The sequence below is a fragment of the Rhineura floridana genome, chromosome 5, assembly GCF_030035675.1.
Source record: "Rhineura floridana isolate rRhiFlo1 chromosome 5, rRhiFlo1.hap2, whole genome shotgun sequence".
NCBI classification, from domain to species: Eukaryota; Metazoa; Chordata; class Lepidosauria; order Squamata; family Rhineuridae; genus Rhineura; species Rhineura floridana.
In genome coordinates, this window is record NC_084484.1 from 75,457,345 (window position 1) to 75,598,287 (window position 140,943).

At 41.0% G+C, this 140,943-nt stretch overlaps 2 protein-coding genes across 10 annotated transcripts; one reads left to right on the forward strand and one right to left on the reverse strand.

Annotated features, from left to right (window-relative positions):
* The first annotated feature begins 735 nt into the window (after window positions 1-735).
* On the forward strand, window positions 736-20,929 carry ZRSR2 (zinc finger CCCH-type, RNA binding motif and serine/arginine rich 2). The gene is made up of 11 exons (XM_061627180.1): window positions 736-860; window positions 2,111-2,190; window positions 3,572-3,647; window positions 5,023-5,131; window positions 5,903-5,989; window positions 9,382-9,420; window positions 12,085-12,200; window positions 14,712-14,925; window positions 17,888-17,943; window positions 18,153-18,262; window positions 19,062-20,929. The coding sequence occupies exons 1-11, from the start codon at window positions 805-807 to the stop codon at window positions 19,505-19,507; spliced, it is 1,389 nt and encodes a 462-aa protein (XP_061483164.1). The 5' UTR covers window positions 736-804; the 3' UTR covers window positions 19,508-20,929.
* A 3,842-nt stretch (window positions 20,930-24,771) lies between these two features.
* AP1S2 (adaptor related protein complex 1 subunit sigma 2) lies at window positions 24,772-54,122 on the reverse strand. Of its 9 annotated transcripts, none has more exons than XM_061627187.1 (6): window positions 53,713-54,122; window positions 50,505-50,683; window positions 45,604-45,712; window positions 44,245-44,382; window positions 37,508-37,601; window positions 24,772-26,492 (listed from the first exon to the last, which is right to left on the reverse strand). In XM_061627187.1, exons 2-5 carry the CDS (start codon window positions 50,681-50,683, stop codon window positions 37,557-37,559), a joined length of 471 nt encoding a protein of 156 aa, XP_061483171.1. In that variant the 5' UTR covers window positions 53,713-54,122; the 3' UTR covers window positions 24,772-26,492; window positions 37,508-37,556. The 9 variants fall into 9 exon arrangements, with proteins under 9 accessions (XP_061483171.1, XP_061483166.1, XP_061483168.1 ...); XM_061627182.1 differs by lacking the exon at window positions 37,508-37,601 and adding an exon at window positions 52,506-52,560 and having other exon boundaries at window positions 53,713-54,121; XM_061627184.1 differs by lacking the exons at window positions 37,508-37,601; window positions 53,713-54,122 and adding exons at window positions 52,506-52,560; window positions 53,602-53,657.
* Window positions 54,123-140,943: the final 86,821 nt, after the last annotated feature.

Here is a 140,943-nt window from a genome sequence, read left to right on the forward strand (position 1 = left end):
AAGTAGATTCAGGTGCTGGATAGTGATTGGTCCAAGATCACCCAGTGAGCTTCATGGCATTGTGGGGATTTAAGGTTGAAAGAGTAGCATACAACAACCTTGTAATGCTGCTTGTATCCCCACAGTGCAGGTTTGACATAAGTTTGAGAAAACTGCGTTCAACAACCCCATAGTGTAGTTTACTGTTATCATACCCCTGATGCAATTTGGGGGATAATGGTATGGCTGGTATGGATTTCAAGCAAAAAATAAAATATAACAAAAATCCCCAATCCAAAACAGCAAAGATCAATCTACGTAAATTGCCCACTCAGATCCTTCTCCCAACCCAAATCCTCCATTTAGAAAGGTTGTATTCCACTGACATGCATGTAGACGGGGGGCTGGTGTACGTTCACAATCTCAAATTTTCATACAAAGAAAGAGCCGAGTTATAACGAGCAGGAGCTCCTGTCTTTGCCTCTACACGTTAAGAGTGGGGGAAATGCCCCATCATAGCTCCCTAAAAATGTTGGATTTTCCCATGGATTTCTGTGGGTAGCTCTACTTCCGCCCTGAGGGTGGAAAAGAAATTAAAAGGCATAATCAAGCAAGAATTTAAGAGATCCTTTTATACTTTTCTTATTGGAAGGTAGTGTAGAAAACCAGCTCTACTCCGGACCAACCGGAACTGCCAACGAGTCGAAACGATTTCTACGTCTATGGTCCAAGCTTACTAAAGAAAAACTCCTCCTCGTCCGGAAAGTGGGCTTACGTCATGTCCGGTGGGTTTCTATCACGTGACTGTCTTAGAAACGGTGCAACATGGCGGCGCCCCTGTGGCCACCGTTGGTGGAAGAAGAAGAACTAGTGAAACTGAGGTAAGAAGGGCTCTGCCTAGGAGATACAGTTTCCATATTGAGAGTATCCTGCTTGATCGTCTGAACTCCCAATTCTCACTCTTTGCGCTTTCGGTGTGAAGCCAGCGCGTTCCCCCCCCCCCAACACAAACTGCGCTACTTCAGAAACTGCTTCGCTATTTGAAGATTGAGTCGACTTTAATAAGAAAGGGAAGGTTTCTGCAAGGGGAACAGTAGCTTCACGAAAATCTGACAGGCCATGTGTGTAGGTCTGAATGCGTGGCGAATGCATCAGGTGGGTCCTGCAGCTCCAAGTGCAGTATGGATAATTATTCCCTGATGACTGTATGCACGGAGGAAAGCTAGGAGACAGGCACCTAGCGTGTGTGATGCAGGGGAAGGGGGATGGATAGGTAAACTGAGCCACTATGAGTGGAATTGCAAAATCATAACTACAGAAAATTAAATTTAATCCTCAAAGCTGCACTTCTTATGGCAGACCTTTTTGTATAAAGTAAAAAAATGCTTGGTAATATTGTAACTGCTACATAATTAATAGTAAGAAGTGGTAAAGAAAAATAGCTTCTTAAAAGAGGATTGGCACTGGGAAGTCTGGTACATTTTAAAATAAGACTGGTTGGTTGGAGAAACGTCATCCAAACACATATTAAAAATTGATGACAATTCATGGACATTTTGAGCTAGAAATATAGAACTGATGTTTCTGCCCAGATTTTCTCTGTTCTTGCCTTTTACTCTTTTTGTGTTTTTACATGCTTTTCTTGGTGGGGATAATAAGCTTGCATTCTTTATTTTTAATGGGTATTTATTTATTTATTGTATTTATATCCCACAGTTCCTCCAAGGAGTTCAAGTGGTATATTTGGTCCTCTTCTTCCCCATTTTATCCTCACAACAACCCTGTGAGGTAGGTTAGGCAGAGAGACTGTGACTGGCCCAGAGTCTAGCAGTCCTGTACCCTATTGAACTCTGAATAAATATGCATTGGATTGTGCCATAAAAGAACAAATTTACAGCATGATCTTACACACGTCTTCACAGATGTCCCACTGGGTTCAGTGTGGTATAATTTTAGACAAAAATGGTGTAGGATTGTAGGCTTAATCTACAACCCTATATAGTATTGTGCAGTCTATCTTAGATGGTGTTGTTGTTTGTTTATTTGCTTGCTTAAGATTTGAGAAATTCCAGTTGACTGTTAACTGGTTAGTTGCTATAAAAAAATAAGGAGATTTTTTCCCCATCTTCAGCCACAAAAGGTACAGAGCACTTTTGAAAAAAGAGAAACGGAAGAAAAAGAGACAAGCACTAGCAAGACTGAGAGATTCAGGTACACGGCTCAAATAATTTATTGTGAAACATGAGCTGTCATGATAGGTGATATTTCAGCTATGAGAAGACACTGTCATTAGTATTCAGAAGCATTTAAAATGTCTTTTCAACCCGTAAGTGTCTTAGTTTGCAAATCATTATTGCATTTCCTAAACTATTTCTGTATAAAAGTATATTTCAGGACTAATACTATACTATTCAACATTAATAGCGAACTCATTTTCTGAGCATGGATCCTTAGGTAGTCAAAAGGACACCATTCACAAGGGGTGGGGCGGGGTGTTAGGAGGGTCAGGGATTTATAGATCTGCAAAAAATGTTTAGGGAGAAAAATCCAAAGGGAGCAACCCCCCTCTCCCAAACAAGCCCCATGGGGGCTGAGAACGTTCAAGTTGCCATGAAATGCTGGTTTAGGGGGAGTTAGAGCGCAATCCAACTTGCATTTATGCTGGGCTAAGGAGAGCTGGATGCAGTGGATCTCCCACTGAGCCAGCTGGGTCCCACCTCAGCTGGGCTACACCGGCGTAAGTCCGTCCCCCGAGCTCAGCCAGCTCAGCCGAGAACAGTGCAAGTTAAGCCGGTGTAAGCCCCCAAAAGGGGTGTTCCAGGGGCGTGTCAGGAGAGGGGCCGAGGGGAGGGGACTTATGCCACATCTAGCTCATGTTCAGAGTGCTTTTGCAGGTCCCAATTCAGGCAAACGTCATGCCAGGAAAAAGATCAGTCTAAGAAAATAATTATAATAGAAATCAGTAGAGAGGGCTTACTCCCTGGTAGGGATATTTGGGAGAGCAGGCTTTTACTTTCTGATCCCTGCATGCAGCTTCTGGGTGAGCTGGCGTTCAGCCAGCCCAGAGACTCCTGAATGGCAATTGTTGGATTGCTCTGTTTGTAGTAGAATTAGGTATCCTGAAAAAGGATATACCTAGCTGGTTAGAATCTGGATCAGGAGCACCCCACATGGCAGCATCTCATTGTAGGTCCCACTTGTTAAGATATAAATCATGCATAGTTTTGATATTTGTTAGTGAAAATGAAACTCTATATATAGATCATTCTGTAATGGGAACATATAGCCCTGGGTTACTCTTGGATCTTCAGATGAGTCATGGAAGCTTCAGTTGCATCAGTGACCATCAGGATTGCTTTCCACTGCTTGGTGAGGCTGCAGCCTCTTCATCTGATCATGGTGTCAGACATGTAATTCATTACTTTGGCAATCTTGAGAGCATGTCCTCTATGCATGCAGTGATGACTGTCTGGGACCTTAGATGGTGTGGAATGCAGTAGCCTGCCTCCTATCTAGGGTAAACTACCGCTAGATAGTTTATATATAAATAAGATTATATAATTTAAAAATAAGTAAACTTTTTTCTCTTCAGAAAAAGGAGAGAAAGATGAACAGGTTTCTGAAGAGCTTCCTGAAGATAATGAAGAAAAACAACTTGAAGAGGAAAGGTGAATTTTAAAAAAGTAATTGGGAGTCAACTCTATGCTTATTTACTTGTAATTAAATCTCATTGTGTTCAGGGGAGGGAGCTTACTTATGGGAAATTGACCTTAGGAGTGCAAGCTTAGTCTCAGGTGTGTGCATAGGACTTGGAGGTTATGTCTTAATCACTTATTGGAAATTTGCATAAAACACTCGTAATTCAGTGGCCTGGTTTGCACACCATGCTAAGCCAAATTTTGGCTTAGGCTTCAGGAGAGGAGACTAGTCACTTCACTCCTCTCCAGTAATTTTGCTGCTGTGCCACTTTGAGCTAAGCCATAGTTTGGCTTAGAATGTTGTCTATACCCAGGCTGGTGGTTTAGCTGTATTTGACAAACCATGAGCTGTATACCATAGGGCAAACTTTGGTTACAGCTTGTGGTTAATCCAGAGAGAACTAAACTATGAGTCCAGGTGCTGATGACATTCTAAGCCTAACTGCGTTTTAGCTCATTGTGGTGCAGCAGCAATGTAACAGTATAAGGTAGCGCAAAAATAATTTTGTGAATCACTTGTGAACAGTATAGAAACAGAAGTACAGTTCTTCTAGTTACTAGATCCTTACCCACCAGTATAATCTGGAATACAATATTAATATCACTTAGCTTAATCTATAGTAAACCAAATGAAAAATCAGTGGGTTGGATTCAGACTTCACCTCCAATTTCTTGCTGCGGTGGTGTGGGGATTAACCATTGTCAGTTCCATTCCCCTAAAGTCTAGATCTAGACCACAGCTATTATGTAAGTGAACTGCAGGGTTGCAGTATTTAATTGCCAATTTTAGGCCATAGTGCAAAACCAACAGACTCTGAATTATCCTGTTAAAAGTTGGAGGAATTTTTCTGAACTAGGTAGTCTTGAGGTTGCAACCATATCCACATTTACATAGGAGTAAGCTCCATTGAACATAGTGTTTTTACTTCCAAGCAAACATGTATAGGTTTGTACTGTAATGTAGATTATGCCGCCTAGCTCTTCTGAGGCCCTGCCTCTGAAGGTTAGGTGTGTGGTTACAAAGCAGAACTCTGAAATTCTCTCCCCACGGTGATTATCCTGATGCCATTATTACAATTTTTTAGGCATCAGGCCAAGTCTGTCCTGAGTGCCCACACTTTCAATAGTAGCTAACCTCTGTGATTTAGCAGTACTGCTGCTACCTTATTGCTGAGGGCTGTTTTAGCATTTTATTGGTATTGTGTTTTTGCAATTTTAAACTGTATTTTGTAAGCCATCTTGAGAATATTCTAAATAGAAAGGCAGACTAGGATTTTTTTAAATAATAAAAATAGTAGCAGTTTTAATCAGTGATATCTCAGCATTAATCTGATTGTATTGACAGGCAAAGGCTTCATGAGGAGTGGTTGCTAAGAGAAGAAAAGGCTCAGGAAGCTTTCAAGATCAAGAAGGCAAAAGAAGAGGCAGCAAGGAAACGTCAAGAAGAGGAAGAGGTGCAGTATATGCTTTTACTACCCTTTTGGAGCTGATATGCCAAACATAAAAAATTCCTGAGGTCTTTATTTTAAAAGACCAAAAAAAATTCCTTGAATGATATCCATCATTGTGTGAGCAGACTTCTTCCTCTCCAGCTCCCCACCCTCTCCAGCTCCCCACCCCCTCCATCTGTGATGGAACTTCTCCTTCCTCTCTGCCTCAGCCATCTGCTCTAGAACACTCTGGAGCAGCGTTGCTGGGGGAGCTGTAGAGGAAAGGGGAAAATCAAATCTGGCAGATGGATACTCTTGGATTTCATATCTTCATTTTATCTTTTGACTAACTTGGAAAATACTGCAGTAAAGTGTAACGGTTGACTTATTTCTGAGTATACATGTGTAGGATAAAACTGTAGAGTTTTCACTGATTATTGGGAGGCAAATTTTAAACAGTGATGGCAGAGTTAGCCTTTTAAGACTACTTTAGTTGTGTGTTAATTGTAATAGATAATGAAAAAGAAAACATTATTATTTTTTAAGTTTACACACATCTAACGAGCTATGTTACTTTCTTCAGTATCTCAAAAAGGCACCTACACTAAAGTTTTGGTAAACGGCAAACTAATTTACATTTAATTCACTCATTGGTCCAATGGCAAATGACAAAAATGTTTTAATCTGCTCAGCCTTCATTGAGATATTTAGCATGATACAGCCATTTTCATAATCCTTAGTTTAAAGTGAAACTGCTCTTTTAGATAAATGACAAGTCTGTTCCTTTTTTTAAAGCAAAAAATAAAAGAAGAATGGGAGGAACAGCAAAGGAAAGAACAAGAGGAGGAGGACCGGAAACAACAAGTGAAGAGAGAGAGAGAGGTGATTCCTGCTCTAGGAGGATAAAACACAGTGCATATCCTCTCACAGTAATAATAGTACTTATGAAAAAGTATAAAATGACTTCGTGTTGGGGTGGGTTGGAGATAGCCTTTTTCTGTGGCTTTGCATAATTCATGCTATGAATAACTGCAATCCTACTCCTGCTTACTGGGAGTAACCCTCACTGAATTCAGTAGGAGAGAGCACTGTAAATGTAGCGTCACCCTTCACTATGCAGAGCAGGTATATAGCTGCTCACATTGCGTAGCTGATATTGTTACTATTATTGCTGCAATATTTATGTATATCTTACCTTATCCTTAAGGCTGTGGGCACTTTATAAACGTCATTATTTGAAAAAGGCACAGGAAATGGAATGATGAATTTCCCCTGAAATGTTCCATCAATGTTCCCAAATATTTTGTGCCCGTTGGCAGCCTGCCTCACTGAGCTGGCAATTGCGTTACATTTCGTCCTAAAGGAGAAGGGGCACAAACTCTGTCCTTCTCTATGCTCCTGCAACTATAGAGCAATTGGCAGGTGGAAGGGTTCCTTGTGACTATTGGGCCAATGGGGCTAGGTCTCTCACACAGAATTCCTGCTGGGAGGGTATGGGCACAAGCTAAGAATTCTTATATGTAACTATGATGCAATCTTTCTTTAAAAACTAGCAAGTAGAGTATAATAACTTTATAGTTCTTAACTTCACTTGGAATTTTACTGCTGCGATTCCTTAACCATTTTTTCCACTCAACGATGTTACAGCTCATCTTTACCTGACTCATTCATCAAGATGTATCTTTTTCTATAGCTTGTTGGGTGTGGGAACATATTAGAATGCTTAAGCTGGCTGTTTTCAGCTTCTTGTGGGTTAATTCTTTGAATGCCTTGCTCAGCATATAAAGGACAGGTGGTGGTCTTGCCTCTTACCAATTTTTGTGCCTGGGATTTAACTTTTTTTCCCCTCAAGCAAATCTCTTGATTTAGCTAGTCATGAGTAATATAAAGAGAAATTATACTGTTCTAATTGGTTGGCAGTTAGTACAATGTATACCATCCCTGAATGAGTACTCCTTCTAGGATCCTTTGGAAGTAGAAGATTAAGTTGTGTGGAAACTGCCCATTCCTTACTACTTTAGCAAAAATGAGGTTGAGAATTGCCACTTTTGTCCGATATGAAAAAACCAAGCAGTCCTGATGGCAGCAATTAACTTCATTTATTTTTACAACATATATCCCACTCTTCATCCTAAGACCTTTGGGCAGGTTACAATGGTAATTATATCAAACAGCAAACATTAAAAAATCGTAAGTACCATAAACTAGAAACCATCTGTCGGTATCTTAAAAATCTAGACATTCCTCTACACTGAAAAGCCTAATAGAAAAGACATGTCTTCTGCTGGCGCCTGAAGCTAAATAATGTTAGTGCCAGCCAAACCTCTAGGAGGAGTGTGTTTCACAGCTAGGGTGCTATTACTGAGATGTTCCTTTAGTGACTCATAGGTCTCTAAACTTTTCTTAAGGCTGGGACTACCAGCAGGGCCTCCCAGTAGATCTGAATTCATAGGCGGGTTGAATTGAGGAGGAAAGTGCTCCCTGAGATATACTTCAAGAGGAAAAGCTGGAATTGGGCTAGATAGTTAACTGGAAGCTAGTACATATCTTAGACTGTGTTACATGGTCCCTAGACATCAGACCCAGAAAGACTCTGGTGGCTGCATTTTGTACTAGCTGCGATTTCTGAACCACCTTCAAGGGCAGCACCAAGTAGAGTGCTTTGCAGTAGTCTAAATGGGAGGCTACTTGAGCTTAAATTGTAATAATCAGGTTGCCCCTGTACAGTAATGACCTTGGTTGGTGAACCAGCCAAAGTTGGAAATAAGCACTCTGTGCTAGTGAAGCCACCTGGGCTTCCAGATGTAAGGTAGAATCCAGGGGTACACCCAGATTATGAATCTGATCTTTTTTGGGGAATGCAATTCCATTCAGAACAGGCCACCTATGTAATTTCTGAAAATAGGAATCACAAGTCCACAGCACCTCCATCTTGTCAGGATTCAGCTTCAGTTTACTAGTCCTCATTCAGCCCATTACAACATCTAGACATTGGTCAAACACCTGCAGAGGTACACCTAATTCAGATAACATGGAAAAGTAGAGTTGAGTGTCATTAGCACAATGATTAAAGTATAAGGTTACTCTTCTCTGTAAGTGTTTGGCAAAGGAAGTCTGGGAAACATTACTTTAAAGGAGTAAAATGGACATAAAAGTTATGCATATTTCAATGTGATTAGATGGGGATAAAACCTGTATTCATTGTTTCCTTGGTCAAAATACGTTTGTGATGTTTAAAAATAATAACCTGCGTCTAATCAGTGCATAAATAGAAATGTGCTACAGAGTCTCTGTTACGGTTTTGGGTGTTGGGGTTGGGCTCTAAATAACTAAGATGGAAACTGAGTTTGAGGCGATAGAGATTAAAGGTAAACTTTGTACAGAAGCAAATGCACTGGAAACTGGTATAAGCTGAAAATTAAGCCAATCCAAGCACAGAAATCCCAGGGAGAGGTATTATGGTTGCACTGGAGTGACTGGGTATCCTAAAGATCTCTTTACAGGTAGTCCAACAGAAAAATAGAAACTGTTGGGTAACTCTAAATTCTCCTTACTCTCCGGGGAACATCCTTTTGCACACTGAACTGGTTTCGGTACACTGTCACCCAGCTTGAATACATACTGGGGCTCTGTGTTACAGAGACAAAATAGAGACTATTCTACTCAAAGGGGCCACTGCATTGGTGCAGCAGGGCATGTTTGATCTTCTGGACACTGAGCAAACTGAAGCCAGTGTTCCAGGCACAATCTTCACAGCAGTCTTGGCATCAAATCCTGAAGGAGGAAATTCCATGTGATGAATACTGGAAAGTGAATCTGGGCCACTCAATTCAAATAAGGAGAAGGGCTCTTAAGAAGTAAGGAAAATTAGTCTTCAAAAGATATATGCCTATGTCAATTACATGCTGTGTATAAATCACTTGCAGGGTTGGATTGCTGTGATTATTTTGATTTTTCAGTATTAGAAAATGACCACAATAATATCTTTTTGCCTTCAATCCCATTTAATGCTTAAGCTCTTTTGTGTGTCTGATCGAGTTGTTGGGATGGGGGGAAAGAAATGTGTGAGAAGTTGGGATAATTATTTTAAATATAACTTTAACGCTTGTACATTTTTGTGCTGAAATGCTTCATAACATGAAAGCTTTTTCTCAGTTTTTATTAATTTTGTCAAACAACATATTTAAACACTGAACTTTATGGTCTTAACTAAAGAAACCAGATGATGTCTCCATTCAAAGTTTTCACTAGTCCTGTGTTTGCACCATTTATAGGAAGCTGTGCAGAAGATGTTGGACCATGCTGAGAGTCAGGTATGTTTAGAGTCATTTAAAATAGATCATGGATACAGGTAGAATTCTGAGCTGCTTTTCTGCTTTGTGCCAGCCTTTCTCTCTGCTGCATATCAACAGTTTTGTGAAATGCAGTATATCCCTTTTACAGTAACGGTATGATGGTAACAGCTGAAATGCTTTGCAATATGTGACCGAACAAGATTCTTAATAGGGATGACACTTGAGTTTTGCACATAAAACTAGTGGAAAATGAGCAAGAAAAATGAGGTGCCACTGTATGTAGTAAAAAAAGGGTAAATTTTATGCTGATCCAGAGTTTGGGTATAAAAAAGCAACATGTGCAAGACTATTGCCCCAGAGATAGAGTTTGATATACATTTGCATATGGTTCAAGTCTTCCCCATCAAGTGAAACAGCCAAGATTTTTGGCCAAATTGTGCACTTTGGGTTAAAAGCATCAAACTTGCCATGGGCATGCAGTGATTATATCTAAACATTGCCATCTCCATATCTCCTTCTGTTTTGAAATACATAAGTTTTGAATTTTTACTGTTCACCATTGGGAATATTTTTTTATAGAATTAGAATTAGCTGACAAACAAAATGGACGTACATGGACAAACACAGAACAAGGCTGTGCATGCTCATAAAGTAATATGAAATGTTATAACATCACTTTAAATATACATAAAGGTATGACTCAATCATGTAATAACACCAAACATTCCATAATCCAAAAATGTGTGCAAAGTTGTTGGTTGTGTGCAGATTGATACTGCATTATGGGACATAAATGTCAGTCAGATTTTATTGTCTGTAGCCAATTGCCATTGTAATGTAACTCACAAAAAATGTAAGACAATCTGAGTGTTCGTACCTATCATTATATAAAATAGGTACATGACTACAAACCTATAAACTTGTCCTGTTTATGACATATGTTTACTCTGAAGTATACATCAGCATGTTCAAGCTGAATTAGTACTGAAAAGTTTCCTTCACAGTGGCAAAGAGCAGCGCAATTAAACTTGGTCTTGTAGAACTTGCATAGGCCTCTGTATGCCTTCTTACAGTGTGTTGGTTCACAGTACTTTTCCTTGGCTTGGCCAAGAGTTGTCCACTTTATTGTCATTGAGAACGTTTCCTCTCCCAGCCCTAGTCTTTCAGACTTGGTAACTGGAACTTTTTGAAATACCTTTCCACGTACATGTCCTCCCTGACAGATTGTCAGCATTGTATGCTGTTTGACAGCTGTTTTTGGTGACATATTCTTCAGAGGTCTTCTTGAAAACTGATGTTCCCCTGCTTTGTTGACTGCACAATCTGCTGGTTCTACCATACAGAAGTACTACAGATTTTACAAGTAGCACCATGATATTAGCAGGGATACATGTTGGAACTTCTGCCAGTGTTAGAAATATACCTGTGACATCTGGAAATATGTTCCATGTGTCCCAAGCTGACTTTTTGTCTTTCCCAGCAAAGAATGAGATCACATCACACCCAGTGAATGCATGAAACATAGTTAATGCATCTTCTTTCTTTGTGCCCCAAGTGTCTGCAGTTTCATGTGGTGCAGCATACTCTGATGTTTGCCTACCTCAGAGGATACCCACATCTTACTCACTAGAATGTGGTGCAAGTTGGACACACTGGTGACAACCACGTGTCTGCTATACTGACTCTGATATTTAGGTGCCCACTATGTGCTACGTCTCATAAATCAACATCAGACATTTGTCAACTTCCTCATGTGAATATGGTTCAATACAACTTTTTTTCTGTCTGCTAGGAGAGCATAGTAGTTGGACCCCAAAACTGTTGTACACTTGCTTGCCTTTTTAAATTGTAACATATTCTACCAGCAGATGGAACAGATCAGTTTTATTTTCACTGATATGAAGGAAGTTATGCTTGTGGCTTGGCATCCTTGATAAAGGATCAACCCTCCACCTCAAACCTTAGCCTAAAGGCAGGAAGCAAAGATAAAAAAGGCAACCTTTGGTATAGGCATGCCATACTGTATCTAGCCTGTCCACCTACTCTAGGTGTTGCAAAATGTAAGGCAGGAAAACTGTTGATGTGGAAATTTTGGGAAGTTCCCAAATAATGTATTTGAAATATTATAGCACAACTCGGCACCACTGTAGTCTGTTGAAGCTTCTTAATTTTTTTTTAAGCCAGAATACATGCTCAGGATCAATATGGAACAGTGGGGTATTAATCATTCAGAGGTTCTATCCACTCCTGATATATAAATTTAAATCAGATTGATGAACGATGAGGATGTTAATAACTTTGCTGATGTCCATGTATTGCTAAATTATATGCCTGTGCTTAAGGCCCATCTGAAGGTCAGAGGAAATGGATTCTACAGGCTGTCATGGTAGTGAAAAGGCTTATACTCTGGCACTGGAAAGACAGTTTCCCTCTGTAATTCGCTAGTGGCTGGAAGATTGCGCTCTCAGTATTTTAGCACTCAGCATACAAGCAGAGGAACCTCTCCGTTAATCCTTCTGTTGGCCCAGATTTCCATATTTATGAGATGCTATTTCAGTGCTAAAATCTTCTCTCTCCATTGCAATTGTAATCACTTCTATTGATTAATTGGGAAAACCTAATTAATAGAATTCATTAATAACAGGTATTCTGTTTCTGTTAACATATACTTTTTTTTAACAGTTAGAAAATGGAACCACCTGGCGCAATCCCGAGCCCCCAGAAAATATAGGAATTGAGAAAGATCGAGCCAGCTGCCCTTTCTATATTAAAACTGGAGCTTGCAGGTTTGGAGACAGGTAATGCAATTCTGTTTGGACCTTTTTAATATGGCTCGTAAATTAGTTTTTGGGCACAGCACCTGCAGAGTGAAATGACTGGTTAAATACTTCAGTTTAGATCCTATGTTTTCACACTGACTAGGAGAGTTCTGCTCATTCATGTTTGAAAGCTGCCTCCTGTGAATCAAAGCATTTTCCATTAATGGAGGGAAAATTTAGGATCTATACCACTGTTTCTTTGACAAAGCATTTTAAATGAACATATCTAATTAACTGCTATTGCTTATACTAAATTTCTAGTTTTTAATCCCCTCCCCCAACAAGTGCATATTAGGTGCAATTTCCTAAAAAATTAGGAAAGGACCAGCATAGTTAAAGAGTATGAATATTGGATGGCACAGAATTAAACCCCTGCAAAGACTGTAGTTAGTTACAGGTGAAGCAGAATTAAAGTCCATGTTGATGCTTGTGTTTTTAGCTTAACTGCAAATACAACTTCGATACGGAAATTGAATCTATATTCAGGATGAGACGACCAGATTGATACCCAGTTGTTAGCAAGACTCCTATGTAGACACATGTTTCACATTCACATGTTGGCTAGGAGTCTTGTGAATTAGGATCTTTAGACAATGACAACTGTGTGTCTCGGCAGATTTACTCAGTAACTTACACTTGTGCAGGTCTTAAACATAAGGACACACACACACACCTTGACATCAATGGGAATAGCTCAGTAAGAATATGTGTGTGGGAATTAATTAAACAGTCATAACTAAATTAACACACACACGAAGAAGCAAGCACACAAGGCATAAGAGGAGATGGAGGGGGATGAGTTCAGCACAACTAAGGAAGGTATACGAGCCTGCCCTTTCTCTCTCTTTGGGCTCACTTTGCAGACTAGGCCTCATTCATGCATAGTTGGGCAATTAGGACCAGAGATTGGCCTCTGAAACACAGACACACACACAGTCAAAGATAGGCAGAGGGAGCAGATGAGGAGGCCACAATTTGTAGGGAAAGGACCTCCAGAAGGCAGGCTAGAGAGCAAGGTACACCTTTCCCAGCCCTCGTGGGTAATCTGGAAATTGAACTGGGACACGTTGGAATTCCTGGATCAGACAGGGAAACGGCAAATGCAGAAGGCTAGCCTTGGAATGGCTTCTTGGATCTCTGCTTTGGCTAGCAAAGGTCCAGGGAAAAGCAGAAAAAGTAGTGGAGCCCTGAAAAGGGCTTTTGAAGCACTTCCAGCAAGCAGGGACCTCTGTTTCAGCAGGTACAGAAATAGTGAATGAAAAGCAGGGGAGTCAGACCCCTGGGTTCTGGCTGGCTAAGTGATTCAGCAGTCAATTTCAGGTAGAGTGATATTCAGCAGAGTGGAACTGGGTAACCAGAACCCAACATTAGTGATTTAGCAGGTCATTTCATAGTGGAACTAGGCAATCAGGACCCAGAACAGCTTTAGGAGTCCAGTTTTTATACCTTTCTGAACAAAAGCCTCAAAGGAGAATGCAGAATTGATTGGATCAGGCAGGAGTTGTTCCTCAATTTCCATACCTAGCATGAGTTGTATGGTCAGCGTAATGAGCTTTTCTTTTGTGAATACAGGTGGTGGTATTCACTTTTTAGCTAGCTTGATAAGATACAGATGTGAACCATGGGCTCCTCTCCTGAGATTTTCTCTCCCCCAATGCTTTTGGGAGTGCATTGATTGGATTGCCAAAGGCCATGACCTGTGCATATAACTGGCAACATCCTCAGTTGGGATGACAGCCTTAACTTCTCCATATACTTTTTACACTGGGTGTAAGCAGCCTTTTTACAAAGTGAAAAAACTGAAGCCATTTTAAAAATCATATAGGCCATGTTAAGGTGGAGTGTCTCTCAGGTTATAGGCTTGTAGCCAACCTAGTGTTTGCAAAAGAGAGATCTATCAAGTAACCCAGACCAAACTATGCCTTAAGCAGAAATGGTGACTCCAACAAGCCCAAACCTTCACTGTGGGGCCAGTCACATTATTCCCAACTAACTAACTAGATAGACCACAGGGAAATTCTTTCTAGAACCAAAATATGATCAGATACTAGTCTTCTTTTTCCCATGGATCACAATTAAGACTTTGGAACAGAAAGCTGCAAGCTAGCTTCTGTGAACTTGTCTAGAAGTTATCCGGCTTTGTCTTGAATTCTTTGCTTCCCTAACTTTCTCAGGCAGATCGCTCTGGTCAAGAGTCTGCAAGTTGCACATTGTGAAATCAAATTGGTCAAGAATACAAATTTCCCCCCACTTTTTTGATAGTGCGTATATGGTACATACAAGGCCTAACTTGGCCCATGAGCCAAAGGTTCCCCATGCCCAGTCCATACTAAATCAAATTTGAATTCAAAACCTTCTTATAAAGTGCCTTGAGAATTTGTTATAAGATTGCCTATGAATATTGTTAATAAATAACTACTTACGGTAAAGTGCATAATATGATTGTAGCTTTAGCAGATGGAGTAAATGCTTTTTTCTCCTTTCTTTAAGATGTTCTCGGAAGCATAACTATCCAAGCTCTAGTCAGACACTCCTTATCAGGGGTATGTTTGTTACTTTTGGGATGGAGCAGTGTAAAAGAGATGACTATGATACCGATGCAAGCCTGGAGTACAGCGAGGAAGAAATCTACCAGCAGTTCCTAGATTTCTATGAAGATGTACTTCCTGAATTTAAGAATGTGGGAAAGGTTATTCAGTTCAAGGTACAAACGTAAAACACATTTTACTACCCTACACAGTTTTCTGCTGTTAATTGTGGAGTGAGATACAGTTTAATGTTAGTGCAAGAAATTTGAGAATTCATGTTGCACAAGTAGCAGCACACAAGCTGAAGTATCACCACGTATAATAGTAGTTGTGCTAGGAGTTGCATAACAGCTTTTGCAAGCGCAAGACCACCACTGCGGCTGTTGTGCTATGCTAAGAGCAAGGCTGCTGCTAACAGAATGGCCCATCTAGTCTAGCACCCTGTTCTCACAGTGGCCAACCAGATGCCTATGGGAAGCACATAGTGCAGGAGCATTCTCCCCTCTTGTGGTTTCCAGCACCTGGTGTTTGGAAGCATGCTGCCCCTGACTATGGAGGCAGAGCATAGCTACTGATACCCTTATCGTAAATGACTTTGTCTAATCCTCTTTTTAAAGTCATCCAGCTTGGTGGCCATCACTGTCTCCTGTGTAACTATGCAATGTGTAAAGAAGCAATTTCTTTTGTTTGTCTTGAATTTTCCAACATTTAGCTTAATTGGATGTCCATGAGCTCTAGTGTTATGAGGGAGGAAAAATTTTTCTCTATCCACATTCTCAATGCCATGCATAATCTTATATGCTTCTATCGCAGCCTTTCCCAACCAGTGTGCCTCCAGATGTTGTTGGACCACAACTCCCATCAGCCTCAGCCAGCATTGCCAATGGCTGAGGCTGATGGGAGTTGTGGTCCAACAACATCTGGAGGCACACTGGTTGGGAAAGGCTGTTCTATCATGTCACCTTACTCACCTTTTCTCTATACTAAAAAACCTCAAATTCTACAGCCTTTCCTCATATGGGAGCCCATGGTTCTTCCTTAGACATGGGAGCAGCATTCATATCCTAAGCCCAAGCCTCTATATGGCAACGGGGCCAAAAGAGAAGGGGAGGAAGCTCATCTCCACACTTGAGCCCTGGAGCTGTTCTGGGGGACAGGCAGGGGATTCTGTTTCCCCCTCCCTTGGTTCTTATTATTTGCAGAGAGGAACTTACTGTGTGGGTGGGAAAACCTTCTCTGACCCCACCTCTGGTACCAATTGCTCACAGGTCCCCACTTGTATAATGTATTTTACATAGTGGGTTAGGTTATCTATATTGTGGGGGGATGATTTAGTAATCAAACTGCTTTTGAAGGGCAGTTATTTTGTCTTCTCTCACTGATGAAAAGCTGGAATTCATGTATTCAGTTTATCGCATGAACTATTCCTGTTCTAAAAGACCTGGCTGGTCTGTTGCTGATTTGTAAAAACATGCTTTTGCTGCTTCAGATAAGCTGTTTTTTGTGTGTGTTTCAAACAATAAATGTGTTTATTGTTTTAATTATAGTTTCCAGTTTTGCCCCACCAAAGACCAGTGATGTGGGTTTTCTGGAAAATTCTAAATGGGGATAATTTGCATCAGAAAATGTTCAGTATTCATCAGAATTTGTTTTGATGCCCTAGAGAGTGATCTAATTTAGCATGTTTATTTTATTTGTATTTCGTAAACAATGCTAAAAAGTTGAGACTGCCAACCTGCCTTAAGCTGTATTTAGAATTGGCATCTATTCATTGGAAATTTTCTGCATAAAAATGAAGTACTGGAAAAAAGTTTCACCCCACATCACTGCCAAAGGCCTTCAAGATAGTTTACCAAATAAAATAAAACAACCCTACACCAATAATTGAATTCAGTGGGTTATAAGGAGTAGTAACTTAGGGCACAATCCAACTGCTATTTATACTAGGTTGAGGGGAGTTGCATATGGAGGGCAGAAGGCCCTTATCCCGGCTCAGTCAGCTGGGAGCCCAGCATAAGGGGAGCCTGTGGAAGCCAGCAGAAGGCCCCCAAAAGGGGCATTCCTGGGATGTGTTGGAAGAGGAGCTGGGGACTTAGGCCACATCCAACTTGCATTCAGAGCACTCCTGTAGGTCCCAATCCACACAAGTTGTGCTGGGAAAAAGGTTGGTCTAAGAAAATAATTGTAATGGAAGCCATTGGAGAGCTTACTCTCTAGTACGGTGTTTGCAAGGGCAGACTTTTACTTTCTGGTCCCTGCACACAGGCTCCTGGTTGAGCTGGCCCGGAGGCTTCTGAATGACAGTTGGATACTATGGACCTTCCCGTCGGCTCCTCTTTTGCCGGCTTCCTGAGTTGGATTGCTCTGCCCATCTACTATAACCCATTGAATTCCATTCAGCAGCATTTAAAGAAATCATCTTCCAACTATGAAAACATGGTGAAATTAAACAACGTTTTCTGAAAAATCAAGAGAAAAGCTCTGTAGTCATCCAGCGGGAGTTGTTTTAATAGGAAAGATGGTGAAGATGGGGACCTATAGCAAGACTTTACAGGAAAGTTTGCATGGGGGTGTTAAAATCTCACTTTTAATACTATACACTTGTTACATAGCATTATATGAGAGCTGTTCTGGAAAGTAGTTGATCATTCACAACCAACATTAAATATTTATAGCAATCTTAAGCCTCTAGATTACAGTTGCAGTACATCACTTGTAGGAAGATGGGCCCTAGTGCATTGGTGTTAGCTGTATTGTATGCCAATTAGCAGTATGTGTGGAAGATTTAGTTGAATGCAGAAGTATGTGTTGGTTAGGCAGAGAAGGTAAGGCTAGGTACCAGTTTGTGACAGGGACTAAACAAGAACTGAATTTCACATACCTACCCTTTAGAAGTGGAAAAGATTACCTGCATTCCAAGCTAAATGCAATTCCCCCCCCCCAACAGAGCATTTTGGGTAGAACAGTGGAGATCATACTTTGTGTGGTATAGATAATTAGGTATCTTGTAAAACATGCAACAGAAGTAAACTAGTAAGAGTACAAAGAAACTGCTTCCAAAGTTAAATTAGAAATATTGTCTTAAGTTTATGCTCCAGATCATGCCTGAATTAATTTTTAAATCTAACTTTGACATAGGTCAGCTGCAACTTTGAACCTCATCTTCGAGGAAATGTGTATGTTCAGTACCAGTCGTAAGTATTTAAAGTCAAGCTATCAAATTTATCAGTCGGTAAACTTAATGAGAAATCATACAGAAGGTTTATGTGATATGATTGTTTGTGGTTTTTAAATTTTATGTATCGGTGAATCAGTCTTTCCCAATACAGGTGGCTAATTCTCCATATTGCTGCCTTATTGATTTTTATGACGTTCTAATAACATTCTCAATTTATTTTTAAAGAGAACAAGAATGTCAGGAAGCTCTTGCTTTATTCAATGGCCGATGGTATGCAGGGCGGCAGCTTCAATGTGAATTTTGTCCTGTAACAAGGTGGAAAACAGCTATTTGTGGTATGTCAGTGAAACTCTAACTCAGCAGCTATCTTTTAGACTAAATGTCTGATATTATTGTACTATACACAAAATATAATTTTAAAGGCAATTCAGGCCTTTTTCAGAGGATAAAATAGAACTGATAGGACTAACAATTTATCTACTTAAGTTAGATAGTATACCAGTTTGTGAAAGACCTAGTTTTTCATCTATTAGATGCCTGAGGTTACACCCATAATAATTCACCAAGGAATGTTATTCCTGCCTAAATTTGAAACCAAAACTTTCCATCAACTACACATTAACATTTGAAATAGTTTCTGCACCTTTGTTTGCTTAAAATACACTAAGAAGGTGTCATATGTATACATACCTGCCCTGCTGTACCCTCGGTTCATAGGAGTAAACATTTTTGGTATACACAAAGACAGTTATAAAGCAGGGACTTGTGCTTATCTGCATGTCACAACACAAGATAGCACCTGTGATAGATGATGCTAGGGCCAGCAGTAGCAATTATTTCTGGTCATCCACTGGCTTCCTAGCTCTGAAGATGGGTCAGTGATATGTCTGGTAGGGATGTCATGGGCCACATTGGGCAGTCTCTAAAGGGTCTGATAAATGGGCCTTCTGTTCAGCTCCTGTGTTGCTAGGCATAAACAGATCTTACAATTAACTACACATTACTAGAATACACCTGTAAAGAAATATCATGTAGGCAAAAATAAGCATAGAAGTGTCCAGTGGGACTGTTTGAAAACTAAATTTTAAAATTATAATTGTATTTGATCTTTGATAATCATTTAATTGCTTTCAGGTTTGTTTGAAAGACAAAAGTGTCCAAGAGGGAAGCATTGCAACTTTCTTCATGTATTCAGAAATCCAAACAATGAGTTTTGGGAGGCCAACAGAGATATTCACATTTCCCCTGAATGGACTAAAGAGACAAGAAACTCAGAAAGGAGAAATAGAATGGGATACCATGAAGAATATTATAGCAGGTCAAGAAGAAGAAGCAGTCCAAGTCCAGATTATGCTTACAACAAAAGAAATGGAGAATCTGAAAGAGAGAAGAGCCATCACAAGCATAAGAAAAGACAGTTTCCCAAGAGATCACGAAGTCGTGGAAGGCGGCGGTCCCATAGTAGAAAGAAAAGAGGGCGGAGTCGCAATAGGAGCCTGACACGTAGCTGTAGCAGAAGCTCCTCTCGGTCAAGAAGTAGAGGCAGAAAAAGATCTAATAGTAGAGGCAGAAACAGTTGAATTTATTATTACTTTTCAATATATTTGTATATAAAAACTAGTACTCCCAGAGCTGTTGCACACTAGAGACCCTCTGGTGTACTCCTGTCCTCCAGAAATAGGGCTGATGTACACTGGGCTAGTCTAAATTTTTGCAGTAATTATTTAAGGTAGCGAGAATGCATCACATCTCTACAAAACTCATTTACTCAATTGCTTGCTATTCTGACACAGAATTCTGGTGTTCTCTATTCATCCCTGTCATTCTAATGTAAACAGTGTACTGTAATCAAACAATTGCTCTGAAGTTCTACCAATCATTCCTTTAGAGATTTGTGAATAAATGTAATATGTGCTTTTGGTTTTTTTAAATACTACAGTAACTTTTTGTTTGGATAGGATATACTTCCTTGTGCCATTTAGCAATTCTGTATGGAAAAGCCTTCAGGGTGGTTACCCTTACAAGGAGAAAAACCCCTCAGCACAGGAGTGGGCTGCTTATGATCATATGAAAAGCAGTGTAAACTTGTTGGCAGAACTATCATGCACTCAAAAAATGAAGGTTTGGGGTACCTTAAAGACTAACAAATATCAGCTGCCACACGATTGTTATTGCTGAGGCTAATATTATCCCTTCTGGAAATTCATATACGTGAGTAATAGAAGCAAACTACCCTCTTATTATTGATAAAGCAGAACAGCAAAGCATCTTATATATATTTTTAAAAATTCTATCTTTTGGTATGAAATAGGGGGTAGGTCTAATGAATGCACATAATTGCCTTGATGAATTTCTTGACTATTCAGTTCACTGGTGTTAGTGTGCCTTCCATCTGCACTCAGGCCAGTGTCTTTGGTGGGAGAACTAGCAAAGTTGCTTGTTTTGGCCTACTTTCTAAATGAGTATACCAGAACATACCCTGTGCAAACAATGGACAATAGCTGCAGGAGAAGAATCCTGCCATGATGGCCAGACCTAAGCTCAGATTCGATGGTGTTTACCACTCTCAATCATAAAAGCAAGAAGGGCTTTGTACATAAATGCCCTTTCTTCAGAATCCTGAACGGAACTGTTAAAACAAAACCATGCTGTTGCTAATGTGTTTTTGTGTATCTGTTTTGCATGGATAAGGAAGCAGATACAAAACTTGTCTCAGACTTCTGAAGTGTCATATATGCAGTAGTTTCTCTTGTAGAGCGGTAATTCAGAACATACCTCAAAATATACTCCTGTGTAATCACATCTTTCTGGATCAGCACAACCCACTCACTAGGATAAAATACAGCTCTGTAAAAAGGGAAATTGTCTTTATTTTGGGGGGGGGCTATTGAGACCAAATGAGCTGCGATGTATAGAGAGACTGCATGTTTTGTACTTTGTCACTTTCAGTAAGAAAAAATATAGGAATACATATTCAAAGCAGTAATGTGCACCCTCCCATGCAAAACCAGTAACTGCAATTATTTATAAAGACACATCTCTCTATCAGAGTTTTGAAGTGGATTGCCCTTATTTGGCCCTGCTGCATGCATCTGTTCTTAATTATTCATTCCTGTAATTATTACTTGTAGTTTGCAGGATCCACCTAGGACTTATTTCCTTTCCCCCTCTCTAATCTTCAAATCTAGCATAAAGCAGCATTCAGATTCAAGCACAATATAAATGCGTAAGCATTAAGTATTCTTGTAATACCTTTAGTAAACATTAGCTGTGACCATAATCCCATTCTTTTTGGAATGCAGGTTTCTAGTTCAGCCAGGAGTAAAATTGATTAGGTAGAATGGAGCTTATGTGACAGTTATAGAGGTGGTTTACCTAGAAGCACTATTCATGTTTTTCTGGTGCCTAGAACTTACTGCTATGCAAGTCCTATTCAGGTATATTCTCTCATTTGATTACAATTCTGCAAGGGTAGAGAGCAGGGAAGTGCTGCCTAGTCCTGCTTGCTCCATCACATCATAGTTTGCAATGGAGAGCTTGCTCTAAGGCATGCAAGTTGTTTGTGCAAGAGAACCCTAAATTGCTTATGAAGTTCACATACTAAAGCAGGCTCCCTGCTACAATAGTTAAACAACACACAAGATGTGTAAATGGCCAGGAAGCAAAATTTTCCTCTATTTTGTGGTTGTGTGAGGTAGGGAATACCCAAAAGCTTATAACCAAAAACTACACAAATAGTTTATATTTGATGAACATTTTAAATTAAGGTAACATTTTTTAAAGGTGCAATAGATTTCTGGGCCTAATAGAGGCACACACTCGAAGGAGCAATTTTAGTATATTATACTAGCAATAAGGAATATTTTTATCCATTTGGGGGGAGGGGTAGATGCATCACTCATGAAAAGTCCAGCTTTGGTAAATATAGCCCGAGTTAATCCTATAAAATAGAATAAATTTGCACCAGAAAAGTTCTTTTCCATTTTATACTTTAGTGTGATCAGAAGGAAGCCTCGCACAAGGCAACCGTCTCCCTGCCACCCCGAGTCTCCTGGAGGTCAGGAGATCCATAACAGCAGCATTAGACTGGGTATAGGAGCTGGTTGGTGGAGAAGGGAAATGCCCAATCTGGCACAAGCCACATGAGACCTAACAGGATTTGAAGAGAGTCCCCTCACCCCATCGTACTGTTAATACCCTCCCCCCAAATAAATCCCTCTAGCAGATGCTTTGCAGAGAGTACAAACAGCTACAGTAATTGTCTACAGCAGTGTTTCCCAAACTTTCAACATGCTCATACCCTTTGAGACATTGATTTTACCGGCGTACCCAACTTTCACAAAAATAATTGGGAGAGGGGTATGGTATTATATATATAACTATATTCTTACTTACTCAATCTGAAGACCTCAAAACCACCATTTTGAAGTTGTAATGAAGCCTAAGCACTGCCTGGGTCGACAAATCACAAGCCTGGCTCCCCTTATTGCCTACAATCCTGAAAGGGTGGGATTAGAGGCCAGAGCTTGGAAAAGTTATTTTTTTGAACTATAACTCCCATCAGCCCAATCCAGTGGCCATGCTGGCTGGGGCTGATGGGAGCTGTAGTTTAAAATAACTTTTCCAAGCTCTGGTTAAAAGCTGCTATACAGATCGGTTAAAAAACAGATTAAACAGTCGCGGGGGGGGCTGACGTTTTGGTGTATATCTCGGGAACCAGACGACCTAGAAATTTAGCGTTTTTTTTTTAATTGAAGCTGAGAGTCCGGAGATTAAGGTATATTAGCTGGAGACCCGGAGGGGACCCCCCAAAACCGGAAACTCCAGCCAAAAATCATGCAGCATGCAGCAGGTTTACAGAGGCAGCGCTTGCTGGGCTGGAGGTTTGAATCTCCCGCTCTTTGGCTGCAGAGCGGTTTTCCCGCCATCCTGCCTGGGAAGCCACTCAGGCACGCAGCCCAAGAGCAGGCAGGGGATTCAAACCTCCCACCTACAATTCACAGCTGATGAGCGGGCAGGCCAGGCAGGATGGGGGGAAAAACCGCTCTGCAGCCGAAGAGCGGGAGATTCCCCAAGAGGGAAGTGGCTGGCGAGATGGCCACTGCAGGGCTGAAGATAAGAGAAAATACTCCATTTCCCGGTGTGAACATTTTTGTAGTCAAGCATACGCATAAATATCTTTGTAGCGCCATCTGTCTATTTGTAGAAGCGTTTTTTGGTGACCAAAGTCATTGTGAGGGAGTCCGAGTCTTATGAGAAACTGGAGGGGTGCACGAAAAGACAAGGAATACATTGAGAGCGAAAGAGACTACACGTTGAATAACATCGGGATAAACCGCTGTTATTATATTGATCTTTCCTCATATGATTGTGTGAGAAACTGGAGAAATCACAAGAACTGTATTTTCTCTTAAAAGAACACACACACACCTTTTTTGCCGCTAAAACCCAATGATAAAGTACAAAAAAGCACATTTGGCCACGTACCCCTTGAAATCCTTTGGTATACCACCAGGGGTACGCGTACCACACTTTGGGAAACACTAGTCTACAGAAAAGAAAAGCTTTTACATTTTCCCTGCCATCAGGAACAATATGGAAGTTTTATTCTGGATAATACAAAAATGAAAGGCATCTTCTGCTTTCAGCAGAAGTATAGATGTGGTACAATTCCATTGCATACAAACTTGAACTTCCTTGGAGTGCCAGATGGATATGGATGTAGCTTTAGGACCACATAATTATGCCTTAGTGGATGCGTTGTACCTGAAGACCCAGAGCCAGAGAAACTGTTGGGCATCTACTATAGTTTGGGATATGGCTTCGATAACCCTGCATAGTTCATACCTCTCTCCCATGAATAATTTATGTAAAGTAGTAAAACTTGAGTTGATTAATTAATTCATGTCACAGAATCCAACCTTTTATTTTACAAAATAGCCACATCTGTATCTAAGAGGTAAATATATACCACTGTTGACTATTCAAAGCCAACTTTGAACGCTATACTAATTTAGATGCACTGCAGCAGTGAAACATAATCTAAACTTCCAACAGTGTATTCTGGGAAGCTACTGACACAATTCCAAGCTCAGCTGATAATGTCTTTTTCCCCCAAAAGCCAGGAAATAAAACCAGGAATAAGAATCCAACAAGAAATTTATTTTGAATTGAAGGTCTGGAAAGAGCTAGTGCTTTTCTCTAGCACTGTTGATGCTTTTAAACTAATGCTAAAAAAAAAAAATTGTCTGCTCTGAAATACATACAATAGAGCAGCCTTTTCCAACCAGTGTGCCTCCAGATGTTGTTGGACCACAATCCCCATTTTTCCTGACCATTGGCAATGCTGGCTGAGGCTGATGGGAGTTGTGGTCCAACAACAGCTGGAGGGACACTGGTTGGGAAAGGCTGCAATAGAGCATAGGTAGCCAACATGGTGCCTAATTCCCCTCATCCCTGCTCATAGACTATGTGAGCTGGAGAGGATGAGAGTTGGGCATCAGCAGCTGAAGGGCACCACACTAGCTACCCTGCAATAGAGTACTACAGTACTTTTAATTCCGAAGTAATGAGAAAATTATAATGCATGTTATAAACTCAAATGTGCTGTAGAATGAAGTTTGTTTCAGTAAATTGTGTTTCAAGATTAGAATTGGATATTTAAAAAACATAGCCATTTGGTTTTTCAAAAAGTATTTTTCTTAGAAAGAAATGGTGTATATTGTCATGATATGCTTGCAGTTAAAAACACATCTACTGCATTATAGTATTTAACTGTCCACAAAAAGATTAAAACATATATATAAAAACGAATATTTCCATAATTTTCTGAGTAGACAGACTATGGAGTAAAAATGGACATTTATTACAATTAAACTGGTATGATACTAAGACAATCACAACAAAACTTTTCCAACCAAGCACATACAAGGCAACATCGTAAACCTTAAACATGGTTTGAATACACATAAAAATTGCTTTTAAGTTGACTTTTTAAAATCTCAAGTAATTCTATCACTTCAACGTCACACAGGGTCACTCTAATTTCTCTTAAGATTCATTATTTCCGATTTTCCATGAGTGAAATGTATAACAGGGTTCCTGGGCACCTTATGTAAACATGATATTTTCATAAGGCTTCTTTTGTGGTTATGGCATGAAGCAGTGATCTTTTAAACGTCTGGTGCAGTTTATGTAGTAAAGCATTTGGATGCTTTGGAACACAGTAATCACAGCAAATAGACCCACAAGAGGGGAACTTGATAGTCACATCGGAAAGGCGTGCAAGAACACAGACATGTACGTGTGGAAAGTCACACTGCTTTCAACAGCAGGTATTCTTTACTGAAATGTCAACACTATGTTAAGTTTAGGATATACAGCAAAACGTAAGAATACAGTAATTAAGAGTATGGCTTTGTGATGGCTGTGTAGCCAGATCCTATGCATATTTATTCGGAAGTAAATCCTTTTTGTTCCTTGGGACTTATTGCCAAATAAAATGTGCATAGCTTTGCAGCTATTTTCTGAACTGGCTGAGGGAAGGCGTGCCAGTGATTTAAAAGTTTTCAGTATAATGTTTGCTTCTAGTGTGTTCAGAGATGCACTGTGATTAAACCTAACACTGTAAAACGGAATGAAAATAATGAATTTATAGATTGTCAGATTATCAAAACAGCAATTTAGGTTCTGGATTAAGTATACTGGTAGAAAGGTAGGCAGATGTGTTACAACATTCCCTTCTTCCATTTTCCCCTTTAAGATTATGTAAACTGTATCTCAATGACTTTTACACTTCTGAAAGGATAAAGTGTGCAATCCAGAAAGTATTTAAGCTAGCAAAAATTAAGGGTTTTAACAAAAGAAATTCCAAGTCGCCTCAGCTGGTGTTCCCTTTGTATTACATTAACTCAGTTTTCTGGTTAAACTTCACACAGCACAATTTCATTCTGAAGCAGTTCTGTTTGCAACTCTGTTGTTCATAACAGTTTGACTTCCAGATCTTGATAGGATTCTTTGGTATAACAAGCAGTTGTAAAACAGTTGTTTCTCCCCAATTGAACAACCTAAACTGAGTTTTAACAAATACCAACTTTACAGTAAAAGTCTTTGGTTATACAAAGCCAAATTTTGTTATCACATTTTGCTTTGTTACCATATGTAATAGTTTCCGTATAAGACAAAGTACAGTATTTGACACTTTATGTGATGGCAAAGTATTTTACAAAATATAATTACTGAAATTGCCATCTATGACATCACTGCATTTAAATTACTGTGGCTTAAATCACTCTAATATCCTTTTTCCCCAGAAAAAAAGTTTTAAAAACTTTTGTTCCCTTGTTTTTTTAATTTTACAGTAAATGGATTTTTTCTTGTAGGCCTAGATGAAGTAGATTAGCAGAACGGTAATACTGACAAATAGCATCATAACACCATTGGCTAACATGAAATGAAGGCAGTGAACATTTACAGTTATGCAAAAACACCACACAAGACATCAGCAAAGGAGAAGGTTTATGTCAGTCCAATTTCTTCAAGTACACTACGAGGGGTCTCCGCTTCCTGTAGAAGGAAAATTAAGAGAATGAACAGATCTTGTGCTCCTACCAAGCCATGTATCCTATGTTAAAATTGAATTAAATTCAGAATATGTCAGGGTATGTACCGAGCAGTCACTAGTTATACAGAACACTTAACACTCTTTGTTTATAACAATATTTGTTGCACATCCCCATCCCTTTTCCTTCAGAGTCAACTAGGGGAGACAAATTAATTTTCTATTGCGTCAAAAACATTTCAAAGAACTGACCATCATGTAAATGTCTTAAATTAATGAAGCAGCAATTTATCTTCCAGAGCAGGATAGGGAATCTATGGCCCTCCAGATGTCGTTGGACTTCCACTCTAATCAGCCCCAGCCAGCATAGCCAACATCAGGCTTGCTGGAAGCTGCAGTTCAATATCTGGATGGCCACAGGTCCTATCCTATTCTACATACAGCATACTTTTAACTAAGACAGCTAAAGCTTCTAGAATCAATAGTTCTAGTTTAAAAAAAGCTTGATTTCTATACTCTAAATGTGATGTTCGTAGGGACTTCTTGAAGTGATTTGGCAGCACTTGTAACGTTAGCCGTAACTTACATTTTCCTAAGACTATCTTAAGAAAAATATATCCTGTCTTTCTATTAAAAGCACAAGCTGTAATTTTTGTATTAACAGAGTTAACACTTACTTTAGCATCCTAATCAAGGCACAGCACCAAAGAAAGAGAGTAGAGTTAGGTAACAATCCCCAGAAAAGGCAGCATTAAAAATGTGTAAGAACTTACATTTTGAATCCCTAAAGTTCAAATAAAGGAAGGGAAACTGTCCACAAAATTTTGAGGTATCAAGTTTATAAATTTAATGTAAAATGATCAGATTAAAGACAAACACATTAAAATGAATTTTAAGGTGAGAGTCCTTTGGAATGTTAACCCTTTCCTGCCTCAAGCAACAGGAGAGGAAGACAATATCCCACTTCAGGGTGTCCTGGTGCCCACTGGAGAGCTACCTTTATCAAATGTTTATAGATCATAGAAATTATACTTCTAAAGATTCATGGGTGTAAATAACAGTGTGATGCAAATATGCTGCACTGTCACAAGTGATGTGGGATACTCCTAGAACTTCTGGATTAGCATAGGTGGTACAATCACCAGCATGATCAATCACCACCATTCTGTATTGATAAAAAGACAAGCTGATACACAGAATCAAAGGGCAGGTTATGACTTAGCATTGCACTTAGATCTTTGCCTAATCTGTTCTGTGTAAAAAAAAGGCACTATTAATACATAGATCCATTGGTAAGGAAATATACCATTCTTCCTATTTGTGAGACAGGCTACAGCTCCTTGCTGCACATGGGTCTACTTGAGAATGGACAGATACCATCAATAGCTCCACTTCAAGAAGGCAGCCTCTTCCCTTTTCTTTCCATTGATTTGTTTAAGCTGGTTAGAATCACAGTCTGCCATATGAAGCATAGGCTGGATTCCTTTCATGCCAGTGGATCTATTCACAAAGAGGTTCATATTCCCCTGGCTATCTGGACAGGACCTAAAAGGAACCAGTGCACACACACTCTAACTTGGTGCATAAGCAAGTACTATCACACAATTATTGTGTGCATTTTCATGTATAGGGTAAAAATTGTAAAAAGTTAATTTGTGCTTTACGTTAGTTAATTATGTACTATGAGCAAATGATGCAGCCACACCCTCAACTAGTTAGCATCAAAGATGCTATCCACGAAAGTTAAATTGTATAGTAGCTATGAATCCCAAATGAACAAATGTTAACAGCTGTTTGAAAATGTGTAACTCAGTAATGCCTGAGAATCAATTAAAATAATGCTAACATTGAAGTTGGAATCATTTATCAAAATTTATGCCAGCAAATTAGAATTACAAAACCCAGTTGGATAAACATGAAATACATCACTGCAAAGAGATCAGGGGAAAAAAAGGCCATTCACATGAGAAGTGCATGCAACACTTTATTGTAGACATGCCAGGAAAACTAATTCACAAGAATTTACAAGCATGCAGCCATATAAAGCTATAACAGAACACAGCACTCATTAGCATTCCGTGCACAGCATTTTAAAGATTCAGGCATTAAGAGAATGCAAGCAGCATTTGCCATATACGTTCACAGAAGCAATACAACAAAAACAGGAAAGTTTTATAATGGGAAAACATTCTATGCTTTGCTACTAATACATCCCAGACTGCTATAGATTCAGTATGTTAATACACCTTACTTTTGAAATATGACATTTATGTTAAAAGTCAAGCATTACTACATAACATCTGGAATGTTCTATTACATATGGTTCATTTAGCTAACCTCTCATCTTTCCTATTTTTGCAATCACCTTTTAAAAAAACTTTTGCCCAATATAGCAGCGTATTTCCTGAGCAATATAAACAGAATTAGTCTACCAATGTTCACACTTGTATTCACATCTTAGAACAGAAATTGCAGAGCAGCTCAGGAATATTTCTGTGCATGTTTCTGTATGATTACTTGCAAGCATGGATTCTGTCTGCTGCTGTAATGTTTGGGTCAGCTCCATTAGTGCACTGAAGTATGTTCATAGAAACAGAATTTTCTATGATCTACAAAGTGTTTCTATTATGAGCTGTTCAAGCCATGTTTTATCAACACACATTTAACAGGTCCAAGAATAATTCACTATCAAAGGGTTTCTATGATGTATTGACAAATAGCAATTTATACTCAGTTTGATTAAAATAAAGGTACCATAGGGTTTGAATATTTAAACTAATGTTAGGCTCAAAGTATTTCAGCTTAAGTATTACATGCTATGACAAGTGCTATTGATAAGATTTAAATGTTTTAACAAAGAAGTTATGGCATGCTGACAAGACGTATGAAAAGAAAAAACAGACATCACAAATGGTAGGAAAAGGAAATATACAACAGCAAAACATATGTGCTTATCAACTAATTTGTTCAAGATGACTGGATTCATCAAGCTGAGGATAAGTGTTCTGCCATGAGTAAGTCAGCTCTATCGCCTCTCTGTATGCATGGTGAATGGAGTCATTTAGTATACTGGGGCATTAAAGTATTCATGACGTGGCTACAAAAGAAATGTGCACATTCTTTATAAACAGTACAAAAGTTTGCATGTATACAATAATATATTTTTTTTAAAAATAGCTACTACTGTTAATGCTATTACACTGTTTTTATACTGATTTTCTGAATTACATGCATTACTGAACGTGTTACTTAGGGTTTGAAAAAGCATATCACTGTAGTAGAATTTAGCAAACTATAGGCAATCAGACATCACTAAGTCTTATTTATTTAAAAAACTGTGCTTTGCATATATATGCACCTCCAGCTTGAGATGGTTATTTGTTTGCACGTGGCAAAATTTAATTAAAGAAGGTAGAGCTTTGTTTGCAAACTGCTGACTAGAATTGACAGTCGAATTAACAAAAGGCAGAACATTTAATTTGTATTTTTAGCATGCTAATTTTGCATTTTGGGAGAAGTAGAGAAGGAGGTGTGGAAATTAAAGTAGTCAAACTGTTCAGTTTCTGATGTTAGATGCAACTACAACCAGGTTTGTTTCTTTCTCTGATTTGTTTTCTTAGTTAGGCAACATGTAATCTAATGGGAGTTAAAATCTTTACTTTTTTCCATAAAGTGTGGTCTTGCAAATTATTTCTAAATGTCCTGGTCACACAATGGCCACATTCTGTTTAATCCATTTTAAAACCACCTGTATTAACATTCCAAGCCAGCTAACTGTTAATCCAAGTACACAGAGATGGAGACTTGGTTTTAGGGATTTCCTGCCAATCAAGGATAATCTAACAGGATCTTACATTCTCTCATACTTCTCCTAAAAGCTTCTGTAGAATCAGACCATTCATACAACTATTCTGAGGAGAAATGGTTCTGAAGAGATTAATCCACAGGTCCTTATGAGAATTCTTCTGAGAATTTTCATTTAAAGAATGCACAGATTTTCATGCACAATAACCAGCAAAAGAATAGTCTGGGTAGTCCTATAAAATTGTGTATTATATATGAGTAATATGGGTTTTCTTAGAAAGTTTCCAAAAAAAAAATTCTGCTGCTCTAATATCAGTTGGGATCCAATTTAACATGTTAGTCTTATATTTAGAAAGAAAAATACACCATATTAATTATATCAGTAGACATGACACAACTTCTCCCTCTGCTCTTTCCAATCTGCTTGACCTACCAGAGAACATTTTGAGGGTGCACAGGGACTGCAGGGAAAAGGAGAGGAAGGAAAATCCTGTTTGCAAGCAGGCTGACTTCACCGGATGTCAACCACCAGCTGCAAAATTCTCAAAGTTTTCAAATATTCAAAATTAGTTGAATTGAAATATTTAATTATTGATTTTCCCCCTAGAGTGCACTTGATGAGATTTAAATGTTATTTTCAAATGCATTCAGAACTTTACTTTGGCATTATTTTTACTGGAATACTTTAAGGCATGACAAAGTCTATCCTGAATGTAAATTTTAAGAAAACAATGAAGACACACTGAAAACAGTTACTGCATCTTTAATGCCCCCAACACTCTGTAAATGCACACGTGTAATTTCAAATTATTGTTTGAAATTGCCCTAATTGACTGGTATTCTATCAATTTATGTTACTATTTCATTTTATGAACTTAAAAAAAATCCACCCCACATCATTGGTATCTATCCTATCAAACTGTATCTGCACAATTTGGAATTTTGTTAGGCTAAAGCTTTTGGCATTTTTATGCCAACTCATATTACCACTGAAGGTAACCAAAGAGGACGGGAGAAAAAAGGGACACCAGCAGAGCAAGACAGAAGTAGCACTAGCTGTAAATCAGCAGTCCATGTCCCTGTACTCTAGCCTACAAAGAATGCAGAAGGCATACTAGTAGCCAACTACAGGACTACATGTTCTGTCTAAACAACCAACTCCCAATGATGAACTCTAGGACTAGGATTTCCTCTTGGAAAATGACATTAGACCATGGCAAGCTGCCAGCTGGAAATTTCATCACATGCAGGCTTCATGTACGATAGTTAGTTCCATACATATGTCAATGGATAAGGGAAATCTGACAGAGACAAAATGATCATGAAATGAATGAATGGGTCATCTGGATACTCCCAAAGCTACCCAGAGCAGAAACAAGCTTTTTGTCAACAGTTCTATCATCACTAGCCTCTTATCTTCCACGTATGCATTAAAATTGTAATGCCTCATTAGCACTCAAACTTTCATTTTCATGTTCATTGCCTACTCCCCACTGTAACACTAATAGCACTTTATCTTTTAGATTTTTGAATGCTTAAAGCGTATTCCGTGGCACTAGAGTAGCTGTATACTATAGCTAGCATGGATTTTTCACATTCCGCAATGTTAAATGAAAATACCCCCATGCCATTCTGATGCTTCATATAAGCTCATTCCACCTATCCTAAGCATTATTGCATGAGACTGAATCCCACTGAACTCAATAAGCATGTAAATCATCAATTTATTCTCAGCAAACTTACACAGCATCCCATTTCTTACCTCCTGGCTTAAAAAGCAGAGAAATTCACTAATAGGCAAAAAACCCTTGTGGTTTAAGAATGTACCTCTAGCCAATAGGCACATTTTTTTAAAATTTTAATTAAATTTATTAGTTGCCCATCTGGCTGGCTGTCCAGCCACTCTGGGCAACGTACAAAATAAAAACATACAAATACATTAAAACATTAAAAATCTCAACAATAATAATAAAACCTAACCCACCCCAAATTCTTCCAAGCAACACAGGAAGTTGATTGGGCTGTGAAAGACTAACCAAATTTTTTACAAATTTGTAGGGCAGTGCAATATCTCAGAGATGAGATCAGTACCCAATGTACATTCACTACAGCTGCCCAATTTCCCTGCTTTTTGAAGTTTGATAGAAATATCTGTTGGCTATAGGTACATTCTTAAACCACAAGGGTTTTTTTTGGCCTATTAGTGATTAATATATGGTAGCTAACATGATGCCCTCCACATGTTGTTGGACAGCTCCTGTCAGATCCAGCCAGCATGGCGAATGAGTCAGGGATGCTGGGAGGTGTAGTTCAACAGTGTCTGGAGGACACCCACTGGCTACCACTGTACGCATTAACAAATTATATATGAATCTTAATTCCTATTAATATGAGGAAAACTTATTTCAGATTTATCAAAAATCCCCAGTTTTTGGTCAGTTCTACTAATAAAAAGGCAGCTTCACACAGATGCTCTAAGCAGTGGCAGACTTCAGTGGAATTTTTTTGGGAGAACTTTGCACTTGGGCTTCTATACCATCTGCTGTGAAGCAGACTAAAGGAGGAACTGCTGCTCTTCTCAGCCAGTTCTGACCCTTAGAAATCACCTGTTTATGTGTGGTATCATCACAGTCTCGCCATCTCTCTCCTGCCTGTGCTGCCCATTTTTCTGACTTTCTTACCATTGTGTTAACGACCCATTCTCAACATTGGTGTAGGCAGAAGGTGAACTAGCTTGCTTGTGAGTAAGTGTAGTTTGCAGATATTGGTATTAGTCCTAAAAGCATTCTTGTACTACCAGAGGATGAAAAACTGAGTGAGAGCCACACCAATCAGACTGTGCCCCTGGCCCTGAGCCCATAACCTTATGGATGAAGTGTGTCTACCCTACTCCTTCACAGCCTCTCCCCAAAAGGGTTCCTATAAGGCTGTCTTCCATCTCAGCCTCAGAGAACACAGGACAACTTCTATCTGTCTGTAAAGCAATGGACCTACCATTCAGAGGCCTGGAGAACTCAACACTGGATGTAAAGAGTTTTGTGGGGAGATCCTATAATGGAGATTTGAATAGATGCAGGTTCCAGGGACCATCATAGTAACCACACACTACTTCAGACTATAAAAAATGAGAGAGCCCCTTTGCCACATAATCACTGCCTCTCTGATGAAACACTCAATGCAGCCTAAAATGGCACCCATTCTGATTAATCAGGCCTCTCTGGCATCAGATTAATCTATGAAAGAGAAGGAAATGAGCTTTCTTGATCAGATCAATCTTTAGAGGAAGATCTGAAAGCAGGGTTATTCTCAATCTACAGCAGACAGAACAGGTGGGATGTGCAATAAGTGTGGAGTGCTCCTATTCAGATGTTCAGCCACTCCATTCCAGTCACCATCTGGTTTTCCATCCCCTGCCCCCAGTTGTCAGCATTCTGTACTTACTAAGCATGTTCAGTTCTCCTGGGCATTTTTGCACACATCTCAGTTTTTTTCTTTATTTTTTTCCCTGTACTTCTGCAAACCTTCCGAGTTCTTCCAAGCCTGCTCATAACTTCCTCTTATGTGTGGCAATACTATTTTGACTACATAAGAATAGGCCTCGGACAATGTAGTTCACGATTCATATATATGATGCTGAGTAAGACTGCCAAGACACAAGGGTTAGCTTCTCCAGCAACAGAGTGTGAGCTACATGCGTTTCAAACTCAGCTAAGCACAAACATGTTTTATACCTCTAGGAATGAGAAAGCATTCCCTCCTACTCTGCCTCTGAACAAGATCTCAAAAATAAAACAAGAACTAACCAATAACCTTGACTCAGTGTCCCCAACCCCATCAGATCCTGCTCCTTCAGGTTCTGAAATTTCTGTACAAATTCCAAAAATACTAAAAATTCTGTATAACAAAGGAAAACAAATCAGTTACTACACACGAGGGCATTCATGCATATGTGGGTCACTGTTTTGTATGCACATTTGTACATCTTTGTCTACATATGAACATTTTCAACTTTATGTGTCTGAAATCAGTCTCAAAGTTTCTTGTTCACACTAATGGACACTGTTTGATGGGATATATTCATGCTGTGGGTTATTGCTCCTTCTCCTCAATTAGTACCCATCCACCATAAGTTCTGGGAAACTGAGGTCTGTTGTGGGCATGCACACAGGCATCTGTTTAGTTATGTGGTACACTTTTATTCTAAATACAAGTTTCTCAATATCCCAGATTTGCACAAAAGAGCAGTAAAGAAAAGTGTGCTACTCCAAGCTAGGGAAGGATTTGGAGTTGCTAGCATGAAAGGTTGCTGCTTCCTTTCCTGCCTCCACTACCTGCAAGGGAAAAACTTATTTTTGATAAGAGTTAAACAGTTGCTTTAAAAATACAAATACTGTGACCATGCCTTTAGCAGCAACCAATGAAAAAGGACAGACTGCACCCTTTCCTTTGGATTGATGGAAACAAAATGGAAGTAGGGAGTGTAGCGATAGATAGCACCAAGTGAAATGTCACCACACATGTAAAAACCCCTCCCACACAATGTGCTTCAATACATCCACAGTCAAATAATGTGCAATTTTATATTAGATTTTTCTCTTATCAGATTATCCATAGAATAGAAAAATCCAAATTTAGTGGAAGTGCAAACTGCCACTTTGATGAGGAGAATGTTGTGTGGACACAGACACACACAAAATAGGGACACAAGCAGCTTCAAATCTACATTAAACTTCAGTGTGGGTGATCCTAAGAAGATTCCAGGCATTCCTACATCACAGAGAACTATCCCTCCAGGAAGAAAATAGACTCCCAAGCAGAATCAAATCTAAAAACAGAATTGCTGCCCCATCTACTTAACAGCTACACCTCAGTGTTCCCATTTAGAGTGGGATCCAACTGCTACAGGCTAAGACTCCCCCACATAAGTGCTACCCAACTCTAATAATTTCCAAGGAATCCTTTCTTCCATCCTCCATAAAATTCCAGCCTCCCTGCGATTACTCTGAGGTCATTGTTTGAACTCCCAATCCTGCTTAACATAAAATCAGCCAACAATTCAACCAAAGTTAAGCATGTTTCACTGATTCCTATGGAAGGGGAAAGCATGGACAACTTCCTTCCTGTGAAGTCAATGGAAGCTGGACTGTGCCCTGAACCATCCATGCTGTTCAGTTGGTAGTCATAACAATTCACAATTTTCCACAGCCTACTATGCCATATTTATAGACTTGGAACCAGAGTTGTGTGAACAGAGTACTTCACATGCAACAAAGCTTTCCCTCTCTTCCTCCTCACTGCAGATTCTGAGGGTAGGCTCTGAAGGATCAGGGACCTTCCCAAATGGCAAGGAATGCAGTTTAGGAGGCTATAGTGGGAGCAGATAGGAGTTGGTGGAGACTAGGAAATGTACTTTGCACAAGCCAATCCTCACTCCCTCTGTAACTATTCTGGAACCTACTCCTGAAACCTTGAGTCCAAGTCACTGCTTGGCCTAAAGATACATTTTCCCCTTTAGTTAAAGCCTAGTTTTTCAAAATATGTTTGGTACCAGGACTGCCCAATCCATTTTGCTGCTTTAGACAGGAAACACCATCACCCTGCCAGCAGCTGATAACTTACTGCAGGTGCTGCAACGAAGCATCCCTAGGTCTTGTAAGGCTTCACCAACGCTGTGACACTGGGCAGGACCTATAAGATCTCTTCCCATGTGCTCTGCCTCAGTCTGTGGATGGCTGCTACCCGGTCTGTTGCTCCAGTTGCTCATCTAGGCAGATGTGGGCAGCCACGGAGCGCCTGGCCAGGCAGCAACTGCCACTCTCTTTTATCTTTTAAGTGTTGTAGCAGCAGCACCTCAAATTAAAAGAGAAAACAACCTACCAATGGCACTTGGCTATGGAGTGTCAGGTGAGGCAACTGCTGTGGCTTCAACACTGTGGCAGGGAATGGTTGCGCTCATTCTGGCAATACAGTAGTGATGGAGCACATTTAGTCCTCCACCTGTCCAAATCTACACCTGATACACATGGCTCAGCTCATGCAGGCACTGTTTGGTAGGTAGTCATAGATTCAGTTTTTATAACCTTTTAAGTGCAGGGTTGAGCGTGCTGGTTTGGTTTTATTTCCTTTTAAACCAGATTTAAGAACAATATTTCCAAGAGGTGTACCTAAAACAAACCAAAAGCTCAAAATAAAGCAAAAAACTTTTTTAAAATGGATTTTAAACATCCACAGATATTTATCCACTCTTCTGTACTGCCCTAAGCGGGGGAGGAAAGAGTGATAAGTTTAACTTTTGCTAAATGTAGTGACATTATTGTGCTGTAAGAAATTCAGGGCTTTTTTTTTTTTTAACTGGAAGACGTAATTAACTTTTTCATTAAAACTGATACCAGGCTTTCATAGTTATGTGCTCCCCAATATAGTTATGGAGAGTCTTCAGTTTGTCCATTTGAATGTTCACTGAAATGGAAATGGACTGCCTTCGATTTCAACTTATGGTGACCCTATGAATAGGGTTTTCATGGTAAGCGATATTCAGAGGGAGTTTACCATTGCCTTCCTCTGAGGCTGAGAGGCAGTGACTGGCCCGAGGTCACCCAGTGAGCTTCATGGCTGTGTGGGGATTTGAACCCTGGTCTCCCAGGTCATAGTCCAACACCTTAACCACTACACCACACTGGCTCTCTTGAATGTTCACTAAGATTTCTTTAACATACACTTACCTCTTTTGTATAACCTATTTATCTAAAATTCTATACAAAAATATGTTGCAATATGCAAGTTAGGCCTGTCCTGCACCTGAAATCAAGTAGTAAAGTATGCAGAAATAGTTCTACTGCCAGGCCTATAATCATTTCTTGCTAAATATAATGGATCTTCCAGGAAATGTTTAAATGCACAATTAAGGCTAAGCATTACCTAGTAATAAACTCTGGAAATCATCCAACTTGTATTAACACCTAGAAATTAACATCACCAGTACAACCACACACCACACACTTCAAACTGATGCTGTTAGTATGAAAAAGAAAATAAGACAAGAGCACCCAAAGCATCTTTCAATACTGTCATGCAAGTGTTGCACAAGGTTAAGTACACCACTGGCCACTTTTCTGCTCCACTTTTTACTTATCAGGCAAGGGTCCCATTACACGTGCAAAACTCTGCAAAGCACCCATGTAATCCATGCCACCAAAATGGTAAATTTGGTAGTTACCAATCGTACGGATGGGGATCAAAACGCTAAGGCTTTAGATTGCTCTTAATCATAAGATATCCTCAGACAAACCTCCCCAGTCTTCATTCTGGCTCTACAAACAAAATCAAGCACAATTGAACATTTGATAATCCTGTAGTTTTACATTTTTTATGTAGTTTTGCTAGCTAAAGAAATCCACTATTACACAGACTTGTACATATGAGGACTATTAAGCTCTTGGGCAACTGGCTTCTTTGCATTGCTTAAAAAGTCAATGTTACCAAGGACAAAGCTAATGAAAATGCGACAAAGACAACAACTCCAATGAACTCCACATTAAAAAAAACACAGCAAGATTTTTCTTTTTCAACAAAATAAGCAAGCTCAAGGTTAGGGTAGTTCTTCTGAAAACAATGAGAGCATTTATAAGAGCCAAAACGGATGTGATGGTAGCAGACATTTCCCACTTGTCTACCCCAATCACACATGAAATAGGGATGGGGGTCTTTTACAGTAAAAAGAGCACATGAAATATTAACATTTAGCCCTCTCCTGAGCCTTATCTCCTCTCCGCTCATTGTTCTGACTACTTTTGTCCATTCCTGACTCATTCCTGGTCCTGGAGCCAGGAACAGAGAAGAGTGCCTGGAGCAACTGAATACAGGGAGCAAAGGTCCAGGAGGAATGAGAATTCAGTCTCCCATACGTTCCTTTTATTAAGGACCCTTAACTTTATATGTCAACAGGGTGGACACATGGAATTATGGTTCCCATCATATGCAATTTGGTTCTTATAATAGATTGCATTAATTTAGGTCTCCTCCTAACCATTAGCTTTGGAAATTGTTAGCAAGATATAGTCTGATTTATTTGTAAAGGGTTTTAAAAATGTATTTTCCTCAAAGAAAGCTAGCTTCTTTGAAGTTTTCTTCCTGAAGAATGTAACAAAAACCTAAAAACATGAAGTGGAAATTAAGCCTCCTTTCTTAACGTTAGCATTTAATTTTCAATATTTAACTATATTATGCAACTCTTGACCTATCTACTACTATGCAAGATACACACATTATAGCTCCTTGGAGTATTAGTGAGTGTATGACATAAATAAAGAGACAACAAAGAACAAGGCAGAGTCCTAATTCAATATTCCTGTTCAGAGGTCAAAGCATTACATCCAAACAGTGGGTGTCTGTTATCTAACTAAAAGCACAAGCTTTGTAAGGGAGGTTAAACAGCTTTACTACAGAGAGGTGCATTATACGAGCAGTTTAGAAATACACATCTCTCTCAGAAGGAAGTATAGGTATTGACTCTTTCAATGCTAAGTTAAGTGATTTTATGCAAACACCTAATACATACATTGGGGAGCAAAGTGTTCCCAGTGGTTTGATCCTATGTCATTCTAATATCACAAGAAGTTAGTAATCATGCAGGAGAAGCAGAATGACATGGAAAGAAGAACCACGTGCACACAGGCACAGAACACACATTTCAGTCTTTAACAATGGCATACCCGCTTTCCATGTGATCTTGGCCCTCCCATATGATCTTCAGTCTTGCATTAATCTAGCAGCCCATATGATCTTTACAGCTTCTTCCACTCCAAATCACACCTCCCCCATCGTTTTCCAGTTGTTGATTATCCTGGTTCCCAATCTTTGTTCTTGATTAAGCATTTCTTGCTTAGTCTTGTACCATATTCTTCTTGTACCACAGCAATGACAAGTGACTGGTATTTAACACAGAACCAGTTTAGTAGGTTATGTGGAACCCAGTCCGGCAATCACTTGGTCATTCTTTCACCAGAATGTAAGCTTGTTAAGAAGTAGGTGCATTGCTGCAAGGCCTTTTTCATCTTCTGAAAGTGGACATGTTCACTGTCCACCTGCAGTATATGAAAATAAAAAATTCTGAAGCAATAATGCATCAATTTAACCAACCAAAATTCTAGTGAAGAGAGCACTTATTTTACAAAATTCATGAAAATTTGCCAGTAATGAAGTCCTCCCTGGGAATTAAGCCCAGCTATTCTGTCTGTTAAAACTGTTACAGAATTTTATCTTACCCAATGAATTCCATCATGTGTCTTATAATAAGATAATTCTAGATATACACAACCGAATAAGAGCCTTTGCAATTAGCTTTTGGCGGATTGGTTGTCCTTATTTTGTCCTTGTACTTTAGCTTGTAAAATGGAACAAAAAGTAAATCTCCATTATTAAAGATATGAAGGGAATATTAGGATATTAGCCAGAGGCAAGATAAATAATGGCTTTGTCTTTTTGAGTTTTTGTACAGGGAGTCCCAAGTGAAAAGCTACTACTACTTTTTACACTTTACGTGCTTATAGCAGCAGTTTCCCATCACAAAAGAACTGGGGCATATTCATATCAGCTGTTACAAACAGGTTAACTTCCAAAAAACTATATACCAATTAACCAATCTAATGTAAAAGCAAACCTCCAGGAAATTCTAAAATTTCTATTTTATGTGAAATCAAGGGCCTTAGCTCCTTAGTATGTTGACACAAAATCCAATACAGAATTATATTAAAAGATTCTCAACTGATAAAAGTATATTACTACAAAATTAAGATAGAATATCAATTATATAAAACCTTTGAAAGTCCATCAGTGAACTAAGTGATGAGGAGAAAGGGTAAGGTTGAATAGGAAAAAAATCTTATTTTATTTACTTTTGACATTTATATACCACCTATTCAACAACTTCCTCTGAGCAGTTTATTTAAAATCATTTATATACTGCTTAATATTTCAAAAATCTCCAAGTTCTCTCTCCTGAAACTTATTCCTCTCCTGTAATGTTTTCAGTAGGCACAATACACATAGGTGTGCTGTTGAATAACTCTTTTTAATTTTAATGAGACTTGCGTGGGAACATTAGTCTATGGGTTTTGCTCTGGGTAATTTAGTATTGGATCCTTTTTCCTGAAGAGATTACAAAGACAACTGCATTTTATACTGTTTTTACTATGGTTCATTAGCCACTTTGGACACTTTTAATCAAAAGGCAGGTGAGAAATACTTTGTAAATCAGTCTTGAATGTTTTTGTTCACAACAGCTAGTGTGCTACTGTCCTTAGGCAAGCAAAACAAATGACAGCCTTGCTCCCAAACCTGAAGCTATAGAGGTGGCTGTGGATTGTTCCGGCAGTTGTACACCAATCTGCTGACCCTTCCCCATCACCTGTGTTGAAAGGCCGGGGGTTGTTCTTCGTGTCAGGGACCCTGGAGGCATTAGGTCACCAAGTTCCTCACCACTCTTTCCTGCAGGTAAGGCTGGTGGGGAGCTTCCTGGGTACCTCCAGATCCAAGAGCAAGTTGACATGGTGTAGCCAAACCAGAAAACCCTGAGAGTCACTGCTGCACAGGGCTAAGCAATGTCCTGGCAATCACAATTTTTGGTTTGCCTAGCAAGGCTAGCCCAAATTCTGGATCCCTGTTAATAAATAAATCCACCATCAAATTATGTATACAGAGTATGTCAATATTTCATACTAGTATTCCACAGCTAGATAAATTCTGGATAGTAATGCTGGTTAGATAACAGCAGGAGAGGTTTTTGTATACATTCCTCTACTATTTAATTAATACTACATTCCTCTGCCAAGCTGAGGCCAAACAAAACACGACATTTAGCATATAGTTTGCCCTTGCATCACTGATTTTTCTTTGCATCTAGCCTGAGCTCTGAGGAATCCTGAGCTAAATCAGAGCCATAGCATGGGGGCAGGCTCTATGACCCTTTGCGTCTACTGTTGTCCTGATTGGAATTGCACACCCTGCACCTGCTACTTGAAGTGAGAGAAAAGCTTCTATCAGGAGGTTTCCTTCCATTGAGAATAACCGGCAGAGGGAGAGTGATTCCAGTCAGGGCCACAGTGGGTGCAAAGGGTCATAGAGCTTGCCCTCATGGTCCCAGTCTAGGTCTAAGACCCCCTTGCTAGCTTTTTGTTGAAAAAAATAGCTATACAAGGGCAAACTACATAAGGAACATCTAGTGAAACCCTAGGTCACAATTTCCTGTGAAAATTGCTACAGAATTTGAGAAATAAGATTTGGGGAAGACTTTAGTACAACGAATTCATGTTAAAGCAATGACACCTATAGGGCTCTACACAAAATCTACAGAAAACTTAGCTATATGCTATCGCTATTCTATCCAACTGCCTCAGACGAAGGCAAGAATGAACTGGAGAGTGGGAGGGGCCTGAGGCCCCGAGTCTTGACTTCAGAACATTCTTGCCTTCAGACGCTAGGTGGAGCTATGATACCCGCTTGATGGCAGTCTACCTGTGGAAAATTTGAGAAATAAGATTTGGGGAAGACTTTAGTATAACGAATTCATGTTAAAGGAATGACATCTATAGGGCTCTACACAAAATCAATACAGAAATTACTTAATAATGCTCAATGGCACTTAAAGCCATATGCCAAGGCAACAGTTTACAGATTCTTTGCTATGTTCAATAGTTTATAGAGAAGATAGGCTCAATGAAAACAGAACAGATTGCTAGCACCTGTTTCAATTTATTATATATTTCTTAATGAGATGTTTTCTTTAACTTACTGTTTGACTGTTTGAATTTTGTTTTGCAATTGATTGAATTATGTAACTTTTTTCTCATGGTGTGAGTTGCCTTGACCATAGATTCTTATGGAAAGGCGGCATACAAATAAACCATGATGATGATGATGAACAGTTGCTTGATATCCGCTATCCTGAAAACGTACAGATAGGTTTTTCTGAAGCACCCCTATTCCTGGAGTATGCATTAGTTTCTTGTACATGGGAGGAGGGTTCACTGCTAGAAACTGAACTAAATTCCAGGTTCTAAGAAAGGGCAATAAAATGTGGATAAATATAGACCACTTTTGAAGCTTCTCTACAATCAAAGCAGTACTACAATGAGGGTGGGGATCCTTTCCTTCACACACCCCACAAAACTTGTCTCAGCTTTTCTTCTAGAGATATGAACTGAGCTATTTCTTTGATTTGAAATTAAGGTTTAATAAAAATACTGAAAGACATTGTATGCAGCCATTACCCACTTGGATGGCAGCTGTATTAATCATCTGTGCTGTTTGCCACCTGCTCCTTCTGCAATTTTTTCACTACACATTTCTGTAACGCTTCTTATATGGCATTAACAAGCCACAGCATTTGTGGGATATTAAATTCTAAATTCCTACACTGTCAGCCTCCACAAGCAAGCTTCTATTCAGCTGAGCCTTCTCCCCAATATGTAAATATTTTAAGTGCAAGAAGATTTGAATGAAGCACGTTTTTAAATAAACAATTCCTGGATGTATTCTGAGGTGGCAAAGCCCTGGAAGGACTGTACCGTGTCTGTTAATATATATTTGGATGGCCTCTGAATTGCCAGGGTAAGTCTATGCTTTATTTTCTTAAACGTCTCACTAATGAGAAGGACTGAAAGATGGACCTGAACAAAACACACATAACAGATCAAAACAAAAATACTTCTCAGAACACCATCCTTCTTTACAATAAAACACCACAAAAGTTCAACATTTACACAACTGTACAAGCACACAGGCTTAACCCATGTTCCTTGGTGCAGAAACAGATTTGCTATGTTCATAACATGGCTCAAAGCCATCATTCAAAACATCTGTATTGCCAGTTTATGTCATCACCTCAAGATTATAGCTACCATATCGCATGAAATATCACAATGCTTGCTGAGAAGGGTAGTTTTTTAAGAATATTTTTTCACATAACAAGCCATATGATGTTTTAACTACTGTACAGAAACCAAAATTCTAAACCAGTGCACTAAAGGCAGCAGAGAGCACTAATATTTATGCAGCTCCCATCACTGTACAATGAGGCTAGGTATGGGGAAATTGGGCAGGGGCAACAAGGCCAGAAGCAGGAGCTTGTTATTGAATGAATTCTTAGGAGTTTCAGAGATGCATTATTGTTTGACATGAACATGGCTCTGACATTGTATATTTTGATATATGCTATGTTTTGTTATATTGATTATTCTGATGTTGGGTCAATTGGGTTCTTTTCTATCAGTCGCTTTGGGCTTGTCTCAGGAAGCAAAAGCAGGATATAGGAAATAAATGAAATGCATTTTGACAGCAGTTGAGGAACAAAGTTTCAACCCACAAATACACTTTATTTGCTACTGTTCTAAGAGTAGCGTTATAACTAATTTTCTAAAAACATTGTGTACTTCTACTTAAATTAGCTATGGCATTATTACTTGTTTTTTAAAACAGTTAATGTTAACTATACCTTAGTGTTTCAAAGGAGAGAGTCTAGCTTCTGGATTTCAGCAATGAAAGAGGCATACATGCATCAGGTATGACAAAAATTAGTTATAATAATTTAGTTAATTTAATAAAAAGATACGGATAGAAATAAATCAAATAAAAACACTGAAACGCCTAGACAACAAGACACACACGGAGACAGTAGATGCATGTTTAGCAACATCTACAACAGCAAAGACACTATGAAAGCCTGTTTTAAAAAACAAGTGTTACTGCTCTGTATAGGTTACATAATGAATACAGTGACTCTAGCTAACAAAATAAGAAATGGGTGGAGCAATACTGTAGAGAAGAATATTAAGGAGAAGCTACATGCTAGACATGCTGAAATGCTTTTTCTACAACTTTTGGAGAAATGAGAAGCCTTTCTAAGAAAAAGAGTACAGCATGCTGGTGTGCTTTGGCAAAAAATAAAAGTTTGCTTACCTCTTGTAATAGATCTGCTTGTTCAATGGCTTTAAGAACATTTTTCTTTGATGTCTCCTGAACTTCCCCTCCCAAAAGAAACTCATCCAAAATAAAATAAGCCTTCTCAAAATTGAAGATGATATCAAGTTCACATACCTAGAAAACATAAAAGAAAAAAGGATGAGATATAATCCCCCCTTTTTAAGGTGTCGAGTTATAATCCTGTTTTTTTTAAAGAAATATACGTAATTGCCATAATTTCCCATGTTATCACTAAAGTCACAGAATACACACAAAATAATTGGCAACGTTTAAAATTTGAGGAAATATCAATACTGATAAAAATAGTAACATTGATTAAAATACAAATAACAGATTTAAGTAAGAATATATACCACTAGGGCTCATCAACTAGTCATCTTCTTAAAAGGTCTCATATACCATATAGCTTATTGAATTATATAATAGCAGCAAAACTCTCCACAAAATCTTCATACAAGATAAAGTGAGGACACCAATGGAACAAATACTGCATTTTTTATAAATTGGTATTTTACTTGCTCTTATGCAACATATGATGGTAAACTAATGAATTCATTACTATTGACACCTCTCAGTACCTATATAATGTATTGCAATAGGTAACTTTTATTCTCATTCACAGTATCATTTTAGCCAGAGGATTCTTTCATTTATGCTATAAAATAAAGTCAAAATACCAAGTTAATCTGGGTATTCATTATTTTCTTCTACAGCACTTTTCAGAGTGTGGAATACTATAAAGATCAAATCTAATGTCTCATGAGTGAACTTCCACTTGTCCTGCACAGCTTCCCCTCTCCTCCTCCATGCAGCCCGTGGGCACCCCATCCCCAAATGTACTCCCAAGCTTCTCACAAACCTGAGCAGATTTGGGAGGCACACAAGGGCTGCAAGGAAGGAGAGGAGGGGAAAGAAAGCCCTGTTCAGAAGTCTGTTCCACTTATGCACAGATAGCACTGGATTTTACCTCTTATATGTATTAAAACAAACAGTTTTTTAAAAATTTCCTCTGGAAATAAGAGTCTTATTATTTTGTGCATTACAAAAAATAAAAAGCTTCATTTACATACAGGTGAAACCCAATTTAGCATGAGTAGGCATCTGCTTAGGCAGCAGAGCTTCTCCTTTCTCTCCTCCCCCTATGTATCCCCCAAATCTGTTCTGGTGTTTGGAGAAATCTTTGGAAATTCTGAGGATGCATGAGGGGGCTGGAAGAGGGAGAAAAGCAATTGGAAGTCCTATTGCACAAGTGGATTTCCTTTGCATAAGCAGGTAGACATCATTGGATGTCACCCACAGAAACCAGAAAAAAACAACCACCAGTTAATAACTTACACTTCCAAAATATTTATCAAGCAATTCCACATAACGATGAATTATTTCCAGGGTTATTAGCTCATTATCCTGATCTTCAATGGCACAGCAGAAGTAGAGGCTTGCATATCTGTAAGAAACACGTGTTAATATAATTGTGGCAACTGCCTTGTGTAATCTTGCCCACCCTCCATTAAAGTTAACACACATGGAAATATTGCCAAGTTCAGTTTCGCAAAACCATACATACCCATTATACATTTTACAGAACTTAACAGTGCCAGCTCCCTCGGAGTAATGCATTAACTTTCAAAGTTAACCTGTATTCACCAGCTTTAGAACCTGGCTTGAAAATAGCTTTGTTATGGCTTTCTCCAAATAACTCATTGCAGTTGTGAGGTTGTAGAGCAGGGGCCATCAATCTGGCACCTGCATCACTGGTGCCCGCAGGCAGGGGTTCCAGGCTCTGAGCTTTCATTTTTAAAAAGAAAGGCTTTAGCTCTCCCAGAGAGTTATGGAGCAAAATATTCAGGTACTCTTCCAAGTGATTTCTATGAAACGAGTCAGCCTGGCTGCTCCAGCCTGTCTTTGTTTTTAGCCAATGAGTGAAGTCAGAACTGTGACTGATAAGTGAGTTGTTTGGACACCAGGCAATAGGAATTCCTGGGGTCTTAGAAAGCTTGTTTTCCCCTCCCCTTTAATGCACTTTTCCTGTTTCTGTCTTATTTTTCAGTAGTCCTTGAAATGTCTGTAGGTTGCTCTTCCTTTTACCTAGCAACCAGGATACACCTTTCTTCAGCTGCGTTCGTCTGAGATCAGGTACTCCCTAGTAGTTATTTTCTGCAAATACTACTCCACAATAAGCATGGATAAATGTTAAAGAATTCCTTCCCCAAATGGCAAATGCAAAATGTAAAAACTTTGCAAAAAGGCTTAGGCACGTCTCCTGCTGTGCAGGAACTGATGTTTACACACTCATTAAGAAATCACTGTATAATTAACTTACTGTATAATGGTATAGATAAGAGATTCCCAAACTGTGGCCCATGGGCCATCAGTGATTGTGAACGCCATTCAGGAAGCATGCCCACATTAAAAATTCATGTTAATTTTCAATTGTATTTAATTGCTTCTTGTATTTCTTGTATTGTATTACAATGTGAATTCTATGGAATACAATACAATAAATACAACAAAATACAAAATAAGAACTAAAAGCAATAAAAATTCACAAATAACTATCTAAATGCAGAAAGTTGCGCAGAGAGTGCAAAACCAAACATATGGTGACGGGAGAAAGAGAACTGTTCTCTGGAAAATTGAACAGCGACACTTTCTGCCTTCAACCACAAGGTAAAGCTGTAACACACCTGAGATCATCTTACATGGATGGGAGAATAATACAGCACCCAGCACAGCACATTACAATTGCTGCAACAGATAGAAAAATTATTAAGTGATCTGCAAAGATCATCAGCAATTTTCAAGTGGTGCATGGGGGAAGGGGTTAAAAATGACTGTTATAGATGTCTACTTCAAAAGTAAGTCTCTTTGTATTAAATGGGGCTTACTCTCAGATAGGTGGATACAGGATGGCAGCCTAAGCTTTGGTTTAGGATTGGCATTGGGGAAAACAGTGTTCTTGTGCCTTTTACGCTCAGGACCAGCAGGATATAGCTGACGTCCCATTGTAATCATGAATGTGTCCGGGGGGTGGGGGAGCAGCAACCATCTGTTAAAGTGCAAATGTATATATGCCTTCTTAATAGTAGTTCCCAAAGAGTTTGATGACACTTGCCCCCAGGTAAGTGTGCATAGGATTGCAGTCTTATTCAGGCAGGTCTTTAGGATACACTCAGCGGGGATTCTTGCTGGGTTTTCTTCATTTTGTAGTGTTCTATTTTGCTTTTAAACTGTATTTTGACCATACTGAAGAAACGGATAATCTCATTTTTTTAAAAGTGAATTCTTAAAGGATATACTTTTCACTTTTATATAGCTTTATTTAATAATTAATGTGAATTTGGCAAAACTGATATTCCAATTTTATTAACTATTTCTTGTTTCAATTATTCAGCAGTATTATTGGATGTGTGGGAGAAGTAATGATGGCTGTTGTGTGGCTTATCTGAGCAGATAGAAAAAGCAACGCCAAATCTGTTGTCAGACACTATACTCTTATGTTCTTTATTAATACCTTTAATTGCACTCTGTTGTACCTGCTGCTGTGTAAAAATGATTGAGGGCTTAAGCTGAACCCTCTTAGACTCAACAGTTCCTTTAAACAGCAAAGGGACTTTACTTCTAACATAACAGCCTGACAACATGAAGTAACCTCTCTCAGGATTCAAACTGTGCAACTCTGATTGCAATATTATTGCCCATGCTGGAAGCTTTTCTACTGATCTCCACATAAGTCATTAGTAGATGGAAAAATATTAATTCCTTTCTTTGCCTAAGCATCAATGAGATTCAAGACCCAGAAGTTTTTTCAACCCTGCTTTCAGCTCCAGCCAAACAAATGTACTTCATTACAAGTGCTCTGATTCAATCTTCCAGCTCAGTCATCTCTTACAATACAAGCTTCATTTTTGGTTAAGGTATTTTTTTTAAGACACAAATCCTTGATTAATTTATGGCAACAGGAAGAAAACATTTTTATAACTTTAGTAACTAGCTGTTAAACCTTAAGGAATGTGTGTGAAACCCTTGTGAAAGCATTACAGAAAGATATGTAACTATAGAATGCAGCCTTCTATTTTGAGGAGAAACCCCATTAAAAGTAAGCAATCTAGAAAATGCAGTCAGAGGTCTGGATGTTCTGAAAGACCACCTCCTTCCCTACTGATGCCCTCAGGTGTTAAGATCAGCCCTCTTGGTAGTTCCACTACACTCAGAAGGTCAGGGGGTGGTGAACAGGGCATTCTCTATGGTAACTCCTAGGTTGTGGAATTCCCTCCCCACAAGGGTATGTCTGGCACCTTCATTGCCTAGATTCTGTTGTATGCTGCAGACGCATCTCTTCACCTTGGCCTTTGACTCCTGCAATACACATTTTCAGGATCCACCCCATTCCTGTGATTATAATTTTTAAAAAATATTTTAAATATTTAATTTATTGTAACCCACCCTGGGACCTTAGGGTAAAGACTGGGTAAGAAATCAAATAAATAATAACCCACCTAAACTTTAAAAATGGTTCAGAAGTATCAGAGCATTCTTTCTCCAAAGTTGATGACCGCCTCCCCCCTCCCTGGGATTTCCCTATGCCTAATGCCCTTCCACACTTTGGGCCTGACAGAATAGAAACAGGTCATGTCCTTTTCAACCTGCATATCTGTCAGCAGCTGCCTGCATGCTGCTCTGTTAGCCGTGTTTCTTCAAACATCCTACTCCCCACAAGTGTCTGATGTTGGGGGAATTTCAACACCTCCCCCCAACAATACTGTTCTGCAGAGGTAAAGTCAATCTACCTTTGGTATATTCTCTTCTACAGTCTCTCTCTCCCTAACCCGTGCAATTCTATGCATTTCTTCCCAGAAGTAAGCCACACTGAGGCTTACTCCCACGTAAATGTGTATAGGATCACATCTTTTGGCTCGAAATGCAGCCACATAAACATTCACTTTACTGATATTAGATGCATGTAAATCTTTGTCCACAGGATCATATAGTCAGCAGCCCTCTGTAGATTCTGTGGATTAATCAAGAACAGTGTGCAACAAAGAAACAGAATGGTTTCTGATAAATTGGTTTCTGATAAGCCATACAGTACAGGAAAAACAAAACATACAAGTCATTAGGTTAGTTTTAAGAGTAAGAAGTTCTTCCCAATTCTAAATATCACAATGCCAAGAACATGTGTTGAGTTGGTGGCAGACTGATGTTCAAACGCTGTATTGGGACAGGCTCCATCAGATTTGTGAATGTCCAACATCTTCAGTATAAAAGCATCAATAAATTTTGTCTCCTCTTTTGTGTGGCGTATATTCTATAACAGGAGAACTTTTTCCAGCTCTAGGACCACATTCCCTCCTGGGCAACCTTCCCGCAAGGGCCACATGGTGGGTGGGGCAAACAATGTGACTTTTAGCTTTGTACAGTAGGCTGCATTCCAACCATGCAAAAGTCAAAGGTTTCTACAAACACACACCTCCATCCAGCCAAGTATGAGGCATTAACACAGTTCAAGGACATATTGCAGCCACGCAAAAGCATTTGAAGATGGTGCAGAGCAGGGCTGGTGAGAGGTGTGGCCCTGCAAAGAGCCCCAAGGGCCAAAAAGAGAGGCCTGGAAGGCTTCCTAAGGTTCTCCACCCCTACCCTATAGTGGTAAGCAAATCTGCAGGGCATGACATTTCCAACTGTGACAGATTTATAACTGAACTAAAGTACAGGTAGTACTTGATCTCTTTGCCCAATGAAACAAAGGGTGAAAGAATGTCACTATGGTACTGACAGCAGTTTTCTTTCATTGCATTCAACAGCCAGTACAACACTCCATAGCTCTTAAATTTACACTTGAACAGGCCAGAAGAATAAGACAGTGTACATGCGCAACTGTTCTACATTTCAACAAGATCAAGTCCTACTTTATATAAAATTAAATGAGGCAAACTTTCAACATTCAACCATGTTTAATAGCTTCTAAAACATACATTGTTTCCAAATATGTATGCCTCATTGAATGCAAAGTTGAGTACAAAACTATTTTATTAAGTGTAAAATACTCTCATTTTTATCAGTATCTTTCTAAATGCTTGTAAAGCATTGTAGACACTAATTCCTACCATACTGCTGAATTACATTTGAAGAAAATCTTAAATATGTGTTTTTCACACATAAGAAAATAAATGCTTATTTCTACTATTCAATATATCTTTTTTTGGATGGCAATTATAAGCTTATCGAGGCAAAACAACCTTTTGTAGACAATCTTCAGGTCTCTCCACTCGAGAAAGCTGCACATTTTCGGTTTACGAGCCAAAACTGTTTGAACAAGCTCTCTTGTGATTTTCTTCTTTTCTTTGTCAGATAATGGGACGTACCACTTCTGAAGTCTCAGCTTCCCCTGACGACTAAAAAGCAACATAAACTGCATCTGTTGAGTTAAATAAAACAGAGTCTGATGTCACTCCTTTATCCCCATTGTGTGAATTATGCTGCATATTTGAGAAAGCTTTTCATCATCAAGACCGCCAGTATTTGTCTCCAATGAAGCTTTAAAGTAAGCAGTGGGAAAGACACTTCAAAATCTCTGCACCATATATACATAAAATACCTCTAAAGATATACAGTAGCTTTTATTTTTAAATTTATATCTGTACTTTGAAAAACCAAAATTGGATGATAATAAACACAGTAGTGTTTTAGCTAGTGTGTGTGTATATATATACATATATAGTTTAAAACAATTACCAAGTGAAGCTTAGATATGAATCATATTCTTAGCAGTTAATCATAATATACTATATACTGGCCTCCTCTCACTGAAGAGAAAGGTAGTGTAATAACCAACTTAAAATTGCTGCTTTGTTGATAAATATTTCTAGAACTCATTGCACAGCAACAGAATTTGTCAACTCTTAAAAAGCTATCATTTCATATTAAACTCCTCTCTAGTGATAAGACACTTGTTATCTAGGTTGGTGTTTTCAACCTTGGGTCCCAGGTCCCCAGATGTTGGACTACAACCCCCATCATTCCCCAGCCAGCTTAGCCAACTGTTGGGGATGATGAAAGTTGTATCTCAACAACATCTGCAGACCCAAGATTGAAGTGGACGCTGATCTAGATTGTGCTGTTGCAGGTGCACAATATATTTGATTAAAAACAGCTCTTTGTCTACACTGATACCAGGGCTATATTCAAAGGCATTACATAAATAACCGTGCTGAAAATATAATACAATAAAACATGGAAGAGATAGCTAAAACCAAGCACAGCATACTACACAACCAACAAAAAACTTTAAAATGCCTGGAAAAATCCACCCAAGTAAAATGTGGTGGGGAGGCAGGGCCAGGAGGAGGTGGGGCATCTATATATCGAAACCCCTTAAAGTGATATTAAATCTTCTTCCTGTACTTAGTTCAGTGTACTTAGCACTGAAGAGAGAGAATTAAGCAGGTGTGGTTTTTTATCCTAACACTACAATTCAAGAAGTTGCATGTGAGAAAATTCTTTCTTCTATCCAGCTATTAAAGGTATAGAAATCATGGCTTCCATTTCATCTGGTCAGTCCAGAGAGAGCAGGAAAATGGATATGTATACTTTAAAATTAGAAGCAATTCATATACTACTACTTGAAAATGGAGGTTTCAAAATGTGAGTAATCCTGAAGAAAATTGTGTACCACCACCCCATCTTTAGGGTAACATAGTGCATCTGGGAAGAACACATCTTATCTCTAATTATGCATGTTGTTGCAAAGTAACTTTGTACTAAAGAATATCAACACACACCTCCCCTATATGTACATAATTCTGTCTTAAGAAAGATCAAGTGAGCTGCATAACTGATAATTTGGAAGTTCCTAGACCTTATGGTTACACACAAATATTTAAGATGTGCCATCCTTACAAGGTGGAGTAGCTGTAGCCATTATAATTCTATTCCTATTTACGGTGTTATCTCCAAACTGAGTTAAAAAATTGTCAAGTTCATGAGATGTGTAGTTGGGAGCCCAATATTTTAACTATGCCTTGTTCGCATAAACTGTTACTTTTACCATAACCTCTCCTTGCTATGTGGAAGATTTCTGGAACTGTTACAAGAGAGTTACTTTGAACTTTAAAGCCATCACTCCCTCTTTCAATACAGTTAAAAAGCAATTTTAGAGTCACAGCAGTCTAGACAGATAAATATAGCAATTTAGTGCCATACACAAACACATTTCTCAATCTGAAAATACTGATGGTTACCCTCTCAGTTTACCACACGGCAGATGGGCTTCTTGTGCTGCAGCTCCAAGATCCACTTGAAGAGAAAGACAAGGAACAAAACAAAAGAAAGTCCTCCCAGTGTTTCAAGTTCCAAACAAGGTAGATTCCATTTTTATTTTACAATTCCCAGAACATTAGGTAGCATCTAATTCAGTCCATGAACTGAAGCAGGTGATGAGTACAAAAGACCAAAGCTGCAGGAATATAGGGCAAAAAGCTTATCTTATTTGGAATACATTTCTAGTGGTTAATCTCCTTAGTGGGAATGCTGGAGGAGACCACCCTCACCTTTTGAGTAGCTCAACTCCTACCTATAATATTTATTTAGAAGGCTAAAGAACTCATGCTCAGAGAATGACTTCTGTTCTATCTTTTCTTGGGGTCTCAGCATAGATATACAAAACCACACTATTCAATCAGAATTACCACCATCCTGATTTTACCCTTTTAAGTCCTTCCCATTCACATATAATGGATGTGGGGTGAAGGGGGGAGAGAAGAGCCATCTTTGTTCATCCAGGTAGGGAACTACCCCCTCCAAAAGAAGTAGGTAAAGTGCATGTTATGTGATAGTTACCCCATTCACACATCCTCTCCCTATTCCATTGAAGAGGACTCGCGCACAGGTCCAACTCCAACCATAGCTAGCTTAAGAGTTCACTATGAAATATTTCAACCTACGAAAGAGGGCAGGATGGAGATATGAGGGGGTGTTAAAGGGGTGAGACTGTCAGATCAGCGGCTTTGCCATTCGGGAAGACATTAGGGGGCACAGTAAGGACTGAAGTCAGCCCCCCCTCCCTGCAACGCTAGAGGTCAGGTGGGTGCCAGGAATGGCCAGCCAGCTCGAAATTGGGCCTAACTCCACGGCTGGAAGTTGGGTTTTACAAACACACACAGTGCAACCCAGCTATCCCTCAAACCTCCGGGAAATACCCTGAACACGTCGCTGCCGTGAGTCTCTGAAACAAACACACAGATTGTATTCTATCTGAACACACAATACCCAAGGGACAGATAGAGAAGAAGAAGCAGAAGAGGAGCCCGCACTGGTCCTTCCAGCCGTCTCCCTCACCCCTTTCTCAGCCCCCACCTCCCGACGTGAAAGGGAGTCAGCGAGGAGACGCCTCCAACTGTTATACATACACACACAGGAGCGCGAGCCCGAACTCGCCGCATCACTTACCGTTAGTCGGAAGCGCGCGCACGCGCGCGGGCGTCTACAGGGGTCTCCTCAGTGCTCTTTCTCAGCCTACGCAGAGAACCACCCTCTACGCTCCCACCAGAGCGACTGAGGTTGAGAGAGGGGCCGCTTGCGACGAGTAGCCCGAGCAAATTGTGATGGGGAGGCGGGGCCAGGAAAAAGAGGATGGGGCAGGCGGCCCCACTTCTCTTCAACCGCCAAACTTCATTCGCTCCTCGTAACAGAGCGGTGTAAAAAGGAGGGGGGAAGAAAAGAAGGATTTCCTGACTAGCCAGTTCCTGTGACAGAGATGTACAAAAAAGACTAGGAGGGGGTAGTCACTGGTGAAGGCAACAACCATCAGGACACAGAGGGTTGACAGGAGGGAGGCCGGCCAATCAGAAGGCCAGGTATACGTGACGTTTCCTATCTAGCTAATCAGAGCAGAAGGGGAAACAAAATCAGCCAATCAGACGACTACTTGGACACCCTCTTCTTGACCATCTAGGCATAAACCGGTATATGACGCCTCGACCGAATTGTACAGATTGCACATGCGCGTGGAGTGGTGGGGGAGGTTTCCTGAGAAGCATGTTCCGGCTTGTTATGGTTAAGCTCTGTCTGTTCTGTTATATACTCTTCTTCCTCACCATCCACCCCCCCTTTTTTGCATTACTTCCAAGCTAGTTTAGGTGGGCATGTTATTATTAAGTTCCTACAAAGCTAAAAACACATGCACGATCTGAAGTAGAGTGTAGGAACATAGGGTGGTGCCTTATACTAAGTGAGATCGGTGGTCCATCTAGCTCAGTATTGTCAACACTGACTGGCAGTAGCTTCTCCAGGGCTTCAGAGAGGTCTTTGCCAGCCCTACATGGAGATGCTGGGGATTGAACCTTGGGACCTTCTGCATGCAAAGCAGATGCTGTACCACTGAGCTAGGGTCCTTCCACAAGGATACCCTGATGGGGAGTGGGGAGGAGCATGTACCTTTTGCATGCACCCTGGGAGTTTAACAGTAATCATATCAGATGCTCACCCTATTTCTTTAGGCTGTGTGTAGTTATTATTATCAAGAAGGAACATGCAAGCCAGATGGATTCAGGGAAGCAGTTCTATTTCTGCAAGGGCTGCAATCCTAAACATACGTGGAGATAAGCCCCTTGTTAATCAGGCCAAATTCATATTCAAATACATAATTCATAGACCAGAATTTGGCCTGATTAACACCCCCTTCCACCAAGTAGGACTTACAGGAGTTGTCTACTACACTGAATGTTCCAGGATATCCTAGCTGGCCAATTAGTGTTTCACTTCTCATTTTTACTCTATTATATTCTGTGCCATATCTGAACTGCCAGCATCAAAGTGATCCTTGCCAACTTTACTGGGAGCAGAACTACTAGCTGCTCAAGAAATTAGGTAGGTGGTGTGCCGGAGAAGATTGGCCATTGTTAAGATGGTGTAGAGGAGTGTTTCTCAAATAGTGGGCCACTTTCAGGTGGGCCTTGATGCCAAAGCCTCCCCAGTGCCTTCTGACTTGCTCACTTTGCCCCCTAGCTTTGCTATAGTCTGTTGGTTAGTTCAATGCCAGCACTTGCAATTCGCTGTAAGTTGATGCTCCAGGGAGGAATAATGAAAGAAGGGGGGAATGAGGAACAAACTGAGTATGAAAGGACAATAGAAGGAAAAATTACAGAAGATGAGTAAAAATGATTTGAGAGCCATGGGGAATGGAAAAACATGAAAGAAAAAATAAACACTATGGCAAAGAATTTAGCCATTTCCAAAGATGGACAAAATATTGGTACATAATGATGTCAGTAAATGCCAGCTGTTTAGGCCAAACTTTTCTTCCATCTACCATTTTGTGACTGCCTCTGTCCTTGCACCATCTTTATGTAATTGTCAGCTGTTTCAAGTGAACTCTGGGAATAGAAAGTTTGAGAACCTCTGGTATAGTGGCCTGTTTGAAAAGCCTTTCCACTGTGCATACTCCCAACACCTTTTCTGTCTTTTCTACTATACAAGGTTCTATTTCCTTCCCCCCCCAGATCCCAAAAGCAGATCCATGTATGCGCAGTGTGTGTGTGTGTGTGGGGGGGGGGAGATGAGGTTCCTGTGCATCCAGACTGGTCCTCTAAATGCAATAGAACAGGTCATCTTTGTGCAGAAGGGAATCCATTGGTACTAGTACTTCCCTATTAGAGAAGACTTGTGTATTTGCAGTACAGGATGTAGAGATCTCAGAAGCAACTGAGCTCTCACAATAATTGCAAAACTGGTGAAGGGATTATAATGGGTTGTTTAAATGATGGTATGAAGTGTCATGCAGCAGCAGAGACCTAGTCTTCTGAAGAAGACTCTAGTGATCAGCATTTTCTCCTTCCTACAAGGCCTATATGTCTCCATTGTGCTGCTCTTACTCTTCTGTGAAAAAATAGATTCATGTCTTCCTTCCATTCCAGAAGGAATTTTCTTACATTCTATGCTTCTGCCCAGGATTCCAAAAGTGTTAGTTATGTTGGGGCTTATGGGATAGAACAATTATGTGGTTCTATGTTTAGCAGACTAAAATGGTGGGGGGACGGGACCAGAATGAGCAATAACCCATCCCACCTCCACCCTCACACAGTGTAGCAGAAGAAAGCACTCGGCTTTCCCCAGTAAAATATATAAAAATAGTTTACTCACAAACACTTAATGTACACAGTGAAACAGACACAGCCTAGGAAATGAGAAAGAAGAAATGTAGGTTACTTTCAGTCCATAGTTACAAGCGTCTGGCAAGCAGCCCCATGCCTGCATGCTACATAACAGCAAACTATAGAGTTTTCCTGAGCCTTACCAAAGATGGCACTTCTCCTTTTAACTGTATTAAAGCATGTATAACCCTGTCCCCTAGAAGCAGTTGCGAGGTTGCCTATTTCCAGTAAGTAAAACTCCAGCTGCCTCTGTAACAATACAATATTTGTCTCCTCTCCACCACTATTCTGGTTGCCCATTACCTACTGGGCCAAGTTCAAAGTTCTAGTTTTGGTGTACGAAGCCCTACACAGTTTGGGACCAGAATACCTGAAAGATCATTTTTTACCCCTTATATATCCAATTTATCACTATGCTCTGCAGGTGAAGGCCTCCTGCAGATACCATCTTATCAGGTCAGTTCCGCACAACATATGAAGCAGATCTTTAGTATAGTGGCACCAACACTTTGGAATTCCCTCCCTTTAAATAATAGACAGGCACCATCTCTGTTATCTTTTCAGTGCCTACAGAAGACCTTTCTCTTTCAACAAGCCTTTTAAGTTGAGACCTTATTTATTTACTTATTTATTTATTTATTTATTTATTTTATTCAATTTTTATACCGCCCAAAGCCAAAGGCTCTCTGGGCGGTGCACAACATAAAGTAAATACAATACAATAAAATGACAATAGAAACACTAAAAGCATACATTTTAAATATTTAACACCCTGGTATATATTAACAACAATAAAATATATTAAAATGCCTGGGAAAATAAAAAGGTCTTAACCTGGCGCCGAAAAGACAGAAGTGTAGGCGCCAGGCGCACCTCGTCGGAAAGACTATTTCATAGTTCGGTGGCCACCACTGAAAAGGCCCTAGATCTCGTTACAACCCTCCAAGCTTCTCTGTGAGTCGGAACTCGGAGGAGGGCCTTTGATGTTGAACGTAGTGAGCGGGTAGGTTCATATCGGGAGAGGCGTTCCACCAGGTATTGTGGTCCCGCACTGTGTAAGGCTTTATAAGTCAAAACTAGCACTTTGAATTTGGCCCAGAAACAAATACGTAGCCAGTGTAAACGCGCCAGAACAGGTGTTATATGTGCAGACCGTCTGGTCCTCGTCAACAGTCTGGCTGCTGCGTTCTGCACTAGCTGTAGTTTCCGAACTGTTTTCAGAGGCAGCCCCACGTAGAGCGCATTGCAGTAATCCAATCTTGAGGTTACCAGAGCATGCACAACTGAGGCGAGGTCGTCACTGTCCAGATAGGGACGTAGCTGGGCTACCAACCGGAGGTGGTAGAACACATTCCGTGCCACCGAGGCTACCTGAGCCTCAAGAGACAGGAATGGATCGAAAAGAACCCCCAAGCTACGAACCTGTTCCTTCAAGGGGAGTGTAACCCCATCCAGAACAGGTTGAACATCCACCGTCTGGGCTGAGAAGGCACCCACCAACAGCGTCTCAGTCTTGTCAGGATTGAGCCTCAGTTTATTAGCTCTCATCCAGTCCATTATCGCGGCCAGGCAACGGTTCAGCACATTAACAGCCTCACCTGAGGAGGATGAAAAGGAGAAATACAGTTGCGTGTCATCAGCATACTGGTGACAGCGCACTCCAAAACTCCTGATGACCGCGCCCAGCGGCTTCATGTAGATGTTAAAAAGCATGGGGGACAGAACCTATCCCTGCGGGACTCCACAATGGAGAGTCCAGGGTATCGAGCAATGCTCCCCAAGCCCTACCTTCTGGAGACGGTCCACCAAGTAGGACCGGAGCCACTGCCAAGCAGTACCTCCAACCAGAGCTTGGAAAAGTTACTTTTTTGAACTACAACTCCCATCAGCCCAATCCAGTGGCCATGCTGGCTGGGGCTGATGGGAGCTGTAGTTCAAAAAAGTAACTTTTCCAAGCTCTGCCTCCAACTCCCAACTCCGTGAGTCTCTCCAGAAGGATACCATGGTCGATGGTATCAAAAGTCGCTGAGAGATCAAGGAGAATCAACAGGGTTACACTCCCCCAGTCTCTCTCCCGACATAGGTCATCATACAGGGCGACCAAGGCCGTTTCAGTGCCGAAACCGGGCCTAAAACCGGATTGAAATGGATCAAGATAATCGGTTTCATCCAAGAGCACCTGGAGCTGGCTGGCAACCACCCGTTCCAAGACCTTGCCCAAGAATGGAACGTTCGCTACCGGTCTGTAGTTGTTCAAATTATCTGGGTCCAAGGAAGGTTTCTTCAGGAGTGGTCTCACTACCGCCTCTTTCAAACAACTAGGGACCACTCCCTCTCTCAAGGAGGCATTTATCACTTCCCTGGCCCAGCTGGCTGTTTCAACCCTGGCAGCTTTCACTAGCCAGGAGGGGCAAGGATCAAGTACAGAGGTGGTTGCACGCACCAGTCCAAGTACCTTGTCAACTTCCTCAAGCTGTACCAACTGAAACTCATCCAATAAATGAGGACAAGACCGTGCTCCGGATACCTCATTAGGTTCAACTGCCATAATATTGGAGTCTAAGTCCCGGCGGATGCATGAGATTTTATCTTGAAAGTGCCCAGCGAACTCATTACAGCGGGTTACTGATGGTTCTCTGATATCCTGAGGGCTGGAATGTAAAAGCCCTTGGACAATTCTAAAGAGCTCCGCTGGACGGTTGAGCAATGATTTAATGGTGGCAGCGAAATATCGCTTTTTCGCTGCCCTCACCGCTTCTGTATACAATTTCATAGAGGCACTTACCAAGGCATAATTGCATCCGTCAGGAGTGCGCCTCCATCTGCACTCGAGCCTCCTCCTCTCTTGTTTCATCGCTCTCAGCTCCGGGGTATACCACAGAGCTGCATGAGCTCGACATGGGAGAGGGCGCGCAGGAGCGATCGTGTCCATGGCCCGGGTCATTTCTGTGTTCCACAGTTCGACCAGGGCTTCGACAGGAGCGCCAGTCTTATCAGCCGGAAAATCCCCCAGAGCCCTTTGAAAACCTTGAGGATCCATTAGTCTCCGAGGTCGGACCAACTTAATAGGTCCCCCACCCTTGCGGAGGGAAAGGGTCGCTGTAAGCCTAAACTTCAGCAAGCGGTGATCTGTCCATGCCAATGGAGTCGATGAAAAACTCCCCACCTCCAGATCACCATCTCCATGTCCAGTGGCAAAGATCAAATCAAGAGTATGCCCCGACAGATGTGTTGGACCAGTAGCAAATTGAGACAGCCCCATGGTTGCCATGGAGGCCATGAAGTCCTGAGCCGCCCCAGATAGAGCAGCCTCGGCATGGATGTTGAAGTCTCCCAGTACCAATAGTCTGGGGGACTTCAGCAATACCTCCGAGACTACCTCTGTCAGCTCAGTTAGGGAAGCTGTTGGGCAGCAGGGTGGGTGGTACACCAACAAAATTCCCAGTCTGTCTCCTTGACCCAGCACAAGGTGTAGGCACTCCAAGCCAGTCGTCACCTGGACAAGGTGCTTGATGAGCGAGAGAGAGCTCCTATAGGCCACAGCTACCCCGCCTCCCCGACCCTCGGATCTACCACAGTGTTGAACCATATACCCAGGTGGGCAAAGCTGGGAGAGAGTAACTCCTCCCTGATCACCCACCCAGGTCTCGGTTACACATGCCAGGTCGGCGCCCTCATCAACAATTAAATCGTGGACGAGGGAGGTTTTATTATGTACCGACCTGGCGTTTAGAAGCAACACTTGGAGATCAGAGAGCTGGCTGATAGGACAACCAACAGTCCTGCGGATGTGAGGAGGACCGGAACAAGGCACAGGCACAACTTGTCTGGGACGAGTTCCCCTTATCTGGCATGTTCTCCTCACAACACCATACCTCCCATTACCCGTCACTACATTAATTGGGGCCCCCAAAAGTCCCCCCGCTCGGCACAAGGTCCTCTCTCCCAGGCACATAATAAAATACACATAGGTTCACACTCACGTACTCATATACTCATTCAGATTCATTCGCACACAGCACAGTTCACTAATTAACTACACATAGATTCAAACTCACACATGCAAATAATCATCCACATTCACACTAATCACAATCCACAATTAAAACAATAGCAACAGGCGTTAAACACTCAACACTCAACACTCAAACAGGTGGGGACAGCAGCGGTCCGGCTTGGTCAGAATGGTAGTAGGCCAAAATGATGGTAGCAACCGGGAGCTGCAGCAATAGTAGTAGCAATGTCCACGTTCACGATGTCGACAACAGCAGCCTGTCCCACATGAGAGGATAATAATAACCAGAGCCGCAGCAATGATGATAATAACGCGCACCCCCAGAGGGAACCACAGCAACAGCCGAATCCCTCCGATCCACACTCAGCAACAACGATGATAATAGCGGCAGCGACAACGCCTGCATCCAGGTAAACAGCCGATGACGACAGATGATGACAACAGTCGCGACGATGATAACAGCGACAGCCAGGTGAACAACAACGGTCGCCCGAGCAGCAACAGCAACAGCAGCCGCCCAGACAAACGGCGGCGGCACAGGGGCAGGACGCCCCGGTGGCGGCAACAGCAGCGCCCATGTCCCAGTCATACAGCAATGGCCCGACCCAGCCCGTCACGCCACGGCAGCTGGTCGCGGCAGCAGCCACGCCCAGATTGACAACAGCGGCGGCAGCCAAAATCCGAGACCGCGGCGCCACAGCGGCTGAAACCGCAAACGACGTAGCTGCACGACGTAGCTGCACCAGGCACCGGCAGCGGGAGCAACGCCGGTCCAGCCCAGCCTGAACACGGTGACAACAGGCAGCAGCGACAGGCAGCAGCGACAAACCGCGACGGCAGCACACAGAGTAAGTCATTGAAGGGCAGAGCGTAGCAGAGCTCCGAACTAAGTGTCCTTCCCGGTCGCCATCTTGGGGAAATGGAGATAATTGTGTAGACCCTGGATTCAGTAATTCAAGCAATATATTTCCTCAAAACGGTCTTCCTGAATCTGGCGTCCTCCAGATTTTGCGGACTACAGCTCTAATCGCTTCTGCTCCTGGGCCATGCTGGCTCTGTAGCCCAAACCATCGGAAGGGCGCCAGAGCATTTTTCGTTTTCTCAGGTTTCCTTCCTTTGTCCTAAGAGAGAGACTTATCCCAGTCTGTCTGTGCTGGAATTGCTTTTTAAGTTGTTTTTTTAGGTGTTTTGTTTTAATATGCTTTTAAAGATGTCTTGTTTTAATATGTTTTAAAGTATTTTGTTTTTAAGATGTTTTAAAGTGCGTTTAGTGTTTTTGTTTGCTGCCCTGGGCTCCTTCTGGAAGAAAGGGTTGGATATAAATTTAATAAATAATAATACTCAGTGTGTGCATCTCTCATCCCTCATGCCTTAGTAGTAAACCAAGGAAGTGAATTACCTTCTTCAAACTGTAAGAACCCCAGAATAAGCGAAAATATCTCTTCTTTGGATTCCGGGAATAGCACTATCCATATTAGAACAGCCTAATCTCATATAGATGGTAGTGTGAGCATTAAATTATCTTCACAGAAGTGTATCACAGGGCAGTGGTTAGAATGTTGGACTATGACTGGAGAGACTGAAGTTCAATTTCTTTTCTTACTGAGTGACTTTGGGTCAGTCACTCTTAACCTCACAGGGTTGTTGAGAAAATAAACAGTGGAGGTGGGGTGGGGGTGGGAATAGTATAATGTATGCTGCCTTAAGCTCACTGGAGGAAGGCCTGGAAATAAATGTAATTGATAAATATACAAATTATGGCAAATTTGGCATAACAAGTGCAGTACATTGCTGGAAAGTTGAGGGAGATATAGCCTTCAGTGTTGTCATGTGATAATATATACATTTTGCATTTTAAGATTAATTGTACTGTAGAACAAGTAGGCAATATGATACCCACCCATACCCACAATGCAGGCAAGCCAAAGTACTTTGATTTTAAGCCAATTTTCATCCAATTTTCTGTCAAGAAGCATGTGAACTGAACAGGGTTATGCCTAGCAGTTTATGTATTGGATTTGGTGCCCACTGTGGGTTGAATCTAAACTTTGTCATGCTTACAGTAGACCCACTGAAATCAATTGAACTTAAGTTAGTGATGTCTCTCCTATAAGCACTGGATCCAACCCTGTTGTTGTGCCCCAGAAGCACAGGGAGCTAGATCAGGGAGAGGGGTCAGATGAGGAAGATGTCCCTGGGGGCGTTGGAGGAGGGGAGACTCTGTCAGCCCGCAGACTTCTTCGGCTGGCACCCCAATTGAGGCAGATCCAGTCCCGCCTGCGAGTTCCCCGCCTGTGCTGTTGGGAAGCAACCCTTCGCATGCCAACCCCACCCGTGCCAGAATCCCCACCTGGCACTTCAAACGCTTCCCTGCAAACTTGCTTCCCGCCTCCTGAAGTCGCACTGTCACCTAACAAAGCCCCACTGTTGAATGGGCAGTTGGAGGCTCGCCCCCCCCTCGCCAGGCACGAGAAGAGGGACTTTCAGAGGATGGAACTCCGGCGGAGCAGTTGTTTATGCGCAAAGACCTTCCCTACTTAAGCAGGTGCCCTCCTGGACTCCAGTGCTGAGTCAACTCTCCCCACACGCTGTAGAAACTGTTTAGGTAGGCTAGTTAGGGAAAGTAGTGAGTCAGAGTAGATAGGTTTATGAAGTGCACTGCTTTGGATGTAACCATCACACTAATAAAATGTGAATTAGAACAAACCTCGCCTCTGTCCGGTTTTTCTGACTCTGGGCAGGACACCTGTGAGCAATCACCTTGTACTGCGTTGCAATGGTACTCTGGCACATGGCTTCAACATTTTACCATTGCTGTTGCTACTGCATGGCTTTTCATGTCCAGGAAAATAGTGGAAAAGAAGGGGAGGACTTGCATCAATTTCCCAAAGGAAACCCTAACCCTGGCCCTTGTAAACTAGCCTGCTGCTGCCCTCAGATGAATAGAGAAGTGCTTCAACTGCCAGTCCACTCAGCTTCTGTACGTGGAGTGGAAAGGGGGCACCTGAGGAAGAAAACCATTTGGGGCCAACTCTGGAACATTATCAAAAATTCATTGTGTCACAGAACTTTGTGTTGTGTGGTATAATATAGATCATCAGGTGTCCTGAGCTCTGGAGATACACATCTAAACAGTAAATAATAAAAGCGTTTGAAAAGGGGTATTGGATTGTATGGTGCATCAAATTTCCACTACAAGAGTGATTTGAGAAAGCTGGCCCATGAAATGACAGGAAGGAGAAGACTTCTCAGTTTGGTTCCCACCAGTATTAAAGGAATTAGTTCCAATGTAGTAATTTGAACATTAAAATCGAGATTTCTTTTGAAATTATTTATCTGATCCTCAAGAGTGTATTCAACATTAGATACATATTAGTTAATTTATACTTTATAAAGCTTAACATCCTCATTTTGTGCAATTTTCCTAATCACATTGCTCATCTCTCATCTCCTGATTTTTATAGGCTTTACAAGATAATTTTTGGAATATAAGAATCAAAATCTCAAGTGCCTTTTAGGTTCTTATTTAATCTCTTTTATTAATGCATGCATGCAGTTTCCCCCAGTACTTAATCAACATGTATTAATGTGTTAGAGGAATTTTCAATAAGTCTCCCACAATTACATTGTCATTGTTCACTGATAAATAGAAATTTGACTGAAGAAGTTTAATAGGAAGAAAAAGCCTCTCTCTCTCTGTATCACACACACACACGCGCGCGCACGCACACACACACAGAGTGATGATAGGGAGTGTTTGGTTTTAGAAGGAGAGTAACAAAGGTGAACAATGCCCCCCCCAATACACTATCTGCGAATGAGCATAATTGAACTCTCAGTGAGGCTTACTTCTGAGTAAATATGTAAAGAATTGTGCTGTCAATTGCCTCTTATTATTCATTTCATTTATGAAACACTTCCTAGGATGCATCTTGAAGTGAATTTGCAATCCACTGGGATAAAAATCTCCACTTAGAAGGCTTGTTGGAAGTGGAAAATCTTCAACAGGTGCTGAAAAGACAATATAAATGGTCCCTGTCTGATATGCGATAGGAGTTCCAAAGGATAGGTGTCACTAAAGGCCAGGTTATGACATCATGTGGAATTGACCTCCTGATAAAATGATACCTGGAAGGTGCCTTCTCCTGCAAAGGACAGTGATTAGTTGGGTGTACCTTTCTCGCCACTCTAGGGTTATGCAAACAGCCTGAGATGTTCCCATGTTCTCTTAACACTTTATTATTGACCTCTTAATAGCACTTGGAGATTGTTGGAGGACAATGTTTTAAGTTTAACTTTCCTGTTAACAAGCAGACCTAATTAACATTGATTAAAACATATATCAAGCCAATAGTAGTCAGAATTGATTACATTCATTAAAAAAGGGGGGGGAGACTGATGATTACATAAGAAAAACACGAAGTTTATGTATCTATCCTCACAAACCACTAAGGGCCAGCCAATATAAATCATGAAGGTACAAGTTAGTACAAGTATGTTCTTGGTTCTTCAAAGGCACTGTGCATTAACTTGCATCTCAATATCATTTATTCTACAAGTAACTAGGCACCTAGTGTTCTGTATGCCATTTGAATGCCAGCCCTTACACATCTAATAGAGTTTTGTTGCTTTTTTGCAGGGGAGGGCATAATCTTTGGGTTTGGCTAATAATCTTTACATTCACTATTGCTGATATTTACAAGAAAAAGATCTGATACATCTACAGGATATATAAATAAATGTTAACAGAAGTGAAATTAACTCTGAATTTCAACTCCTGAAAACAATCTTTTTCTGAAACTTGAATTCCTAACTAATGAAAAGGTTGACTAGGAATCTACAAGTGATGGGCTAAAAACTGAGGGTAGAAAACATTTACTGTTGTTCCGGTTTCAGTGCATCTCCACCTCTGTTTTCTGAAAATGGGGGCACACAATGCTAGTCAAATTCTGCTTCTTTTTACTCTAAAACCTGGTCAGATCAACTCAAGTGCATTTATTATTTTTTTAAAAATCAGCTTCAGGCAGATTTCACAACTGATTGGTAGATCAACCTATTTGCCTTCTAGGTGTGGCCAATGGAAATACTTTGCTGTAGATTCAGGCAGAGACAGTGATTGGCCCATCACTTTGCTGTGGGTGGTCCTGAAAGATCTGAAGTCAGCAGTGGGGAAGGGAGGTGTGTCCAGCAGAGAGCAGAGTCACTTCAAAACTCAGACAGAAAAACCATTCTTGCTGCTTTTGAAGCGAGTAGTGTGCCCACATCCTGAGATGCAGGTAGCAAACTAAGAGCTAGCTCTCCTAATCATCTCTTATCACAACATAACAATTAGGTGCAGTACAAAATATGTGCTTACCTTTTTAAAGGTGGAAAAAAGTGGAATTTCTGCTGTGTAAGACTGAACATGATGTGATGCTAGCAAAAATGGCAGTGGAAAGGAACACACATTAAAGTCAAAATGGCTTGTTTTGCAAGGGTTGCCTTATGTTAATGCATCTGGTAAAAAATGAAATTGCATGCATTAAGTTGGCACAGAAGTGTGACTCTTGTCTAATATGTAAGAGTAGCAATTAATATCTAAACACCTGGCACTTTGTCTGCCATTTTGATGCCAGCTCTCACGCTTCTAATAGCATTTTGTTGTTGGGTTTTTTTGTTGCTTTTTAAAATTACTTTCCCCCCCCTTTTGTTTCATTTTTCATTGGGAACAAGTGGGTCCTAGAAAAAAATGTTGCAGCATTCAAGCCAACACCGTCAGAAGGACGCTGCTGGTGCTGTACCCTGAAGCACTGCTGCTAGTGGCTATAAAATGGGATTGGACAAATCAATTGAGGAAAGGCTAATAATGATTATTAACCAGACTTACAAGCTCCCCCTTGTAAAGTGGATCTCTCTCTCTCTCTCTCTCTCTGTCTCTCAATTATTAACTTTAGAATAAGTAAAGTAAAGTAGGGCTCCTACTGGGAGGAAGGGCAGGATATAAATAAATAAATAAATAAAAGATATATATTGTGCGGTATAGAAAAAGTACAAACAGAATAAACAGAAACAATAATTGATGAATTGTAGAATGGTACCGCATGCACTGAATTAGTGATAAAACATCATACATTTAAGCATCAAGGAGCTCTTGTTTTGGCTAACAGATTCATTATTAATAATTGGCTCTCAGCCTTTAATCCCATAAACCCCTGCATAGTGACACATGAGATGTTAGGGGTTGATATGATGCCCTATTTTTGTTCACAAAACTAATAAATGGAAACCACACTATGTCAAAAGATTGTGTTTTGCTGTCCCTTTTATGACTCTCCTGTGCTCAGACAGGTCAATGTCCTATACTCTCTCCAACTACCCTCCTCTCAAAGGGCCATTGGCAGACTTTCATTGTTCAGCAATTTCCATGCGGGCTGCTGTACAGCATAGCTGCCAGGTCATTATAATGAACCAATGGCTTTGAATCACTGTCAATTGACAAGAGTGCTAACACCAGTTCCGGGGTCAGCTTCTGACTGGTCATCCCCATTATAGCCTCAAAAACCTACTTCCAAAATTGATTCAGCCTGTCACACACCTACCACAGGTGCAGGAAAATTCCTCTGTGACTACAGCCCCTCCAGCATTGCGGCCATTTGGATCCCATTATACATGATAACCTCACTGGTGTCCAGTTTTTGATTGTTGCCTCCTGCATTTTTGCTGAAATGATTTTGAGAGGAGATCTTGACCAAATTTACCGCCAACTAGTGTAATCTAAATGTACCACCAAATCCCATGGTGTCTTCAATCTTCCAAGTACATTGACATCTTGTGGTGTAATGGTTGGAGTGTTGGACTAGGACCTGGGAGACCAGGGTTCAAATCCCCACTCAGCCATGAAGCTTGCTGGGTTACCTTGGGCCAGTCATTGTCTCTCAGCTTAGTCTACCTCACAGAGTTGTTGTGAGGATAAAATTGAGAGGGAGGAGAACCTTGAGCTTGGAGGAAAGGTAGGATACAAATGTAATAAATAAATAAGTAAATTATACATTTTACATGTGCTCCCTTTAAGGTGTAACTGTGAGCACAACTATTCATTGGTTGTTGTGACTGAAGCTCTTCACCCTTCCTAATTAAAGAGCCAATGAATGTCCTAATTTGTGCTATCTGAATCCCTAGCTTCTTGCCAAGGGAAATCTCTGAATTAGGGCACCCCTGCCCAATTAGATCACACACTTGAAAGAGCCCCCGAGATTCCCAGCCTTGATACTACATGTATTTGTCTTGATAACAATAAACTGGGATTATCCAGAAAGGGAATCCCTTGGAGCCAAATTATTGCTTCACCTCTTCCATACCTGCAAGGTTGTATACAGAAAGGGGTTGCCATTTTCGAGATAACTGGAAGGAGTTATCCAGAAAGTCTGCAAAAGAGGTGGTACTTGCATTGTGGGTATAGAAGGAAGTACATCTAATTGCACCCAAGAATATTTGTGGAGCCTGTTATCACATGAATCAGTTGATTTAATTGAAAGGCCTTATAGTGAAATTGAAGGTTTGGCATGCCAATGCTACCCTTGTCCTATACAAAGTGTCATTGCCTATCTGACTTTCCCCTTGGTAATAAAACTATTGACAAGCCATTGCCATTTGCTAAACCACCAGTTGGGTATAACAATAGGAAGGACCTGGAAGAAAAATAGGACTTTGGGCAGGATAGATATCTTTATAGCTGCTCTTCTACCAAGCCACAAGAGGTTCAGTTGCCTCCAGCTACACAGTTTGTTCAGTGTGGTCCTGTACATATGACCAAATTTCCTTTTACACAGTTGATTTAAATATTTAGTGATTATCACTCCAAGGTATCTAATTCCTCTATAACATGGTGAAAAACGGCAGAGAAATATAGTTGCACTGCGTTCCCCACTGTCATACTCAAAGATAGCAATATAGACATGGCACAGTTTACATCTAAGCCCAGCATGTGATGAAATTGTTGTAAAACCTCCTGCAAAGAGGTACAGGCAGTTTGTGACTTACTCAACATCAGAAGCATATCATCGGCAAATAGGTTGTGCTCAACTCCCCTGACACTTTTTATACTGCAATCAGACCTGATTTTAATAGCCAATACCTCTATTACTATGGCAAATATGAGGGGTGATAGAGAATAGCCTTGCTTAGTCCCCCTACACAGGTGGAAGCCCAGGGAATTGAGTCCATTAACAGTGATCACTGCCTCTGATGTTGAGTATGGTTGGTTTATCAAATGCAGAAGCCTCCTGCCTACTTCTGTTTTGCCAAGAACTTTTAGGAAGGTCCATTCTATATGACTGAATGCCTTGAAGGCATCAAGCAAAGCAGTGCTGCAGGGTCACTTGTTACAGACCCGTCCTGAGCTGTATTAAGTGCTTGTCTGATTGAACCTGCTTTATTCCTCTTAGGAATGAAGCCTGTCTGGTCAGGGGAGATGTAAAGAACTCATCCTACTGATCATGATCGCAGACAGCAGCTTAGCATGCGCATTAATAAATGCTGTAGGATAGTAGGACCCCACCAAAGCTGTGTCACTACCAAGCTTCAGAAGGATCACCAATCTCAACTTCTTCCATGCCTGGGATATGTTGCTCCCACTCAAAATACTGTTGTATAGCTTGGTAATGCTTTATAGAATTTCCCACTAAACCCATCTGGACCTGGGGATTTCCTGTTTTTCAAGTTCTTAATGGCTTCAGCAACCTATTCTTTTCGTATTGGGTCATTCAAAATTTCTCTATCAGAATGAGTTTTGGCGATGTTGTCTTTGTATTTTCCTTTTGAATGTCATTGTGTAATTCATTCTTTTAATACCTTTTAAGATGAAGAGAAACTATTTTAGGCTCCTTCTGGGAAGAATGGCGAGATATCAAGCAATCAATTATTATTCAGATTATTTAGATTCTTTTCTCTTTTTAAACTCTTGTATAAGCGCTATTCAAATCAGGATTCCCCCCCCCCCAGCATTATCTATGTAGTTCAAGCTGCGTGGCCTAGAGAGCATTTGCACTGAAAAGAGTAGCCTGTAAGCCACTGAAGGATACATAATCTCTCTTTCACAATTCACACACATCCCTTCCTCTGTACCAGAGGACTGGAGACAGATAATATAGAACTGATGTTTAAAAAGGCGGCGAAGAGTAGTATTGTCACAAAAAAGGTCAGTGAGCTTCTTCAGCTTGGAGACTTCAACACTCACCCACCTGATAATGCTGATTTTACAGAGGTGGGGAGGAATCTTGCTGGATATTATTGGATGAGTGCACACAAAGTAGGTTAACCCCCCTCCCTTTGCACCATATTTCAGTTGTGGGAGCAACATTTGGGAGGCAAAGCTTATCACCTGATACTGGACTGCCGGCAGCCACCATTCCCCCCCCTCCGCAAAAAAAAAGTCCCCTTAGAATGACATCATATCACTCTTAAGGTTTTTTTTCTTTTTAAAATTTAGATATGTGAAAGACCGTAAACATACATTATTAATTTCAGATATTTACAAATTATAAATACCACATCTTATACTAGGTATGAACTGGAATGTTTCTGTAGACAATAAGATACCAAAAGGCTAAACAAAATATATCCCGATTTCATAGAAAGTAGAGTTGGAAGGGCCTATACCCTGCTCAATGCAGGAATCCAACTTAAAGCATACCTAACAGGTGGCTGTCCAGCTGCCTCTTGAACGCGTCCAATACATTCAACAGATGCAGGCATTCTTCATTTTTATGGTCGCGCCTCAAAATTAAATGATATTGGGATGAAATGTTAATAGAAATAAAATAAATAATGGGTTATGATTTGCCGAGAAAACTGTTCACTCTGTGGAACAGGCACTGTTACAGGTGTCACGTGATATATCCATTCCACACTTGTAAGAAATCGTTCTTTTAGTGTGGCAGCACCTACTCTTTGGACATCAGGCAGGTGCCATTGCTGTATTCTTTTTGGTGCCTGCTTAAAACCTTTTTGTTTAGGCAAGCCTATCCAGATGCATAAATGCTGATGTGTTTTTTTTGTTGTCGTCTTGCTCTTTTTAATTTGTTTTAAAATGTTTTAAATTGTTTTTCACTGTTTTATCAATAATTTTAGTATCTTTTGTAAACCACTTAGAGGTTTTTTACAATCAAGCGGTATATAAATCTTAATAAATAAGTAAATAAATATTGGGCTGTAATGGTGGTACTGCAGGAAGACCAAGAAAGGAACATTTGTCTCATTACTGCATCTTGAATGACTATATGCCAGGTATGGAAAAAAACAGAACTTCCTGAATTAGAAACTTTGCTAACTAAGGTCTGGGACTTAGTACAAATGATAAAATTAAACATAATTAGGGTTAGGGAAAAGAGACAACAGGACAACAAATTTATTGGGAAAATTGAGTTTGTTCATTGCTATTAAAATGAAAGAATGCAAGATGCAATAAATCCTTATATGTTATTAGGAAAAGTATAGACATACAGAAATAAAAAACATAGGGTTGTACTCAAGTAAGCCCCACTCAGAGTAGACCCATTAAATGAATGGACCTATATTAGTCATGCCTGTTAACTTCAATGGTCTACTCTGAGTAGGACTAGAATTGAATACTACTCTTAGAAATTTACAGTAATGTAGGAAGTCAGCTTGAATTAATGGGATTTGGGTGATTGATGACCTTAATTATTTAATTTGTTGTCTAATTAGAGACAATTATACAAACGTGTGTGCATGTATGTAACACGCACACACATACACATATACATGAAACATTAGTATACCTTTCATTATTACTTGATATATTAATTTTCATCTACTTGAATTGAGGAGAGCCTTTTACGGGGGGGTGTCTCGGGGAGAATGGTGGTAACCATCTGCGTTAGGCCAGGAAGAGTCACCCCCAAGTCACCCAAAATAGCCCCCTATTTCACTGGCTGGCAAAAAGGTAATGAAATGTGGAAAGGCATTTGGCTCAGTACTTAAAAAAATGTTTCTGAGCTTTAACTGTCTCAATAGCACAAGTCCCCTATTCTCTCTTGTATAGGGAACCAGTGTGCTAGGAGTGATCTGCATCTTTGTGGTGGGGAAAAATTAGCTACATATGAGGACTAATGAACCTACCCGTTCAGTTCGTTCAGAATCTAAGGCCCTCCTCCGGGTACCAGCTCATCGGGAAGCCCGGAGGGTGGTTACTAGATCTAGGGCCTTTTCTGTGGTGGCCCCTGAGTTGTGGAACAGCCTCCCCGAAGAGGTACGCCTGGCGCCTACACTTCTATCTTTCCGGCGCCAGGTAAAGACCTTTTTATGCTCCCAGGCATTTTAATCTTTTAATTTTCTTAATCTTTCTACTTTTAACATGTATCCTTTTTAATTTGTGTTGTATTTCGTTTTTGTTGTGCTTTCTGTTGTTTGTTTGTACATGTTTTTGTGATTTTTTACTATGATATATTGTATTTTATCTTGTTTGTTCACCGCCCTGAGAGCTATTCTGCTAAGGGCGGTATATAAATTGAAATAATAAAATAAAATAATAATAAATAAAGAAAGAACTGAAGCATGCTAAGCAGTCCCTCCCATTTTCCCACATGTCCTTGCCAAGTCCAAGGCTTTTATTTCATTTACATATGTGATGTCTAGAAAGCCCCATTAAAGAAATATTGCCTATTCACCAGCATGAGTATGCCCTCTGCCACTAGATCTTGACTAGCTCATTGTCAGTGGAATGCAGCCAGGGAGAGAGACAACAATTTTCTCAAATATGGGAGGAGAGTGCTTCTGAGCTGCGGGCAGGTTATTTGCAAGATCTGGTCCTCTGGCAACAGCCTCCTTTGAGCTGCACCGACCCTTATTACAGATCCATGAATGAATGATTTTGATTTATTTAGGTGGCTTCTGGAAGCATCCCAGTCCTGTGGAAGCAACAATAATCAGACATTTGTGCAAAAGAAACATGTCTTTAGAATGCAGTTTTTAACGGATCAGCATTATGTGGAAGGGAAAACAACAGCCCAGAACATTGTTTTTTCTTTGTTATATGTAAACAAATCAAGTCTTAGTTCCTTGAAATGGTTCCCTATATCATGTTATACATTCAAATTTACTACAATGTATTAACATTTTAGAAAAACACCACTATAATGGTTACTTTGGGGAACATCCAACATTGCACAAGCAGACTTCTCCTTCCTCTCCTCCCAGCTGCAGCCTCTGGGCCCCCAATCTGCTCCAGAGGCTCCCCCAACCCCCCAAAACACATTTTGCAAGTGCACAGGAGGGAGGAGGGGAAATCCATTCTGCTAAAGGGGTCCATTCTGCTGGTGGATGGACACCACTGAATTTCATTTGGAGGTTTGGAATCAGCCTACTTGGAATCAGCCTTCTTCTTCATGAGCCTCCCCACGCGCCGCAATCATCAGATGCCCTGCTTTGCATCCCGTTGCCAATGGAAGCTTGGTTGATTGGGACACAGGACAAAGTCTTTTCAGTTGCAGTTCCCAGGACTTTGCATTTGGAAGTATTCTTGGTCAACTGCTCTGTTTGTGGGTATTGGCTACAAAGACTACTGAGGCCTCAATTGCTTGCAAAATGATAGTAACACTTGATAATAACACTTACATACTATACTAAAGGAAATATAATATGATTTCTCCTCCATTCCCCCCTCAAAACTCTGAGCCCTTTATTTATGTTTTCAAAACTTATCTATCTATCTATCTATCTATCTATCTATCTATCTATCTATCTATCTATCTATCTATCTATCTATCTATCTATCTATCTATCTATCTATCTATCTATCAAAATTAATTTAGAAGATTAAAAAAAGCATAAATAGAATGATTAAACCCTACACATAAAATAAGGAGAAAACAAAATCTACAATAATGGCAATAAAATGAATATCATGCAAGCCAATAAAGGAAGTGATGGAGGATGATAAGGCCATTTGACATACTAGACTGAAAACAATAAAAATGTTTTTTCTTCTCTGTGTGACAAAATTATCTTATCAAAATTATCTACTGTCTTTTATAGTTAAGCTTCAAAGGTGATGCTTTAAATTTAGAGAATGCATTGTTCCATGCATTCTGGCTAAGACAGTTCAGTGTAAAAAGCTATCATGTGGTTCATCACACTAGCAGTATCGTGCAAAAGAAATGATAGGTACACCTTCTAGGATCAAGTCCTCGACATGAATGCCTTACTAAACTAGAGACCCCTTCGGATGGTCATTGTGAGGATTTCTGACTTTTCTGAACAGCAACTTTGGAGACAAAGGTTAGATACTTCCTAAGTATTTAATTATTAAGGCTCCCAAATGGCACACTCTTGCCATCATACAACATGTATAAGAGAATGAAACTGGTAACCAAATCTCTATGAATATTGTTATCTTCATAACTCCTTGCCATCTGTGTACCTGTTATAAAACATCCTGACAAACCAGATGCCAGATGAAGCTGTTTTTCATCTCTCTGTGCAGCCAACTGCCATTAGTGTTGCACAGATCTGGCCAGGCAAAGAAAAATATACATAAGATGATTGGCTTAAATCTCCATTGTTAGAGAAAATGATTTTTTAATGCAGTGACAGCTGTCTTGTGCTGGCTGGTGTTCAGTTTGACAGCGCATCGTGGACCTGGCTTGTTTGCTTTATAGCTGACTGTAGCATGATAAACAGAACCTTTTGGTCTGCATATAGGCACAGAGACGACAGAAATTGCATTTGCCTCTGTTGAAATATCTTTCTCATTTGTAGGTGGAGGATTTTCTGAAAAACAATTTCCATTTCCATATGGTTCTCCTGCTTTCTTAGGGCATACAAATTAACACCATGAGTAGCTTGAAATAATATCCTTTAGAATTCTACTTTGATTTAAAGCTCTGAATACTACTCACATGTTGATTTATATTTACATTAATTTACAAAATTTGCATTGCTGAATAAGAAGGAAGCGCATGCAGGGTTTGCTGTTCCTAGGGATATCAGAGAAATAAAAATGGACTATCAAACAGATTTCCTTCCCACCATGGCATGAACTCTTGCTATGAATGATTTTAACTTTAGTTCTCTACCACTTTTTTTTAACATGCGTGCATTATACATAGACATATGAATTTGTTTTGCGATTATGTTATTTACATATTCACTGATGTATAATTGCTACTGTCTGACGAGTGCCTCATTGCTTTGCTTTGCTTCCCCCCCCTGAACTGTTCTTTGTTGATTTGTAAGTTGTTCGTTGATAGACAGTTTATAAACACAAAGGCTGCAATCTAACCATGTTTACTCAAAGTAAGTTCCAGTTATTCACTAGTTACCCACTACTCATGGGTAAGTGAGGTTAGGATTTCAGCCTTAATCTGCTTCCTACTGTGAATTTTAAAAATCAGATGCATGCATAGTTCATTACTTTTCTTTTGACATAGAAATATAGTTCTTTTGACATGGAAATTAGTGTTGAGCTGTGTGTTTCAGGAGACACACACACACATGAACATTATCTGATTAAAATGTGTGAAATGTTGCAATTAAAAATACTTTATTTATTTAAGTCATTTCTATACCACTTTATTTTTTGGGGGGGGAATCTCAAAGCAGTTTACAACCTAGATTAAAACATCAAACAGAACATCACAAAATATTAAAAAGAAAATATTACAGTTACAGGTCACATATAAAAGACACATTCAAAACAGCATAATTAACAGAAAAATAAAATACTCTCTTAATCATCATGAATAAAAATCAAATACAAAAATTCAACAAACTCCAGAAAACAGCATTATTAGTAATTAAAAATAATTAAAATAGGAGCTGCACCCCCACCAGTAACTGCCCCCCAAATATGTATTTAGCAGTCCTCCACATCCAGCCCCACTCTGATTCATTCCTACCAATGATGAAAGAAATGGACTGCCTTCAAGTCGATTCTGACTTATGGGTGACCCTATGAATAGGGTTTTCATGGTAAGCGGTATTCAGAGAGGGTTTACCATTGCCTCCCTCTGAGGCTAAGAGGCAGTGACTGGCCCAAGTTCACCCAGTGAACTTCATGGCTGTGTGGGGATTCGAACCCTGGTCTCCCAGGTCGTAGTCCAACACCTTAACCACTATACCACACTGGCTCTCCCTACCAATGATACAGATAACTAATCTCCAGCCAAACCCAGACTCTCACTCTGGGCAGCAAAAGCACAATTCCAACTACTATTCAATATCACTCGCTTTCAACAGCACAATATTAAAGGGGGTGATGCCCTCATGGAGACCGTGAAAGGTCTGCATTGCAGCAATATGTAATTAAATGGCAGGAGTGATTCATATAATCCAGGACACAAATGGCAAGATATCAACATGTCCCTCCCTAATGAGGGAGAGAAATGAGACAGGATGACAAGGTTATACTGAACTATGAAATCAAGCTGGTCACATAAGCTGCAGTCTTAACCCCACATACCTGGGAATAAGCCCCATTTAATTCAATGGAACTAACTTCTGAATAGACATGGTTAGAATTGCAGCCATAGATGGCTTTATAATGGTCCATTGGCCACTTCATTAACTTTGTCTTTAAGGTGCCACAAGACTTTGTTGTTTTTTCTTCAGAAGACTAAGAGGGCTAATCCTCTAGAAATTCATTAACACAGGGAAGGTAACTGATTTGTAAATATCTGTTAATGGCTTAGATTTGCATGTCCATCATGTGCTATGAGCTACATAAAGAATACATATATTTCCACGTAAGTGGACAATGAAACAGAAGACAGACTAAAGATAAACCAATTGGGCTCCTGCTGGGAGGAAGGGCAGGATACAAATTAAATAATAAATAAATAAATAATAAAATTGCAGCAGAACAGAAAATACCAGATGAAAGGGCAAATAATGCTTGAACCAAATTGAGTTATGTTCATGCATTCTTAGTTGTTCCTCACAAAGCAATCCACATCTTGCCACATTTATCTTGTCAGGCTACCATGGGGATGGGAGATGGCAGGGATCAAAACACACATTGCCCCTCTCCTCCATGGGGGAGAATATTGGAGCAACAATGTTGTTCGTGGCTTAATTGATCCCATCCTCTTCCACCAAGAAGAAGAGCTGAAATAATAAGGTTCTTGTAAATTTATGCAGGATTATTTGATGATGTCATACATCCGGAGGACTCTGGTATTCCCTAGGTAGCTTGGTAATGATTTATTTATTCATTCATTTACTGAAAGCATTTTTACTCTGCTATTTAGTCAAAAAAGCTATTAGGGAGGCTTACAGAGATCAGACGGTTTCTGCCTTCAGGCTGACAATCCCAAAGGCATGTCATACAAGGAAAAAAGTGCTGGGGAGGGAGGAGGGGAAAATCAAGCTCAGAACTAGTTATTAAAATTACCATTCCTATAATGACCCACTGAGATGGAAACAGTGCAGGTATCCTGATGGAATGGCTGCTGCTTGGTGATAGTTGAGGGAAGGCCAAAGGCAGCTGTTATCTCAGCAGAGATGATGGAATAGCCCTGATGTGCTCCTGTTCCTCTGCTGCACAGCCTGATTTCTAACCCACCAAGAGATATATAAATTAGCGTGTCTCAGTTTGTGTGTTCATCACTGTGCCTAGATCCACTGGACCCATGCTACGAATTTGTGTCCAGGGAGACTTGCAGGAAAGCATGCTCCCTGCTTCCTGGAGAGAAAGGAATGTGAGGTGGATGCTCCCTCAACTCCCTAACTAATACTAATGATTTGTAGTCTTGAGTGTTGCTCTTGTCTCAAGGCCAGATTAAAAAGAGTGACAGCATACCTTATATTTAGAGGGGAGCTCCTGGGGGCTGGACTGCATGGTGATAGCCGTAACTGAGATTCAAATCCTTGCCTTGTCTCAAAAAGCTCTCCTTTTGATTACTTAGTTATGCTTCATGATGAGTATTTGCTTTGTGATGTGTTGGATGCAGAGTGGCAAAGCAACCTAGCACAGCTGCTGTTCTGTCACCTTCAGTAAGGAATTGCTGGATTCAGTGGTGCCATCATGGTAGAAACCTGAGGTAGGATGAGAAGGAGGGCCCCCAAATGCAGCAGGGCTGACTTACCACATGTTGAAGTATGTAATACTATTTAAAGAGCCCCCCTCCCCTCCAAAGACCATTAAGGAAGCCGGATTTCGGCTGAACATCAGGAACAACTTCCTAACTGTTAGAGCAGTACAGCAATGGAACCAGTTACCCAGGGAGGTGGTGAGCTCTCCAACAGTGGAGGCATCCAAGAGGCAGCGGTATGTTTCAAGCTGGATTCCTGCATTGAACAGGGGGTTCAACTTGATGGTCTAATAGGCCCCTTCCAACTCTATGATTCTATGATTGTGTAAGTTCAGAGACGGAAATCACCTAATTCAGTCTATGAGCAGGCAGTGAAGAGATCTAGAAAAGATTACAATTGTTTCATTTTTATTCAAAATACCAAATGAACAACATATGTTTTCAGACCCCCATATCTGTTCACATGTACAAATCAACCCAAATATTTTCAAGAGGCATCAGATCGAGTTAATCTGAAGGGGCCTAAGCTTGGATTCAGTCAGGATTGCCATCTCAGATAGCAGTAAAAGGTGGTGGAGACCTGAGCCAGGGCTGTATTTATGGCCTGGGAGGGAACTAGAGGGCAGAGGTCTTCCCTTAGGTCCACCACACTGGCCTAGGTCCCAGGAGGCCAACCAGAGCTCCTGATTGGCCAGCTAGTGCAGACTTATTCTGACTCCAGTGTAGCTGGGTGGTGTCATGTGTCACAAATCGTGGTCGCAATGTAACCCTACTCCTTCCCCTACCTATGTAGGGGGCACAAATCCAGATTCTCTGATGAGGCAAGGACATGAAACTTTGCTGGGAAGGAAGACAGTCTCAGCAGGGCTTCAAAGCACAACCAGCATGGTCAATGGTCAAGCATGATGGAAGTTGTATTTTAAAAACATCTGAGGGCCACAGCATCTCCATACCAGGGTTTTAAAATTAATATTTTTATTAGTTGCTAATAACAATTTTCTTTTGTCAAAACAACAGATAAAATACAACCAAGTTGTGGAGGAGGAGAAGGGCATGAGGGGCAAAGAGTATTTGTGAGAAGGAAAAGCGGGTGGGGAGACATTCAAGGAGAAAAAGGATGGCACGGAACACAAGAGTTCCATGATGGCGATTTCCATTTAGAATCACCACCATTCAGACCAGTAGAAGACTAAATCACGCAAATAAGTCTGTATACACAGTGCAGATGTCCTGATGGTTTCGCATCTTGTCTGTGACAGGCTGCTCTCTCACATCCTGGGAGTTCAATATGACCTTCAGTCTACTGCAGAATTGATGGAATTGATCATTCACTCAAGATTGGCTTGCACCAATAACAAAACAGCAATGTTCTTTTGAAGCACTTGTTGTGGTTACCAGTTTTACGCCTCATAACTGTAGCAATGCTATCAACACAAGTCTGATAGTCGTCCTTTCTTGTAAGCAGTATTTTTTAATTTTCACATCAACCTTTTCTTCAGAAGCCAAGAGATTGGTACAGTTGGCATGCATATTTAGTACATAAACCCACAGGAATGCTAACAGTAATAATTCAGCATGTAGAACCAATGAGGTGGCCAGAAATAAAGTTTTAAGTACTAATCACTTGCAGTTAATAACAACAACTTGCTAGCTATGTAACATAGGGTAATAATAAACCTTATAGGTAAAGGAAAATGGTAGAGGCAGTTATCCTTTAGGTGGCTGTAATCTGATGTAATGATATTTTATTTGTTTTGCAGCAGAAAAGTGGTCCAGAAGCACTAGAGCAGAGAGGAGCTTGTTGGTCTGTTCTACTGGACAAACAGAATTCATTACCCATCCTCCGTTTTCACCAGTCCTCCTCTAGAAGCTGTAAAATCAGAGCCTGCTGCTAACCCTATTCTCTTTTGGGGAAAAGTATTGCAGATATGATGGCTCATAAAGGTCCAGTAGCTGTGTGGTTAGGCTTTTGACAATGGTTGTGGGTTTTCATTTTGTGAATTGCCCAATAGAAATGTCTCCTGTTCACCTGGGTGTTTATTATTTGCTATAGGCTGCACCCTGCTTGTTTTGCCTATCAACCCCGCCCCCCCCCGTCTTTCCTCCAAGGCTCTCAATTACAAATAGATTCTAGGATCAAAATGCCATTGGTAAATTAAGGCACTTACAGATTTATTCATGTGCCAACTCACCCTTTCTCTGTATGCTTATGCCAAAATAATTCCTACTGAATTTAATGGAAATCTCCCAGGTAAGTCTTCTTACTGCCATAGGATGCTGCAATGGATATGGAGCTCCTCTTGCTCTGTGCCTCTTCCTCTGTCCCCTCCTCTTCCCAGCAGGGCATTTTAAAATGGGCAGCCAGGCCCAAAATGGGCAGTTACAGGGGGAAAACTGGCAGTTCAAGCCTCAGGTCTTGCAAAGGTTGTATTATGTTAGTGATAAAAAAATGTGACTGATAACAATGTTAGTATTGCTGTCACATTCTTAGTTATGAGGATTTTCTCCCACTCTCTGTAGCTTTCTAAATGTCATGGAATATGACTGAGCAAGAAAACATGTATGCACACACAAGGAAAATGCACAGGTGTGTTGTAGTGGTGCATGTTTTGTATACAAATTATAACCACATACCACTGGGCAGTACTACATTTTCTGCTTCCCTGCAAAGTCTGCTAGAATACTGGACATGACATGACATCATTACAGTGTGTGTTTCCTCACCCCTAGTACTGATAGCCAATGATATGACAAGGCTGGAGTGGGAACACACACTTCTTGATGACATCATGCATTATGTCCCCCAGTAGACATTACTGGGAAGAAACACGTAGTTCTCCTCAAATAGTCAAGTATTTACCTTTCACCAGCAACATGATCCAAAGCATAGGATATAAATCTTAATATATTATATTAATACATAGATGAGAATAGCATATTTTCTCAGCCCTGTGAGACAAATGTGCAGAACGCAGCTTTTAGGAATCTATCCCATGGATAAGAATCTGACAGTAATGGATAAGAAAATTATTGTACACTACTTTTAATTATCAGGAAACTTGAAAATACTGACAAATACAATAGTAGTGTGTTCTGAGGGTGAAATGTTTATTTTTTTATTGCAGCAATTAAAAAGAATTACAGCCTAATTTCAACAGGGCCAGGTTTGTTTTATTTCAATATTGACTAAGGACTAGTTTTTGTAACAAAGGCACTTCCCTTCTGAGTTGCTAAAAACCTGTGTTGTGTGATAACCTGATGCCATCTTGTGGTTAGATGTTCCTCTTGTTGACACAAGACAACAGCTGTTCTTGCTGTTTGAATGTGTATGATCACTGCTAAAACAAGCTCTGGTGGAGTTTTCCCACTTATATACATAAGAGTTCTTAATATATATATATATTCCAGAGATGCTTTGTGACATAAATATATATGGACATCTTCTCATTTCAAATTTAAAAATGCTGTTTCATTAAATCATTTAATGAAATCAGCCCTAGTAAAATCCCAGTCCTGGCCTGTTCATTCTACAATCGCTTCCAGTACCATTTAAAAGACAGATAATATTTTCCATCTTTCAGTTCCCTGACACAAGTCTAATCTTAAAGAGAAATTACATTCCAAGGTCATTAGCACAACAATACTCTATTTGAATCCATTGGAAACAAAGCAGGGGAGGGGGGAAGAGCGAGCATCTTTTTGAAAATGTAAGAAAGATTGCAAAAAGCAAGTGAATTAGGTGATTCACCTCTCTATCAACTCCCCCACTTTCCCTACTTCCAAAGGTACCAGGCTGTGGGGCAGTACAATAGTAATAGGTTCACGCTTTCTCTCCCCTCCACCCATCACTCTTTTATTCCCTCCATCCATCAAGAATGCCATAACAGAAGTGTCCCAAGCAGCCCTGGGAAATGTAGTTCTCTGCAGCTTGTTACACCCAGCACACGGCTGTTGCGGATGCCCCATTGAAGGAACAGAAGAAAAGAAAGACCTTGCTGCCTCTGCCACCATCTCACTGCTAGGTAGGTTTAGGAGTAGTGAAGGAGCGGTGAGGAAGAGCTGTCAGGCTCAGGCTGAATGAAATGGGAGAGATTGTATTCTGAACTCTCCCAGATTCATATTTGTCCCCAACATTATTTATAATTTCTTAATCTGGCAGTGGATAACAGATGGATACTGTAAATAGTTGTCCCTAAACTAAAGATTTGGTAAATTAGCCCCCCCCTAAAAAACTGCATCCCTATGAAGATGGGATTCATGCAGAGATAGGGAGAGATGAATCTACCCATCGTGATTGCTCTCAATTCTTTACTTTCTGATCCTAAACACAATTCGCCACACTTCTGCATCAGTTTGTGATTTTTTTTAAAAGTCATATAATCAAAATTCACCTGCATATTAGTGTGCATTTCCCCTAATATACCTCTTTTTGCAAGCACTCAACTTTGCATTTTATATGACCACTTTCCCCTAATATATGAATTTAGTACGCCTTTTTTGATTGGAGAACTGCATCACAACATTTGGAGAAATGTGAACAACAAAGGATAGCGGCATTCCAGTTCATGTATTGTTTCAGGAAGTGCTAATTAGGTAGGTTCGCATTAAATGCACACTCCGCCAAATTCTGTCTCCAATCTCTATCCACAGAAGGTGACTTCTGTACTTATGGATCTCCTTGTGGATTGTGTCCTGCAATGACAGAAGTTATAAACCACTTTAATAACTTCTTTCAGTGGGAAAGTGACTTAATAAGTTAATTTAAAACCTTAAATACATAAGCATACTACATCAGTGATTTCTGCTGATAGGTTCTGTAAACCAGTAACCAAGTCTGGGTGGGCTCTTTATGAATTAGGCACAAATTCTACCTCACCAAAGACATGACAGACACCAGTACTGTCAATGCTGATAATCAGCTGCTTAGGTCCAACAGCTGTTGACCTGTTGACTGCTGCACTTGAGTATCTGTGACCTGGGACCATTATGTGAGAAAACTATGTGCTTTGGTGATCTAATGAGCATGTTTATTTCTATGGTGGGTTGCTTGGTTTTAATAACATTTTTAAAAAGTCCTTTCTTAATCTCTCTTGGGTTGTAATATTAATCATACTTTACATGGAACTAATCTCATTGAATTCAGTTGCTTTTTTTGAATAAAATGCTGTGGATTGGGGCTATCAGCCTCCTTTATGTCTGGCTAGCATGTATTCATTTATCTGAAACATTTATATTGATTTGGCTTCTGGACAACAAATAGGGCTTTTTAAATTACAAGCAAATTACAAAATTATATGTAACAATCTGAATTTTCAGCTCCATTTACCCCACATCAACGTACTTCAGTAAATCAGCAAAAGTTTTCTTTAAAATGAGATACGTAGAATACATTGGAATTGACTGTCCTAGAGCTTCACAAGATCATAAACAATAGTCATTACATTCTGCCCATAAAGGAAAGAATGAAATTGATAAAACAGCGGTAATTTGCAAGATACATCCATGAATTGGATTCCTCTTTAGGATTGCATTTCTACTTTTATGTGCTTTGTTGTGACTACTTAGCCTGACACTATTTAAGATATTTCCAGTCATGATGCTTGCAGCAGAACTAGTTTGATCCCTACAGCATTAAACAGCCAGTGCTGCAATGGAGAGCTCATGGATACCCACATTACTGAGTAAGAGAATGTTGTGCTCAGGGCCAGCATCAGGTAGGGATGGACTTATCAGTCTTTTTCCAGGCTGTGTCAGTGTCACAAGCATTCATTTATAACTTTGTTGTGTCCCATTTTCACATAATTCTGCAATATTTTTTCAACCTAACAAAAATCAAATTTGGTATGCATTTTACCCTGACATGTTTTTGCACGCAATTTACCCTAAAATTATGCATTTTGTACACACTTTGGCACCAAAAATGCATTAAGAACCATATTAAAAAATTCAGGAAAATGAAAAAGGTGACAGGTAACAGTGTTTTGATCCTCAAATTGTTCTGGGAAATGCAAATCAGGACTGTTTGCTGAAATATGCAGACTGAACACAATCCTTGAGCAACCCTAGTCAGGGGTAGCATTTTGGGTCCTGCACCTGAGCAGGGGGACCACAGCTGACCAGTAGAGGTCCCTAGCCCTGCTGCTGCCAACTCTTAATCATTGCTTCTTGCCCTGCTGTCTCCCTCTGGCTTACAAAGTATATTTGAGTGATACGGTTTGCATGCTTTCCCCCCTCAGGCAGCAGTGAATATTGAACTTAGAGAAAGAGTGGTAGGTGATTGAAGGATGGGCAAATCTGTTTGTGTTGGTTTTTCTCAGTTTCTAATTTTTCCAGTCTTCAGTTCCCCACATTTCTGCATCAGTTTGTAATTTGTTTTTAAAAAATGACTTCCTGAAGATTCATCAGCATTTTAATGTGCATTTTCCTAATACACACACTTTTGTATGTAGGTTTGCTTGCAAAAGTGTTTACATATTGCAATTTCCCCTAATATAGTGCGCTTTTATGTTTTCATCAATATATGCATTTTTAGGCACATTTCCCCATAATATACACATTTTACACACTTTTTTGGTTGAAGAACTTCATTGCCAAATTTGGAGAAGTGTGAATTTGAAGGACAGTTGTGTTTTGGTCTCTGTATTTTTAAAGGAAGAGCAAACAAGGCAGGTTCGGGTGAAAAGGCAAACTGGACAAAATTTCTCCCATCCCTGTAGGTAATGTCAGTGAGGAGGGGTGCCAGTCTAGGATATAGTACCCAGGAGTAAGGATGGTCAAGAAATTCAATTCACATCTGAAGCCGAATCTATCAAATTCATACTTTCTGAAACAGTAATGGAGAATTTTTATATTTTCCATAGGAACCAAAACCAGTATAATGGGGGCCACTTTGCCAAACCTGCTGACTGGTTGAAAATGGACTGGTGAGGGAAGGCATGGGATGACTCTGGGGCCCAGAGACACCTTGAAGCCCAACTGAACCCATGTCCCAGGGCTGAGAATAGGAAGGACAAACAGCCCAGCCACCTGAAGGAGTGTAATGGAGAATTTTTATATATCCACACGTATATTCATAGATATTAGAAGGTATATGTTTTAAAATCACAAGGAATTAAGCAATAGGCCACAGGCCCTTTTGAGACCACAAAATCCAGTCTCATAGAGAGGCAAGTGAAGTTCAGCCTGAACCTCTTAACCCTGGTTCCCTGACTTAATTTTATTTACATATATTCAAGTCCTATAGGTTATATAGGTTAGGGAATATATTCAGGGAACCCTAAAAATCTTAGCATTAAATTCAGGCCTGTGAGCAAAACTTGGATAGCAGGCAATTCAACTTGCTGTGAACTCCTGTTCTTGCCAGAACTCGGCTGGTGCATGACTGACAATTATTAATTAGTGTATTGTTTAAAGCCATGGGCATATAATCTGTGATTGATATATTATAAGACATAGTTGGCAATTACATTCTTTGTTTTAGTATTTTATAGAGCCAGAGCTCCGACTACTGGAGAAAGTTTGTAAGGTTAGCAAAGCAGGAATGAGATAAACTTTAAGCTTTAACAATTATTTCTAAAATAACCCAGTATGTTAAACTGTAATACAACTTTATAAATGTGTTTTCAAGGAGAAAAAAAGGTACTCTGAGGTGGCCTGCCTCTTCTGTTCCTTTGAGGCTGAGAGACACCAGTTAGCCAGAATCATCCATTCCTTTTCCCTAGACTGTGTGGTCTTCAGATGTAGCTCAGTGTTTTAAACATAATCCTCTCTCATAAGTTATGTATTTTATAAGCTAGGAGTGGGATTTCTAAGAACATATAAGACCCCTATAGCTATTAAAAACTGTGATGCTCATGAAATTTCAGCTACCCTGAGTTGAGGTAAAACCCAGGCAGGTGTACCTGAGTCAGCCTGACCGATCAGAACAATGAAACTGTGGATGTACAGGGTTTGCTTGGAGGCACATTCACAATAGTAACTGGTTTCAACTGGCCTGAAACAGCATTATTTATTTATTTATTTATTGTATTTATCTACCACCCCATAGGTGAAGCTCTCTGGGCAGTTTACAATAACTAAAAACATTAAAAACAAATATACAAATTCAAAACACATCTTTTAAAAACAATTTAAAACACATGCTAAAATGCCTGGGAGAAGAGGAGAGTCTTGACCTTGTGCTGAAAAGATAACAGTGTTGGCGCCAGGTGCACCTCATCAGAGAAATCATTCCATAAATTGGGGGCCACCACTGAGAAGGCCCTCTCCCTTGTTGACAGCCTCCCAGCTTCCCTCTGAGTAGGCACCCGGAGGAGGGCCTTTGATCTTGAGCGTAGTGTACGGGTGGGTTCGTATCGGGAGAGGCAGTCCATCAGGTATTGTGGTCCCAAGCCATGTAAGGCTTTATAGGTTAAAACCAGCACCTTGAATTGAGCTTGGAAACATACAGGCAGCCAATGCAAGCGGGCCAGAATCGGTTTTATATGTTGGACCGTCTGGTCCCTGTTAGCAATCTGGCAGCTGCATTTTGCACAAGCTGCAGTTTCCAAACCGTCTTCAAAGGCAGCACCACGTAGAGCACATTGCAGCAATCTAACTTGGAGGTTGCCAGAGCATGGACAACTGAAGCCAGGTTATCCCTGTCCAGATAGGGGCATAGCTGGGCCACCAACCGAAGTTGGCAGAAGGCACTCCATGCCACTGAGGCTACCTGAGCCTCAAGTGACAGAGATGGTTCTAGGAGAACCTCCAAGCTATGAACCTGCTCCTTCAGGGGGAGTGCAACCCCATCCAGGACTGCTTGGACATCCACCATCTGGTCAGAAGAACCACCCACTAGCAGCATCTCAGTCTTGTCTGGATTGAGCCTCAGTTTATTAGCCCTCATCCAGTCCATTGTTGCAGCCAGTCACTGGTTCAGCACATTGACAGCCTCACCTGAAGAAGATGAAAAGGAGAAATAGAGCTGTGTGTCATCAGCATACTGATGGCAGTGCACTCCAAGGCTCCAGATGACCTCACCCAACAGTTTCATGTAGATGTTGAACAGCATGTGGGACAGAACTGACCCCTGTGGAACCCCATACTGGAGAGTCCAGGGTGCCGAGCAATGTTCCCCAAGCATTACCTTCTGGAGGCGACCTGCCAAGTAGGAGCGGAATCACCGCCATGCAGTCCCTCCCACTCCCAAGTCAGTCAGTCGTCCCAGAAGGATACCATGGTCGATGGTATTGAAAGCCGCTGAGAGATCAAGAAGAATCAACAGAGTCACACTCTCCCTGTCTCTCTCCTGACAAAGGTCATCATACAGGGTGACCAAGGCTATTTCTGTGCCAAAACCAGGCCTGAAACCTGACTGAAATGGATCCAGATAATCAGTCTCATCCAAGAGTGTCTGGAGCTGGCCTGCAACCACTCTTTAAAGGACCTTGCCCAGGAATGGAACATTTGCCACTGGCCTATAATTATTAAGATTTTCTGGGTCCAGGGAGGGTCTCTTCAGGAGTGGTCTCACTACCGCCTCTTTCAGGCAGCCAGGGACCACTCCCTCTCGCAGAGAGGCATTAATCACTTCCCTGGCCCAGCCAGCTGTTCCATCCCTGCTAGCTTTTATTAGCCAAGAAGGGCAAGGATCCAGCACAGAAGTGGTTGCACGAACCTGTCCAAGCACCTTGTCATCGTCCTCAAGCTGTACCAACTGAAATTCATTTAAGAAATTAGGGCAAGGATGTGCTTTGGATACCTCGCTTGATTTACCTGCTATAACACTGGAGTCTAAGTCCTGGCAGATGCTAAAGATTTTATCCTGGAAGTGCCTAACAAATTCATTACAGCAGGCCTCAGATGGTTCTACTAGAGTGTAATAGCCCCTGGACAATTCTGCAGAGCTCAGCTGGGTGGCAGATTGATGATTTGATAGTGGCAGCAAAATATTGTTTTTTTGCTGCCCTCACTGCCCCTAAATACAGCTTAATTGTGTATAATTGCATCCACTAAGAGTTCCTCTCCATCTGCACTCAAGCCGTCTCCTATATTGTTTCATTGCTCTCAGCTCTGGGGTATACCATGGAGCCATATGAGCTTTACACAGGAGAGGGCGCTCAGGACCAATCATGTAAACCACCCAGGTCATTTCTGTATTCCACAGTTCAACCAGGGTTTCGACAGGAGCGCCAGCCGTATCAGCTGGAAAACTCCCCAGAACCCTTTGGAAACGATCCGGATCCATTAGTCTCTGGGAGTGGACCAACTTAATAGGTCCCCCACCCTTGCAGAGGGGAAAAACCACTAGTCAAGGTGGACAGCAGTCAAGGTAGACGGCAGAACAATGGTGATATTAGTAAGACAGACAGAAAACTGGAATAAGTATATTACCTAATGCTTTCTGATTGGTTTGGAAACACTGCAGAGAGGAGGAACTGTGATGTTATATGGGAAGGAATTTGTGGGATTGGTGAACTAATGTCACATGCTGCATCTGTACTGCTTAAAAGAGCTTGCACACAGTGCCTCAGTGCAGTCTCTCTTGGATGTTTCTGGGAGGTTGACCCTGCGTATGCTCGTAAAGAATAAAGGGCTACCTTATTGCTCCATGGCTGTGTCTTCAAATTTCTTCAAGGACCTGCAGTGAAAGATCCCATAGGAGAAAATTCTCCATCAACAGTATGAGAACTGAAACACAGCCATCCTTTGAAATTCATACTTATTCAAATTCTGCTATGCAGTTCGCCAACCAAACAATGGTTATAGAAATGCATATGTTAGGGGAAAGTGTGCATAAAAATGAATATATGAGTGAAAATAACATACAAAAAGTGCATTATATAATGAGTTGCTTACAAAAATATGTACATTAGTCAAAAGTGCCTACAAAAACATTTTCATTAGGAGAAATTTTCACTAAAATGCTGGAGAATTTTTATGAGGATTTTTTTTAAAAAAACACAAATTGTTGCAGAAATGCAGACAACTGAATTTAAGATTGGAAAAATGAGAAGCAGAGAGAACCGAAATTGACAGAACTTTCCATCCCTACACAGGAGTCCCTTAAAACCTAAAGCTGGCATGAGTTGTAAGGCTGCATGTATAAAATTTGCCTTTAGAAAACTTTGCAGTCACTCTTCAACATTTTTTGAACACTTGCTCATTTCCACTATATTTGGTACTTTCTTACCCATTCTTGTTTCAAACTCTCTGAAACAAGCCCAAGCAGGCTGCAGAACAGGCAGGGCTATAAAGCACCTGCGTAGGCTGCACAAGACAGTTTCCTAAGTGCAAAAGAATACAGAGTTCTTTTCTCCCTTATCCTGAATAGTATTATATCACTCCAGGCAATCTCTGCACCTTGTAGTCCCAATAGAAGTTAGGTGTAAAATCCATAATTGAGTTGCCTGCAGATAGCAAATTTGATCTGCTGTACTGAAAATGGGTTGACTCTTCAGGACACAATACCTTAAAACTAACGATGACTTTTAGCATATGGAGCAGAACCATCTTACGTGGGAGAGGCGAGTAAGGAAAAATCTCTAAAAATTTATGTGGCAAGGACAATTGCATACTGATTCTCTTTGCATGTGTTTTCATAATGGTAGCTGTTCATTACCACTATGAAGATTATACCTGAACAGATATTTTACAGAATATGGCTTGTTTTTATGTACACCACTTAAAAATGCAAATGATTAAGTGATATTCAAATATTTTAAATAAATAAGTAATAAATACAGGAAAAAGTCTGCTTTTACCAAACCTTACACATTTGCATGGTAAAAAGCCAGGCTGCTTTTCTCAGCCACTGGTTGGAGCTTAATAAAGAGGTCTCTTAAGGCTTCAAGATCCATAAAATTGTTCTTCCAAGACTTGGTTTATGTAAACAGCAGATAAAGTGGTAAACTTGTTTCTGGACTGGACTGCTCTGGACATACAGAGGAACTGTATGACTGTGTTCCTCCATGTTTTTTAAAAACTTCCCTGATAATAGAAAACTGAACATTAGGGGAAATAGTTATAGTCTAGTGAAGGGGTTTCCAAACTGTGGTCTGCAGACCAGCAGCGTCCCACAAGTTTCATTTAGGTGGTCCATGGAGTGTATTTGTGTATTTGTGGTTAAAGATGGCACACGGCACATCCATCACATTAAATATTCATATCGATTTTTAATTGCATGTTTCTTGCTTCTTTGATTTCTTACATTTTACTGCATTTCAATTTGAATTCTATGAAATGCAATGAAATACAACATACAAGAAATAAAAGAAGCAATAAAATACAATTAAAAATTGTACAGCATTGAGTACAATGCATTACAATTGCTACAACAGGCAGAAAAATCACTAAGTGGTCTGCCAAGACCCCCAGCAATTTTCTCATGGTCCGTAGGGGAGAAAAAAAAGTTTGGGAGACACTGGTCTAGCATTCTCTTTGATATGCTAGATTGGTATCTGTTAGATTTTTTTTTTAATGGAGAAGTATTACACTAAGTGATTCTATTGTTCATCATCAGCCATCATCCTGTGTCAAATCACCTAAGTGCAGATTATAGGTAATTAAACTATTAAAAATATGATCAATTAAACAATAAAACAAAAGCATTAATAAAACCCCAAAATACAGGTCTGCAGCAGAGAAAAAAACACTCCTAAATTTGCAGTCTGTTTGGTCAGTCCAGGCCAGGGACAGTTCTACCACCTCATCTGCAGTTTGTGTAAACTCAGCCTAAGCAAAATCCAAAAGAGAAAAACGGTACCTGCAGACAGCTTAACAAAATTTCTATGGGAGATTATTATGTCTTTAGTTATGGCTCTATCTTAGTATTAATAATAGACCTTGATGCATATTTATTGATTTAAATAAATTTGCACCCCAGCTTTAGGCCCTCAAAAGGATCCAAACCACAAACATACAATAAAAATGCAAGCATCTCAATTAAAACATTAAAACAGCAGCACAAAAGGACATAAAACAATCAGGTCAGTTTGAAAAAACAAGGCCATAGCAGGATGTTAAAACATAATAAAAGCAGAGTGGAACAGAAGGATTTGAAGATGTATAAAAGGAATGGCCACAAGAGGGTGACAAAAGCTCAAAGTTATTCTAAAATGGAAAATGGAAACTTTCATCAAATCGAAGCATTTAAACAAAAAACCTGGGAAAAAAGATTTTCATAAAGGATGAATAAAATCCATAATAAAAAGATTTTTGGTCATTGCTAGGACCAAATCTATGGCAACCCCTGCTTAGATTCTTATATGAATAGATTTCAAATATCATTTGAAAACACACAAAGCAGAGTATATTTAATTCATATTTCCTATGATCTAGCACTTAATCATTAATTCGGTACTGAGTTTAATTAAGCACTGAGTCTATGTTCTAGGGATGCAAAAGTACAAATGCTTTTCCTTAAAAAGGGGTGGAAAAATCTCTGCAACAATCATTCTTTAGAAGCACACACCTCTTTTTAACAATTTAATCTTGAATGTATCCAGAACCGGACTCGAACCTTGCTGAAACTTGTCCCCCACTGAACCACTTCTCCTCTGAAATGCCCCCCCACCCTGAGAGAATGTATCTGATGAAGTGAACTGTAGTCATGAAAGTTGGTGTCATGAATGCACTTGTTGGTCTTTGAGGTGTCACACAACTAAAGTTGCCAGATCTCTGGTTTTCACCCGCAAACTCCAGTTTCTGGGGGCCCTCTCCAGATCTCCGGGTGACTCACCCCAATCTCCAGACTTTTAGCTTTCACTTTTTACAAAATAAGTTTCTAGGTAGTCTGATTCACAATCCTAACCATGTCTACTCAAAAGTAAGTCCTATTGAATTCAATGGGGTTGACTTCTGGTGTGTGGGATTAGCACTGCAGGTTTACTCCCAGAAAATCGAGTTGAAGAGAGCAGTTCATTCGTCTCTAATTCATAGCCTGGTTTGAAAACCTTCCCAATATGAAGCTTTAATCCTATACTAACTTTTCTGGGAGGAAAGCTGCAATGCTAATCCCACATACCTGGGAGTAAACTCCATTGAATTCAGTATGATTTACTTTTGAGTAGACGTGGTTAGGATTGTGCTGTAAATTAATGGGACTTTTAAATGAACATAGCTAAGTATTGTGTTGTAAATCTTTCTTTCCCCCTCCAATCCTTTTTTAAGCAATTAGGCAGGGCTTATTTAGGTGTCACTGCTTTTATTTGGTAAGAAACTAATACTGATTTTTTTAAAAAGTTCTGCAGTGACCAACTGGTTTTGACAATAAACTATTATATGGGGTATATGTATTTTACATCTCCAGTGTGTGTATATGGAATCTTTCCAACAACTCTGTGAGTAGGGTTGGAAACCAAGGCAGCTCACAACAAAAAATTAATTGACTCAAAATCCAATAACCATAAAACCAGTATAAAACAGAAACAAAACAGCTTAAAGTGGCATGATTTTGAATTTTGGGTTGGGTGAGTGAAGTTCCTTATCATTTGAAGTTGCAGTCCTGTGCACGCTTCCTGTTTGAATAAGCCCCACTGAATACATTGGGACTTGCTTCTGAGTAAACATGCATAGGATTGCACTATAAATATCTTTGCAAGTTGTGTAAATAACAAACACCTTCAACATTCACGCTTATATAAATATTTCTTCATAGTATGTCTCAATATGTACCTGATTTCACACTATGGTTGTAAATTATTATTTCCTCTACATTTTAAGTGTACTGTTCTTGCTTGGAATGGTCATGGCCCCCCTCTGTTGTTTTCATTCTGAGGGACAGATTAGGCTGAGAGATGCTGAGTACTTGGTCACCAAATAAACTTTGAAGCTGATTTCCATTTTTAAAATTAATTAAAATGATTTATCTGCAGGCAAAGTTTATGAAGTAATGCAGATCCACATAATACATTTAAAGCACATCCAACTCAATTTAAAGCACATGACTTCCCCCAAAGAACCCTGGGAAGTGTAGTTTCCCCCCCACAGTGTCCTGCCCGAAGTCAAGGAAACCAGGCTCAGACTCGGCTGTGGTTTTTTCTCTTTTTATTTAAATAATAGATACATCCAAAGCAGTTCACCTCATTAACCTAACTACTCTTTCTAGGAACTTTGCACTGCTCTAACTCTGACTAAGCATGACCTCGCAACTCTAAGGCGTTGACTCAGCAACTGGGTTTCCCCCATGAGTCACCTTAAGTAGGCTTGGATCTTGCACACAAACAAAGGCCGCTCCTCAGCTCAGTCTGTTGAACTTCTTGCCTCAAATGCCTCCAAGTACGGGGCGTTGCTGTTGGCATGTCCAGTTGGAGAGTGTCAGACGTGCCAGGTTGCACTTCCACAGTGGGGTCAGGAGCTGAAGGGGCTGAGCTGCTCAAGACAAGGGCTGGGGCGCCCTATGTGTCCATCCCACTGTCTGCCCCCTCTACAGGTTCCCAGTCCAAGTCCTCATCCTCTGTTTTGCCCTCATCTATCTGCCCCCTCCCTGCTTGGCTCATGACACAGTTATAGTTCCCACCACCTTTAACAAACTACAGTTCCCATGATTCTGTGGTGGGATTCATGTGCTTCAAATGTATGTTGAATGTGCTTCAAATGCATGGTGTGGATCTGCCCTAGGTATGCTGTGCATTCATTAGTGAATTGAAAATAACAATTTGAAAATATACTTTTTTAAATAGGAAGGGCTGTATCTCAGTGGTAGGTCACATGCTTTGCATGCAAAAGTCCAAAATTCAATCTCTGGAAAAGACTATTGCCTGGAATCCAGAACAGCCAATGCTAATCCGTATCAATACTAAGCTAGATAGTATCAAATGACCTGAGTTGATATAAGGCAGATTCCTTTGTTCCCCAAAGAGGAAAGAGACTAAGGGCCACAGCGACTGAAATTTATTTAGGTATTTTATTTACAACAGGTATATATTACCTTATTGTCAAATAACCTCAAAGCGGTTTCCAGAAGGAATTAAAACAATAAAATTATTGGCAAAAACAGTTAAAAACAGGTATTAAAAACATTCAAAATAATAAAACCAACAATGAGTTAAAAAGGTGTAGATGCTGCCATACTAAAGGATCAATTTCTTAGAAGAGCAGAACAAGTACTATGTGGCACCGGTAACATGGAAAGCACAAGTTGAACTTGGCCTGGTAGCAAATCGACCACCAGTGCAGATTTCAGAGCAGAGGTATTATGTGCTGACAGGGTCTCATTCATGTCAGCAATTGTGCTGCAGCATTCCATACTAACTGTAGTCCCTGGGCCAGGTTGTGCTGCATGGGGATTTCTGTGATCTTGGCTGACTAGCTGCCAGGTTCTTTTAGTTTTGGTTAGGAATCCTGACTGGTTGCGGATGCTGAGTTTTCTGCCGTACTCATAGGAATCTTGTTGTGGTTGATATGATATTGCATTTAGGAAATCATCACTGTCTTTTGTTTTTCTCTTTGCATTCCATTTACCTCTGACCTCACTCCCTTACATCCATAGAAGCAACAACAGTGGTTCCATGCCCTCAACTCAACCCCCTTAAACCCAGTGATGATGCACCTTGTTGATTGCATAATGGTTTGTGTCTTGCGGTAAAAGAGAATTCACCCACTGGGAAGCGTAGCTTCAATTGCTATTGTTCTCAAGCTATTGCCTGTGAAGGTAGACCAAACCATGTGTGTTTTCTCTCTGTCAATTATTACTCACTGGAATTGGGTTGGCTGTCAAAGTGAGTTTATAGCAGGTCACAGGATAGGCAGGAAAGGGTAAAGAATCTTCTTAACTCTTATGCATTTCTCAAACCTCTGTCTGCAGTGAAGGGTCATCTGTAAAGAAGATTGGAGCAGCCATGTTAAAAGGCAGGCAGGGCATTCCAGGCAGAGTATTACCAACCCTGTTTGATATGGATATCTTTGCAGAGGATCCCTAGTCAACCCTTACCAATAGCAGAATCCTAACCATATCTACTCAGAAGTAAGTCCTGTTGAGTTCTATGGGGCTTAGTCCCTTAGTAAGTGTGTTTAGAATTGCAGGCATCTTTACTCCTGAGTGCTCCCATCTAACATATCCACACTAGGCTCCCTTCTTCCTACAGCGGCCTTCTGGTGACTGACCTGGCCTGAGGGCACTTACACCCTTCTTGCAAGAAGCAAGTACATTAGGTTAAATACCCAGGCTCCCTACAGAGGTGAAAAGGCTTGATCCCATCACTTCAGCTGGACCTGGGAACACCCTAATTTAGCTAAGATTTCTATCTTAATTTCCAATCAGAGAATTTTTTGTTTGAGTGGTATGCTCCAAGCAACTGTGGTTGATGCTTAATGTATCATGTTTAATGACATCATTAGGGCCCACCCCTGTGACATCACTAGGGCCCACCCCATGACATCACTAGGACCCACCCCTGAAATCTCAGGATTTGGGATGCTTCTGACCTGGCAATCCTAAACACAACTCTTAGTGGCTTTCTCTGCCACACACTAACATGCCAACCCCTCCTGAAAACTAAAGAATGCTGTTAATAAGGATCCTGTATAAGCACTGGTGCAGGAGGGGGGAGAGAGAAAGGATTGAACAAAATGGGTACAAGTTGATTGCGGGAGGAGCTTGAAACAGGCCATACCTGTCAGAAGGCCTGTTGCCTTTTAGGTATCCAATCATGTGCACAGTAGATATTTAATATTGGGGTTTGGTATATAGTGCAGCAAAGTACAGAAATGAGTAGTCTGGTAAGACTGGTGGGTGAAAGAATAAAGAGACTGTAAGGTTTATCAATACTGGGAAATAAAGCCATTCTGAGCACAGCCATACATGTGGTCATTATAGAGCCACGAGGCTAGCACTCACTCACACTTTCTCTGACTAGCTAGAAAAGAAGGAAAGAAAGAAAGCCTGAGAAAAACAAACTAAGGAGTTGTTACTAAAGAAGGAATCTGCGAGGGAAAAATAGGTTGTATTTCTGTCTATCTCTGCCCCCCCCCTCATTTGCTCAGGTTACTTGTTACAAGCATTGGTGATTTACTCCCAACATTTAACGGATTTGATTTCTTGTGTTTCAGCTGGAGCAGCTGGCACAGAAGCGCAATGCCAGAGATCCGTCCTCCTGACACTGGCACCACTGCTGCTTACCTGGATGGGACAGGGCAGCAACAAGGTTGGGGAGCATGGTTTGTACACTGGCAGAGCCAATCTGACACACCCACCTATGCATCCGTGCAGCCCTGACCTTGCTGCCACTTTGCCCTCCCCCTCATCCAGGTAAGCAACAGCAAAGCAAGTGTTGAGAGGGTGGCTCTGTGGCACCACACCACCCACTTCTGGACTGCAGTCCTACGCTTGCCTAGGAGGAGGAGTTAATCCCACTGAACTTAATGAGGCTTACTTTTGAGTAGACATGCATAAGATACACTGTCTCTTTTTCAGATGCCAAGAAAAGTATTACTAGGCTAGATCAGCAACATATGGCCTGGAAGTATGTTTTAAAATCCCGCCAAGACATTGAGGCTGCATTGCTGGGCCTTTAATGTTTGGGCACATACCCTTTGGAATTCCCTCCCCTTAAATATGAGGTGCCGTCTATGTTGTCTTTTTGGTGCTTACTGAAGACTTCCTCTTTTAACAAGCCTTTTAAGCAGAGATCTTTGCCAGCCTGTATCTGTATTGGAAATTATTTAAAGATGGAAATTCTTCAGCATTTTAGGGGAAATTTCTCCTAATGAACACATTTTTGTATGCAGTTTTCACTAATGTATACATTTTTGCAAGCAAGTTCTCCTAATATAATGCATTTTTGTATGTTATTTTCACTCATATATTAATTTTTATGCACACGTCTCCCCTAATTTATGCATTTTTGTAAACATTGGTTGGTTGGAGAACTGCATCATAAAATTCAGGTAAGTGCCAATCTTGAAGGACGGCTGTGCTTCAGTTCTCATATTGTTTTGAATATGCAAATTTGAGAGATTCCACTTTAAATGCAAACTGAATTGAATTTTGTCCCCCATACTTACCTGGGAGTAAGTCCCATTTGTGGAAGAAAACAGAGCTTCGCATTCTGTTTGTATCAGTAACACCTGCTAGAGGCACTGTATTAAAATAAAGCAAAACAAAGCAAGACAAGAAAAACAAGCAATCGCTTGGAGATAAATTCAGACAGGCATAAGTCCAAAAGTTCTCTGTCTCAAGCAGTTTTCAGCACATTCTTATAGGGATTTTTTCAAAAAAACACAGAAAGCTGCTTTCATCAGCGCTATGCACATATGTTTATCTACTTATAGTGAGAAGGTTGAGCATTCAGCAGTTCTTCTTGGGACGTTCTGTGACATATCTTTGCAACATATTCTTCTGGCATATTCCAGTGTCTTTCTTCCCATCACCCCCTTCGTACTTGCAAAGTCTTAAACAAAGCTGTAGGCCTATAAATTTTTATTCCACACACTGAATGGGACTTACTTCTGAATAGACATGTATAGGATTGCACTGCAAATGTAAATTAACATGTTGTAAATTTATATCTTGCCTTTGAATTAATATGCTCAAGGTGGTTAACCAAATCACAGTTGCATAAAGGAACTGCACTACACTGATAGAAAACAGAGGGCTGACCCCTGCCCCTCTGCAGCTGGAAATTGATGAGTCAAGTCACCAGAGCAGGGATGGCTAATGGAGGAACAGGATTTCTTCTCTCTGTAATAACAGTTTATGATCTCTGTGCCCACAGCAGGAATAGCAAATGGAGGCCGTCCTCGTGCCTTCCTCACCACCTCCCATCACTGCTTTATTATATCAGCAGGAGTATAAAACAGTTAAAGCTACCATGGATATTATACAACATGAAGGACAGCATTATGCTTCTTTTATTTATCTGGAGCCTGACAAAAAAAAGGACACTGAAAAGTGGAACCTCAGCTAGACTATTGCTTATCCTTACGAGCCTCATAAGTTATACTTGGTTTGACACATATTCCTGAGAATGCTGCAGAGCCAGCGCATCTGGGAACATGTACTCTGTACTCCATTTCGCTGCACATCAAAAGTCCAATGGTGCTGCCGTATAATAGTACTTAGGAGCCTCTCATGGCTATACATTTCTGTTCAGCACAGAGAAAATGTGTGTGCTACTGTCCCCTTTCTTTGTGGTGGCCCAATAAACATATAATCCAAGCAAATTGCAAAGAACTCCAGAAAAATCTTGTCAAACTGAACAAAGGGGCAACAAAATGGAAAATGAGATTTCTCCACACTAGCCTTTTTCCTCTGGAGTTGCCCTCCATCCTATGTTGAGAACGTAAGAAGAGCCTGCTGGATCAGGTCAGTGGCCCATCTAGTCCTGCAGCCTATTCTCACAGTGGCCAACCACACGCATACAGCACAAGAGCACTCTCCCCTCCTGCTGTTTCCAGCGACTGTTATTCAGAAGCCTGTTGCCTCCAACCATAGAGGCAGAACTTAGCCATCATGGCTAGTAGCCTTTGATCTGTTGTGCATGCCCCAATCTCCAAGTGGTGCAAGACTTCCAGGGGTGCCAGCCCTTACCCAGGGTTTGGTTTCCTTGAAAAGAAGGTTAGTGGAGACTGACATATGATACATGGCTTTTATTTTTATATATTGTATATAAAGAGAGCCAGTGTGGTGTAGTGGTTAAGGTGTTGGACTATGACCTGGGAGACCAGGGTTTGAATCCGCACACAGCCATGAAGCTCACTGGGTGACCTTGGGCCCGTCACTGCCTCTCAGCCTCAGAGGGAGGCAATGGTAAACCCCCTCTGAATACTGCTTACCATGAAATCCTATTCTCAGGGTCACCATAAGCCAGAATCAACTTGAAGGCAGTCCATTGTATATAAAGCCTGAGCGAAATATGGAGTGGCTCTCAGCCTTAACAGTCCATCAGATCTTGTTCCCCAAAGCCCACAGCTTTGGGGGTTCAGACACAGAGAGTGAGCAAACCTCACTGTTTGCTTTCAGTTCCCAGCCTTTTAACACCAACACAGACCAGTTTTGGCTCCAGCAGAGAGGGGGAGGCCTCTTTTTAGAAAGGGTTCCAGTAGCAACAGGATCTCTCTGGGCTACATTCTTACATATGCTCATAGTGGCCACTGGACAAACCCATTAGCTCACAGGCTAGCTTAACAAAGAAAAATAGCCAAACCAGTAGAGTGGGTTGTGATGTTCCTATATTAATGTATATATGGTAAGTGTTGTTGTTTTAGAAGATACATGGTAAGTGGAGTGAAAGAGGAGGGGGAGTGAATGGGCAGTAGAATGCGAGATGATTGGCTGAGTGTTTAAAATGGCTGAATGTATAAAAGGAAGAGTGAGAGTGGAATCAGGGGGGAGAAGAGAACTGAGTGGGTTGCTTGGTGGGGTTTAGAGAGTTGTTTGCCAGGAGGGAGGTGGAGTTCGGATTAGTATTGAGTAAAACCATATGCTTATGTGCCTTAAGAAGAAATCTTGTTAATCTTGTTAGCTTTGTTATCTGTAATAAATACTTAATTTGGTTTACCAAAGGCCTGATCCTTGGCTGGGGTTTCACAGACCAGAAGGGAGGGTAAGGTAATGACCAAGGCTGAAGGGGAACTGTAACAAATGGTGGCAGCGGTGAAGAGAATAACAATACCAGTATTCAGAGTCTCTGGGAATACTAGTATTGGGACGTTACTGGTGGTTGCCTAGCAGGGGGATCTGTTGAGATCTGTGCTAGAGCGGATAGGTAAACCATAAGAGAGTGCGGTCCGGACTGGTGGAGTCCCTGGTGGTGCCTAGAGACAGGCAGTAACCACGAGCAGGTAGGAACCTGACAGGGAGAGCCAGGGAAGGACGCATCACATGTGGTGTCAGTAGCGGTGGGATACGAACAACAGAGAATCCAGATACAGTGGTGTGGCAAACAGAAATAACAAAACAAGATTTCTTGTGAGAGTGACTGGCAAAGAGTGTGTGGCAAAGAGTGGGTGAACTCAAACACCATGGCTGAATATATAAAAATGAAAAGAGAGGAGCTGGTGGAGAAGTGCATAACATTCAATTTACCTCACGAGGGTAAAGGGGTAGATGAATTGAAGGTAGCACTTATAGGATTTGCAACTGCCCAGCAAAAACAACCTGTCAGGGAAGAGACCCCAGAAGGATATTTAAGCAATCCCGCTTATATAGAGTACTTGAGAGAGAAGTTAAGATGGGAGGCTGAGGAAAAAGACAAGCAGAGGGAGTTGGAAGCTGAGAGATTGAGGAGGGAGGCTGATGAGAAAGAAAAGCAGCGGGTCTTTGAGGCTGAGGAAAAAGATAAACAGTGAGAGTTGGAAGCTGAGAGATTGAGGATGGAAGCTGAGAAGTTGAAGATGGAAACTGAGAGAATGAGAATGGGGTTTGAGGAGAGGGAGAAGCAACGAGCAGTGGATGCCGAATTACAAGTAGAAAAGTTAAAATTTGAAAGAGAGAAGTTTCATTCTGATGAAACAAGAAAGGACAGAGATGGAGCAAAAATAAAAATTACTCCAAAGGACTTTGCTGTCTATGAGCCTGGTCAAGATCCTCAAATTTACCTCAGCACCTTTGAAAAAGCAGCTCAGTTGTGGGGGCTACCTGAAGATAAATACATGCAGTATTTATCAAATCTGATTAAAGGGGAATTGGCTGAGGTATACCAATATTTCCCCTCAGACAGGCCCGTAACCTATGCTGAATTCAAAGAAGCAGTGTTTAAAAGATTCAGACTGGGGCCTGATTATTTTAGAAAGCTTTTCAGAAATTGCCAGATACAGACAGGGAGGTCTTTTGTGGAAGTGGGAGCAAAGTTGATGGATATATTTGGAAAGTGGATGAGTAGTGCCAAAGCTCAGTCAGTGGAAGAGGTGAAAAGCCTCATGATACTGGATCAATTATACCATCAGTTACCACCAGAAATAAGGCTCCTGGTCAAAGACCATTCCCCTACATCTGTGCAGGAGGCCGCAGAGATGGCGGATCACTTCGCCTCCAATAGAACTGGCTGGGTGGGGAAAACATCAAGAGAGTTTAAACCCAGACCATATAGTGCTGGCAGAAGGGATGTGGTACCACAGCGAGTGAGTCCTCCATTAAAATCTGAAGGGCACAGGACACCCCAGAGTGGATCTGTGTACCCTAAAAGTGAGGAGAAATTATGCTACAAATGTGGTAGACCGGGGCACCTATGTTTTCAATGTGAGGTTGCCAACCCCATTAGTAATCCTGCTCAGACAAGGACAGTGAAAACAGAGCCCAAGGCTTTAGAAACAGCGAAAAAGGTTCAGTTCTGCCAGATAAACTGGACAGAAGTAACAGACCTTGATTCAAGTCTGAGAGAGGAAGTGAATGTACAAGGGGCAAATTATTGGGCATTGCTTGATACTGGTGCCGCTCAGACATTACTGAGGCCAGATTTAATAAAATCTGAGGTAATATTAGCTCAGGAAACTGTGACTATCCAAGGAGTGAGAGGTCAACCAGAAAGTTTGCCTGTGGCCCTGGTGGATATGACTTGGAGAGGCCGAGAGGGCCGATATAAAGTAGGCATTAATGCCCAGCAACAAGAACCAGTAATACTGGGAAGGGATGTAATGGGCGCCCAAGGAAAGATCTATGTAGTGACCAGACAGCAACTTGGCAGAGAAAAAGAAGCCATATTAAGGGGGGCTGAAACAAACAGGGTGGAATCTGTTAACCAGCCTCAGGTCACCATAGCAACCACTAGCAGGCCTGCTGAAGGAGACAAACTATATCAAGTGGTCTCTGGGGAAGAAGCAGATCAATTCAGGGAAGAGCTGCATAAAGATACCAGTTTGAATCAAATAAAGGAACAAGCTCTGACCCAACAGATTCCTTTCACTGACAAACTGAGGAATCAAGTTGTGTGTGAGAATGGGATTTTATATAGATTGTGGATGCCTGCTGAGAGAAAGGATGAATGTGAACCAGTGAAACAAATGATGGAAGTGGTGAAAGAGAATCTCAGTCAAGCTCAGCAGAAGCAAAGTTACTGGTATGACAGAACAGCCAGGGAACGTGTGTATGATGTGGGAGATATGGTTATGGCGTTCATACCCAGGAAACATGACAAATTACAAGCTAACTGGGAAGGACCATATACCATCAGAGAAAGGCTTGACACAGTGACGTATGTAATTACCACAGACCAATTAAACAAAAGCAAAGTGGTTCATGTAAATATGTTGAAGCCTTACCATACCAGGGATGCACAGGTGTTGCAAGTTACCTTATTCCCTGAGGGAAGTGGGCCTGAACTTCCAGATTTGGTACAGGAAAGCAAAGACAAAGGAGGGGTAGATCAAGTGGAATGGTTAGAGGAGGTGAAGGAGGAAGTAAAAGAAGAGATTCTGAGAGTTTTGAAAACCTATAGGAATCTCTTTAGCAACAAACCTGGCCGAACCAGTATAGTTATACATTCCATTGATACTGGAGATCATGCCCCAATCAGATCTGTTCCGTACCGTGTGAATGGGAAAGTTTTGAATGAGATCAAAAAGGAGGTGGAAGATATGCTGGAATTAGGAGTGATCAGGGAATCCATCAGTCCCTGGGCCTCAAGTATTGTCCTGGTTCCGAAAAAAGATGGAACGACAAGGTTTTGCATTGATTATCGGCTAATCAATAAAATTACTGTCCCAGATGCATATCCTATGCCTAGGGTAGACGTAATGTTAGAGTTATTGGGGGCAGCAACCATTATCTCTACACTAGACCTCTGTAAAGGATTTTGGCAAATGGAACTAGACGAGCAATCCAGAGCCAAAACTGCCTTCAGTACACCAGATGGGTTATATGAGTTTGTGACCTTACCCATGGGACTAAGGAACTCACCAAGTTCATTTCAGAGGCTAATCAATACTGTGTTGCGAGGCATGTCAGATTTTGCAGTGGCCTATATCGATGACGTGGCCATTTTTAGCAAGTCGGTGCCTGAGCATGTCCAACACCTGACAACAGTATTGGAGGCCTTAAGAAAAGCAGGCCTCACAATAAAAGCTAAGAAATGCCAGTTTGGACTAAAGGAAGTAATCTATTTAGGACATAAGGTGGGGAGTGGGAAAATCACCCCCTTATGGAGCAAGGTGGAGGCAATACAAGCGTGGCCGATCCCCTTAACCAAAAAACAAGTAAGGGCGTTTCTGGGTGTGGCTGGATTTTATAGGAAGTTTGTGAGAAATTTTGGGGAAATAGCAACCCCCTTGCATGAATTAACAAAAAAGAAGTGCTCTGAGCGTGTGGTATGGACAGATGAATGTCAGAAGGCTTTTGATCTACTGAAGCAAGCCTTGTGCCAAGGACCCATATTAATAGCACCAGACTATGAGAAACCATTCATTGTGGCTACAGATGCGTCGGACCTGGCGCTGGGAGTTGTCTTGCTGCAGGAGAGAGAAGGCACCAGACATCCAGTGGCATACCTGAGTCGCAAGCTGACACCGAGGGAGAAAAACTATTCGTCGGTCCAGAAGGAGTGCCTAGCAGTCGTGTGGGGACTGAACAAGTTGCGCCCATACGTGTGGGGACGAAGATTCACAGTGACTACGGATCATCGGGCCTTGTTATGGTTGCAGACTATGAAAAACCATAACACTATGCTGCAGAGGTGGTCCTGGGCCCTACAGGACTATCAAGTGGACTTCCAGTTCATAAAAGGCAAGGACAATGTACTGGCCGATGGACTTTCCAGGCAAGTGGCTGGGACTGCAGTGACGTGACCAGACAGAGGAACAAAGAAAGACATTTTCCCCATAGAGACTTTTATTTGTTAACGCGACGTATAAATCCTGGAACAGGAATAATACTCTGCTGTTGTTTAAGGGGGGGGGAAATGTGATGTTCCTATATTAATGTATATATGGTAAGTGTTGTTGTTTTAGAAGATACATGGTAAGTGGAGTGAAAGAGGAGGGGGAGTGAATGGGCAGTAGAATGCGAGATGATTGGCTGAGTGTTTAAAATGGCTGAATGTATAAAAGAAAGAGTGAGAGTGGAATCGGGGGGGGGGAGAAGAGAACTGAGTGGGTTGCTTGGTGGGGTTTAGAGAGTTGTTTGCCAGGAGGGAGGTGGAGTTCGGATTAGTATTGAGTAAAACCATATGCTTATGTGCCTTAAGAAGAAATCTTGTTAATCTTGTTAGCTTTGTTATCTGTAATAAATACTTAATTTGGTTTACCAAAGGCCTGATCCTTGGCTTGGGTTTCACAGACCAGAAGGGAGGGTAAGGTAATGACCAAGGCTGAAGGGGAACTGTAACAAATGGTGGCAGCGGTGAAGAGAATAACAATACCAGTATTCAGAGTCTCTGGGAATGCTAGTATTGGGACGTCACTGGTGGTTGCCTAGCAGGGGGATCTGTTGAGATCTGTGCTAGAGCAGATAGGTAAACCATAAGAGAGTGCGGTCCGGACTGGTGGAGTCCCTGGTGGTGCCTAGAGACAGGCAGTAACCACGAGCAGGTAGGAACCTGACAGGGAGAGCCAGGGAAGGACGCGTCACATGGGTTTCTTCACCTGCAGATCCCAATTCAGAGCCTGGAAAAGAAATTCATAGAAATCATCCATCTCAGCTTTCAATCCCATAACAATACTGTTATCCTCCATGAATTTATCTTAGCCCTTTCTTAAAGCCATCCAAGTTGATGGCCATCACTGCCTCTTGTGGGAGCGGATTCTGTAGTTTAACTGTGCGCTGTGTGAAGTACTTTCTTTTGTTTGTCTTGCATCTTCCAACACTTGGCTTCATTGGATGTCCATGAGTTTTAGTGTTATGGGAGAGGGAGAAAAACTTTTCTCTATCCACTTTCTCCATGCCATGAATAATTTTATGCACTTCTATCATTTTGCCTCTTACTTGCCTTTGCTCATTTGTTTTTTCTGGAGAATTCATATGGCATTTGCGTTCCAGTATTTTATGTGTTATTTTCCCTTTTTCTGATTTGTGGTGATACCCTGGCAATTAATCCATGGCAGCATCAGTCTGTCCAGTGGATAGGCAAACACAGTTGAGGTTTTTAAGGGCAACTGTGCCTTTATTTAAAATCTTTCTGGTTTCTGCTTCTGTCTGTTGTATATTTTTCTGTTCAGTGTGGTTGGGCAATTAGTGGTGAATTGCACCTTGTCAGTCAGTTTCTGTTTAATCCAATGGAGAGGTACTTTAACTGCAAGTTTCAGTGCATTTCCTCTCCTCTCTTTCTTTTATAGTGAAATAGCTATAAAAGAACAGTGGAAAATAATGCAAGGAAGCCAGTAACTAAAGTGTCACTCTTTATATGGGAAACAGAAGTTGTCAGCGCTGAACAGAAAGCAGTAAATGGGCAGAATCCGCAAGGAGGACATTAATTAAATTAATATTGTTGGGGATATATAATATTCTTGAATGAGACCTATTTTTCAAGTAAACTTTATGACAATATCTTGGCCACATAAAAGGACATTGTTGGATATATGGTGCTAAGCTGAACCTCTGTTTTAATTCTACTTCCAGTGAAGTGTGGCAAACTAATGCTTCAGCAACAATAAAAGACTCTAATAACCTTATTGCAAATGTAATGTGATGCAAACTGAGCTTCCAAAACCCCAATTTTACACATGTTGATGGGCTCTAAACTGGCTGTGATTATCAAGGGCAGAGTGCTTAGGGTTCTAGTAGATAGCTCAAAGAAAAATTTGTTAATTAATTGCAGAAGAATATGAAATAATAAAAACTTCATTTATGAATTGCCTCCTTTGATATGATATATAATACAATAGAATTATCCACAGTATAAGTGAATATAGAGTATAAAAACAGCAAAAACATTTTTGTATATAAAAACAATTTAAAACAACAATAAAATCAATTCAGATCCCATCCAGGTTACCAACTGGGATAGAAGTCTCTACGTTGACAGCGGAACATCTTCAACAGGCACTGAAAGGACAATAGAGAAGGTACCTGTCTGATATATAATAGGAAAGAGTTCTAAAGGGTAGGTGCTGCCACACTAAAGGTCTGACTCCAACACTGTGCGAAACAGACCCCACAATAAGATGGGATCCGCAGGATGCTCTGTTCCACAGAAACAGTGATCATTTGGGTATGTAGGGGATAAGATTGCCTTTCAGCTATCCTGGTGCCAAGCAGTACAGGGCTTTGTGCACCAGCATCAGCACCTTGAAACTAGCTAATTGGCAGCCAGTGCAATTATTTCCACAGTGGCATAATATGATGGTAATATTGCACCCCAGAAAGCAGTCAAGCCACTGCATTTTGCACTAGCTACAGTTTCTGAGTCAGCCTCAAGGGCAGCCCCACATAGAGCACCCTGCAGTAATTCAGTCTGGAGGTGATGTCACTGGGCAGGTTATCCTGATCCAGAATTGTAACTGTCTTACCAGCCAAAGCTGGTAAAAGGCACTCCTAACACTGAGGTCACCTGGGCCTCCAGTGACAGAGATGGATCCAGGAGCACCACCAGCCTATGAACCTGCTCCTTTAGGGGGAGTATGACCCCATCCAAAGCAGGAAATTGACCAATTGTCTGGACTCAGGGACGCACCTACAGTGCCTTTGTCTTCCCAGGGCTTGCACAGTCTCCCTCAGTTCAGATGTTACAGAGAAACAGAGCAGGGTATCATTAGCATACTGATGACACCTTATCCCAAATCTAATGATTGCTCCCAAAAGTGTAGACATTAAAAAGCACTAGGGACAGAATAGTGCCCAGTGGCACCTCACAGCACAACTGTCAGGGGGCTGAAATATAATCACCCAATGCTAGTCTCTGACACCAACCCTGATAATATGTGGTGATACTGCTATAAAAGAATTCAAAGCTTGTAGCATTCAGGCAACTAATTGATGAAGCAATCATCTGCTTGTGAGGGTTTGTCAAATGATGACTGTAATAACTGAAATATATGTTACCTCATAGAACAGTGACTTCCCCCCCATGGACCACCTCAAAATTGTTTAAGTTCATAACAGACCACTTAATGATTTTTCTGCCTGTTGTATCAATTGCAATGGACTGTGCTACATGCTGTGTGACTTTTAATTATATTTTTACAGACACTCCATGGACTACCTAAATGAAGCTTGCAGAATGCAGGTGCATAGACCACAGTTTGGGAACCCCTGTTATAGAACTCTTGTTCATTTGTGTAGCACCAGGGCATGGCGAAAGTGAAAACTGGCATCCAGAGATAGTAGTGGGGTTGATTCTGGCATCCAAATGGATGTTTGGTGTATCTAAGAGATGACAACCATTTTTTTTTCTGCCAAGAAATCTTGAAGTAAAATATTGGCCACAGAGAGCATGCATATCATTTGATTTTAGTATACAGTAGGGCCCCGTTTTGTGGTGCTTTGCTTTACAGCGATTCGCTAATACAGCAGTCTCGATTAGACGCAATTAGACTAAAGCCCCACTCATACGGCGCTTGTTCCGCTTTTACAGCGGTTTTCGGGCATCACGCACCATTCTATTCAATGAGTTCCGCTTTACAGCGGTTTTCGCTTTACAGCGGGGGTCCAGAACGTAACCCGCCGTATGAGTGGGGCCCTACTGTACCTGATTCTGGAAGCTGAACATTTGAAATAACTCCATAAAAAAGCATTGAGGAGATTTGACATGACATGGAAATTCTACATAGTGTTAGATTTGTTGTTGCCCATTCACACATGACAGATGTCACTTGATTTTGCAGTCATCTTGATGATTATATATGGACCAGCCTTGAGGGCAAGGTGGTCACCTGCAACAGTGTGTATTGGTGGCAGGGACATGGATTTAATGAAAACATTGGGGTATTGTAGATCTTTGACAATAAACAAGCTGTACCCACATCTTTTTACAAACAGGGTGGGAGAGCATGATTGCTCAACAAAATAATGCTCAAATGAGATGGAACTAATGGCAGTATTTCCTGCTCTGACTAGAATGCTAAAGCGATAGCCAACTATTGGACTCTAGAATAAAAACTGGTTTTACTTCAGGGGTCTCAACTGAGGGAGAAGCTAGACATGATGGTACCAAAACCACATTTTTAAAACAGACTGTCACCAAACATGGGCATTTTAATAGACAAGCAGCAGGTCTACAAGCCCAGCTGCAGCAGGGGCCCAGGTAAGGCACTGGCTAGGGCTCAGGACTTCAGGAGGGGACCCACAGCACCTCAGACACCCCCCCGAAGCAGCAGCAGTTGCCAATGGGAGCTGCCAGGGGAGCAAGGCACTGTCAATCCTCCTTGCTCTCCCCATGGCCGGTTCTCCCCCCTCCCTAGCCCACTGGCAAAAGCTGCTGCTTCACAGCGAGGCAGGCTCAGGCCAAGTTGGGAACAGGTGCCACCAGTCAGACGGGGCTAGAGGGAGCAGCAACAGCAGGCCTTCTCCTCCTGGGCATTCTTGCTTTTGTGGCGGCTGCCTCTTGCTTTGGCCTGTCTTGGCGCTGGCCAGCTGCTCACCCCCACCTGGGGTTTGGGAGCCTGCCTCCCAGAGCAGCATACAAACCAGTAGCTGCTCCTTAGCAGTGTCGTGTCATCGTTGCTGCCAACTTGACTATTCACTTGCCTCCTGTAAGTTTGGTTCAGCGCTGGTGGCAGGCCTGGGTCTCTCTTCCGAGTCCACAAGATTCCAGTCACTCCTCAAATATGCTGTCTTAAAGCACAATAGGCTACCTTGAAAGAAATGAGGCTTCCTTGCCTACCACGAGGGAGAGGGGTGAGGTGGCAGAGAGGTCAGCACAGTGCAAACTGGTTTAAAACCAGTTGCCAGAAGCTGAAGGAGGGGATAGTGCTCTTGCACTCAGGTCCTGCTTGTGGGCTTCCCATGGGCATCTGGTTGAACAGTGTGAGAACAGGATGTTGGGCTAGGTGGGCCACTGGCCTGATCTAGCAGACCTTTCTTATGTTCTTACATTGGCAGAGCCAGTCCACTTGTCCTGGTGATAAGTTTGCACCATGCTGACCTCCTCGCAGCCTTGGCTCTCCCTTTCTCCCTCCTGGTTAGCAACAGTAACCCATCTGCCAGGAAGCTAACATCGGGTGACCACTTCTGCTCCTAGCTTGTGCAATGGCCCTGCCTTCTGATCCTGGCTACTGTTTTGATTTGAACTCCAGACTCCTGGATCATTTCAGACTGACAACTTACAGTCCAGTGCCAACAACCAGCTCTTTCCCCATCTCTGAAGTCCTCAGCCTACATGTTCTACCATAGCTGGGTTCTGATGCCAGAAATGAGTCTGGCTAAGGGAAAAAAATGGCTGGAGGAAGAAGTGGCAGTGGGGGAAGTGTAAAGCCCTCCACTCTTGCCCTCTTATTCTCTACTGGAAGTTGCTCTCATCCTCATTGTTTGGTGATGACTCATGTTCGGAAATGGTCCTTAAGTCTAATTCCACCCTAATACAGCAACAATTGCGCATAATCATTGCTAAATAATAATAATAATAATAATAATAATAATAATAATAGTAATAATAATAAAATTTTATTTGTGAGTCGCCTATCTGTCCAAATTAACGGACACTCTAGGCGACGTACAACAACATAGTAAAATACAATATACAAATCAAAAAGCCACAATCAGTAGTTAATCTAAAACCAGCCTTCAATTAATACATCATAAAACTAATCCACCCCAGAAATCCTGTAGGCCTGCCTGAATAGCCAGGTCTTTAAGGCTCGGTGAAAACCCATCAGGGAGGAGGCATGTCGGAAGTCAAAAGGAAGGGAATTCCAGAGGGTGGGGGCCACAATCGAGAATGCCCTCTCTCTGGTCCGCACCAGCCTAGCTGTTTTGACTGGTGGGACCGAGAGGAGGTCTTGTGTGGCTGATCTCGTCTGGCGGCATAATTGGTGATGCTGGAGGCGGTCTTTCAGATAAACTGGGCTGAAACCGTATAGGGTTTTAAAGGTCAACACCAACACCTTGAATTGGGCCCGGTAAACAACTGGTAGCCAGTGTAGGTCTACTAACACCGGAGTGATGTGGTCACGGCGACGGCTATGCTTAATCAAGCGTGCCGCCGCATTCTGTACCAGTTGTAATTTCCGGACCGTTTTCAAGGGTTACCCCACGTAGAGCGCATTACAGTAGTCCAAGCGGGAGGAGACCAGGGCATGTATCACTCGTGGGAGCAGATGCACTGGAAGGTAGGGTCGCAGCCTCTGTATCAGATGTAATTGATACCAAGCTGCCCGGCTCACTGCCGAGACCTGAGCCTCCATGGACAGCTGGGAGTCAAGAATGACCCCGAGACTGCGGACCTGGTCCTTCAGGGGTAATCTCACCCCATTGAGTACCAAGTCAATATCTCCCAACCTTCTCTTGTCACCCACGAGCAACACCTCGGTCTTGTTGGGGTTTAGTTTCAGCCTGTTCTCACCCATCCATCCACTTACGGACTCCAGGCACTTGGACATGGTATTCACAGCCAACTCTGGTGAGGACTTAAATGAGAGATAGAGCTGAGTGTCATCCGCATATTGGTGGCACTGCAGCCCAAAACTCCTGATGATGGCTCCCAGCGGTTTCATACAGATGTTGAATAGCATGGGGGAGAGGATAGAACCCTGTGGTACTCCACAATTGAGAGGCCAAGAGTCTGAAACCTCATCCCCCAGTGCCACCCGTTGATGCCTGTCTGAGAGATAGGAACGGAACCACCGTAAAACAGTGCCCCCTATTCCTAATCCCTCCAGGCGATTTAAGAGGATACCGTGGTCAACGGTATCGAAAGCCGCTGAGAGATCCAGGAGGACGAGGAAGGTATATTCTCCCCTATCCAACGCCCTCCTCATATCATCCACCAGGGCGACCAAGGCTGTTTCAGTTCCATGACCAGTCCTGAACCCCGATTGGAATGGATCTAAATAATCTGCTTCATCCAAGTGTGTCTGTAACTGTTTGGCCACCACTCGCTCAATCACCTTGCCCAAGAATGGTAAATTAGAGACTGGGCGAAAGTTATTCAACTCTTGGGGATCCAAGGAGGACTTTTTCAAGATGGGTTTTATCACTGCCTCCTTGAGGGCTGATGGCATTGCACCCTCTTCCAAGGATGCATTTACCACTGCCTTGATCGCTTCGCCCAGTCTCTCTTTGCAGCTCAAAATGAGCCACGAAGGGCAAGGATCAAGCAAACAGGTGGTTGGCTTCACAGTAAAGAGCACCTTGTCCACTTCCTCAGAGGGAAGAGGCTGAAACCGATCCCACCAGACCGGGATGCAACTGGCCGACTCTGGCCCACTTCCTGTATCCATGGCGTACGGAATCATGCTCTTCAGGCGCTCGATTTTATCGGCAAAGTGTTTAGCAAATGTATCACAGGAGGCTTTAGAATGCTCCATGGGTTCCTGAGCAACTGGACCGACCAGGCTTCGGACCACTTGGAACAACCTCCTGGGACAACACTCTGCTGACGCAATAGAGGCAGCAAAGAATTCCCTCTTTGTTGCCTTTGTTGCCACCTGGTAGGCCACTATTGCTGCTCTAACCAGTGTTCGATCGTCTTCGGCGCGAGATTTCCGCCATCGGCGCTCTAGTCGTCTCACCTCCTGTCTCAGACCCCGCAACCGTGGTGTATACCACGGTGCTATCTGAGCTCTATTTTGGGGGAGAGGACGTTTCGGAGCCACCCGGTCTACTGCCCCGGTGATCTCCCTGTTCCATTCCACCACCAGGGTTTCGACCAGGCATCCTTCAGTCAGCTCCAAATCACCCAGCGCATTCAGGAATCCCTTAGGCTCCATCAGGCGTCTGGGGCGGACCATCCTAATAGTGGGGTTACACTCCTCCTAAAGGAACAGGTACGTAGTTTGGGGGTCTTATTAGATCCGCTCCTGTCACTTGAGGCTCAGGTAGCCTCGGTGGCTCGGAATGCATTCTACCAGCTCTGGCTGGTAGCCCAACTACGACCCTATCTGAGCAAGGAGCATCTTGCCTCAGTTATCCATGCTATGGTAACCTTTAGATTGGACTACTGTAATGCACTCTACGTGGGGCTACCTATGAAGACGGTTCGGAAACTTCAGCTAGTGCAAAATGCTGCGGCCAGAGTTCTCACTGGGACAAAGAAATTTGACCATATAACACCTGTCCTGGCGCAGCTGCACTGGCTACCGATATGTTTCCGGGCCAGATTCAAAGTGTTGGTTCTTACCTATAAAGCCCTAAACGGCATCGGACCGCAATACCTGATGGAGCGCCTCTCTCACTATGTACCTACCCGTTCACTACGCTCGACGTCGAAGGCCCTTCTCCGGGTCCCAACCCATAAAGAGGCCCGGAGATCAACAACTAGATCTAGGGCCTTCTCGGTGGTGGCCCCCGAACTATGGAATGCCCTCCCAGACGAGATACGCCTGGCGCCTTCTCTGTTATCTTTTCGGCGCCAGGTAAAAACTTACCTTTTCGCCCAGGCTTTTTAAATTTTGTAAATTTTTAAATATTTTAATTTAACATTCTAAACTTAATATGATCTTAATTTAAATCTCAATGGCAATTTTATTAATGTTTTATAATTGTACTATATATATATTTTTTTTCCACACTTGCTCATATTTTAATTGTGATTTTATTTGTTGTACACCGCCCTGAGAGCTTTCTGCTATAGGGCGGTCTAGAAATGTAATTAAATAAATAAATAAATAAATAATAGGTCCTTGCCCCCTGTGGAGGGTGTGCGGTCCATATTCACCAGGTAGTGATCTGACCATGACACGGGGTTAGAAAAGACAGCCCAGTGAGTACATGCTCCTTTTCTGGTTATGAAAGATTGTCTTTAGAATGAGAAGATGGCAATCTGAACCAGAAGTGGAAGATAAGATATTCAAATTTACACATAACAGCACTATAAAAAAGAGTTTTTACAGAGATTGGTGGAGTTAGTATACACAAAGATAAGTCTTGGCAGTAAAGAGGATATTAGGAGACCAAGATCTAATAACTGTGGAGGCTGAAACGTACAGATATAATTGATAGAAAAAGAAGAAAAGAAGATGGATAATTTAATACTTTTAACAGTTACCTGGCGTAAGAGAGGAGATTACTGAGAATTCTCAAATAGGTACGTAACAGAAGACATTGGTCTCATCTTTCACCTCTGCTTTGTTAACAAGAAGAATCATCCCAATGCCAGCTCCATAATTCTTGGTGATTCATGTGGCTGTACAGCAGAGGTGGGGAACTTGTGGCCCTTCAGATGTCGTTGGAGTTCATCATCCCCAGCCAGCATGGCCAATGATCACAGATGATGGGAGCTGAAGTCTGGCTGTGGCTGGAGGACCACATTCCTGCTGTATGGCATGATCTTAAAAGCATGAATCGTCTTCAGTGTTACAGAGGGTGCTGGGGCACAGTCCTCAATAAGATCAGATTGACGGTTATTTAAGACTTGTGGCTGAGCTTTTGGGGGGGAGGAGCCATATAAGGCATCCCAGGGTATGCATCTTAGATCCCAGAGTGTTTTGTTGCTGCTTCCAGTTTTTGCTGTCTTGCCTAGGGATGGGAGAATCTTAAATTCATTTCTGCATCAGTTCACTTTTTAAAAAATTAAATCCTCATTTAAGGTTGACAACATTCTAGTGTGAATTTCTCATACAAGTCTGTATGCAATTTCCCCTGATTTACACATTTTTGCAAGTGGCTTCCCCTAATACAACGCACCTTTCTATGTTATCTTCACTAATACATGCACACTTTCCCCCTAATGAAAATGAAAAAAAAAAAAGATTCCAACTTATAGCTGGCTATCAAAGTCCAATCTGACAAACTCCATACACCACACCTATGAACAGGGTTTTCATGGTAAGCAGAATTCAGAGGGAGTTTACCATTGCCTTCCTCTGAGGCTGAGAGGCAGTGACTGGCCTAAGGTCTCCCAATATGCACATTTATTTTACACATTTTTGTTGAAGAACTTCATTGTATAATTTGAACAAGTGTGAATTTCAAAGGATAGCTGGTTTTTTTCTTGGTGTACCATTTTGGGAAGCGTGAATGAAGCAGGTTTACATTAAAATGTAAGCTGAATCAAATTTCTACCCCATCTATGATGTCACCCTAACCAAATGCATTTTATGTGCACAAAAAGTCTAAATCATCTTCTGAATGTTAACTCTTCCTTCGACTTTGTCATTGGATAAACTCTCTTAGATTTATAACATTTTAGTTTTTTTAACCATTTGAGCTGAGGATGACAGAAGGTGAGTGGAATTTAGACAGATTTCGTCTCTGTTGCATGCAAGAGTGTGTTAAAGAGAGAGCATATAAGCCTACAGGGATTTTTGTGCACTATAATACATTTAAATTTTAGTTAGAGCAGAGCTGAAATCACACGCACCTCAACTTTGCAGCTTTCTTTATCACTTTCCCCTATTCTATATGGAGGACAGCAGGGTTCAGTCACTCAGACCCTACAAAGATATGTGCATTTACATGTTCATTTCCATCTTAAGCATTTAAGACTTGAATAGGGAAAAAATAACATCCAAAACTGCCTTCATTCCCCATGGCTTTACTGAACATATAAAACCGATTCTGGCCCGCTTGCACTGGCTGCCTTTATGTGTCCGAGCTCGATTCAAGGTGCTGGTTTTGACCTATAAAGCCTTACACGGCTTGTGACCACAATACCTGATGGAACGCCTCTCCCGATACGAACCCACCCGTACACTACGTTCAAGATCAAAGGCCCTCCTCCGGGTGCCTACTCCAAGGGAAGCTCGGAGGGTGGCAACAAAGGAGAGGGCCTTCTCAGTGGTGGCCCCCAAATTATGGAATGATCCGTCTGATAAGGTGCGCCTGGAGCCAACACTGTTATCTTTTCAGCGCCAGGTCAAGACTTTCCTCTTCTCCCAGGCATTTTAGCATGTGTTTTATATTGTTTTAAATTTTTAAATTGTGTTTTAAATTGTTTTTTAAAAAGATGTATTTTAAATTGTATTTGTTTTTAGTTACTGTAAACCACCCAGAGAGCTTCAGCTACGGGGCGGTATACAAGTATAATAAATAAATAAATAAATAAATAAATAAAGAAAGAAAGAAAGAAAGAAAGAAAGAAAGAAAGAAAGAAAGAAAGAAAGAAAGAAAGAAAGAAAGAAAGAAAGAAAAGGATGGAAAATGCAACATGGTCATCTGTCTTCTTCGGATCTCAAATATGGGGAAGTATTTAATTATACCTGGACTATGCACTCTTGCTTAATGCAAGTCAGTGAGTTACTCTGATGTTCTCTTGAAATGTTTTGTGAAACATAATTAGCTCTTGAAGTGTGAATTTTTTTTTTTAATTGAACAACTTCTAATTGTTTTTAATATCAGCAGTGTAATCCCTAAAGGAAATGCATGGTACATTTCAGTGATTAGTGTAACTAATGAGGAATAGCTAATGACTCAGTTAAATTATATTTTAATGCTTGTTATATGGAGCTTAAAATCCTCTAGGGAACATAGACTGCCCCAACATTTACAAATGTTTTCAATTGCTTTGAAGATTGGGGGCTCATCTACATGGTGGTTTAGTGTGTAGTTGGTGCTGTTCACATCTCCTTTTAATTTGCATGATTCATATGACATTACTGGCAAACAGAAGCTATCACGCAGTTTTCCCACTATAAATCTGTACTAACCCAATTATCTGATAATACAGAAAGGGAAGGGGAAAAAATCTTCACACTGTATCTCTAGTGCTTGCAGATGCTTTGCTCCAAAGCTTTTAGGTGGGTGTGTCAATCATTCCCCTCTCTACTCCCACTCACTCCTCCTCCCTTCATTCATTTTATTTCATGAAAGCTGAAAAGCAACTGCCAGCTACTCTCCCCTGTTCTGCTAGCCTTTATGTTACTGCAAACAGTGGCTTTATTTTCCTTTCCCCCTAACTAATGCGCAAAAGCATAACACTGCTCAAACAAAGATTTGTATTTCAGCTGTATTGTACCAGTGAAAATACAAATAGTCACACTTAAGTGTTGTTGTTGTTTTAAATGAAACTTACTGGTAGAACAAACTGAGCATGCTTGGTTGCCAAGTAACCAGAGGGAGTCAAAATGTTAAATTAGAGGGCATGGTCATTAGGAAACTGCATGATTGATCCTCCCTCTCAGTGTGAATAGAAAACACAGTGTTGCCAGCTGGTATCGAGCCCTTACTGTGGATGGTGCAAATAGAAAATGAAGGTAAAAAGAGCATCTTTAGTACTAAGTAATTCTCCCATGTGGATAAGCTCTGGGATTGTGTAAAACATCCAGCCCTAAGGATACTAGATAACAAACTTAAAATATATTTAAGGTCAAACACAATAGAGGAAACAGGAAGTTTCTTCTAAGGAACACCGGAGGAGAGATAACCAGGATTGTCAGTGATGGAGAATGAAGTTTTGACATTGGAATATTCATCATTGCAAACTTTTGTAAGTTCGGGAGACATGTGGAACAAGCTCCTTTACTTAATACTGTGCAACTCTTACTACAAATAGTATAAAAATGCTGATCTAGATTTCAGTTTGGTATTCCCCCCCCCCAAAAAAATGCTTCTCTCCAATGCACTATTTAAACATGTTGGTTCCAATCATTATATATCACCCTTTTAAAGAAAATATTACTCTCTTTATCCAATCATTTTTCTGCTTATCACTTTGCCTCTTTATTTTTGTAATGGGTAGCTAGGTAATCCCATTTCATAGATGTATGCTTTTTATTAGTAGGTCCCCCCTATTATTTTGAATAATTTCCATAAAAGGAAGAAATAATCTACAAAAAACCCTGGAATTGCAGGTTTGAGATTCCTAGGAGTAAGTCCCATTGAACTCAATGTGGTTTATTTCTGAGTAGACATATATAAGATTTCACTTTCAGAAAAGCAAATACCGTCTCTCTCTTTAGGTGGTACAACATTTTCTGGGTGAAAGGAAGCTCCTAAAAATTCAGTGATGTTGCTATCGGCTCGATCTGTGCAAATGCACAGTGCCTTTATCTGGCTAAGTAAGAACAAGATGAGAAAAAGACAAATGGGGTGGGCAGGGATGTTGTTGGTATCAACTGGGCAAGCAGCCAGATCAGTTATTAGAGCACAATGACTATTGTTTCAGGACAATATAAGCGTAAAAGCACTCCAGAAAGGTGTCCAATATGTCAATAAATTATCTCCATATAAATCTCACATGTTCCTGAGATGCCAGTTTTAGGAGGTCAAATATATCCAGTCATCCATAGTGGGTAGGTGCATGTACCATCCCACCCTTCTGCCTTACCCACACTGATTTACCAGATCCTAAAAGGTCATTTAAAAAAACTTGATAGACCATCACCTCTCTATTTAGTCAGGTGGGTGGGGTGTACAATGGGAATGAGAAAACTCCTTCAGAGAGGAGAGGGTTTACATTCACCGACAGTGTTTGACTGTCTATACTCATTCTGATGCAGACTTGAAAGGGTTAGCATCGGTGATCTATAACATCTTAATTTCTGAAACCTTGGGGGATACTAGGGGATTGGGGACCATGTGGGAAGTTGATTTAAGAATGAAGATAGACAAACAGTATTGGGAGCAGATTTGGACCAAGCTCCTCTTAAAAACACAGCCAAAATACAAGAAGCAGTGCTTGACATTTTGCTTTGCTGGCACTGAACTCCTCTGAGGTTACATTGCATTAATAACACTATTCCACCACTACGTCGGAGGGGATGTAGCAGAATAGGGTTTTTCCTCCACATGTGATGGGATTGTAAAATTGTACAGAGATTTTGGGATATGGCTTTTTGCAAGAATTCTGCATACCTAACCAGCATTGGCTTTGCTATTGCTACTGTGGCTGAATTCAAATTCACAAGGAAGTGGTGGCTGCCCGTATGGAAATAGCAAAATACTGGAAATCCAGACAGCGCTTTTCACTGTCAGGGTGGATGGATAAAGTTTGAGAGATAGCCCTTGCAGAATGGCTAATGCAACATCGTAGGGTAGTCAGAGGGCTAGCACACAGAGAGCACTCTGAAGACACGTGGTTCCCTTTCATAACTTTTACAAATAGGACTTTGCCATCATGCAGTCCCCCAGCAATGCACATAATCCTCTGAAGAGGGAGGGTACATAAAAGTTGGACTACAGAACTATAATAATAATAAACTCAATAATGCTGTGAAAATGTTGCCGTAGAACTTTATTTATTGTATGTGAGTCATTATTCTGCATTCTACAATTCATTTGTTCACTTTTTTGTTATATGGTTCATTTTGCTCATCTGCTTACAATCATACAACATTTTTTTTTAAAAAAAGAAAAATCATTACTTCTTGTAGTAGAAGAAATGTTCTTATATACGGTGCATGAGAACTGTTATAACAGTTCTGAAACCCTGACCCAGAAATCAATTTGTGCATGCTGGAGCTCTCTCTTTCATCATATTTTACATGCAATTGATTCATTAGAATAGTTGGATTAGGTGCTTGTCATCCTGAGGACTTTATCTTCCCAGGAAAGAGTACAAAGGGGATTATAACTATTTAGGTCCATAATATGTGCACTCTCACTCTCTCTGTGTGTGTGTGAGTGAGTGAGTGAGTGAGTGAGTGAGTGAGTGAGTGAGTGTGTGTGTGTGTGTGTGTGTGTGTGTGTGTGTGAGAGAGAGAGAGAGAGAGAGAGAGAGAGAGAGAGAGAGAATTTCATGGAGAATAAGGTTATCAGTGACTACTAATCATGATGGCTATATAAAAAATCTCCATGATCATCTACTGTGAAAATAGAATGCTAGATCACTTTGATCCAGCTGAGCAATTCTTATCTGTGTGTGTGTCTTAGTGGAATCGTGTATTGCTGAAACTCTGGTGCCTGGATGGAAACTAACTAACAGAGAGCAAGTACAGATAACATAATATAGCACAGATGAGATAGACAACAGAAGGACTAAAATCCTGGTGGATCCTAAATTGTGCCTAAGTGGTTCTTTTTTCAAGCATCTACTTCTGCCACTTGAAAGTCTATAGAACTACCTGGAACCAACAGCAACCTTTCAGTGGAAAAATCAAAATGATTGTGATTGTTGCCACTTCCTTTTGCCCCTTTATTAGATGTTAATAAGGATATGACAACAGTCAGAAATGAATATACTTTAGAAACGCTTCTTTCACTTTGCATTCATTCATTTATTTCAATGAGTAATTGACTTATTCTAAGCCTGTCACATGAACTCTAGTCAAGGTAAATATCTGGCACCAGTACTAAAGTAACTAAGTAACAGAATCCATTAAGCTTTGCTCTGATGATAGGTCACCAAAGTGAGAACAGTCAGAGACAAGAAGTATATTCTCTTGCATGAACTGAGAAATAAGTCTGTGGCAATCTTCAGCACTCAAGATGTGAGATTTTAAACAGACTACTTACTTTAATGCGGGAAAATCTGAGGTAATGTCTTTATATAGCCAAATCTTCCTTCCTACCATGAATGTTCTATATAGCCATTTTCGTTTTGGAAGTCCTTTGTGACTGTACAGTATATAGCAGGGAATGAAAAACCTATGAGCCTCCAGATGTTGGGCTACAACTGCCATCATTCTTGACCATCAGTCATGCTACTGGGAGTTCAACCACATCTGGAAGGTCACAGATTCCCCATCCCTGCCATACAGCTATCTACATTTTGGTTTTTTAATGGGAAGGGCTAAACCACTTTGGGGAAGAGCCATAGGTCAGTGGTAGAGTATCTACTTTGCTTGCAGAAGGTCTAAAGTTCTACCCCTGGCATCTTCAGCTAGGGGTGGGAATGTACCCAGCCCAGAATCCTCGAGAGCCACTGCCAATCAGTGTAGATAACACTGAGCTGGGTGGACCAATGGCCTGACTCAGTATAAGGCAGCTTCCTATGTGCCCAATGAGGAATTAACAGACACTATTGGAGGTCGCTGATTCATAGGGTAATTGACTTGAAGGCATATAACAACAACATCTTTTTAACAAAGTCCCCACTATAGTCGATTAGTTCTAATTGAGATAGTAAACTTGTATGAGAGCTAAGGTTGGGATATGCCTGTACAATTGCATTCCATTGAACTGGCAGGAGGTTCCACTTTGGGTTATTTCCCCACTATTCTTTGCTTTTACTGTTCCAATCCCCCCTAATGATATTGCTCAGAGTGATTTCCTTTTGGAAAGGAAAGTGGATTTTCCTCTGCCCAGTGCTCACCCACCCAGTCCCCCTCTTTCTTCCCTCCTTCCTCTTTCTCCTCCTCCCAAATGATATTAGATTCCTCCTCCCCAATCCTCCGAGAAAGCAAGAGATTGCTTTAACAGAAAACAAAGACATGGGCTGGTCAATTTCACATTAGCAAAGCAAAGATGCAAGCTAGTTAGTTTATTGTTAGCAAAGCAAAGGCACAGGCTGGTCATTTTCACATTAGTAAAAAGAAAAGTTCCATGTGTTTTGGGGTTGTTTTTTTTTAAAAGAAAAAGTGTTGGGAAAAGCCAGGGAAACTTGCAGCATTCAGGATGGATCCACAGAGATAATGAACATGCAGACTATCAGGAAGTCTGGTGACAAGTTCAGGTTTAGCAAAATTCTTGCCCATCCCTAAGGAGGGTTGAACCACTTCAGACTGCAATCAGACTCACATGACTGAATGCTCATCTGTACAGAAAAATAGAAAGAAAGATCTATATATACAAAATTAGAAAGATAGATACTGGTACTTAGAAAAACCAGTTATCAACAAAGAGTTCTAGTCTATTCTTCTATGGACAGGGATTTTTTTTTTTAAAATGGAGCACTATTCAATGATGCAAGCCCCTATCTAGCATCTGAAGTAGTCAGTCCAGATCCAGGGCTGATCACCTCAGTGAAAACAAAGAATTATCCCTTGCTTATGTTACAACAAGTGTCTTATAATATTGCTCACCCTCGTCATCTGAGTCCTTTTCTTTCTTTATGACATAGATTTCACTTCCAAACATCCTTGACTTATCTTGAAAATAATGAAGTTTCACCTCTTAACCATCTTACAAATTGTTTTGTGCCTCTTGAGCATACCACCTAAGCCCAGCAATTTCCAGGATTGTTGTCTCTGCCAAGCCAAATAAGAGATATTTTTTAATAGGGATGACATTTTCATAGAATTGTATTTACATTTTTAATACAGTTTTAAGCTAGGATTTGGTGGGTCATTTGCATTACCACTGCAGTTCTTAACATTTCTACAGCAAATTAGGCAGGCCACATTTAAATAATAGTAATTACTGCACTGATTGTAATAATTGTGGCATTACAGCTGAGAGAGTTTGTTGTGTTTTTCCTCAGCAAAGGTTGAACATTGCTATCTGGAATAAATGTAGGTCCAAATTAACAGCTATATTTATTCAAACATACCTTTTGGTAATGCACTGTTTTCAAGTGTTGTGTTGGACAAGTTTGGGGATGAACAAAGGGTGGTTGGTTCAAGCAGACACGGTCTTAATACTATAAACGAGTTGTTGAGATATTGCAAACGGGTCTGGAAAGGGTAAATCCAGATTAAATGGGGGAAGGAAATACTAATTTTGGGGGTGCTCAGTAGATGTCTAGAAAGTCAATTGAATTGCTTTGGATTGTTTCCAGAGTGATCTGGGTGCGCCTGCCCTTCACTAAGCAACCTCATCTAAGACTAGTTAGTTGAACTTAGGTCTCATCAACATCTATAGGAATTGTTTTTAAGATGTGGGATATAAATTTAAATAATAGTACTGGGAAGGCCTTTTTAGTAGTGGCACCCTGCTTATGGAATGCCCTGTACAGAAAAGCTCACCTGCTGTCCACAGTAGGGATGTGCTTGAATTTAGCAAAATTCAAATTTGACACTAGAGCTTTTATTTGCTGTTTTTTGTCCTCGTAGATCAGATTTTTTTCTAGTAGTTTTCCATGGCTGAAGCGATTTTTTTTAAAAAACCCTCAAAAATAGCGATATTAATATTTCCCTCAAAATATCAGTATTGATTTTTCATTTAAAATGTCAATTTTTTTAAAAAATCCATAAAATGATATTTTGAAAAATATCAATAATACTATCAATAATTTTCTGGGGAAAATGAGTACAGCAATCAGCAATAGTGAATGCTGATCCCTGACAAAGTGGTACCAGAAGAAAGTTCAACGGAGCAAAACTTGAACCAGCACTGAAATGGGAATCCCATCCCTAGACCACAGTGTGGTCTTTTATGCATTAGGTGAATACCTCCTTGTTCTCTCAGGCCTTCTAATCACAATTCATTTGGTGCTTTAGTTTTTGTACCAAGTTCCCCTTGTTCGGTTTTATCCTGGTTTTAAATTGTGTAATTTTTTACTTGCTGTTATTTATTCTGATTTTCGTAGGATTTTGTGTTGTGTTTACTGGGCTTTTTGTTGTTGTGAGTTATTTTATCCTTTATTGTTCTTTATTTTACTTAATTGCAAATTATATTTTTATATTTTATCATTTATACAAACTTCCTGGAGAGCTAGGCTTGATTGGTAGTATACACATGTAATAAATAATATATTTAGTGCTGCCAAAATACCATTTTAATTCCACTTCTAGCTAACTGAGGAAAAGCAATGCCTTCAACAGTGCTGGCTCTGGTATGAAAGTGTCCATAGGGGAAAAAATCATCATGAATTGCTGATATTTCATGCTGACTTAAAGTTAGATAAGGTTTGGATTATGTTTTACATTTTATCTGAATTTGGCTGGCAATCTTTTGTGGGCTTTTGTTCATTGCTCTGACTGTGCCCCTACAGTTTTGGTCTATCAATAGGTGTGCAAGGCCACAGGGAATGTATGTATGAGTACTGACACAGTAATGTATAAATTTGAATTGCTGGCAGCTGACTGGCTTCCAGAAATTTCAATCTTCACTTCAAAAAGTCTGAGTCAAATGGACGATTTAAACAGAGAAAAAGAGGAATGACATTTATGTAACGCCATCTAGCAGTTAAGGGCAAAACCTTTAAAAGTTTTTTTTTTTTAAAAAGTTGCCTATGTCACAACATTTGAGGACACAGATCTAGGAAATGTATATGAAATAATAATCCTGCACTACAGGGAATTGGCCTAGTTGATCTAAGTGGTCTTTTTTGATTCGTAGCTCAGCTCAGGATGTTCTTCACTGAGCACTTCTCTGATAACAGTCTGCCCCATGATGTGCAGTTTAAAAGGTTTCACATTCTGAAAAATTAAGTTATACAACTGACAGAATGCTTAAAATTGTATCCCGAATTGGGGGGGGGATAAAATAATAATAATAAAAAAAGACATAGAAAATAATTACCCAGAGAAAGTGTGTTTTCTTCTAATGCAACATGGAAAAGGTTATTTCTTTCTGTCTGTCTTTTATGATAATCGCTGGTTGTTTTTAGTCATGCTTTTGGGTGCTTCTGCTTTTGCTAGTCTAAGCACCAGTCGATGGAATTATAAGGAATTCTATAAGGAATTCTCAGAATTGGGGCTTGTAGTCATGAGCAGTTTTTTATACACTGGTCATGGGAAAAGTTAGCCCACAACTATCTGTAGCATCAGGTTTCACAGAATCAAACTGACACTGACATACCGAATACCACACTAGGGATGCAGTCCTGTGACCCTGTGCTGGGGCTGGAGTATGGTTGTCAGAGAATTCTGACAAAAACAGAAACAGAAATTGCTGCAGTTCACATGCTCATCTGTGGTCAGGAATGGAAATCAGTCAAGGAAATACGATTGTTATTCATTCACATCATTTTTTTAAAGTCTGCAAATGATACAGTATACAAATAATGAAGTGGGTTTTTTACATTGTTTTGATGTTTCCTGTACATTGAAATGAATGTAATTTATGTAACTAGTTATCTAAGTTTTGTTAAACTGCGGACAGCAAGAATTATTCAGCCACAGGAGTGGCTGTATACTATAGTCAGCATGGATTTTTCTCATTCCGCAATGTTAAATTGAAAATACCCCCATGCCATTCTGATCCTTCCCATAAGCTCATTTCAAAACAAAACCTTACAAAACTTATAGTCCTGAACTCAGAAACACTTGCTTAACAACTCTGTACATTTTTATGGCAATACACAAATCACTCAGAGATAATTGAGAGTTCAAAGTGTAAAACAAGAGAGAGAAAATCCATACCCCTGGTGGACTTTTTTCTTTCAGTGGTTTCATAATTTGTTGAAATTAATTAACAATCAGCCATGTTCACAGAGTACCTGTAATCCTGTTACTGACATTGTCCCATACTCTGACCTTCATCTTCTGCAGCTTAAAAGTTGAAAAATGCATGGCTGATTTTTAATTAATTTAAGAAATTTAACATTGAAGTCAATGATAAGCATAGGCATGCTCAGTAAGAACCAACTGTCAGTGTTCTAAAAGCCAGACTCACAGCTGTTTGGCTTGGCTAATCAGGGGACCACACCTATGCCAGACACTTATTCCACTTTAGACTATCATGGCTTCCTCCAAAGAATCCTGGGAAGCGTAGTTTGTGAAGGGTCCTGAGAGTTGTTAGGAGACTCTTATTTCCCTGACAGAGCTCACCATATGCTCAGAAGCACATGTTACCAACTTCTAAACTACACAGGAAGTGGATTGGACTGTGAAAGACCAACCCAAATTGTGTTTGCATTTTGACAAATTTGTAGAGCAGTACAATGTCTCAGAGAGGAAGTCAGGTCTCCTACTCCCCTGGTACATTCACTATAGCTGCCCAATTTCCCTGCCTTTTAAAATTTGATAGAAATATCTGTTGGCAAGGGTTTTTTTCCCTATTAGTGAATATAATATAGTATTTGGCAGAAACCAGACTGCAGCAGAATGGAAGCAGCTCTAACCGTGGTGGATTCAGGTCGGAACAGAAATCACAGCTGACAAAGCGTCAAGGCGAGTTAAGCAGCAGAGTGAGTTCGGCAGCAGGGCGAGGAGGCAAGGGCCCCCACTCTGCCCATCTGTTCCCTGACCTCAACTAAACCGTAGTTTCCAACCCATTGACATAATAAACCTTAAACAAAATTATGCAGGTAAGAAGCCAGCAGGGGTGTGGGGGCTTTCCAGTGTTTTGCACTGCCTGCAGCATGTACAACTATCTGCCTGTTGGACAGAAGTTGTGGGTGTGCTCTCGGTGCAATGAGCTCCTGGCTCTCCAGGAACGACTTCATTTCCTTGAGGCCAAGGTGGCGGACCTGGAAAAGCTGAGAGAGGCAGAGAGGTGTGTGGAGGAGGCCTTCAGGGACGTTATAGCTGTGTCCCACTCCAAGGATGATAGCTCTTCTGCTATCATGGAGAACAACGGTCTCAGGGAAGGAGAGCATCCAGCTGAGGAAGAGGGAAACAATCCCTTAGAAGGGACCCATTCCTTGGGGGATGAGCAGCTATCCTCTCGTGCCGAGGATGTATCTCCAGGGGGTGGAGGGATCCTTGTAGTGGGTGATTCGATCATTAGGAACATAGACAGTGGGGTGTGTGATGGGCGTGTAGACCACAAGGTGTTTTGCCTGCCTGGTGCGAAGGTTGTGGATATCGCCCGTCGTTTAGATAGTTTAGTAGACAGTGCTGGGGAGGAGTCAGTGGTCGTGGTGCACGTTGGCACCAACAACATGGGGAAATGCAGCCGTGAGGTCCTGGAAGCAAAATTTAGGTTGCTAGGTAGGATGCTGAAAGCCAGGACCTCCAAGGTGGCTTTCTCTGAAATGCTACCGGTTCCATGCGCAGGACCAGCCAGACAGGCACAGCTTAGCAGTCTCAATGCGTGGATGAGACAATGGTGTCGGGTGGAAGGGTTTGGATTTGTTAGGCACTGGGGAACATTTTGGGACAAGCCGGGCCTGTACAAAAGGGACAGGCTCCACTTGAACCAGAATGGAACCAGACTGCTGGCACTTAAAATTAAAAAGGTGGCAGAGCAGCTTTTAAACTGACTGAGGGGGGAAACCCGACAGGAGCTGAGGAAGGTCCGGTGCGGAATAAACCTCCCCCCTGGGATAAAGACCAAAGAAATGATGAAATTTTAAAAGGGGTAGGCCTAGAAGTAGGCATTGTGAGAGCAGGGGCACAGGATATAAATTCAGAAGGGCAAAATCACCACAGGCCAAACCACAAGTGCCAAAGACACTTGAAGAGAGACACTGCTTACAAGTGCCTGTACGCCAATGCTAGGAGCCTCCGAACCAAGATGGGAGAACTGGAGTGCTTGGTCTTAGAGGAGAGCATTGATATAGTGAGCATAACGGAGACCTGGTGGAATGGAGGAAACCAGTGGGATACGGTTATCCCTGGATATAAACTATATTGGAAGGACAGGGAAGGATGTATTGGTGGCGGAGTTGCTCTATACGTGAAAGAAGGCATTGAATCCAGCAAGCTGGAAACCCCAAAAGAGGCGGACTCCTCCACAGAATCGTTGTGGGTGGTGATACCATGCCCCAGGAGGGATTTAATTCTGGGAACGATCTATCGTCCCCCTAATCAAAATGCTCAGGGAGACCTTGAGATGAGATATGAAATTGCGGAAGCATCCAAACTAGGAAATGTGGTAGTAATGGGTGACTTCAACTACCCAGACATAGACTGGCCGCATATGTGTTCCAGTCATGACAAAGAAGCAAAATTTCTAGATATTCTAAATGACTATTCCCTAGACCAGTTGGTCATGGAACCGACCAGAGGGACGGCAACCCTGGACTTAATCCTCAGTGGGGACCGGGACCTGGTGTGAGATGTAAGTGTTGTTGAACCAATTGGGAACAGTGACCATAGTGCTATTAAATTAAACATACATATAAATGGCCAATTGCCAAGAAAATCCAACACGGTCACTTTTGACTTCAAGAGAGGAAACTTCAGAAAAATGAGGGGATTGGTAAAAAGAAAGCTGAAAAACAAAGACCAGAGGGTCACATCACTCGAAAATGCTTGGAAGTTGTTTAAAAACACTATATTAGAAGCTCAACTGGAGTGCATACCGCAGATCAGATAAGGTACCGCCAGGGCCAAGAAGATGCCAGCATGGTTAACGAGCAAAGTCAAGGAAGCTCTTAGAGGCAAAAAGTCTTCCTTCAGAAAATGGAAGTCTTGTCCGAATGAAGAAAATAAAAAAAGACACAAACTCTGGCAAAAGAAATGCAAGAAGACTATAAGGGATGCTAAAAAAAGAATTTGAGGAGCACATTGCTAAGAGCATAAAAACCAACAACAAAAAATTCTATAAATACATTCAAAGCAGGAGACCATCTAGGGAGGCGATTGGACCCTTGGATGATAAGGGAGTCAAAGGCGTACTAAAGAATGATAAGGAGATTGCAGAGAAGCTAAATGAATTCTTTGCATCTGTCTTCACAGTGGAAGATATAGGGCAGATCCCTGAACCTGAACTAACATTTGCAGGAAGGGATTCTGAGGAACTGAGGCAAATAGTGGTAACGAGAGAGGAAGTTCTAGGCTTAATAGACAATATAAAAACTGACAAATCACCAGGCCCGGATGGCATCCACCCGAGAGTTCTCAAAAAACTCAAATGTGAAATTGCTGATCTGCTAAGTAAAATATGTAACTTGTACCTCAGGTCCTCCTCTGTGCCTGAGGACTGGAAAGTGGCAGATGTAACGCCAAAAGGGATCAAAAAGGGATCCAGAGGGGATCCCGGAAATTACAGGCCAGTTAGCTTAACTTCTGTCCCTGGGAAACTGGTAGAAAGTATTATTAAAGCTAGATTAACTAAGCACATAGAAGAACAAGCCTTGCTGAAGCAGAGCCAGCATGGCTTCTGCAAGGGAAAGTCCTGTCTCAGTAACCTATTAGAATTCTTTGAGAGTGTCAACAAGCATATAGATAGAGGTGATCCAGTGGACATAGTGTACTTAGACTTTCAAAAAGCGTTTGACAAGGTACCTCACCAAAGACTTCTGAGGAAGCTTAGCAGTCATGGAATAAGAGGAGAGGTCCTCTTGTGGATAAGGGATTGGTTAAGAAGCAGAAAGCAGAGAGTAGGAATAAACGGACAGTTCTCCCAATGGAGGGCTGTAGAAAGTGGAGTCCCTCAAGGATCGGTATTGGGACCTGGACTTTTCAACTTGTTCATTAATGACCTAGAATTAGGAGTGAGCAGTGAAGTGGCCAAGTTTGCTGACGACACTAAATTGTTCAGGGTTGTTAAAACAAAAAGGGATTGCGAAGAGCTCCAAAAAGACCTCTCCAAACTGAGTGAATGGGCGGAAAAATGGCAAATACAATTCAATAGAAACAAGTGTAAAATTATGCATATTGGAGCAAAAAATCTTAATTTCACATATACGCTCATGGGGTCTGAACTGGCGGTGACCAACCAGGAGAGAGACCTCAGGGTTGTAGTGGACAACACGATGAAAATGTCGACCCAGTGTGTGGCAGCTGTGGAAAAGGCAAATTCCATGCTAGCGATAATTAGGAAAGGTATTGAAAATAAAACAGCCGATATCATAATGCTGTTGTATAAACCTATGGTGTGGCCACATTTGGAATACTGTGTACAGTTCTGGTCGCCTCATCTCAAAAAGGATATTATAGAGTTGGAAAAGGTTCAGAAGAGGGCAACCAGAATGATCAAGGGGATGGAGCGACTCCCTTACGAGGAAAGGTTGCAGCATTTGGGGCTTTTTAGTTTAGAGAAAAGGCGGGTCAGAGGAGGCATGATAGAAGTCTATAAACTTATGCATGGCATTGAGAAAGTGGATAGAGAAAAGTTCTTCTTCCTCTCTCATAATACAAGAACTCGTGGACATTCAAAGAAGCTGAATGTTGGAAGATTCAGGACAGACAAAATGAAGTACTTCTTTACTCAATGCATAGTTAAACTATGGAATTTGCTCCCACAAGATGCAGTAATGGCCACCAGCTTGGATGGCTTTAAAAGAAGATTAGACAAATTCATGGAGGACGGGGCTATCAATGGCTACTAGCTGTGATGGCTGTGCTGTGCCACCCTAGTCAGAGGCAGCATGCTTCTGAAAACCAGTTGCCGGAAGCCTCAGGAGGGGACAGTGTCCTTGCACTCGGGTCCTGCTTGCGGGCTTCCCCCAGGCACCTGGTTGGCCACTGTGAGAACAGGATGCTGGACTAGATGGGCCACTGGCCTGATCCAGCAGGCTCTTCTTATGTTCTTATGTTCTTACAAACCACAAGCTGTAATTCAGGAACAAAACTTGGTGACAGTTCAAGGATTGTCTGGAGGGAGAAAAACCACAAGCCTGGGTTTGGACGACACTCTAAGTCAAACTATGGCTTAGCTCACAGCACTGCAGCCAGAGGACCAGAAAAGGAGCAAAGTGGCTGCAAACTCCTCTCCAAGTGCTAGCATTCTCATGCATTTACATGAAGTCATGGTTTGGTTTAGTGCTACATACAAACTGATCTAATTATCTCACCATAGAGGGAAAGACTAACTAGGTGATCTGTGTGCCTGTTCATTCTGCTGTCCAGATACTAACTATTGACAGGCAACTTCAAGGTCCCTGCTTTTCCTTCTTACCATTCTTTATTTTAAATCTGGCCTTGGTTTTAGAGGGTTTTTCTCTGTAAACTAGGTCACACAGCTACCCTTAGTTTGGTAGTGGTAATGGTGAGAACAGGAAAGGGATGAAGAAGTTTGAGGAGAGAAGGCAGAGAGCTACCCTGAAGTCAACAGTATTTAGAGTCACCAGTTCAGATTTTCAGCAGAAGCATCAAGAAATTTTAATTGGGGGGCAACATTCAATGAGATCTAAAGATCTGCTCTTGGATGAATTCAAAGATACAATATGCTGATGTACACAGTTTTAAGTGCATTTGCTGTGATCGTTTATTTTTAAGACAGGTCTATAGTAATGCTATTAACATAGGAGAAGCAGACACCCTTTTTAAAAAAACACACACAAAGGAATTTGTTTCTTTGCCAAGCATACCCTTATTACCTGGGCCAATTGTTTATGTGTGTCTAAAACGACTTCCTAAATCGCACCCTGGTAAGATCAGTGCACCTACGAATTCTTCACCACCACTACTCCACTGTTTGTATACTTGGGGAAGGGCTATAGCCACTGGGAGAAGTCATCCGGAGATTTGGAGTACACTGTCATCAATATTCTGATGGCACACAACTCGATCTCTCCCTACCACCTGATTGAATGCAGGGAGTGCTCATCCTAAACTGGTGACCAGAGGCTGTGAAGGGCTGGATGTGGGCTAATAAACTGAAATTTTCTTCTTGTCTGGATTAAGTGTTGCTGGTCAAGGGGAAAGCGGTGCCAGGGTTAGGGCTGCAACCTGTTCTGGATGGGGTCACACTGCTCTTGAAGGAGGAGGTTTGTAGTTTGGGAGTCCTCCTGGATCCTGCCCTGCTGCTTAAATATTAGGTGCCTGCAGTAGCTAGAAGTGCTTTTGGCCAACTTAAACTGGTCTACCAGCTGCACCCACTCCTGGAAGCAGTTGACTTGGCTACAGTGACACATGTATTGGTGGCATTGAGGCTTGATTACTGTAACACGCTGTGTGTGTGCCTGCGTTTGAAAATGATTCAAAAATTGCAGATAGTTCAAAATGCGGCAGCCAAAATGTTAACTGGATTGCGGCACAGGGATCATTTCACCCTTGTGCTTTATCAACTCCACTGGCTCCCAGTTTGTTTCTGGGCTCTGACCTGTAAAGCCCTTAACGGCCTTGGACCATATGTACCTGCCTATGATTTAAGATCGGCTGCCTCTCGTCTTCTCTGCATGCCTGGAATGAAAAATGTCAGACTGGCAGGCACGTGGGAGAGAGTCTTTTCAGCCGTGGCCCCCAAGTTTGGAATATCCTACCGTAAGAAGCACATTCTGCTGCTTTCTGCCCCAATGGTTTCCAGAGACTTCTGAAAACCATCTTGTTCCAGAGGGCCTTTGGGAGGGACTCAAGATAGAGTCTGAAACAGATTTTATTTCCCCCCCTTTTAAGTTTTTACCTCTTTAGTCCCTTTTAATATCACTCCCCTATAGTTCTCAACTGTATTTTATGTATTTTAATGTTTTTTGTGATTTTATTGTGTATGAGTTTATTGTGATGTGCCATTAGTGCCCTATTGTAGAGTAGAAGGAATAGAAATTATTATTATTATTATTATTATTATTATTATTATTATTATTATTATTGCAGCTCAGTGGTACAGCATCTGCTTTGCACGTAGAAGGTCCTAGGTTTTGGAGTTTGGTATATATTTCTGTATTCTGCTGCAGTAAATAGCCTGGTAAGACTGGCAGCTGAAAGAATATAGAAAATTAGATTTTATTACTACTAGGAAAGAAAGTCACTCTGAACACAGGCATACATGTGGCCATTGCAAAGCCATGAGGCTTGCACTCAGAATGCATTCTGTCTAACTAAACATGAAAGGAAGAGGAGGGAGATATTACAGTCTGGGGGGAAACAAACAAGTAGTTACTAAAGAGAGAATCAGTGAGGGAAGAAAAGGTTGCCTGTCTGTCTATTGCTCCCTCCCCCCCGTCTTTCAGCATACTTATTATAAGTGTTGGTGCTTTACTCCAAATACCAGGTTTAATCCCCAACATTTTCAGGTAGTGCTGGGAATGCCCCCTGTCTGAAACCCTAGAGCAGCCTTTCCCAACCAGTGTGCCTCCAGATGTTGTTGGACCACACCTCCCATCAGCCTCAGCCAGCATAGCCAATGGTCAGGAAAGATGGGAGTTGTGGTCCAACAAATATCTGGAGGCACACTGGTTGGGAAAGGCTGCCCTAGAGAGCCACTGCTAGTCAACGTAGACAACACTGAGTTAGATGGATTTATGATACGATAAGGCATCTTTCTGTGTTTCCCCAATCATGAATGCATACACGTATATTTTGTGTAAAGTGTCATGTTTCATGATACTTGCAGCTTAAGAGATATGCTACACCACAGGAACATTTGCACTGGCGTACAGGGGAATTATTTCTCAGAAACAGGCCAGAGTTTTAGAATACAGTTTTATTACCAAACAGAGAAGTCAATTAATATGCAGGTTCTTACAGAAAGGATTAGTTAAGCATGCAGAATGTCAGTTGGATTAGCAACTTGGGCTGTGAATACACTAGTTGCCAGAGCAAAGCATTTCCATTAGCCACACCTAGTGGGGGAACAGGTTGATCTGCCAATCAGTCACGAAATCTCTTTGAAGCTGAATCTTTTAAAAAACACACTCAAGCTGCTCCCAGCAGATTTGACAGTAAAAAGGGGTGGGGTTTGACTAGTGTTGTGTGCTCCCATTTTCAGAAGAGAGAGGTGCAGATGCATTGGAACCGTCAGAACAGTGAGTGTGTTTCTACCCCTAGGGCTTATCCACATGGGAGCATACTCTGCTTTTACCGTCGTGATAGATTTGCAAGGTCCACACTTGGTAGCTTCAAATCCATTGTATTCCGTTCACACTAGTAGGCATTCCTCTGTGAAGGATCAGTGTCATTGTTTCCTTGTGCCCCCGCCCTCTAATTTTGCATGTTTACTCCCTCTGGTTCAAGAGGGAGAGCACCTAGGTGTGAAATTGACAAGAAAAAATGAAACTGACAACTCCCCCCTTCTCCATCATCGCAGCCTAAACAGGGACGGGGGAGTGAGTGAAAAGGCAAAGTAGGCAGTGGCTGCGGCAGCTTTTGTGGGTGGTAGAGAGAGAGGGAGTGGGCAATGAGCCATTAAAAGAGAGCCCGCACACACACACACACACACACACACACAATCCCAGCAAAGCACCTACAAGGAGGAGCGCTGCGCAGCTGAGACGGTTTTTCCTTTCCTTTTTGCATTATAATTGGATTGGGTTAATATAGATTTCAAGGGAAAACTGTGTTACAGCTTCTCCTTGCCTGCAACATCATGTGAACCATGTGAATTACAAAGGAATGCAAGTTGCACCACACACACACACTAAATCGCCATGTGGATGAGCCCCTAGTTACACCTGGATCAGTTTGAAGTGGGAAGAGTCATTTACTAGCTATGGAGAAAAAGGAGGTGGCATGAAACATCAGACAAAGGAGCAGATTCAAATTAGGAGGAAGTGGTATTAGAAAAGTACACGCTGCTAGGAGCAGCATAGCTAAATTAAGAAATGGGAAGGAGGAAAAGAGTACTGCTGAAAAAGGAAAAAGAAGAGCCAATGTTATTACTTCCAGACCTGAGAAAAGGAGGGCTACTCTGGTGTTTCTGGCACCAGACACTGAGGGTTCCCAGGAGTGGTTGAGCCCATCTGAGCCTTGCAGATCCTTGAATCCCGTGTAAGCCTTCCTTGAATTATATTTAAGAAATGAAGCATCTGGTGATGCATTCCTTGGGATCCCTAACCAAATTTGACAGAATTCAAAACATTAACTGAAACTGAAAAGGGGTACTGGGAGCGAGGAAGGAAGGGGACCAGACTAACGAAAGAAAAGAGATTGGATCAGCCTAAGAGTCCCACAAAGTAATCCAACTTCTGGACCCACAAACCCAATCCATTGAGAGTGTGCCTGCGTCTTAACTGGAGAATCCCTGCTATAGGTCAAAACACACCTGAAGGATTTCTTTCCTACATGACAAAGAAAGGAAAGGGTCTTAATGGGGTGACTAGGAGTTGCAGAATGCATAGAGAAATTGAGTTGCTGCATATGTCTCCAGTGAAGGGTTCCAATCCATAAAATACTCTAATATCTTAGCTATTAACAGCTAGATCAATGGTAGTGCTTTAAAGGTGATGCTTGATTGCAACCAGACTCTTAAGGGAATCCAAATTCAGGATGTATTTGCCTCTTGGACAGTATGATTAAAGTATGAGTTGGGTGACAAGAAAGATACTTGCATGCCCAGACGTTTTGCTGTTATGAATACCTAATAAGAGTATTTCATTAACCAATATAAATAAAGAACAACAAATGCTAGAACTTTCTTGTCCTAGCTGTTCCTAAGCTTTAAGCCTTTCCTGAGTGAAATTAAAATAACTGGAGTCAAGGTGCTTAGAAGAATAACCAAAAGATCAGTGAGGCTGGACATCTCAGTAACACAACATACACTATAATTACAGATGTGCAAACAAACATAAAAATTAATATTTCTTTATTTTCCCCCTGCTAGTCAGCTGGGGGGGGGGGAAGCTCCTAGAGCAGCTTACAAATACCAGTGATAAAATAGTCCCTGCTGTAAAGATTCCTACCTTCCTTCCTTCCTTCCTTCCTTGTGGTCCCAACTGCCTTCAGAGTTACCTGGTGAGCCCATCCCCATTTCAGGGTTAGGGTTCTTCTCACCAGCAGACATACTCTGTGTGTATTTATACTCCTGCCACTTGGCATGCCACTACAGCCTTTCCCAATTCTTCCTCTCTGTTTCCTCTCTCCTTGGTAATGCTTGCTACCCCCTTTTGTTCAGCTGTAAGTGCTCCTCTCTTTTCATCACAGGTAATGCTCTTTTCTCTTATTCCTGCATCAGTCAGCTTCTTATTCCCATCTCTGGGTACTTTCACTTGCTTTTGCCTGGATCCTACCTGGTTCTCTGCTTGTTCCTCCTTTTGTTCCTGCTTCCTTTCCTGTAAGTCTTTTCATCAGCTTATTATTCCCCTTCTCAGTGGCTGGGACCCACACCCGATGTGTCTTTCATCTTGCCTTTATCCTCTGTTGGGTTGAGCAGCACTAGTGTGCTTTCCCAGCAACACCAATTTGTTTTCAATCTGACTAGCTCACCTTCTGGTCAGACTACCAACTCTTTGGCTCCTCCCTCCTCATGCCTACCCTCAATGTATAATCTAAAAGACATGACATAAAAGGAAAAGGGATTGGAAGGGTGGAGGAAAAAGCACACTTGAGCACTAGTTCTTAGTTACAGAATTCTTCTAATAATCAGTTGGAATAGAAAGAGTTCAGGAACTCAGTTGAGCTGCTGGACAAACCCTGAAGTATTATCCCTTTGCTGTAGCCTGATGCTGTAGCCTAATTTAGAATGCTCCTAAAGCTGCAATCTTAATCCCATTATCTGGAAGTAAGAAGCATTGAATTAAATAGGATTTAGTTTTGAGTAGACACAGTTAGACTTGTGCTATTAGTACTGAAAATTAATTACCTTTTTAAATAAAGCAGAGTGTGATAATTTTGGACAGCTTAGGTTTCACATTTCAGGGTTTTATCCAAATAACTGGATATTTTTATCTATTTTAATTTTTTGCTGATTTTTTATTTTATTTATTTATTTATTTATTATATCCAGCCCGTCTTCCCAGCAGGAGCCCAGGGCGGCAAACAGAGACACTAAAAACACTTTAAAACATCATAAAAATAGACATTAAAATACATTAAAACAAAACAACTTTAAAAACATTTTTTTTAAAAAAGCTTTGAAGACTTTTTTAAAAAAGGTTAAAATATTGTTTTAAAAAAAGGTTTAAAAGCATATTAAAAAGCAATTCCAACACAGACGCAGACTGGGATAAGGTCTCAACTTAAAAGGCTTGTTGAAAGAGGAAGGTCTTTAATAGGCACTGAAAAGATAACAGAGATGGCGCCTGTCTAATATTTAAGGGTAGGGAGTTCCACAGGGTAGGTGCCACCACACTAAAGGTCCGTTTCCTATGTTGTGCAGAACGGACCTCCTGATAAGATGGTATCTGCAGGAAGCCCTCACCAGCAGAGCGCAGTGATCGACTGGGTATATAAGGGATAAGATGGTCTTTCAGGTATCCTGGCCCCAAGCTGTATAGGGCTTTGCACACCAAAACTAAAACCTTGAACTTGGCCCGATCATACTGTGTATGATCTCATAGACAGCCATCCTGAGTGCCCTACTGTAGGCTAGAAGGGTGGGATAGAAATATTTTAAATAAAATAAAATAAATTATGGTAAATATTATAATACAGTACTTAATTATGGGACAGGTTCTAATCAGCTCATCAGTGAGTTTAATATTTCAGACATATGTGGTTCATGTGCATAGTGGCCCTCACCCCTGTTGGGCACTGTGATGTTCCTGTATTAATGTATATATAGTAAGTGCTGTTTGTATAGAAGATACATGGTAAGTGGAATGAAAGAGGAGGGGGGAGTAAATGAGCAGTAGAATGCTGGATGATTGGCTGAGTGTTTGGATGGCTGAGAGTATAAATGGAAGGATGACAGTTGAATCTGGGTGGACGTTGGTGGGTTTGAGAGGTGTTTGAGAGGTGTTTGGAGCTGGGTGTTTGGAGGTGGATGTGGGGAGAGTGTGGAATTCGGATTAATACTAAGACAAGTATCACAGGAATAGATGAAACCATATGCTTATGTGCCTTTATAAAGTAATCTTGTTATTTCTAATATTTAATAAACACTATTTTGGTTTACCGGAGGCCTGATCCTTGGCTGGGGAATATACAGACCAGAGGGGAGGGCAAGGTACTTACCAAGGCTGAAGGCAAACTGTAACAATTGGTGGCAGCGGTGAAGGGAAGAATATAACACCACAAGTATCCAGAGCAACCCAGAATTATATGCATTCTATATAGATCAAAGGGATTGGGACAGCTTAAGCACGCAGTCACAGAGGTAACCTGATTGAGAGAGACTCAGGCAGAGTCTCTGGGAATACTGGTTATAGGACGTGACTGGTGGTGCTGCCTAGCAGGGGGATCTGGTGAGGTCTGTGCTAGAGCGGAGAGAGAAACCATAAAAAAGGACAGTCCGGACTGGTGGAGTCCCTGGTGGTGCCTAGTGACAGGCAGTAGCCACGAGCAGGTAGGAACCTGACAGGGAGAGCCAGGGAAGGGCGTCACAGGCACATAACTGAGCATACAAACAGGACATTAGAACTCTGCCTCTACAGCAGTATCATAAAGCTACCAGTGATAACAGCAACAGTCCTCAGAAGTTACAAGCCAAACAGAAAACCCAGAAGCATAATGGAGGGAAATGGCATTCCAGAAGATAGCTGGTACTCAGTCTTCTCCAGAAAGAACAAATGGCATCCTGATAATGCTGAAGTTCCCTGCAGTTATGATGCCAATCAACCTTTTGTGTACCAGAAGAACCTTGGGAAGTACAAAGTGAGCAAAGGAAGAGACTTGAACCATTGATTTCTGAAGAGCCTGAGACAGAAACGGTAGAAGAATCATTTGCAGGCAAGATCTCTGCACCAGGTGCAATGGAAGCTTCCACCACAGCCTGGCAGTGGCACCACCCGTCTATTACTCTCCCTGCTATTGTGGCTACCTAGCTGTCATAGCTACCTGCTATTGTGGCTACCTAGCTGTCCTTGGTAAATATCCCTCCAGAGTGTGCATGTATGTGTGTTTTTATGCATATGAGACCTCTCTAGCTATGATTTCTGAATTGTATTCAATAATATGATGTTTTGCCTTTTTGTCCCATGTAAGACTCTTGCTAAACTGTTCAGGTTAGGTGAAGATTGACAATATGCTCAACACCTCCATCTTGGCCACAGTTAAGACTATTTCCTTTTGCATTAGGTTAGAAACATTTCAACTATGTTTATGCAATTAATCAGTTGGTCTGACATCAGCAGCTGTGAAAAATCACAATGTACAGTACAAAGTGTTGAAAATGAGGAAAGTTTACTGCTACTTAGTCTCATCCCACAGGTAATGCATATTTTTAATATTAACTGTTTAGCAAGTGTTTGGACATTGCTTTCATTCTGTTAAGGTATATAAAGACATATCCTTAGTGAAGTACATTGCCAAAGTTTCATTGATCATTCATTAGATTTATGAACATGAAGATTTCATTCTGAGTTTTTTTAATCACTTTGACAAATTTCCTTGATCTTTTGCCTGCACAACTAATTTAGGAGGAGGAAACAGTGGAACAGCTAACTGTTATTGCACAAAATGTGCTGATATTGCTGTAAGATAAATAAAAGAAAATGTTCATTGTAGTTAATAACCTTGAATATCACCAGCTGCAACAAAAGGAAGTGATTTGTGTGAAGGGCTTTTAGTGTAAGAGAGAGCCATTTATTGTAAAAACGATTTCTTCATAGGCTAGTGGATTGAAAACAAAATATGAAAACTCATAAACAATTCTTCCTGAGGAGCAAACTGTCAAGTGGTAGTTCAGAGCCATTGAACACTCCAAACAGAATTGGAAACTAGAGAATGTGGAAGAGAACAAACTGCAGGTTGGCAGGTTGGCAGGTTGGCAGAGTAGCATAATTCTAAGTGTTGCCATTTATTTCTGAGTGTTAGACTCAGGACCCATCTGCACTATACTTTTACAGCCGTATTATACCACTTTTCAAAGTCATGGCTTCCCCTAAAGGATCCTGGTAACTATAGTTTGTTAAGGGTGCTGAGAGTTGTTAGGAGGCCCCTATTCCCCTCACAGAGATACAATTCCTAGAGAGGTATCACCATTAATCCCTCTTCCCAGGGAAAGCTTAGAAAGCTTCCCTAATGATCTCATCTAAATGTATATTTTTTTAAAAAAAATGTATGGGCCTTTGGTTAAATGTTGTGTGTGTGTGTTTACTCAGTGAGGTGGGGATGGGGAATAGCAGAAAAGGTAGCTCCAGAAGCTCGAACAGGGACCAATTTGTTCTGAAGGGATGAGAGGGAGAAGACAAGACTGGAAAGCTTCTGTCAGGACTAGCCCATGGATAGCAGACTGAAGGGAGCCAGAAATTAAACATTGTGAGGCAAAACAGAAAGTTGGGACTGAAGAGAAGGCCAGGACTAAAGGCCAAACCAGTAACAGCTTGAGAGAACAAGCTAGAAGTCAGGACCGAAGAATAATCAAGGAACAGTTCAGAGCAGGGCCAGCTCTATCATTAGACAAAATGAGGCTATTGCCATGGGCGCACAGAGTGGTGGTGGTGTGAATTCATAGGCCTCCACTCCCTTGCCCTTGCACACACAGCCATCTAACCGCTGATGCCAGCCCAACTACTTATCCACTCAGACTGTATATGGCTCTTCAGAGCCTACCTCATTCTTCTCCTTGCCAATGCCAATTAATACCCACTTAGTCCTGTCCTCCCTCTTGTCAATAGCTTTGCTGCTGCTAAGGTGGTAGCCTCAGCCTCTGGCTCCCTCTCCACTCTGTCTCATGGAAACATAGGAAGCTGCCTTATACAGATTCAGACAATTGGTTCATCTAGCTTGGTACTGCCTACACTGACTGGCAGCGGCTCTCCAGGATTTAGATGAAAGACACTCCCAAGCCTTACCTGGAGATGCTGGGGGTTGAAGTTGGGACTTTCTGCATGCAAAGCAGATGCTCTACCACTGAGCTACAACCCTTCCCCTCACTCTCAGAAGGGTGGGGATCCTTCAGAGCAAGACGTTCTGGGTAAAGTGACCCCAGAGATTGCCTGCGCCATTGCCGTGGCTACAAATTGTCTCACTCTTTTTTGTAACTAAAAGTTTAAAATAACTTTATTTTAGTTAAAGTTACTAAAGTCTAAAATACTTAAAAAAAAAACTAGATGTGGCAAGGGTGCAGGCAATCTCTGGGTTCACCATTGCCACGGCAATGGTGCTTGAAATGAAATTTCTTCTAGGCCCAACGCATTTTTGCAACAAATTCTCCCTTGAAGGCACTATAAATATACAAATAACATATATAGCAAATAGGATAGTTTGTATAAAATATAACACCTTGTCATAACACATTCTCCTGTCTTATGCTAATAGAATATGAACGAAAATGATCAAGTTGCTTTTCAGAAAAAAAGTCAAATTTCGACTTCCGGGAAGGGTGACTTCGCTTGTGCCTGCTTTTGGGACGGGCTCCCGCCTCAAAAGAAGCTTATTCAGATATAAATCAGTCAGAACATTTTTTTTTTTGACTGATGAAATTTCTCCCGGGCAGGGAGAAACGTAGAGATCAACCTCAAAAGCCTGTTTTTGTTGGGAGGACTGGATTTCATTAATTTATGAGATAAGGTCCAGCCAACAATGCCGGACGGACTTCCGAACAAGCTCTATCTGTTTAAGCGATACGTTTATCTTTTCCTTAAAGAGAGAACGGACTAACAGGCAAGCACCCTTCTTTCTATTATTTTTTTTACTTGGTTTAAATTGTTGCAGCAAAAGGAGATTTGTCAGATTGATCGGCTTTGGACAACTTCTGGGTGAGCTATAACTCTTCTCTGTTATTCACGAAATTAACAGCTTATCTCTGTTTCTGTCGCAAAAAGCTGTCCTGGAAGTGCATTCTAAAGATATAAACAGAAGAGGGATTTCTATTCCTGATTTCTATTCCGAGGAATATTATATTGTCTGGGACTATTCTCTTTTTGGTCTATTTTATTTTGACGAATCTGCTTCTTCACGACGCCACTAACTGGTTTGATGCTGGGAACTAAATTTGTTTTGCATTCTTGAACATAGAGAGATAAGGCAGGTTGCTCTGTTTATACTGTGATGTCATCAAGCCTGGAATATTAACCCAATTGTTGCTGAAATAAGAAGTGGTTCTTTATTTTTGTTTTGCTTTGTTTTCGTGGTTTTAAAAATGGCAATCAAGAAAGTGGCTGAGAATCTGGAAGTAACTATGTTTCAGAAAATAATGGATGAGATTGAGATAACGAAACAAACCCTGCGACAGGGTAGTAAGGAGCTGAAAACTGAACTGAGCAAAATGACGCAGGAGCTTAAAGAAATAGGGGATCCTGTGAGAGAGGAGAATGAGATCAGAGATGAGAAAAGAAAAAATAAAGGGAAGATACAAGCCCTGGAGATTGGAACAAATGTGGAATTGGAAAAAGATCTGGAGTTTATGGATTTTAGAAATAAAATCTACTGTTTGGAATTTAACGTTATCTCTGAAGAAATTAATGAAGATATTAGAGATAAAGTTATCAATGGCTTGGATAATCTTCTGGACTGGAATGATGTGATGGAGCTTGATATAGAGAAAATCTATGGAATTAACTGCAGCCATGTGACAATGGAAAAACTCTTAAGAGATGAGCCAGTGCATTTTGTAAAAAAGAAGAACACAGATATGACTTTACAACAGTATTTCAGCAACTTATTCAGAATGGATGGCAAGAAAATATTTGGGATAGAGGAAATTCCCATCAGACTCTTATTATATGACTATGGCTACAACAGCAAGATTATTATGGAATACTGATAATGGAAGATTGGACACTGAAATTACTGGACTTAACAGGACTATTGAAGATGGAAGATGGAACTAATAGGGATAATGGAATAATGGCTATTGAAATTATTGGACCTAACAGATTCTGATGAGATGGATTAATCGAAATGTTTATTTGGACTATGGTTATGACAATAAGATTATTATAATTATTAACGAGATGGATTAATTGACATGTTTATCTGGAGAAAAATTGATAGATATATTTCTTAAAGAATTGAAACCTCTCTTTGACTTTTTGTGGAAAGAATAAAGTAATGTTTATGAGATTTGATGATTAATTAAGATAACTACTGGAGGAAAGTGATTTTATAATATGATTTAAGAGACAGGATTGTTATATATTGTAGACCTATAACTGATTTGATATGTGACAAATGGGAAGTCAACATTTTATTTTTTTTGTTTAATCATTTTTGTTTTGTTTTGTTTTTTGTCTTTGAATGTTTTATGATTTTGTTT

Coding starts and splice junctions, on each gene's coding strand:
- ZRSR2 (XM_061627180.1), top strand. CDS start 805: ATGGCGGCGCCCCTGTGGCCACCGTTGGTGGAAGAAGAAGAACTAGTG. Junction 861..2,110: donor GAAGAACTAGTGAAACTGAG/GTAAGAAGGGCT, acceptor CCCCATCTTCAG/CCACAAAAGGTACAGAGCAC. Junction 2,191..3,571: donor AGCAAGACTGAGAGATTCAG/GTACACGGCTCA, acceptor TTTTCTCTTCAG/AAAAAGGAGAGAAAGATGAA.
- AP1S2 (XM_061627182.1), bottom strand. CDS start 50,683: ATGCAGTTTATGTTGCTTTTTAGTCGTCAGGGGAAGCTGAGACTTCAG. Junction 45,713..50,504: donor CTGAAGATTGTCTACAAAAG/GTTGTTTTGCCT, acceptor TGTTTCTTACAG/ATATGCAAGCCTCTACTTCT. Junction 44,383..45,603: donor TTGATAAATATTTTGGAAGT/GTAAGTTATTAA, acceptor TATGTTTTCTAG/GTATGTGAACTTGATATCAT.